The sequence below is a fragment of the Sphaeramia orbicularis genome, chromosome 3 (assembly GCF_902148855.1).
Source record: "Sphaeramia orbicularis chromosome 3, fSphaOr1.1, whole genome shotgun sequence".
NCBI lineage: Eukaryota > Metazoa > Chordata > Actinopteri > Kurtiformes > Apogonidae > Sphaeramia > Sphaeramia orbicularis.
The window spans coordinates 37,877,582-37,991,878 of NC_043959.1; the positions used below are offsets into that span (position 1 = coordinate 37,877,582).

The 114,297-nt window shown below is 38.1% G+C and overlaps 3 protein-coding genes across 5 annotated transcripts; 1 reads left to right on the plus strand and 2 right to left on the minus strand.

Moving 5' to 3' along the window:
- The first annotated feature begins 13,656 nt into the window (after positions 1-13,656).
- Positions 13,657-41,263, plus strand: slc12a4 (solute carrier family 12 member 4). 2 transcript variants are annotated; one of them, XM_030123714.1, is made up of 24 exons: positions 13,657-13,900; positions 24,286-24,383; positions 25,132-25,263; positions 25,592-25,738; positions 26,345-26,399; positions 28,992-29,122; positions 29,222-29,463; positions 30,145-30,359; positions 31,785-31,949; positions 32,185-32,283; positions 32,396-32,453; positions 32,536-32,710; positions 33,056-33,174; positions 33,400-33,498; positions 33,789-33,908; positions 34,040-34,144; positions 35,688-35,856; positions 35,986-36,181; positions 37,029-37,198; positions 37,574-37,705; positions 37,964-38,071; positions 38,266-38,453; positions 40,209-40,342; positions 41,125-41,263. In XM_030123714.1, the coding sequence occupies exons 1-24, from the start codon at positions 13,765-13,767 to the stop codon at positions 41,214-41,216; spliced, it is 3,285 nt and encodes a 1,094-aa protein (XP_029979574.1). In that variant the 5' UTR covers positions 13,657-13,764; the 3' UTR covers positions 41,217-41,263. The 2 variants fall into 2 exon arrangements, with proteins under 2 accessions (XP_029979574.1, XP_029979583.1); XM_030123723.1 differs by lacking the exon at positions 13,657-13,900 and adding an exon at positions 22,829-22,966.
- A 1,746-nt stretch (positions 41,264-43,009) lies between these two features.
- On the minus strand, positions 43,010-57,291 carry dpep2 (dipeptidase 2). The gene is made up of 11 exons (XM_030123732.1): positions 53,162-57,291; positions 52,399-52,556; positions 52,048-52,174; positions 51,787-51,916; positions 50,771-50,921; positions 50,180-50,249; positions 49,582-49,758; positions 47,399-47,483; positions 47,221-47,296; positions 45,374-45,509; positions 43,010-44,136 (listed from the first exon to the last, which is right to left on the minus strand). The coding sequence occupies exons 2-11, from the start codon at positions 52,551-52,553 to the stop codon at positions 43,927-43,929; spliced, it is 1,317 nt and encodes a 438-aa protein (XP_029979592.1). The 5' UTR covers positions 52,554-52,556; positions 53,162-57,291; the 3' UTR covers positions 43,010-43,926.
- Positions 57,292-62,986: 5,695 nt separating this feature from the next.
- Positions 62,987-65,227, minus strand: LOC115411552 (ribonuclease P protein subunit p25-like protein). Of its 2 annotated transcripts, none has more exons than XM_030123751.1 (2): positions 64,905-65,227; positions 62,987-64,387 (listed from the first exon to the last, which is right to left on the minus strand). In XM_030123751.1, the coding sequence occupies exon 2, from the start codon at positions 64,296-64,298 to the stop codon at positions 63,564-63,566; it is 735 nt and encodes a 244-aa protein (XP_029979611.1). In that variant the 5' UTR covers positions 64,299-64,387; positions 64,905-65,227; the 3' UTR covers positions 62,987-63,563. The 2 variants fall into 2 exon arrangements, with proteins under 2 accessions (XP_029979611.1, XP_029979603.1); XM_030123743.1 differs by having other exon boundaries at positions 62,987-64,515.
- Positions 65,228-114,297: the final 49,070 nt, after the last annotated feature.

The window sequence follows — 114,297 nt, forward strand, 5'->3', positions numbered from 1 at the left end:
TGGGGCAAAGACTCCCCACCGACCCGGAGAGGGCAAACCACCTTTTTCCGGTCGAGAACCATGGCCTCGGATTTGGAGGTGCTGATCCTCATCCCGCTCACTTCACACTCGGCTGCAAACCGCCCCAGGGCACGCTGCACGATTAATCGATTTTAAATTGAAATCGGGTTTTAAAATTAGGACAATTTTTAAAAGAGGGAAATCGCCAAAACAATTTCATCTCTCTTGTGTCTCCGGGCCACATGCCTCCCAGCTACTGTAGGCTCCGCCTCCGAACTGTGAGAGTGGTCTGTCACAGAATTCTGTGTAATGACCACAGACCTTAAATCTGTGATGGGCCCACAGAAGTGATACCAATGTAAGCTGTGGTCCACGCACGGATCCCCCAATTCAAATATACCTGCATGGGGATCACCTGGGGCTCCGATAAGGGGCCTAAACATGACAAATTCATGGGGCCCAGTAGTTGAGAGGGGTCCATAGAGCAGTGGAGGGGCCCCAGTGGATATAGAAGTTGTGGAAATTTTGTGTGAGATCTACTGCATAAGAGGGGTGTACAAGTCGGGAGGCGAACGTTGAAAGAATGTTAAGTTTTGTTTTCACGATATCGTAAGTGATGTTGTTTATGGAGCGCACCTCCACGTACATACCCCCCCGCCGTTCCAACAGATTGAGAAGATAGGCAATTTTTGTTGGGTCCACAACAATTATGCTTTCATGGGGCCCATAATTGATAGTGGCGCCCCTGGGGATCACTCATCTTACGTTGTCCACACATGGATCCAAACTGTACCATCTTCTTCCAATCTGGGTCTGGGTCATGTGGGCAGCAGCCTCAGCAGAGTAGCCCAGACAGCCCTCTCTCCACCCACATCCACCAGCTCCAGGGAAATCCAGTGGCGTTCCTAGGCCAGCCCAGAGATGTAATCCTTCCAGGGTGTCCTGGGTGGTTCTCCTCCACACACGGATCCCCCAATTTAAATATAACTGCATGGGGAGCACTCATCCTACATGGTCCACACACGGACACATGACTGATGCATGTCAGTGACTTACATAACATCTGTGGGCCCATCACGGAATTGTCAGAGATTCTGTAATACCGTCACAGATTTAAGGTAGGGAGCAGTGCATTACATTGCGGGCTGCTCACGAAAACGACATGCTGACTTCTGTTGTCTTTTGTAGTTTTAGTTAATGGTTTTCTTCCAGTATGTTATGACTTTGTATTCTAAGTGTTGTTAGTCGTTTGTCCAGGACAACAGATGGAAATTAACTTCTCTGCTAAATCTGGTGCATGCATCTTGTTCTCTGTAACTAATGCCAATACACACTGTCCTGTAACTAAATAAATAAATACAAAAAAATACAAATACAAAAATTGAAATTGAAAATTGAGTTTTTAGAGAAAAAAATCCGGCTTTTATTTTTGGTCCAAATCATGTAGCCCTACCACAGATGGATGAACACTTAGGGTGTATTCACACCTGCCTTGTTTGGTCCGTTTAAAACGGACCAGAGTTCGTTTGCTCCCTTGGTTTGGATCTTTTGGGCTGGTGTGAATAAAAACCACCGAACTCTGTTCCGGACCAAACAAGCGAACCGAGACCTAGTTGAAGAGGTGGTCTCGGTGCGGTTCCATACGAACCCTGGTGCGGTTCGTTTGAGGTGTGAAAGCAGACCGGACCCGATCCGACACAGTTGGGTTTTTTGTACCTAATGAGCCCCCGTCGTGCGTCGAGCATTATGGACAACAGAGTTTTACCAGAAGAGCGCTCAGAGTGAGGATAGGCTACGGAGCTGAAAATGAACCCTGGTCAAATTTGGAGCTCTGAACAGACACCCTGCCTTGAGGACATCTGGGCAGATGTGCATATAACACAGCTGCTAGAAAGGACACATAAAAACTCCAACGTTTTCAGCTTGTTCAGCGAGAGAATGATTAGGATGACGGTTAGATTTGTCTGTTGTGCTTGAAATAAAAAATAATAAATTACTTCATCACCCCCAGCAAACTTTACCTGCATTAAGGAATTCTGTACCTGGTTAAACTGAACGGTGATATAGGATAGATACGCATAGGTAAGCAGTACAGAGCACTAATGCTTTTGGAGAACAGTCTTTTCATATACTAGCAGAATTCACACTTCAGACCTGCTACGTCTTGTGTGAATCAGAACAACAGTCACAACATGATGTGCACACATGAGCGCTGTCCTCCGTAGCTGTCTGGCCCCGTGTCTTGGTCATTGAGAAATGAATTCTACAATACTGTAAACCTGGCGTTGCATCAAACACTTGTGCAAATGTCTGCATCTGTAAAAACCGCTTTGACGATAACAAAAACAGCACGCACAATGTCCATGATTCTGTCCTTTCACTTTGGACTGAGCGCTTTAATGGACACTGCTCATTTCTGTCCAATGGATGAACGACCTCAGCACACGTGGTTTTGTTTACAGATTTTGGTTCACTTACAAAAATGTACAGTGTGAATACGAACCGCACGAAATTTAAAAAAAAAAAAAAAAAAAATTTGGTCCGGTCCAAAGCAAGTGAACTATTGGACTTTCCTGGTGTGAATACACCCTTAGAATAAGAAATTAACTCTTAAAACAAGATAAATTATCTAACACTTCTAAATCTATGTTTTTTTAATCTTCTTAAGAACCAAATAATTTGTAGTGGCGCACTAGTCTGTTTGCAGGAAAACTTAAAATAGTCCACATTTACTGATTATTCATCACAATTAGGAACCACACCATCAGCACCTCCACAATGATGTCTCACATTTCAAAGCCACTTTTACATGGTTGTATGATATCCCTTGGGAGGTATATAACAGGTCTAACATGTAAAAATTAGACATGATAAGTGGTCAAACTGCTTTCACATACACATCCCATAGGTAGCAATGTGGATGTTAAGGGCTCAACTGGCTGCTACTGTTTCTCAGAACACTGAAAATGCTGAAGAACCATAATGTAATTGGCTTAAGTGATATGCAGAGGCTATGTATTTTCAAAGTCAGGCGACAGGATAGGGCGAACACAAACATATCCTATGCTGAGAGAGGAGGGAATGTTTGTTCTCACCTAACCAACCTTCAGATCTCTGGTATTTTTTTCCTCTTTTTTTTTTTTTTTTCACATGATTTTTTATCCCCTCTCCCTGTGTCTCTGTCTATTATTCTTTCATTTGTAATCCTGTTTGAGCTGCTTCCTAGTCTGCGATCTGTCAAAGGAATATGGTTCTGATGTTATCATGTCCATCAGCAGTGGGCTTCCTGGGAGGATAGTGTGTATTTGTGTGCGTCTGTGTGTATATATATATATGAATGTATGGGAGGACCGCTATAAACATAATGTGATGTGAAAAATAGGAAGAATAACATACATTTCTTTTAAAAAAGGACACCAACTGCCTCAGGGTTGTATGCCTCTACTGCCAACCAGACACTGCAGTTTACATCCATGACTGTCCAGACTGATGAAGTAGACATTTTAAAGGAATATAATAAAGTATATGTGCATCAGGTGGATGTTTTGACAAAGTAAGATTGCCAGTATATTGCAATGTGTGGCTCCGAAGAAAAGGATCCACCAAAGAAACCAGATTTTTTTCACTCGGAGACTATTTTTGCAGTATGGCATTGAATAAAAAACAAACAATATTTTCTCACAAAGAGGCTGACTGGAAACCGTTCATATAAGAAATATCATCATTTTACACATTTGTGTGATAATAATAGGTATACACTGCAAAAATCAAAATCTTACCAAGTGTATTTTTCTCATTTGTAGTCAAAATATCACACTTAAAACAAGACATAATCACCTAAAGAGTAACTTTTCAGTGAGATATAAGAACGTATTTTTAGACAATAGATCTTGAAAATCTTATTTCAAGAAATCTTCCTAAGATAATTTTCACTTGTTCCATTTGCAGATTTTTTTTTCTTAATTCAAGCAAAAATATCTTCCAATGGAGCAAGTGAAAATGATCTTGGTAAGATTTCTTGAAATAAGATTTTCAAGAATTATTGTCTAAAAATAAGTTCTTGTACCTCACTGAAAAGTTGCTCTTTAGGTGATTATGTCTTATTTTAAGTGTGATTTTGACTAGAAATGAGAAAAATACACTTGGTAAGATTTAGATTTTTTCCACTGTCTGATTCCTTGAATTACAGGACAAATGTATATTGCAGGGGTCCCAGTGAGTAAATTCAAATGTATCCTTGAGTCTAAGTGACAAAGGAACTGCCTCCTGAAATATCACATTCATGTACACTGTTGCCCATAAAGCTGGAATGATGTTTTCAAACACATTCCTATTTTTATTCCTATTTAGACACATTAATAATCCCCCCTGACCCGTTGCAATGATTACATAATGAGTCACAGTTACATTTTTTCTATCAAGAATAAATCACTGTCACAATCATTTCCTGAGAAGGTAAAAAAAATCAACATCATGGGTAACAGTCTACTTCCACATACAGCTTCCACTGGAGCTGAGACATAAACATGGATGTATATTTACCACTGACACTCCTTTTCCTCTCTTTTGTGATAACGTCCCTTTTGAAATATACTCTTTTCTGTGCAGATATACATTTTTTTTAAGCTGTGGATTTCACATTGCAATAACTTATCATGTCTTGCACCTGTATCTCTGTGATAAGAAACACCAGGCACATTAAGTGTGTGAGAAGAGACATAGAGTTCTTATCAGACTAATTTATAGACTCAACCAGGGCATCTGGGAGCTATGGTCCACAGACGATATCAAGAGACTAAGCGGCATGTACAGTATGTAGAAGGAATAAAAATGTAAGAAAATACAGTACATTTGATAAACAACAAGACCTATGGTATAGAGATACACAAAGAACCTTAAAAGAAGTAAACATATCATAACAATACATTTTATCAAGTGCAGATTTTGTATGCACCCTTTGTTGTGAGGATCAATAGGTATCATATTGGATTTGATCATGAATTTAAGATTAAAGATGTCCTCACTTTGCCAAATTGTATAAATATTATAAATCTTGGCAGCACTGGGGTCTAAAGCCAAGAAAAGACATCCAGCTTTCAAAACAGTTTGGCAATGTAGAACTTTCACATTGGTTCATGAAAAAATAACAAGTACATATTTATAATTTTATTTCCAACAGCGTTTTCAATTTACAAAATTTTGCATCAGCACAAATTGTTCTTGAAGAAATAGTTCTGAGATTTACTAAAAAGACACTGAATTATGGCTAAAAAGGTGTGGTAATTGTATTGTTTTTGGTGCCTAACCGCATATGGATTTGTAGGAGTTTTCCTTTTAGAACACAAAACTTGGTGGGTTCTTAAATGGTTTGTAAAACATGATTTACTAAGGTTTGCAGTCATTTTGTCAATACTGTAATTATTTAAGACTGAAAAAAAAAAAAAAAATCCCCTAAACATAACTTCATTAGCACCTGGTTGGCTGCTATGGCTGTGCACAGAGGTGAAAGGTCAAGGAGGTAAAAAGGAGACATTTCTGTCTACTTCCGCCTACAGAGGACAGCCTTATCAGAGCAGATTGATTGGATTGCGTAAAAGTCCACTTTTACCCCTGCGTATTTCCTGGTCCAGAGATCATTAATAGAATGTTAACAAATAACCAAGAAGCTCAATAAGAAGTCAAGCTCGGGTTTAAAAAAATCTAGCTTTCACATAAGTCTCCTAGGGATTCATATCATCCACACATGCAATTTTCAGCATGTCAGTCAAATCCCCAAGTGTTTGTCATGGTTCTGTAGCCTATCCTTCATTAACTTAATCCAACCTAGTTAAAAAGTTTGGGCCTTTTGGGACTTTGACATAAGATGGAGTGGAAAAGTGTCCTTAAGTGCTCTGTTTAGAGGTACAAGCTCAAATCCCACTAAAACTTTGCTCTTGCCAAATAATCCTGGACAAATAAATGAAAGCTTCATCAAAGAAAGTGACTAAGGAGTAAAAGCAACTGCAGTTTGACCCAGAACAGGAAAACACACCCACCAGCTCATATTATCAGCACAGGTCAATGTACTCAAACTACATATGTGTGGTATGATAAAGGAAGTCATGTAAAGCCTTTTGAGGTGGATTTGTGTTCTTCATATGAAAATACACTGAATATATCAGATCTATGAGTTAGGCTACTGAAGAGAACTACATACAGTATTTGGGTTGAAGTATTTACAGCTGAAAAAGCAAGTGACTCTTAATAAGTTTTCACCATGGAGATGTGTAATTGGAAACAATCACAAATCAGTGTTAAACAAAGGACAAATTGATGCAAAGCCAAGCCAGAGACCTTATGTATGAAATATACTATATAAACAAACTAGCACTGCTCTGTCTATGTGAGTGCAGTTCTGTGTGCACCAGTGTCAAAGGCACTCAGACTGGAACATCATACAAGCAGTTACACTGAGACAAACTGTACACATTTCATATGGCAAGTATTATTAGAAACATGTTAGTATTACATTTTTAAGTATCATTAGATAAAACCCAATCAAAATAGGATTAGAAGAGGTGTGTTTGCTTCACTTACCTGAAGCAGTGATGGATAGTCTTCAGTGCTCATTTCTTACAAATATATTCAAATCCTAGGCCCAGTTAGAATTCCACATCTCCATCAGTGCTTGGCAAAACATGTTTTACCAAACTGGCCACTACACTAATAGGTCACTATACGTATTTACTAGGACCATTTCAAATACTAGTTTGCAAAATCAAATAAATACACATAAAAACATCTAGTACGTATCTGTAGTATATTTTTGAGAGACTGTCCTTTTGTTAATCAGAGGGTCAATAGGAATAATACACCTGGTCAAGTTTGTCTTCCAGCAACCTCATATAATGAGACAAGCTGACCGAAAGCGCTAAAAGATACGCTCAGTCTAGCTACAGAGTATGGTGAAGCTTCTTTAAGGATTGGCCATGGTATGTGTCTAAGTCATCAAAGCAGGCAGGTTGTTTGGCATTAATTGTCCACAGCAGATCTTCAGTGGAGACAAAGTGAAAGGGTCCTTGGGGCCATGTCAAACTAATGATGGCAGCCAACGGTAATTGGATTGACTTAGGTCCCCCCAGGCACAGTATTAGAAAATCCTAATCAATGTCAATGGTAGAAAGACATGGGGTGCTTAGCCTTCACAACCAATTAGATTTAGCCATGAAGCTAAGTACCATTCATTCAGAATGCAAAGAAATCCACTTTTTTAGGTACTGTCTTGGAAGCTGTTCTTTATCCCATGACATTTCACAAGGTAGATTGTGGGAAAAGTCAGTTACAATAAAATTGGAGAAAGACACTTAAAAGAGCTTATTTTTCTTTTTTTTTGTTTCTTTAATTATTAAAAAAAAAAGTATGATTATAAATTACAAATCACACAGTGGTCATTCTCCATGCCCACCAGTATGAGTTCAACCTATGCCTTAGAGTCACAGTCATTTTCCTAAATCACGAAAAACCTCCCCCATTTCTGTAAAAAAAAAAAAACAAAAAAAAGACTCTATAATACAAAATTAAAATGTATTAACATGGTAGAGATATCAAATATATACAAAAAGGACTCCAGTTGTGAAATCCAAAACACAAATTAAAACACCTGACAGCTTCAACTCGACATGTGGTCTTCAAGTTAATCAAATCAGAGGTTCATCTTCATTTGTTTTCATAAATATGTCTGTAATCTACAGTACAGAAAAGCCTCACCTTAACCTTCTGATCTGTGTTTACCAAATAAACATAAATATATGGATATATTGGATATTTTACCAGGGTGTGGATATGAAGTCTGTTTTTTTAAATGGTCCCTATCTTGGGATCTTTCTATTCTATGAAGTATTCAAAGGCTGCCATCTAGTGGGAAACAGCTATACTTACAAGTCAGAAACAAAAACTTTGAAAAAGGTAACGATATAAGTAATTTAATAATGTTATTTAAAGCTGAGGCTTTTCAAAGAAAACATTATGCCTCAAAATGTCACAAGGAGATAACTAGAACTCCCAAGAATTAATTCTCTGAATTACAGGCAGCGTCATAAATAGCTGAATTGGGCTAAAAAGTAGTGTTACCACAGTGTTTTTACTTGATGACAGTAACTTTTGCAACCAACAAAAAGGATAAGCTGGACAGGCTCAGACTCAATGAAATTCCCAAAGTCTGTGATGATAGGAGTGTTGTGTAATGTACAGTTGTTGGGTCTACATGTTTACTTATAAATGCAACAATTTACAAGGAAATACTGGAGTACTTCTTTATTTGGAGATTGTGAATTTCAGTAGGATTTGGCACTACACAGTGTTGAAGTGACTGAATTTATGGGGAAAATGGCCTTTTCATTCATCTGTGCATCCATTATGCAGTACCAAAGTCATGCAACATTTTTAATTCCACCATGTTACAGTGTACTCAGGCAATGGATGAAGTGAAAAGAGTCCCATCTAATTATAGACAGATTTCTTGTACACACAGTTTTGTGCATTTTGCCTTATTGAGACTTATTTTGTATGATCTCAGTCTCATCTTGTAGGTGATGCTAGATTTACTGTATGAATATGAGGATATCACCAGTTTGTAAATGCACTGTTGTATTTATTTGTGGTTTTTGAAAGGAAATGGGAACCAACATTTTAAAACATTCTAATACATACAAGAATTTAATGTAACTATCAAGAGGAAACCATACATCAGTGCATTTGGTTCTGCAATCACAGGCTAACTGAGATAGAGCTGATACTACATACAGAACTATGCACATTTACTTTGATTACTTTCAAGTTTGATTGACTGGAAGACTATCATTATTCAAGCATTTCTTTGTTTTGTTTTCAAGGTTTTTTTTTTTTTTTTTTTTACATTTTGATCAATTAATATAGATTCTCATGAGTGTCTGGTCTGATCTTAACCCATAAAAACCCAAATAGCCACTGCCAACCAAAACCATCTACCGATCTGAAACGTTTAATACCTGTTTATCCATTGGAAACACTTGGTTTTACGTTCAGTTATTGATATATTATACTGAAAAAGTCACTTTTTCTTCAGTGTTCTCTGTTTTTGATATAACAACCCTCAATTTTAATCTGAGCTTTTATGAACATTTACCTGATCATTAAATTAGATATAGGAAAATACATGATTTACCCTGAAAAAATGCAAAATACGCAGGATAATATTATATAAAAGGTGATAAATCACTTAAGAAAGGTTAAATAGAAAGAAAAAATCATTTGAAAACTGCCACAAAAGTAACACTGGCTCTTTAGGGGTTAACTTTGACTTAGTCTTGACTCAACTTTGGACTGGAAGTGGTGCTACATCTTATTAACTCCGCCAAGGAGGTTATGTTTTTGCCGGCATTGGTTTGTTTGTCTGTCTGTCTGTCTGTTTGCAAGATAACTCAAAAAGTTATGGATGGATTTGGATGAAAATTTCAGGAAATGTTGATACTGGCACAAGGGACAAAGGATTAAATTTTGGTGGTGATTGGGGTGGGGGCACTGATCTGCCTTGGCGGAGGTCTGCGCTCTCCAAGTGCTTTTCTAGTTACAAAGATTATTTTCTTGATTAATCAGTTGAACCATACACACCTTCCTTCTGTGGCTTTCTTTCTCAGCTCTCAGTCCAAAACACAAGACATAATATAAATACAGATGACTGGACATGGAGTAAAGCAGTACAGTTATATCCATGTTACATCTGCCAGACAGATTTCAATCAGGCTGCACTCTTTAACCCCCTCATCCTCCACATCACTTTGATAACACTTGTGTTTAGCCAAAATCAGGGCATCACCGGAGAGATTTTCTACTGCCTGAAATCACAGGAAAGGAATAGATGAACAAGTCTCATGTTATCTCAGACCTCTTGACTTTCCATATGCTGATAATTGAGAATTTTTTGGTCTGTTTTTGGTCAAAGTTTTTTTTTTATACCCCAAAGGGAAATTAGGCCTCTGCCTTTTATCCAACCTAATACAGACACAGCACCTAGCATTAGCATTAGCATTAGTACAGGAGCAATGAGCTGGCAGCGAAGGCACTCAGGGACCAACTCCAGGGCCCAATCCCAATTCACCCATTACCCCTACCCCTCCATTTTGCGCGTTCACATGAAAGGGTAGGGGTGTCCCAATTCTCAAAGACTTGGAGGGGGAGGGCTAAGGGGGAGGGCTGTTTGGCCCTCAAAACGGAGATTTTTCAGGGCCACACTTCAAACGGAGGGGGATGAGAAATCTCCTATAATTCTGTTTGAATCATCGGCAAGATGGAGGTAAATACAGCAGGAAAGTGCAACACTGTGATGAAAGAAACACACAAATGTACGTATTTTCTTCGTAAACAACTTAATCATTTGATCAACTGTTAAATGCAGTTTCAGTGTGTTATAGATCGCATTTCTGCGGTTCATAGTTGATAGCCACAAAAAGACGACCAAAGCCCTTGCAACAGAAACAGCTGCTGATGACATGGTGAATTCTTTCGGAAACAAAGTTGTTGCATCTGTTTATAGTGGCATCAATGACTGCTGATGATGTAACAGGTCTCATAGGGTTGTTTTATTTCATAGAGGAATGTTCCAGCCCCTACCCTTGCAGCTCCGTTTCAAGGGGTAGTGCCAAGTGCAAGGGCCAAGGGATAGGGGTCTAGATGAGAGCCAAGGGGTGAAGTGGGACTGGGCCCAGATCTTCATTACAACTGTGGTCAGGGACACTGACATTAGAATTAACCTCAGTATACCTGTATTTGATGGTGGTATTGTAATTTTTTTGAATTATTTTGTCTATGAAATGTCAGAGAGCAAAACTGTTTCCAAAACTCAAAAATGATAGCCTCAAATGTCTTGTTTGTGCTGAAAAACAAAGATGTTCAATTTACTGTCAGAGAGGCAAAAAAAACCCCAAAAACCACTATTCATTTTTAAGAGGCTGGAATTGAAGACTTTTTACTTTCTTTTCTTTAAGAAGTTACCCAAAGTAATTACAATTCATTTTATAGTTGATAATAAATCAATTTATCAATCAGTCTTTGAAGCTATAGCACTGATACACACTGGTCTTGGACATTATTTGTGTCAGATTGTGTGATCTTCAATACAACACTAATGTACAGTCTATCATACATTCTTATATATTAGGCTAAATTAATATTTTTCACTTTTCTAGCAGCAAGAACAATTCATTTAACATTTGGATGCTGTAATTTAAGTGAGAACAAATATATAACTGGTTTTTACTCTATTCAGATTTTTTGCTTTACAGTTTACTGTGTCAACAAGCAAACAACAACAAGCAAAGGAAGTATCTCATTCACCACTTTATGATCTGATTAGATGTCTGTCATCTCTTTCATTTGGTAGAGTTATGTTGTCAGGGTTAATACCACAGGATTAAGAAAGACGTGAAATTGTACCTCAGCAGGATCAGAAGTAAAACAGGACCACTGGATCTTCTTCTGTCAGTGTCTGTAGACAAGCTGACCCCTTGTGCGCCTCATGTTTTTCAGGGCCTCCCCTACTGCTTACATGTCTTTCCACAGGACTGAGTAATTGTGGTGGAAGAAGGGAGTGTGTTGAACCTTGCCTGCTGTTCTCTTGCCCTCGGTTCAGCCCTGCTTGAGTCAGAAAGTCTAGAAATAACTTAGATGGTCATTTTCTGGTGTATTATTTTTGCAAAAACCAGTCAAGCAAAAACAGTTACCTTAATAACTTACAAACTTGGCTATGTTTAGAGAGAAGAAAGTTGGACGTTTGAGATAAGTTTTGGACAAAGCTGTATGAATTTTTAAGTTCTTTTGCCCAAAAACAAAAAAAGAAGGAAAAAAAAAAAAACTTACAACATGTTTCACATTTTAAGAAATCTAAGCCAATTCAAAACCCACTTATTTTTTTTTTTTAGGTGCATTCATTATGTGGTAGCTGAAAACCGCACGGCTGGCATATGTTGAGAGATACAACATTAATATCTTACAGCTGTCATTTAGTCTCCACATTTCCTCTGCCATTTTTTATTTGGCGAATTGATCTAGTGTGTGTCGATGTGATTGTTTTATAAATCATCACATTCCTTATATACACATTTCTGAAAACATGATTAATATTAAACAAAGTTCATCTTGAGATATTGATGACCAGCAAAGGTACATTCTGTACCAAGGGAGTGACAGGATTATATACATGCACAATCAGGATTTATATTCATGTATGTAGCTATTGTTTCTATGTGTGGATATACAGTCGTGGAAAAAATTATTAGACCACCCTGGTTTTCTTCAATTTCTTGTTCATTTTAATGCCTGGAAGGTACACTTGTTTGGACAAATATAATGATAACAACAAAAATAGCTCATAAGAGTTTAATTTAAGAGCTGATATCTAGACATTTTCCTTGGTTTCCTTGATAATAACCAAAATCAGTTAAGTTCTTACATCAATAGCTATGGCATTGTACTGCCAAAAACAGTGCTTTTAGGCATTCCATGTCTTCTTTTTTGTCTGTTTTAGTCACATGATACACACAGGAGGTAGTACTTGATTGCATAACCATTGTTTTTGATGACTTTTGATGGTCTAATAATTTTTTCCTTGACTGTATGTCTCTAACCAACATGTTGGCCCAATATTCTCAAACAATGCTATATCACTTATGTTTACTCTAGATGTTTCTGTAGAATTTTGCTCTTATATAGTGTGAGTAAGAAAAGAAAAGTAAATTAGTAGAAATTTGTCTTGGGCACATTACAACAGTATATTTTAGGCTGTTATATAAAATGAACTGCTCACCAACAGTTGAAAACAGTGGTACCAGCATAGTGTGTTTTTTACGTTTGTATAAGTGATGGTGTAACACTGAACTGATAAGATGAAGTGTTTTAAAGATTATTTGAGTGTTATCAATTTCTTCCTGTTTTTTCCTCTAAAAAGATTAAAGTTTCTAAATGAAAGAAAGAAGCATCCAAAAAACACTTCACAAACATCTGCAATCTGAAAAGCACAGCAGTAAGATGTTCAACGTAACAAGACCTCTGTAACCAAACAGGTCCTCTCTAATAACAGCCTTAGCACAGAGTCTTTGATCTGCTGCATTTATGGTTTAGAGTAGCCACTATTCCTGGAAATAGGAGGGTCACGTTAACTTATTGCATTTCTGGAAAAGAAGTTTCTTTTCAAATGTCATCAGTTTATGGTTAGAGCCATGAACTGTTCAGCTGTTTGGAGCTGACAGGACTAAAACAGTCAATCCCTTACCTCTTTTTTCCACTCTCTGCTTTCTCCTCACTAACATATTTGATTATTTTCCAGACTGCCACGTTGGTGTCTAAAAAGGGACTACATACATAGAGGTTTGTGTGTTTGAACTTTAACCAGACAAAGTACACTCTGTGTGATGTCACTGTGACCCAAAATGCAAACAGGAATCACCCTACACTTTCTCACTGCTCTGCATCACACAGGGCTGAAACCGAGGGCCTCCCAGGTCACTCCTTCTCCTTAGGGGATTGTGAGTGTCTCTCCAAATGCATCCCGAGACCTTCATACCCTTTCTGTTCACACAAAAAGCCCAGAAGGGGCTGGCCTGTGGGCGGGGAGTATGATAATACCCTCCAGAGGAAGTGAGCGCAGTCTAGTGGAATGTAGTTGCCATTAGTGGGAGTTGAGCTGAAGCTGGCTAACAAGCTAGCCTACTATGTTAAGACTGAGCTGGAGACACAGAGGAAAGTGATGAAAACATGCCTCACTTCACTGTGGTACCTGTGAAGGATCGAGCCCAAACCAGCTACGACAGTCTAGAGGGGATTAACTGGGTGGATTACAGGGACACTGGACAGGACTACCCTGATCATCAAGAAACTGTCAGTTCTGATGGTAAGTCTCACTACTTATTCAGAGTTCACCATCTGGTAGTTTTGAACCAAAATGACTCACATGGGACTTTAACTTCTTGTCAAATAAAAGAGTGATACTTGAACTGGAACCAGCACAGCACGGGCAAGTTGTGCTTTGTCCTGAGAGCCCCCTAAACAGCTGGTTGTATGGTTACCATGGCAATTCTCCAGGGCCAGAAAGCAGATTTCTGAGCAGACAGGACTGTTTTTGACAGCTCTGTTAAGTTAAAGCTGGGGAAAACCACTTCTTTTATTATTTTGTTAGTGCTATTTGCTGGGTATGGGAGTCTTTGAAAATGAACTCGGGGACAGATGAGAAACAAAGGAAAAACAATGAAAGGGGTGAGAGCCGTGGGGAAGGACACCACGGGGGTGGGGTTGTATGGGGGGGGGGGTACCACTGCAACAAAAAAAGGCCTCAAGTGCTTCTCCGTACAAAAGATGGAGTTCTCTTTGTGCCAGGGGAAGATTTCTTTTCACACAGATTGGCGGCTCAACAACACAGTAGCAGATTTCTCCCTCCACGCTCCTCTGCCTCAGCCTGTCTCCCTCTGTCACTCTCTTGTTTCTCCACTGTATCAACACAGAAAAGAGGGGGGCATTCCCTGAGAAGAGAGAAAGGAAGGACAGGAGGGGGGAGAAAGGGAGAGGAGCGAGAAGTTTGTTGCCGCTGGGCAGGCTTATGAGCTACAGTGATTTGTGTGGTCTGAGCATGGAACCAACTCTGGGGAAAAGAGTTTTGAAGACACATATGGGTGTGGCCTACAGTTAGAAGCACCCACACTAACCAAGAACCCACCACATCTGAGTGGGCACAGGCACGCTTAATATTTCATTCTATTTAGCTATAAGCATTATTCTGACTGAGACTTGTTTTCTAAAGAGTATGGCTGATTCAAGACTGAAACAAGTAGATGACATACACAGGATACAAGCATAATTCTACTTTCACATGCTGCTTGGTTTTTAAGCAACAGATCTGTGTAACTCTGAGTGAACTGTGCCATGAAGATGTATTGGATTCAGCTTCAGTATGTCTGATACGTGAAGGATAACAGGAGGAATATCAGCACATAGTGACCTTGCTGTCTGGGTGTACATTTCTGGAATGCATGGAAGTCCCACTTCATGACTACATGGCATACTTTTTCAGTAGGAATGCAAGTTACCGTTTATAGCTCTACTTTTAAGGTAGTATTACAGTTGATGTTTGGGCAAAACTTTGTTCTTTTAAAAGATTTGGAATACTGAGGGAAAAAAAAGCTAGTCTGAAATAACCTCTTAGGGTCAGGATTTACTGCAAGCCAGACTGTTGTTGTCTTCCTGGTCTTCATGCTGTCAGAATTCTTTGTAACCCACCCAAAGAGAACTTCCTCAAGCTCAAGAATCACAACCAGCTGTAAGGATGACTACATGCTGCACAGAGAGAGAAGAAGAAGAAGAAACAGGAAGTGAGACTGTGATGAACGATTACATAGAGCAGGGAGGAAATGTGCTATTTTGGAATATAATATATATAATATACAGTTCTCAAAGCTGTTTACTGACTATTTACAGCGTCTTTGCTCAATTTTTCATATACACGAAAGAGTTATTTAAACATAAAACAACTTTGACTAGTCTTTATAAACTTTTATCATTAGTGTAATTTGTCTTAAGGGTCAGAATGTGGTTGTAGATCATTTTAGAGTTCAGTTTTAGTTTTATATGCAGTGTATGATGCACTGATGCAGAAATAAGTTGGCTAGGAAAGTTGTCACTATGCTGAAACAATCCTAAAGTTGGCTGGACAGTGGATGACTTAATCATGGGAGTGGTGGCACTGGGTATGGTGTGTGACGTCTGCAGCCTGGAGGAAGTGACACAGTGCAGCGTCTGTTCCAGCTCTGTGAACTCGGCTCTGTTTCAGGCAGGCCAGGTTCAGCCCAGCAACACTGTGGTCATTGTTGTAGTGCTGTACACCTCAGCAAGACCAACTACCCTCAAAAACTTTGCATGTTTTACTGGAAGGCTTGTTGCTATATGTAGTGCACGTCTTGCATTTGGTGCTGAACGAAATGCGATAAAGGCCAAATCATGCTGGTGATAAGAAATCTAATAAAGGAACGTTACAGCCCTATAAAAGCAAGTAAACATTTCTTTCTTTAACCCATAAAGACCCAAACATCCATCACCAACCATAAGCATCTACTGATTTAAGCTATTTAATACCTGTTGATCCACTAATCCTATCAATTCATGTAAATAATTGGTGTAAAATACAGTTTGTCTTCTTTTCATTTGGATGTTCAGAGGCTCTGTAGTTACCATGGAAACACCATCATCCTCTATAGCATTGATTCACCAATAAAACCCATGGAGTTGGATAATGGAAATGCTTAGTTTATGTTCAGTTAATGATATATTTTACTGAAAACATCCCTTTTTCTTCTCTGTTTTTGATAATAACCCTCAACTTTAATCTGAACTTTTATGAACATTTTCACGATCTGTAAATTAAATATAGAAAAAAATACCTAATTTATACTGATAAAATGCAAAATACAGAGGATGATATTATAATAAAAGGTGATAAATCACTTAAGAAAAGGTAGATATATAGAAAATTTCATTTGGGAACTGACAGAAAAGTAGCACTGGGTCTTTATGGGTTAAAGTGTGAAAGGTATCAAAATATAGTTGCTCCTTTCTCTCCATTTCTGGGACAGTATGGTAGATATTGGTTTTGTTCATCTTTTTGTCTTTCAGTTATGTTTTTTTTTACTATATGGGTTTTATGATTGACATCACTTCATTATGCTTATGCTATATTATTAAAGTTGTAAACTAAAGCATGTTTGGGTTCATTTGCATAACAATAGTGAAGAGTTATGTTAAGAATTATATTTGAAAAAAAGCCTCCTGCTCCTGTCACTTCTCTCCCTAATTCTGGAAAAGAGGGTGAGCATTCCTGTCATGCTGTCAGGCATACCACTCAGATGACCCTTGAGAGATAAACACACTGTGGTAGAGCAGAAATGTGAAGCTGATGACAGAGTTGGAACAACAGCGGCACCCAACAACCATCCATTCCAGACTACACATGTTTATATATTACCTTTAACAACTGCTGTGTCTGGGTCAAAGCAGAGATGATGAAAAACACAGCTCCTCAGACATATTATTCAGCCTCTTTATGCCTTTGTGCTCCTTCTGATGATGGTTTTAAGTGCAGTTTAATGACTTGGGAGAGATTTAATCCCTACAGTGTATTGTGCATGTAGCAGTGATTTTGCTGCATCACACAAGACAAATGATAGAGCACTATCTATAAACAGATGTAATAGCTTTTCTTTTCTTGTTACCCCGCCCTCTGAAGGGGAGGCGAGGGGTATTGTTTTTGGTTTAGTTTGTTTGTTTGTTAACACTATAGCAGCAAAACTATTGGTTGAATTCATACCAAATTTGATTTATAGATTGCCAGTGACCCAGAATAAATGCCAGTACATTTTGGGGAAAAATACGTCAAAGTTAAAAATTTTTTATGAATTTTTTGCATTTTTTTTTCTCCCATTTATTTATAATGGGTGAAATTTCAAATGTCTGAAGCAGCAAAACCATTGATTGAATTCAAACCAAATTGGGTTTATAGATTGCCAGTGACCCAGAATAGATGTGATTACATTTTGGTAACAGTAGGTCAAAGTTCAAATTTTTTTACGAATTTTTTGCATCTTTTTTTTCTCCCATTCACATGTTTATAAAAACATCAATTTTGTTTCAATTTACTTCAAACTTGGCACACATAGAGGCAGTTGATATGCTGACATCAGCTGGATCGATGCAAAAATAAACTACAATATGTGTGAGGGGTGGGGTTTGTTGTACCTGGCACCACTTGTTTGTGCTTTATTGCTGGAGAACCCTATTTTTTACTCTAAAAGTTCACTATTAGTATCTGTTAATTTATAATACCAACATGCATAAGTATATAAAGTTGTGCATCTGTACTGAAATGTTAACACAAAATAGGTATGTGTGAGAGTTTTTATACACCAGGCATGCAGCATTTAACCAAAAGACATCAGTATTTGTTTTTCTAATATGTCCCTTTAACACATGCGTTTATTAAATAGGTTCCCTCACAGACATCCTCATTTGATTAACTGGTGTTTTTCTTAAAAGTAGTTGTACCATGCGTGCACCTCTTCCTGCCCACCTTTAACCCTGAAGTATGAGGTTGTGTGCTGCACCTGTTTCATCATTAGTACACACATCAAAGCTAATATATTTTGCTGTATGGCACAGCGGGTTCACATTCCTCAGTTCTGTTCAGATGCTGCTCTGCATGAGACAGCGATTACAGTGATTACAGCTAAAACTGGCCTATTGCTACAGATGGTGTCCTAAAGGCAAGAGAGGGAGGGGAATGAAGAAAAAGTAAAAGCTAAAAAGTAATTTAGCAATGACAATAATATACAACCTTGAACTGCACTGCGTATAAAAATATGCATACTTTGTAGTGCATTAATCAAACTGTGCTGTGAATAATGTGCAGACAACAGAATAGAGTGTCCTGAAGAGTAGGGTCATCTTACAAACCTAGAAAAATACACAGAGCACAATAGGAAACAAACAGATGGAGACTTTGTGTCATTGTCAAATGACATCTAGATTATGTGGTGACACTTTGTATTCACAGATGCTGCAAATTATACAAAAGAATTTCAGAAAAGAACATAAGATATGCACAAGCTTCCTCTCTGTTTAACACCTCTAAATAACCATAATCAGTGAAACATTCGTGCCAAGTAGCTTCACAAAGCCCACAAACTTTGGGCTAAGCCGTTCGACTTTTCCGCCTCTGAGTGTTAAGTCTTAAATGTTCATTAAAAAGGAAGTTTAGCAAAGAGGCTTTTCCAAACCCCAAGGAGCTAACTGACAGCGATATTGTTTTCCATGTCTGATCGGCTTTAAAACATGCAAACACATTGCAAGTTTTCCTTTTCTGAAACAATCTGTGATTCTCAAAGCACAAACTGTCTCATCTGTAGAATGACCAGAAAACTGTTTGCTGTTCATTTGATGGTGAGTTTTCCAGACGTTAGACAGAGGTTGTGAGATATAAAACAGGCTATTTTCAGAATTGATGTGGTTGATTATTTTTGCAGGTTTGTCTGGGTTAGAAGTACATACTTTGACCTTTTTAAAAGCTTGAAATTCTTATTACCCCACCCCCCCCAAGGGGAGGCAAGGGGTATTGTTTTTGGTTCAGTTTGTTTGTTTCTTTGTTTGTGTGTTTGTTAACACTCTGGCAGCTAAACTATTGGTTGAATTCATACCAAATTGGGTTTATAGCTTGCCAGTGACCCAGAATAGATCTCATTACATTTTGGTAACAATAGGTCAAAGCTGAATTTTTTTACGAATTTTTAAAGTCTTGTGACCTCTGTGTGCATGTCTGTATGTGGGTCTGGGGATTCACACATAATCCAGAAAGAGCTGACTCCTGCAGTTTGACATACCTATGTATTTTGGGTCAAGGACCACAGAGGCAACAACTGCATATTGATACGACCTATACTTTTAGAGTTATTTGTTTTTCAAATTACAATGGGTTTAGAGGCGGCCTGTGGATGAGTCCATTCACAGCCTTTTTCCCCCCATTTAATAGTAACAGGCAAAATAGCAAATGTCTGTAGCAGCAAAACTGTTGGCAGAATTCATACCAAATTGGGGTTATAGATTGCCATTGACCCAGAATAGATGTCATTACATTTTGGGAAAAGTAAGTCAAAGTTCAAATTTTTTATGAATTTTTAAAATCTTTTTCTTCTTCCATTTACCTGGGCGAAATTCCAAATGTCTATAACAACATAAATTTTGTTTCAATTTACTTCAAACTTGCCACATATATAGAGGCAGTTGATATGATGACATCAGCTGGATCGATGCCAAAATAAGCTACAATACGTGCGAGGGGCGGGGTTTGTTGTGCCTGGCACCACTTGTTTGAGAACTGATTTAGTAAGAAATCCACCACAAATAAATCTCTGACCCCCTTGGTACTGAAGCATTCTGACAAAATATGTTCTTTAGAAAGTTTTATAGTGTTTTGTCTCATTCTAGAGGTACAACTAGAAGTGAACTGTAGACCTGCTGTTAGGTCTAGAGTTCAATGGGCTTCACTGGGAGCCATACAGAAGGTTAATTAACACTTTGTACCACAGAAAATGGCAATATAGCACCCAGTACTTTCAGACATAGATCACTTTTACACTCATACTCTAAGAAACTTGAACCAAACAAACATAATCAATAGCAACATACAGGCTTTTACTAAATGTCTAAATAACACCCACTAATTTCACCCCTGTGATTAATACAGTATTCTGGTTCTAAATCTGTACTTAGCTGTATTTAGTCTTGTAACCTAGTGAAAGTCATGCATGCGTCACCCTAAGTCCTCTCCTCAGATACACCCTGTAAATATGTCTGGTCTGTATAGACAGTGTTTGATCTTCGGATCTGTTTAGGAAGGAACAGGGATGACAAGTCAGTACACGTCACTATAAAAGCCTCTGCACTGTTTTTCTGCTCTCAGCATGAGTCCTGTGTGCCTTCATAACAGGCCGGTTAATCTTTAATCCTTTTAATTAGACATTTAATGTGACGTTATTAACAAGAGACCCCCACTGTCTCCTCAGCATTTTAAGGTGAGTTTTACTTCAAATTAAATGAGCTAGAGGCTAAAGTCTTATGACAGAGTGCAGTGTTGGGTCTGAAATAGCTCAAATTTCTGCCAGGAAACTTTTACAGATTTCACTCTATGGTACTATGCGTAAACTGCCCCCACTAAATTCACTCCCCTTAAGATGAGTCAGAGATTCTAACTTCTCCACACTGCAGTTTCTCACTTCATTAAACAGATGTTAGTGTTTGGTGGACGACGCTAGAGGACAGTGTTTACATTGTGGACATTTTCTCTTGTCAGGAAGCTCTCATCTCCAGCGCTGATAGACATGATAGATGATATTTGGTTTTCATGAACAGCCCTTCCTCAGTATGTCACTGAAAGAAAACACTTGTAATGAACACTGGTAATACAGAAATGAATCATGGCTATCAAAGACCTTAACAGCAAATGGACACTTAAAGCAACTACTGATCTGAAATGCTTAACAATTTTTTAATCAGTATTCCTATTAATATGTGTAAATAATTCGGGTAAAATGCAGGTTCTCAGCTTTTCAGTGGCATCAAATGGGTCTTATTTGGACATCCAGAGGTTTCATAGTCAATGTGGAAACACTGATTCAATAGTAGAACCCATATAGGTTGATACATGACAGTGGTTTTAAACATTCATATTTATGTCATATTTACTTCAGTTTCATCTGTTCTGACATAATAATCTAATATAGTAACCCAAATTTACTTTAATGCTTTTATGAACATCTACATGATCAGTTAATTAAATACAGGACAACACCAGCTGATTTTTTTTCTGATTCATTTTCACTGAAAATGCAAAATGCAGAGAATGATCTAATACAGTTTGACATCACTTTACATTTATTTGGAAGTTGCTAAAAAATAGTTGTCTTTGAAGGTTAACTGACCAAACTAAACTATGCCTCCTAACATCTAATGTCAAACATAGGGATGCGTGTGATGTAACTGCGTTAATGTGAGACACTTTTAACCCAACTATTACAGTGGTGGAAAAAAAGTTTTCCCATGCATTTGTGATGTATTGCATTAAGAATCACTCTTAAGTTATTGAACTCTGCTAAGTTTTGTGCTAGTCTTGAAACCTACATGCTCCTTTCTGCACATGCACTGTTCTAGTGAGGTTAAAACTTGTTTCAGCAAGATAGTGCCCTTGAAACATGTCTAGGGCATGACACGTTGAAACTGTCAAGAATTTAGTTTTTTTTTTTTTTTTTTTCATAATAGTAAATAAAATATGATCTGCATTTGTGTCTGTCTGATGCAGTTCACCTTTTGAAACACAAAAAAGATTTTTCCCACACCTAATTGATGATAGAATTTGAGATTGTAGAAAAATTTTAACCCTTTATAGGGCACTCATAGAAATATTCAGAAATTCAAATTTTCAATTTATTGGAGGACATAACAAGACTTTATCATTTTTGTGAAATTTTTCAAAATTTTTTGTTGTTATGTAGACAAACAAGGTCAATGAAGTTACCATATTTGGTTACTTACCGCAAGTGCCAAAAAAAAAAAAAAAGGAAATTTGAGAAACACAAGAAAAACACATGTAAGGTGAAAGGAACATGTATTTTAGAACATTAGAACATTACTTTTAGAACATTAGACCAACATAAGTGCTGATCCAGACCCCTGTCCACATCCACATTCTCCCTTTGAACATCATTCCTTACATTAGTACCATTACTTCATGGTAACTAACAAAGCAGGTACACTCACTGTTGCAGAGGTGGACCTTGCAGACCCTGTAGACCACATTGGACCTGAGATTGTCGACTCACTGGAACTGTTGCTGTCACTAGTCGCTTTCCCATTGACCCTCAAATTGCGCAAATATAGCTTGCACAGAAAAATTTACCAAATAAATAAATCATCGCATTTGTGATTTAATGGAAAAACCAACATTGTGCACTACTGTTTTTTTGATATTCAGTAAATATCGGTAAAGTTTTGCACAGATGTCCAATGGAAAAGCCACTACTTTGATGTAATGTATGCGGAAATGACCAAAAATAGTCACTTGCCTGATACAGGGTTAAAGGTGTCTGGCAACTTTTTCCTGCGACTGTATGTACCCTAGTGAGTACACATGTTCTAAAAATGTGTGTGTGTGTCTGTGTGAGTACACTTTACCACCCCACCCACCCTCATTATGTGTGTACCATGTGTTCACTCAGGCCTGTGAGTGTTCACCCTGGGTGACTGAATGTCCCGGATAGTAATCGACAGGTCCCAAAGCCAGAGCGCAGAGCACTGTAGTCCATAGAGTGCACTCTGTTAACTATGCACACCCACAGCAGCACTGGCCACACTGAGACAGAAAACACAGGTGAGTGAGGAACAGCTCTGAAGTTCTACCAACTACTTAACTCTCACCTAATCGGTACAAAGAGAACACAAGTGGGAATATTTTGGTAATTCCATTTCATGCCCTGTTGGTAAGTTGACAGACTTTTTGTCACAGGATTAATTTGGGCTTCGAAATGCCACTGTTTAAGATGACATGCTCCAATAATCCAAGCTTGGGTAATTTCTAGGTAATGAGGTGTGCATGCCTGTGTGTAGAAATGTGTGTGTGATAAAGTTTGCAGTGCATTTTTTTGGTGCAATAATTGCCCCAAGCTCCGTTCTCAGCTCTGCTTGATTCTTCTCTTCAAAAGCAGAAGTTAATGAGAGTTACATCTAATTATAAGCTTGTTTATCAGCTAGACCTCCTGTTGTCAGTTTAACCTGGTTGACACCGCAAATATTTCACTGCAACTTTGAATCAACTTTAATGCCTTTTTAAAATTTGGAGATCATTGTGACGTCTGAAGTATGTGGTTTATTTAAGGGGACAATTATGTATATTCAACATATAATGGTTATCAATAAATGTAATAAAAAACTACTAATGGGAGTGAACATTGTGTTTACTTTGTTGTGCTAATATTAGCATATTGAAGCAATTTTAATATTTAAACCTTTTAAACATGAAGAATTTCCACATTTTTTTTTAAATCAACTTAAATATTTTATTTTAACTACAAATATTGTAACAATTACCACTGATTAATTTCCACCAATTTCTGTAAAAATGTAGGATACTGACTTAAATCATTTATGGTTTTGATTTGTAAGAGTTGTTTATTCTAATCCAAATTGTTGTTACTTTTTTTTAAATACATTTTGTAATATAAAAAAATGACTGGATGTGGCTTAAAAAATTTAAGCGAGCACTACTTTTACTCTTATTTTTTGTCTAAATGCTAAAAGCATATTTGGAGGTTTAATATTGTGCTTTACAATCATGTCTTTAAAGATGGTATCATCACCAGTAACATCAAGTGATACGGATTGTTTCACTTTTCCTCTCAGGAAATAGACAGTCCACACCACCACCAAAGTTCCGCAGTCCAGGAATTCAATCAGATGTCTTCCCTCACAATGTTTAAAAAAATGTTAAAAAAAAAATAAAAAAAAATCTTCCCTTAATTTGCTCCAAGTGTCATCTGGGTACATCAGTGCAGTAGTAATTCTGCTGATGAGCAAACAAACAGTAAAGAGCACATATTTTCTCTGCAAAGTACTAAACTATGCTCTGTATTGGTGTCAAAAATTACTTTGTTTCTATCAGTCTACTGAGATGCTTTTCTCCTCTGTTCTCAGGACATGGAAATCACAAAGAGGACAGCCCTTTTCTCAACAGCGCTGATGCTGCTAGCAAGAAGAATGACTTCTACGACAGGAACCTGGCATTGTTTGAGGTTTGTTCTGACTTTGCAATCTGTTTTCCACCAAAACAAGAAAAACAAAACAAAACTCTTTGTTTCCATAGCCATAAAGAATCTCAGTAATTTTTCCACCTGTATTTTATTTAGTCATCAACTCAATCACTCATTAGTTGGTTGAACATGATGTAGATTTTTTGCTAATTTATATTTGTATTCATTAATCAATCGGACTGTTTTTATACTATAGTTCATCTGTGTAGTCTTGCTGTGTGTTTTATTTTATTTTATTTATTTATTTATTTATTATGTGTGTGTGTGTACATGTGAATGAGCAACGTTGAAAATGATTTTGTCATGATGCATTGTAAAGTATTCTGATTGTGATTCCAACCAAATGTAAACCAGAATCAGAATCAGCTTTATTGGCCTAGTACCAAGAACACATACAGTACAAGGGATATAACTTAGGTTTTTCTTTGCTCATGACATACAATTTTAACATGAACCCAATCCCACTTGAACATAGACCTAATACAGACAAACATTCGACTAGAGACGAGGACAACAATGGGTTGAGATTTACGGTGGATTTATATTGTAATATATACAGAGTGCGAATGGCAGTTTTTATACAGTGAGTGGATGTGTACAGGGATCTGGTCTATTAAAAATATATGTATACGTATAAATTATTGTAGTGCAAATTAGTCAGAGTTTTTTTTTTTACATAATGCAAATTAGTCAAAGTGAAAATATAACTTGACCCTGTGTCTCTCCCCAGGAAGAGCTGGATATCAGGCCCAAGGTTTCCTCTTTGCTCAGCCGCTTGGTCAACTACACCAACATCACTCAAGGAGCCAAAGAGCATGAGGAGGAGGAGAGCGCTGAGGCCTCACGTAGGAAGACCCCCAAGGTCAGGAGACGCAGTAAAGGAACACTAGTTTCCTCTGTTATTACCGTGTGTTCTTTTGGGGTTTAGAAACCCGATCCTGCGCTCTGATTTTCTTGCTCTGCTTTGCTATCCAAGTTTTACTTTTGTATTAAGACTTGTTGATTGATCGCTTAATCCTTTGGATGCTCTTAAATTGCGGCCGCATAAAATCTAGATACATGCAACAAGCTGATGACATGATTGAACGACCTTTAAAAAGTACATCCATCAATACAAACCGTCAATACCCTTGTTTCCTGAAATGTCAAGCTCAATATGTTTCCCTCTCTCTTTACCCCCCCCCCCACAGTCTCCCAACATGGGCACTCTGATGGGAGTCTACCTGCCTTGTCTGCAGAACATCTTTGGGGTCATTCTGTTTCTGCGGCTGACATGGATTGTGGGGATGGCTGGCATCATCCAGTCCCTCCTGATCGTCCTAATGTGCTGCTCATGTGTTAGTACGCACACGCACACGCACACACACACACACACACACACACACACACACAAACACACATACAGCACAGCACACACACAAACACAATACTGGGTCATGTCGCACTCTTCCACTACCAATGTGGGACATGAGCCAGCTTTTTCTTACCCGTCAATAGACTCCGCATTGTTGGATAAGCAGCACTGATTTTTAGTGGCAAAGCATGTTACTTTAATGTGCGTCTAAACATTTGACTGTGTTTGGGCATACTTTAATACACAGAACCCCTTTTCTGTTGCAGTAAACGGCATGTCTGTTCCTGAAAGCACAACAATAAAAATGATTATTCTTTTTTGAGCAAAAAGAGCAACAAAAATTTAAATAAATTATTAGGTGATGAAATGATGTCAGATTTTTTGGGACACCCTGTACCAGAGAGTGGCCGTAGAATAGCTGTCCACTGTAGTGACCACTATGCATGAAAGGGTTAAAATAAGACAAGACATTCAACAACACAATACTATTACCAACATGTTACTTATTTATGCTACGTCATATAAGCTGCCATTGTGTACGTGTATGTATGCTTTTCCTCTTTTATATTATTTTCTCTTGCCTCTACAGACAATGCTCACAGCCATATCAATGAGTGCCATCGCAACTAACGGTGTTGTTCCAGGTAATATCCACTTATTACCCCTTTACTCTGCTGTGTTTATTTCAATATTTGCTGCTTATGATGCATCATTTCTCTCAAATGTAACAGTAGATACCCGCCATGCCCTGAAAATCTGTAAAATAATCAATAACTAAATACTTTGGGCATTTGTGTGTCTATTATACCAGAAATGGTCTTTTACGGGGGGCTAACAGGGTTGCTCAACATTTCAGTGTGTTTGATCTGAAATTTAGCCTTTTCATTATCCCACTTTAATTTGTCCTGTAACACCCAGACAAACGTTTCCCTGACAGTATCAGTGTAGCTTTATTGTGTGTGAAACACAAAGGGAGATATTCAGCTCAGGGATATAGGTGTGCACTGCTCTGAATATAGAATTTCACACAATTATGCCACGGTAGCATAAGACTTACACACAAGCAGCAAGCAACAGACAAAGGTTTTTTACACACTCACAACCTGAAATAAAATGGACTCATGCTCTGAGTTTCACCACCTAATGCTGAACTACATAAAAACAGCCTTGAAACACTATGTCAAAAAATATAATTGCTAATTGCTATACATTTTAATTTTTATCCCTAAGGTGAACTTTATTTACACTCCTACACTATTACCTCAAAAACTGTTTCTAAGTTTGTATTTAATTTTATTCAAAGTATTTTTGTTTTATCATTATAAATATTATAAAAGTGTACCTCTTTAGAATTCTGAAATGTTTATCACATTCTGGCCATCAATAATCACTTTGAACAACAAGTAACTGTTTTCTTCAACTCTCACTGTGATAAATATCAGTGCAATAAACATTTTATGTTATCTGTGTATTGTATGTAATGTATTATATTTATTCATTGCATAAATAGTTATTTTAAACCTTATTTAACCATCTGGTTTTGTCAACTTTCACATAGAAAGAAAAAGCATACTCAAACTTTAATGTCAAATAAATATTTCTTTTATCAATATAAATTGTTGACAGCAACTGTCATAAACATTATTATCATGATAATATTTCATGTCAGCTGGAATAGGAAGTCTTACAAGCTGTAGATGGAATGTGTTCCAGTATTTGTCCATATAGTATATGTGAATAAACAACATACAGAGATAAGTCAGAATTTATGCCCCTGCATAAAGTAAGTGATTAATAAATGTCAAATGAATGGTAACCTGGGAGACACCGTACATTTACCATTACATCTTCATAGTCAGATGATGCATCTGTTGTTATATTTGATAGCAAAGGTGTCACTGATTTTGTAAGTGTTCGGGGCCTGTGTTCTGCTGTTTATAGCCAACAGTGACAGGTTTTATTCAGAACTCCCACCGCTGCTCCTCAGCTAGTTTCTCAAACAATACAGACATAAAAAAAAAACTTCACAGTCTTTGCTGATTCTTACCATAGCAGGGGTCACACTAAATAGCCACTATAAGCTGTAGTACACATATTCCCTATATTTTCTTGTTGTATCTGTAGAAAAGAGAATAAGAAATGAATATGTACGCTCATTTCAACCCTGTGAAAACAACAAACACTTTCACACAATGCTGTGTCTCTGATTTCAGTCTGGCTGACAATAAGTAGAGATTTAGTCAACAGCTACAACAAAACATGATGTGTGTAGGCTGACATCTACATAAAAATGTAGGCTACGTGTCAGATGTTATCAATAACTATCACAATAAATGTGTCTTTAAAGTGAAAACACTGATTTTTTTTTTTTTTTTTTTTTGCTGAGTGACGTAAAAAATGTTTTAAACAAATGTAATGTATAATATCTACAAATAAATATATGACAAATTCTATTTTATTCTGTACTATACTATACTAGCACAATGCTATGCTATACTATACGATACTATACTATGCTATGCTATGTTATGCCATGCTACGCTATACTATCCTCAGACCCAGCAATGTATCACTGTCCTCTATAGGGGACAGAAATGTCACAGTTTTATTTAAAGTAAAAATAAAATAAAATAAAATAAAAATAAATCTGTCAAAGGCATTCCATAAAAATAAAAATAAATGAAATTAAATCAGACCCCCCCCCCCCCCCCCAAAAAAAAAAAAAACCCAAAAAACAAAAAAACAACTCTTGTAATGTGAGGTTTTTAATCAAGGCTATTATTTTATGTAAAAAAGACAAAAGATATACTATACTATACTATACTATACTATAACAATGCCTATTATCATTATCATTATAATGATAAAAAAAAAAGGAGTAAACTGAGTTGAGGAAGTTTAGTAAAATGGAACAAAACCAGACTTTGTAAGTATTTTAGATGGCAATGTATGCAAATCTAACCCTGTAAAGAAAACAAAGTGTTTATTGGATTGATATATATCACAGTATAAAATTGAATCATGACATTTGATATTATTATTTTGCAGCCAAGCCTTCTATTTATAAGGAATTCAGTTTGTTCATAGTGTGGGTTCTGTCTAAGGCACACGCTCCATCACACTTTCGTCCACTTGGGGGCAGCAGAAAGTCAGACAACTGCTGTGGTTGCTGCATGCAGTAAAAACAGTTTTTTTGAGCTGTCTAACAGTCCTTTTTTTTTTTCCTTTTTTGGTAGCTGGAGGGGCATACTTCATGATCTCCCGCTCCCTGGGCCCAGAGTTTGGAGGAGCTGTGGGGCTTTGCTTCTACTTGGGCACCACATTCGCTTCAGCCATGTATATACTGGGAGCTATTGAGATCTTCCTGGTTAGTTATTCTGTCTCACATTTTTTATATCGTGCATATTCCCTTAATTAATTGAAGAGGTCTTATTCTGACCTTGAGTTGTTTTACTTTTATCTTCAGAAATATCTAGTCCCCCAGGCAGCTATCTTTCACGCCTCAGACCACCATGGGACTGACAGCGCCATGCTGAACAACATGAGGGTCTATGGTAGTATCTGCCTGAGCCTGATGGCAGTAGTGGTGTTCGTAGGAGTCAAATATGTCAACAAGCTGGCCTCTCTCTTCCTCGCCTGCGTCATTATTTCAATTGTCTCCATTTATGCTGGGGCAATCAAATCTATGACTCATCCGCCGGAATTCCCGTAAGTCTGCAGAATAGGTTGGAAAAATAAACACTTGTCTTAACAGGAAACGGCATTATTTATGTGACTGTAAACTTCACCAAGCATGAGACTATGGAGCTTGTATATTTACCTTAAACAATGAAGAACATGCTTATGTATATAGTCACGGAAAAAATTATTAGACCGCCCCTTGTTTTCTTCATTTTCTTGCTCATTTTAATGCCTGGTACAACTAAAGGTACATTTGTTTGGACAAATATCATGATAACAACAAAAAATAGCTCAGAAGAGTTTAATTTAAGAGCTGATATCTAGCCATTTTCCATGTTTTCTTGATAATAACCAAAATCAGTTAAGTTCTTAGATCAATAGCTATGGCATTGTACTGGCAAAAACAGTGCTTTTAGGCATTCCATGTTTTCTTTTCTGCCTGTTTTAGTCACATGATACATACAGGAGTTAGTACCTGATTGCATAACCATCGTTTTTGATGACTTTTGATGGTCTAATAATTTTTTCCACGGCTGTATATGATTCTTTAAGGTTTCCATCTGGATTTTTTTTCTTTTTTTGAAGCCACATACCCTACAACCGGTGAACCACGGTGGGCATGACCTCAAATATGGCATTTAAGAAGAAGCAGGTTAATAAAAGCAGTGTGACGGAACATACAGTAAACTGTCTTTGTTATTACTGTAGGATCTGCATGCTGGGAAACAGGACTTTGGTGAGAGACCGCTTTGACGTGTGTGCTAAGACTGTAATAAAGGGCAATATCACAGTGCCCAGTGAGCTGTGGGAAAGCTTCTGCAGCCCAGGGAACATGAGCAGCGCTCAGTGTGATGAGTATTTCATCCAGAACAATGTGACTGAGATACAGGGCATCCCCGGACTGTCAAGTGGAATAATTAGAGGTAAGATTATCATTAATTTAGTGGAGGCTGTAACATACAACATGGGATTTTATCAGATAATTAAAATCCCTATTCTCAGTGTTCGAAATGAGCACAACGCTGTATATCATTATACAATTTTTTTTATTAAAGAGCAGATAAGATTGTATCCTTGTTCACTATTTGCTCATATTTACTTTTATTAAAGCATAAAATAGGAACACTGCAGCTTAGAGATAAATTAGAAAACTAACGTGATCAGGGTTTCCATGGTCATGAACATTTTACTGCATTGGAAATGTCATGAAATTAATCCATAAAGACCCAAACATCCACCATCTACCAGAACCATGTACTGATCTAAACTGTTTAATACCTGTTGATCCATTAATCCTATCAATACATGTAAATAATTGGTGTAAAATACAGTTTGTCGTCTTTTCATGGTCATCAGATATGACCCATTTGGACGTTCAGAGGCTCTGTAGTTACCATGGAAACGCCATCATCTTCTACAACATTGATTCACCAGTAAAACCCATAGAGTTAGATCAATGACAGTGGATGGACACACTGGGTTTATGTTCAGTTAATAATAGATTTTGCTGAAAGCCACTTTTTTCAGTTTTCTCTGTTTTTGATATAATAACCCTCAACTTTAATCTGAGCTTTTATGAACATCTTTATGATTAGTAAATTAAATATTGGAAAACACCTGATTTTCACTGAAAACCCCCCCACAAAATATAGAAGATAATATTACAATAAATGGTGATAAACCACTTAAGGACGGCTAAATACAGAGAAAAATTCATTTTGGAACTGCCACAAATTTCCCACTGGGTCCTTAAGGGTTCAGTACAATCAGTAAAAGTTTTGGAAAAGTCAAGGAAATCAGTTTTTAGGGATGCAAAATAAATGCAGAAAGGTGAGTTTCAAAGTCAGATATTACATGGAATAAATCAGATTACTTTTGGAGCTGTGAATTGAATGACTGCTTGGATGGCTTGGTCTCCATCCTGATTCAGAAATCCGCTGTAAATCCACATTTTAAAGCTGACATTTTAAAGATTTTCTTCAGAGACGCTTTGTATCTTTATTCACAAAGCAATCGGGCATGCCTGCCAGTTTTAAATACCAAAGTGTCCCTTAGGTTTGTGGACAGCTTAGGTGCTGGACTTTTGTTATTATTTGAGTTTTGCATAATATACCTAATTAGGAATTCTCCAAGAACAAAGGGGTTTATTAGCTTGAATATTTAAAATAAATATAAATATGAACATAACTGACAATTACAGAATCACAAAGGTTTCATTTCTATATAAGAATTCATGTTTTGAAATTCATGGCTGGAAAAATGAGTGGGATCCCTATATGATTAACAGAACTGCTAAAATGCACCCTGTTGTGTTTAAATGTAACTTCATTGTTGCTTTTCACTGTTAGAAAACATGTGGAGTGACTACATGCCAAAGGGGGAGATCTTAGAGAAGGCGGGGCTGCAGTCGGTGGATTCTCACTGGAGCATGGAGACGTTTTCCATGTATGTGTCAGCAGACATCGCAACATCTTTCACACTTCTTGTGGGCATCTTCTTCCCATCAGCCACAGGTATGAAACTAGAGAATGAAAAAGATTTATTTGGCTGAAATCAGGTAAAATCTGGCAAATTTTTGATAAGATAATACAAAGTTAAAATCACTATAATAAATGGAGTAATAAAAAAAAAAAAGGAAATTACTAGAAAAAACTAAACAAAGCTTATTTTCTTATGGCCAGCAGGGGGCGGAGTTTTACAAGGTGCGCGCTCTATAATTCTTTTTTTTGTTTTTTTGTTTTTTTGTAGGTATCATGGCAGGCTCCAACAGATCTGGTGATCTCCGTGATGCTCAGAAGTCCATCCCTGTTGGAACTATTTTAGCTATTACCACTACTTCACTTGTCTGTATCCTTATTGTACAAACTTAATGCCTAAAAATATAACTTCACAGGACAGAAAAATTGATATCCATATACAGCTTTGTATTGAATTGCACTCCTTGACCACTTATTTTTAGATTTAACTTCTGTGGTCCTGTTTGGAGCTTGTATTGAAGGAGTAGTCCTCAGGGACAAGTACGTTTCTGTGCATCACTCAACATTATTACACTTTTTTGTGGGGTGTTATTAGTCATATTCTGTGTTCTTATACTTGCAGATTTGGAGACGCAGTCAATAAAAACTTGGTTGTAGGGACTCTCTCCTGGCCGTCTCCATGGGTTATTGTCATTGGCTCCTTCTTTTCCACGGTGGGGGCGGGCCTGCAGTCCCTTACTGGAGCCCCACGGCTTTTGCAGGCTATTGCCAAGGACAACATCATTCCTTTCCTGCGGGTGGGTCCGGTTGATAATACATCATTTAATCATTTTGCAGTAAAATAATGTTATTAGATATGACAAAATCAGGTCATGTAATAGCAACTCTGTTTCAAACTGAAGACGCCCCTACGCCCCTGGCTGACATAGAGTCGGATATAACAGTTACCTCACTATTTGTTTTTCCTAAACATATGGTGATTTGAATAACCAGGAAAAACTATACTCCTCATATTTTCTGTTGTGCTGGAAATATTTGCATGTGACAACATCTGACATGAAGGCTCATTTGTATCTGATAGAATACCAAACCTAAAGTGATTTACAGTGCTGCCAGTAATGATATTGATTGTTTTGTTCCAGGTATTTGGTCACGGAAAGCCCAATGGTGAGCCTACATGGGCGCTGCTACTGACTGGCCTAATTGCAGAGCTGGGTATTCTTATTGCCTCGTTGGATATGGTGGCCCCTATTCTGTCTATGTGAGTTCACACACATGAAACACATGCAAACCACAAATGCATGGACTGATAAATGCAAATGTCAGTGCACTTAACATCCACACAAGCCTACGCATTTTTAATATGCATCCATATTTGCATAGATGGCATTTTTAGATTTCCTGTTCAGCAAAGGTCAAATACACTACAATTTCATTACTGTAGATCAAATATGTTACAGTTTTCTGTGTCTTCTCTTTTCAACAGGTTCTTCTTGATGTGTTATCTTTTTGTAAACTTAGCATGTGCAGTACAAACACTGTTGCGCACACCTAACTGGAGGCCAAGGTTCAAATATTACCACTGGTTAGTATGCACGTTTTTATCTGGAGCCTATACAGTATTTATTAAATGAAAAGAAATAGTCCATTTCTAAGATAAGATAAGATAAGATAAGATAAGACAAGACTTTACTGAGCCTATCATGGGGAAATTTAACAGTTTTACAACACCAACCACCAGCACCACATCTGTCAAATGCACATGATTGTTACCTTTATAAAATGTATCCAACCAGCTGCACAGGCGTGTGTTTTTGTGCGAACTTGTTCTTCATAAGCCAAAAGTTTAATTCAGACCTCATGTCACATCAACAGGGCGTTGTCATTCCTAGGCATGAGTATGTGTCTGGCTCTAATGTTCATCTCCTCCTGGTACTATGCTATTGTGGCCATGGGTATAGCTGGGATGATCTACAAGTACATTGAGTACCAGGGGTATGTCTAATCTGAATTTGTATTATTATTGTGTTTCTTACATATAGTGTGGTGCTATACAGTTATAGCTCAATTGTGTGTCTTCCTTACTCTTTGTGTCATCTTTCTTTCTGTAACTCAAACCAAAACAGAGCAGAAAAGGAGTGGGGAGATGGCATAAGAGGACTGTCCCTCAGTGCTGCACGATATGCCTTACTTAGACTGGAGGTTGGGCCCCCCCACACCAAAAACTGGAGGTACGTAAATACATATAGACTCTTTGAATGTAAACACAAATCTGTTAATAGCACTTTGTTTATATCTCTAGGGAACCACACTGTATGTTTATTTGATTTGTGTTTAGATTGATGAATGTGTGATCTCATTTACCATCCCACACTCGCCACTAACCAATATCATACACATGTTGGAAGGTTATGGAAAATGGAAATGTAGACAAATGAAACAAACACAGGGATTCCCACCCTTTTTAGAAAACAGCTCTCAAAAAAATGACGTAATGATGTTACCACACTACACTAGACCATTAAAGGGACTTAGCTGCTTTCTACATACAGCTGTGGAAAAAAATATTAGACCACTCTTGTTTTTTTCAATTTCTTGTTCATTTTAATGGCTGGTACAACTAAAGGTACATTTGTTTGGACAAATATAATGATGACAACAAAAATAGCTTATAAGAGTTTAATTTCAGAGCGGATATCTAGACATTTTTCATTTTTTCTTGATAATAACCAAAATGACTTCAGTTCTTACATCAATAGCTATGGCATTGTACTGACAAAAACAGTGCTTTTGTCACAACGGGGGAAATGAGAGGACTCAAATGCACGGTACTGAAGGGAAAAAACACAAGTTTATTAAACATAAATGAAAACTAAACAACGGGAAAAAAACACACAAAACCTGGGTCAGAGTCCGTAGAGGAAGATGGATAAATGTCCAGGTAATGGAGAGGAATGGACCAGCGCTGCATGGCTGCAAACCTAAGCCTTAAATAGGCTGGGAGGTGATTGGCTGCAGCCACGCAGCACCAGCAGGTGAGTCAGATAATGATGAGATGAGGAGAGGGAGGAGCTGAGGGCCACACAGGTACAGATCCTGACAGCTTTTAGGCGTTCCATGTTTTCTTTTCTGTGTGTTTTAGTCACATGATACACATAGGAGTTAGTACTTGATTGCATAACCATTGTATTTTTTTTTTTTTTTTTTTTTTTACTTTTGATGGTCTAATAATTTTTCCGTACATAGTGAATGAGGACATTCCAGTTCCAGCTAGAGTACAATGCCTTCTTTTCAAGTTATATATTTAACTACACTGCACTTTAGAGTTAAATGTATTGAAATCACACAGCAGTGAGTCTTGACAGTTTTGACTGTCTATGACTGTACTAGTACTGTAACGACCTAATTCACATTAAAATAAATGCATTTAAATGCTGGTGGTGAGACCTACAGATCACACAATCATCAGTGGCTGACAGATTTATAAAGTTACCAACAGATGCCAAGTCTGGGGGACTGATGCCTTTTCCTCTCCACCATTATTTCCAAAAATACTCCCCAACACAGTAAACATCTATACAATATGGATTAAGTGCACAAACAACAACTCCTCACGCCACTTTCCTGTTAGAAAAATGAAAAAGATCATTATATTTGAGGAATACAAACATAGTTTTTAATGTCTCTTGGCTGTTCAGTCACAGTGAACAGGACTTCATCAGGGTCCACTGTTCAGGGTCCAGGGTTGAACTGTTCTTTTGCCTCTCATTACAGACCCCAGTTGCTGGTGTTATTGAAGCTGGATGAAGACCTACATGTGAAATATCCTCGACTCCTGACCTTCGCCTCGCAGCTGAAGGCAGGAAAGGGTTTGACCATTGTGGGTTCTGTCATCCAGGGAAACTTCTTGGACAGCTATGGGGAAATGCAGGCAGCTGAGCAGGTATGAAACAGGAAAAGGTTGTGCAGCGCTACAACTGGTGTTCATTTGTGTGGATGTGTTGCTGTTTGCATAATCAGTCTTGATTAAATTATGGGTCAAGGTTGTGTTTTTGTTTCCTTTTTTTGATAGGCCATTAAAAATATGATGGAGATTGAACGGGTCAAAGGTTTCTGTCAGGTTGTTGTGGCATCTAAGGTTCGGGAAGGTATTGTTCATCTGATCCAGTCCTGCGGTCTGGGTGGCATGAAGCACAACACAGTGGTAATGGGCTGGCCATATGGTTGGAGACAGAGTGAAGACCCTCGCGCCTGGAAGACTTTCATCAGTAAGAGTCTGACAGGGATAAGTAGTCAGTGCTGAAAAGTATACGTTATATACTTAACGCCATTAAAACGGCATGGTCCTAACATGTGGTGTAATATCCAGAAAATGATTTGCTCAGGTGACTATTTTGTATATGTTTCTCACGAGATGAGTAACACAGTTAACAGCTGTATTTTTTTCATTCCCGACACGCGCATTGTCGGCATTTGAACTAATCCCTTAAAGTCGGACATTGAGTCAAATCTGTTGTACAGAGTCACGCTTGACTAATAACTGTAGGTGTGGTCAATAGCCGATATAAAGGCAGCAAAGAAAACACTGAAATGTTTTTGCAGCTCAAAAGGCCATGACTTACGATACAACAGAGAGAACGTATGTTACGAGCAGGTCTGAGCCGTGGTGAAGTCGCTCGCCATCTGCACTGTCATCACAGTACAATCAGTTGTCTGAGTGCCAGATCGGTATCGGATCCCTCAGGACAGGATCATGAAACTTAGTTCCATGCGTCGTCGCTGCACTGCTTGTTTGGAAGCCAGAGGTGGAAACACCTGATATTGAATGATGACACTTTAAATTTCTGAGCACCTGTATTCAGTGACGAATAAATGTGTTAAGTTGATCACAGTTTGTCCACAGTTCATTCTCTAATGACGAATGCTTCTCTCTTTAATATGAAGGTAACCCCAAACCAATTAATTTAATATATCTCCAAATATACATATTATTCTGACCTGTGCGTTTTTAATGGCACTAAGTATATAAGCTACTCATCACCATGGAGTTGAATACACTTTAAGATCCTGCAGAAAGGAGACGGTTTAAGCCCCCTTTTGTTCATCTCTACCCAGACACTGTCCGCTGCACCACTGCTGCCCACCTGGCCCTAATGGTGCCTAAAAACGTGTCCTTCTACCCGAGCAACCATGAACGCTTCACAGACGGCAACATCGATGTGTGGTGGATCGTCCATGATGGAGGGATGCTTATGCTGCTGCCTTTCCTGCTCAAACAGCATAAAGTGAGAGGAAGAGCTTATTACTTTGTGTTTTAGATAATGTTCATTTTAGCCTTCTGTGGAATATAGAGGAATCATTCTGATTAATGTGTTTTGATTGTTCTTTCAGCATTTCCAAGTTTTTGTTTTTCTGCTAAACGTAAAAGATAAAGCTCCTTCTGGCATGTGAAATGATGAGTTTAAACAGTCTGAATTTTAATTAACGTTAGAAGTAAATGCTGAAATCAGATTATTTCTAACTTTTTCTAAAGCTAAAGCTCAGGCTTTCCTTTCATAATCTTTCCTGCATACTATTTTCCCCCCTCTACTTATAAATTCAGCTTCCTTTCATTTATTAAAGCACCTAGTCTTATGCTTGGGAAAATCTTTGTGTTTTAGGTTTGGAGGAAATGCAGGATGCGCATCTTCACTGTAGCTCAGATGGATGACAACAGTATCCAGATGAAGAAAGATCTGGCCACGTTCCTTTATCAGCTACGAATAGAGGCTGAAGTGGAGGTGGTGGAGATGGTGAGAGGAAGTCAACTTCAATACTTAACAAAGAAACTACAATAGCAGTTGTGTTCAGTTTGTTTACTAAAATTGGAGATTTGAAACCTCTGCCTCTTCACAACAACAGGGAAAAATCCCCATCAGCACATAAAAATAAAACACTTGACTGTGACTTCATTTGCAGTAATGGTCCCTCTGACCATGTATTTGTACAGGTCATTACTGCTGCATCTGATTTAACTGCTAAAATGGTGTTTTTCTCAAATGGGATTGCAGCATGACAGTGACATCTCTGCATACACCTATGAGCGGACGTTAATGATGGAGCAGAGGTCCCAGATGTTGAGACAAATGAGGCTATCCAGTGCAGAAAGGCAGAGAGAGGTATGTTTGCTCTGGAGTGTTACTGTACGCTCATTACTGGCGGGAAATTAAGTGCTTAACAAATTTTACACACAAATCTTAAATGGCTATGATTGATTGCTTTTCATGTTTTTGTTTGGAAATGATGGTATTGGCCTCTAGTGAGGATATCTGATTAATTTGCTCAGCATGAACTCGGATAATTGCTTCTACAGGCACAGTTGGTGAAAGACAGACACTCTTTGGTGCGTATGGGCAGTCTGTACTCGGATGAGGAGGAGGAGGTGATAGAGACTCCTCCAGAGAAGGTTCAGATGACGTGGACTCGGGAAAAAGTCGAGGCAGAGAGGAGGAACAAGAACAATGCGCCAGAGAACTTCAGAGAACTCATCAGCCTTAAACCGTGAGCTGCTTTCGGTTATCTTTAGAACTGTGATATAATCTTTATAATGTCTCATCCAACCAGTAAAACCCATAAAATGCTTGAGATTATCCTGCATCTTTATTTTTATAGACAGTAAAAGCCTGATTAAAAAGAGCTTTACTCAAAGTCCCTCATTAGAACTTAACAGAAGGGTCTGATCAAGCGGTAACACATGGACACATTTAGTATTCAACAGTCTCTGTCATGTAAGCAGAGCAACTTACATGCATGTATTATACATATTTGAGTAGGTATTTATAAGCACTTATATATTATGTATAACAAAATTTGGAGAGACTAAATTTTTTGGTGAAAAATGTCAAATTACTGCTCAGTAACACGTGGATTTGAAACGGACATCAATTTTTTAAGCTTTACGCAAACTTTCAAAACATGCGGTTCTTGACAGAAGTTGATATCAAGTAGGACAAAACCTTTTAGATATTATGTTCAGCTATGCTGAAAATAAATTTTGGAGTAAAATATTGAAAAGTCTCTGTTTTATTGACATGAGAATGTGGTAACACGTGGACAGGTTGCCATAGTAACACGTGGACGACTCTTTACCATTGTATGCATCACCCAAAATGTATCAAAGATCATTACTTTCTGAAAATTTAACTCCAATATCTGCATTATAAGTAACTTGAAAATTGAAAATTGGTATTTTTGTGGTAACCTGTAGATAGGGCCTTTTAAGCAACTCACAAATGTTCAAACTCATAAATATCAGTAATATTCACAAAACAATGAAAATCTGATATTGAAACTTAACAATCATCTATATAATCAACAGACTGAATACATTTAAACATTTTTTGGATATAATTTTTAGCATCAAATTCAAGTTATGGCTAAAGTGTAAAAAGTACAATCGATAAAATCGGTTGTAACTTTTTCTACACATGGTATTTTATTATTTTTTTGAACTTACATTTTATTGTTTCATTTTTGAAATTGTACAACTCAAAAATTTAGAACATAGTGTCAGTTGTCATCCTGTATATTGTCCATTTTTTCCATTGATCTTCACATGTTGTTTGCTGTAGTCTTATGATATCAGTAAGTCTCTCCATGTTGTGAATTTCTTCCACGATGTCTCTCCAATTATTTAGGGTAGGGGGGGGGGGTCCTCTTTACGCCATTTTCATGTGATGGCTTTTTCTGATGCTACCAAAAGGATTTTAATCAAATATTTATCCTTACTTGGTATGTCTTTTCCTGTTAAATGACCCAAATGTAGCACAGAACTTGTCTTTGGTAGTTTGTATCCCAATATTTTCCCAAGTTTTTTGCTGATATTATTCCAATATTGGGATAATTTTGTGTACTGCCAAAAAACATGTGCATGACCCACATCCTGCTCACCACACAACCTCCAACAGGGCTGAGGTAATGATAGTGAAGCTTTTTTGATCTTTAGTGTTATAAAAAAATCTCATTATGTTTTTCCAACAAAATATTTTCCACTTTCTAGAATTAGATGTATTCACTTGAGTTTCACATATCTCATACCATGTGTCATCACTTAATTCTACCCACAGTTCTTTACTCCATTTACAAGTGGTGTTTTAAAAAGGGTGACAGTTCCTTAAAATAGAGATCTTTAGCGATAAAATGAGCCCACTATAAATGATGTGTGCAAATGTACTTTTTCATGTTGATGTTTACTTTTGCTTGATCGGACCCAGAAGTCATTTTAACCCTATGTCTGTGTTGCTTGTTACACACCAGGGATCAGTCCAATGTGCGGCGAATGCATACGGCTGTGAAACTGAACGAGGTAATTGTCAACAGGTCTCACGATGCTCGATTAGTTTTACTCAACATGCCCGGGCCACCCAGGAACACAGACGGCGATGAGAATTGTATCCTTTGATAATGTGGTATTTTACTTCCCCCTTTGGACATGATAACAACACATAATGAGATTAATCTGGGTATTTTGAATAATAATGTGTGTCTGATATGATTTTTCCACAAAATAGGGTTCAGTAGCCTCCTAGAAACAACATGTGTCCCTCTGTCCTTAAACTCTTTATCAATGCATATTTTAGCTTTAATTTTCATATAACAGCTGGAAGACACATACAGTCGCGGAAAAAATTATTAGACCATCAAAAGTCATCAAAAATAATAGTTATGCAATCAAGTAATAACTCTTGTGTGTATCATGTAACTAAAGCAGACAGGAAAGAAAACATGGAGTGCCTAAAAGCACTGTTTTTGCCAGTACAATGCCATAGATATTGATGATCTTAACTGATTTTGGTTATTATCAAGAAAACATGGAAAATGACAAGATATCAGCTCTGAAATGAAACTCTTATGAGCCATTCTTGCTGTTATCATTATATTTGTCCAAACAAATGTACCTTTAGTTGTACCAGGCATTAAAATGAACGAGAAATTGAAGAAAACAAGGGTGGTCTAATAATTTTTTCCATGACTGTGGTAGCTCCTGGTTGTTGTGTCATCAATCTTCCCTCCAAATGCTGCTTTCTTTTTTCAGCTGTTTAATATGAAAACATGCTGACAGTCAAACTTAGCCTGAACTGATTTTCTGTGAAGATGTACATAGAACATTCCCTGACATGTTTGAATTTGTTTGCACTTTTTGTTGATTTTACTTCCTTAACTTTTGCCTCAGATATGGAGTTTCTGGAAGTCTTAACAGAAGGCCTGGAAAGAGTGCTGCTTGTCAGAGGTGGAGGTCGGGAAGTTATCACCATCTATTCATGACCAGTTACGAGCCATTTCTTAAGCATCGGCCTTTGTTAAATCAGAATACATTCCACCACTGTTGCAGAAAAGTTCTGGTTAGATTCGTAATATTGACCAGTAAATAATGGACTTTTGAGTACAAAAGAGGTCTATTCTATTCTTGTAGAATATAACACATTAGTGTGCATGTCCACTTGTATTTTCACAGCTCTGTTGTTCTTAACAAATGAAAGCTGTCAGACTGATAAACACAAACATGAGGTAAACAGTTTTCTAGACGTGAAATGGTATTAAATACCTCGTGATTTGTGATTATAATAAATGACATTTGACGCTTTGGCAGATGAAAAGGTCTGACTAATACTCATGTAGTTGGAGCAGTTTTCATACAGTGCAAGTAGATTTAAAGTTTAAAACAGTTTATTGATCATGGATGCACACTTCTATTTATTTATTTATTGTTTTTCCAACATTTGCCCAACAAAATTAAACAAGTGTTACTGTAGATAATAAAAATATTGGTGATTGCTAAGTACATGTGACACAGGATCCAGTTTGTAAAACGGATTCCTTAAATCATAAAGTGAATTCAACAAGTTATAATATATGGATTTTTATAGATTCTGAAGTGTTGGTGGGAAGATGTTTATGGATTTTAACTGTTATATTTGTAAATGTTCTCAGATCTAAAGTTTTATCAGCACACATGGGTTTATATTCATTTAAAAGTCTCATCTCAGTAATATGAGACTTTTAGACCCATTTTTCTCTTTCAAGGTATTTTTAGACTTTCAGGTTAGCAGTTTTTACTGTGCAGCAGTGGCGATTTCTCACAGACTGCAAAGGAAGCCCGGCTTCCCCTAAAATTATGAAAATTAAATGGTTAAATATGTACGGTTGTGTTGACATTTTATTGACTACAAATGTGTTAGAACACGTTCATCTCAAAGATGAGTTCCTTCAGAATCAGCTTTATCACAAATCAGTAGACTCGATGTTGTTCACTTCTCCTCCATTCCCATGCCTCTGTTTTCTCATTCCATCTCTGCTCAGTGCATTTGTCCGTAGACTGCGGGCGTCTATGGGCTTCAATGGGACTGAGTGGAACAGTTTTTTTTTCATTGCCTTAAAACTGGATGGTAATTGGATAAATGCCATGATGTTGTCCCGCCCCCGGACGCCGGGCGTCTCTGGGGGTGAATGGAGCTGTGGGCGGAGCTTGGCCGGGCTGGATGCCAGAATCCCACGTGCTGATTGGAGGATCAGTCGAAAGGCTGAATCCCGTTTGATTGACAGCTATTTTCAGATCTACTCCTTCACTGACACAGTTCAGTTTAATACCGTCACACATTCTGCTGAGAAAGAGAGAGAGAAACCACTACGAAATTACTCGTTCATTTCTTGCACTGTAAATAAAACACACTCATTGTACTTCCTTGTTTCAATTTAACATAATTTCAGCATTTTCTTGTTTCAGTTCCATAATTTAATCATTTCTTGTTCGAGTTTAATATCGTTTTGTAGATAGTTAAATCAGTCATACTGTCGGCTAGGTTGGAGTGTAAGGAGCATCTGTAGTTTAAAAAGGCTGAAGTCTTACACCCACAACACAATGGGCCAAGGCAATCTAAGCAGCCCAGCTCTGCTGGACATAGAGAGGACACTGGTCCACTATACGATAAGGTCACTGAGCATTTTCTTAAAAAGGAACGGAAGGCCGAATGTATGTTTAAATAACTCGACAATTTTTTTTTTTATTTTTTTGATGTAAGCCAACAATGAGCTTCCCCTGTCTGAAAGACGAGCAGCCGCCACTGCTGTGCTGTTATCAACATTTAAATGTACGGTAAAAACAAAACAAAAAAAACCAAAAAAAAAAACAACTTAATGTCATCCTCCAGTTGTCAGGTTTTTAGTTTTATCACAATACCATAGGTTGGAGTGGATTATTTCACTCAAATGCAAACTAAACAAACTAAATTAAATGAATGGCAATATTTTTACTGAAGAGTTGAAACTTACAAATAAGCGAATAAGTGAAAACTGTATGGTTTACCTGGAAAATAAACATTTGAGTAACTGCTGTTTTAAGTTAAATATTGCTTTAGTTAAAATGAAAAAATCTATAATGACAAGAAGGAAACACAGTTGTATCTTTGGCCAAAAGACAACAATATCTTTAATAACATAAAAGCACACAATGTTCTGCAAACTTTGGCAGTATCTTTTTATGTGGCAAGATAAAATAAAAATAATATCACTTTATAAACTGCTTACTGTCTGCTGCTTGTGTTTTTCAAAGGTCTTGTAATAATGATATTCCAGCTACAATAATAATAAATATATAATAAATTTAGGTTACACAATACTGTCTGTGGAGTAAATATTTATTAACCAGACCTTATCAGTCTTATAGCCGTGTACTGGTTATGCAAATCAAGAACTGAATCAGACATTTTAAAACAACTTCATCTGCAGTTTTATTTCTCAGTCTTATTATTTTCTTTCATGTCATGTTCATTTGTTGAGATGATGTCAGAATCACTGCAACAAGTTACTTATAAATAAATTCATAGATTAATAAAATGTATATATATATATAGATTATATTCTGGAATCGTGTATATACAGTAGTTAGCTTTTATATGACCTCCTATCTCTTCTTACTCATATTAAATTTTACACAGTTGTTAAAAGAAAAAAGAGTTTAGTTTAGTATTCTCATTCATTAACGTGAAAATAGGCTGTAAAGTAGCAGAACTATGGCCAAGACCAGGTGCAGACCAGGTGGTGCATGCTGACCAGCAGAGGATGAGGCCTTGTCTGAGGGCTGTCCTCTGGGGTCAGGGGGTCTGAGGACCAGTCGGCAAGGGTTCTGCACCTCCCCAAGGGGAATTTCAACCTCACTGGGCCTTTGCAAACTCAACTCATCACGGACCTGGGGATAGAACATGAACACATCAGGAGGAGGAACTGCATGACATTCTTCTAGGTAGTTCTTCTCAGTTCAACTCTTTTTGAAAACATTTCGTCTATCATCCTAGAGACTTCTTCGGTTTTAGAGCTAAACCAGTCCAGTTGAACCGAGAAGAACTACCAAGAAGAATTATAACCTACAAAGACAACTGCAAGACATGTTCCAACCTGTGAATGAGTCTGTTATTTAAGCACATACCGACTATTTAAAGTGTTATCATAGTTCTACTGTAAGATCATAAAATACAGAAACAACTGTTGGTTGGTGGCCACTAAATCAGATACCATTTTATCTTTATAAACAGCTTGGCCAAAAAAGCCCCTATGTGGATTTAACTAAACAAATAGATAAGAGCCTTTTTACTGGATAATTACAGCAGTGATTAATGTTTCAGCAGTAACGAGTTATTTAACCTTAACTGATGCAGTGAATATCTTCTCATTTTTTAAACAAACAACCATCAGTTTAATAGAGAGCGTAACGATTGGACTGTGTTTCAATGGAAATGGTCATGTGGTCTGATGAGTCCAGACTGATCCAGTTCCAGAGAAATGGACACATCAGGATGAGAGAGGTGAGAGGTGGACGGAGTGATTACCCATCATGCCTAGTGCCTACAGTACAAACCTGTGGGGGCAGTGTCATGGTCTGGGGTTGAGTCATGTCAACAAACAATATTGTGTAAGCTTCACAAAATGATGCCACAGTGAATGGTGTAATCAGTGCTAAAGGCTGTCTGATGAAATATTAGAGCGTGAGACTGTTTTATTTCAATGGAGTCAAGTTTTTGCCAAAGGCTAAAGACTAACCTCATATCCTCCTGAGTTCCAGGAAAGTAAATGTTTTGGCTTTTTTACAATAAATAATTGTCTTAACTGGAAACAGCATAATGCAGCAGTTTTTCCAAATACAATTTAACTTTTATTTTTTTATGGAATGTCCTTTGCAGTGGACAGGATTTTTTTCTCCAAGTAAAGCTGTGAAACTCTTGTCCCCTACAGAGGACAAAAATACAATGCTGGGTCTCAGGAGGTTAAATTAAAACACGCTGCGTTTTACCCCTTCTCCATTTAAACCTCTCTTTAAGCCAAAACATTGAATGTAGATATTACAAAAAAAATACCCAATTAATTAGTCAATGGAAGAAGTTTGGTCTTTTATAACCAGTGAAATATGAGTATGAAGTCCTTTTTCTCACCCTTTCCACTCCTTCAAACACTCGCAAGAAGTTGTTTCGAAGGACATCAGCCAAGTCATTCTCAGTCCAGTTCCGTTTCAGGAGCTCCTCAATCAAGGCAGGGTACTTCGACACATCCTCTAACCCTTTCGGAAACCTTTAAAAAACAGATGTCATTATTTGCAAATGTTTATTTTGCCAGTGAAATACATGACTACTAACATTAGAAAACACTGTTTGTCTTGTGGTGTTGTTTGAAGCTGCTTGTGTGTGTTTTATGTAGCAATCAGATAACAATAAGCATTCTCCCATAAACCATTTGTAATAGCCTTCATTCTTGCCAAAGCTGTTTGCTTCTTTATTTATTTTTTGGTATGTTGACAACATAAACTGCCAAATTACAGATCCATGCTGACAGGCTGTTGGTTCAACAATTGTCTCGAGAATATAAATGTGCACGTTCTACTGGAATGTCCTTTGTTTCCCACTGTATCTGTGTACAATATGCAACTTCATGTTTCTGAAGAGTCCGAGTCATTCCAGATAGAGGATACAAAGAAGTACTAGGTCAGTGGTTCCCAACCTTTTTTGGTTCGTCACCCCATTTTAACATCGCAAATTTATGGCGACCTCAGACATTCAAAACAGACATTTTTTTGGCTAAAATTAATTTGATTTTGATCATGTTATAATTTGCTCTACTATGTTGCAAATAAACATTAATTTTAGATGACATTTAGGCTAGATAATGTGTATTATTATCGACGGAGGCAGAAAAGCAGGTTGAGATTACTGCACAAAGTGAGAATTTTATTTTCCTTGGTCAGGATATGTACAGTTGAGCTTGTATTTACAAATTTACTGAAAAAACAATAACTCAACCTATGAATTACGAAAGAGCTGCAGCATCTTAAACCCTCCACAATGAACATTTGAAAGATAAACGGTACCACAGTGCTTCAGTTTCAGCTTCAGTTTGTCAGGTCTTTTATGTGTTGTGATTGTCTCTCTCAACTCACCATATATTTTTTATTTTATTTTTATCAATTACTAGGAATTTCAGGTGATCCCATTTGAATTCCAGGTGACCCCACATGGGGTCCCGACCCCAAGGTTGAAAAACACTGCAGTAGAGCATACGGAGCACTGTAGGTCATCTTAGACCCTGTTCAGATCTGGCATTAACATCCAATCACATGACCGCTCTAATGCAACGTATGAATACACTCAGGATGCATTTCAGGATACATCCAAATGTGATTACTCTGGATGCATTCAGAGGTGGTCTGCTGCACATTCTCTGAGTAGTCTACACATCAGTGGGTCCTTCAAGGTATTTAATCACTACCTTCTCAGTGGCATGTTTAAGTGAAACTCAACACATCGACTGCATCATAGTGAAGTGTTTTGGAGACGTCTTTATATGTGCAGCATAGTTGAACAACACTCTGCCTTTATCGCTTTTTTCCACATTGATAGATTGAATCATCACTAAAATGTATGTCATGGAAGAGAGTCAATAAAAACAAATAAAACAATCAAAGCTGTCATGAGGAAATTTAAGGTGTACTGGCTAATAATGTCACCTAAGGCAGAAAACACTCCTTAAAAGCTGGTACTGACAGCCTTCGAGCAGCACGGTGAATTAAATGCACAAAGAAAACATTAGAAATACAGCCTGTTCAAGTTCAAATGAAAGACGGTGTTATGTTTTAGGCAATAAATGAGCTTGTTTATTTGCATGTCAGATCCTGGCCCTTTGTGTTTAGGATATCTCAGGATATGTGTTAATGCAAGATCTGAACAGGGTTGTTGGTTTAATGCTCTTAGTTATCTAAGGGTTGTGTTTATCTATGAGCCTTTTATACCTCACAGCGCCTTCAAAGTCTCCTCCAATTCCTATCGACTCGGCTCCAATCATCTTCCTAATGTGATCAAAATGGTCTGCAAAAAAAAAACCAGATGGTATAATTAACCAGCTGAGATAAAAAAAAATGCAAACTCCTTAACTACCTAATAAAAAATGACTCTAGATAGATGCCTCACCAGCCACACGAGAGATGTTTGCCTCATCCCTGCAGGAGATAAATTTATTGTGGAGGTTCACCATGATCAGCCCCCGTCTTTTTTTCTGAAACAAAACACAAGTCAACACAAGTCTCCAGTCTAAAGCAAAACAGACCAACAGGTTAAAATGTCTCAATAAGCAACAGTAGCTTTTATCTCTGTCTCATTTCCATATACAAGTTTGATAAGTTGATATTGTGAAGGTATACTAGTCCTAACATGCTACAACCCAGGGCTGTGTTACAATCACCAATCTGTACTGCACACCTACACACACATAGATCTGTGGCATGATGGAAACCGTATGCAATAATGAGAATGCAGAGGAGCCGGGGCTGAGCTGAGGAAAGCATATACCAGTAAATATGTACTACCTGACAACACATCACAATATACTGTTTTTGTTGAGTTAGCCGAAGAAAATACTAGTTTAAAAGACTAGGATCAATATTGGTAGTAGAGACAAGGACATGATTTACCTGAATCAAAATTAAATATGTATTCTCTTCAGCTGTATATCTAGCAATGATAACACTGAACATTTTTTGTTTGTTTTCATGTGGAAACATTGTGTTAATTGTAAATAAGGTTAGGCAAAATAAGTCTTAACTTCAGCCTAAACCAGGGGTGTCAAACTCAGATCCTCGAGGGCCGGTATCCTGCATGTTTTAGATGTGTCCCTCTTCCAGCACACCTGACGGTCGTTATCAGGCTTCTGCAGAACTTGATGATAGGCTTATCATTTGAATCAGGTATGTTGGAAGAGGGATACATCTAAAACATGCAGGATACCAGCCCTCGAGGATCTGAGTTTGACACCCCTGGCCTAAACCCTTTCAGTGGCATTGTATATGGAACAATGGATATGCTGTTTTTGTTTGCTGTTTAAAGTAATTAACAACCGAATAAACTACTACTACTACTACTACTACTACTACTATTTTGTTAGGTACTTGCATGTACACCACAATAACACAAAAAAAAACACAGCAGAAGAAGGAATTTAGATAAAAGGTATGATTGTTTGAGAACTCTATGTCTTAATTTTTTTCTATGCCCCACAGATGTTTGTAATTTGTTCAGCGGTAAATATTTTAAACAATCTGCCATACACAGATTGTGTTTCCACTTAAAAAAAATAATTGTTTTTCTCCTAACAACTGAGAGAAGGTAATAAGTTAATACTACAAATGTATACCATAAGAATACTAATGGAAGATTAAGAGAGAGGAGAGAAAAACTGACATTATGGAGCTTTGTCTCATACAATTAGTGGAGTGAATTTGTGGTTATACCAGTAATACCACATGCAATATGCTATAAACACACACACTGGTACAGTGTTTCTGCAGGTATCAGCAAATCTAATTTAATGCTTTCTAATGCCCTTTTTAATGCCACTTTAAACTAATTTAATGCCCATATCCAAATGCAGATACAGTTTTATATATAGTTTTATGACAGGCTTTCACCAGGTTCTGAATAGTCCCTCCTCCAATCACTTCTGCTGAAACTTGCATTTTCCCATTTTTCCAACATTTGTTAATATTCCCTCCGCTCTTTTGCCACGGCATGAGCGCCCTCACAGCACGTTGCATTCCAAGCATCCGGTGTTGAGACTTCGTGTATCGGCCATAAACAATAGCCAGTTAAAGGGTTCCACCTGTAAATCATCATACTATACTTCCGATCAAAATTATTAAATGTTTATATAATCAAAATAAATCGTGAATAACGACGCTTTTTTTTCCATAAAGTGTATTTAATTTTTTAATGCCTCTGGACATTGAATTTAATGCCATTTAAGGCCTTAATTTTCACAAAATCTATTTAATGCTTTTCAATGACCTGCAAAAACACTGTTGTATATGTCTAATGTATAACAGGATAAACTGATGGAAAGCAAAAAACGCCTCAGCTCCTATTCCTGCAAATGTACCCAAAGCAATTACAGTCAATTATACAGCCTGTTAGTGGGCTGAAATAAAATAATTGATCCTGGAAATCTCCCCTCATCTCCATACATTAAAAACAATTAGAGCTTACTGTAACTTCAATATTAGATATGTAAATAAATTAACAATCAAATGTATCCACCACTTTATAAGACTAGAGCAAACAACTTATCAAGCATTAATTATGCAATGATTTGTTTTTCTCACCAGTTCGTGCAGGAGCCAATCAGGTACATTACGTTCGTGGTTACAGATGGAGTAGGAAGATGAATGGCTAAAAATAACAGGAGCCTTGGAATGGTTCAGAACAGCCCAGGCTGTGTCCCAAGAAGTATGGGAGAGGTCCACGATCATTCCCAGCCTGTTCATCTCCTCCACCACAGCCTAGGAAAAGAAAATGCAACTATTTACTGCATCATGGGAAGGAAGGAAGTCAATTCAGCTAACAACAGGAGATGGTTACACATGCACACATACAAAAAGCACTGATATAGATAGAAACTCCAGTGCATATGTCTGGAGGGCCAACTAAACAGCATTGCAGAAATATCTAAAAGTATAGCTGGCTGGATGAAAAGTGTCAGACCCAGTTCCAAGAAATATACTTGGATTTTTATGTTTACTGCACTGTCTAAAGGCTTAAATATTTCTTGGAAAAGCCTCACACCCATGTGATGTGTGTATAATAAATTCTACATCACCGTGTTCTAATGCATTCTCAAATACAGGGCAGTAAAAAATTATAACCATGCTGACACGCCGTAATGTTATTAATGAAATTATTGTTTACTTTACATGAACTTACCCTCCCAAACACTGTCAAGCTGTTGTTCTTTCTTTGATAGACGCCATAGAGTTTTGAGGATGATTCAGCCCTGTGTTGAATTACAGAATACTATCAAAACCATGATGCGGGCAAGTCCTATGTAGGAAAAAATTGTATTTATAGACTATATACAAGTAAAAATACACACTATGTTGCAGTTTTATTTGGGGCATCTGGATGGGGCTGCTGTCTTTTTAATGCAGTTGAATGAAATCTCAGGTTTCAGATAGGTTTGAATTTAGATTGATTTGCATACAAACAAAGCTATATAACACATCTGAGCTTTCCATGAAATAAAACAAACCTTCCTTTGCATTTAATATGAGGAAAGTAAAAAACAACAACAAAATAAACAACTCTTTTTGAAATTACTCTCAGCCATGTAAACAAAAGCTTCACAAGTAAGTTCAGCATTAAACAAGAAAAGCCCTGCACAAACTAAGAGCCATGAGGGAAAACCATTATACTGTGCACATAAATTAGTATATGTAAATGTCATTGGAAATTTAAAGTACTCCCTGTGTTCAATTATGTGTTATAGAATTTAAGTATTCAGAGTAAAGTCATTACCAGGGGGTATTGCATGTATGTGTGAGAGACATGGATCGGACTCCAAGCTGGTAAAACATCCGCAGGGCTGGCAGGCTGCTGTCAATGGAGTGGCCTCCTTCAATACTTATCAGACAGGCTATTTTATGCCTCATCGCAGAAGTTCTCAGTTCTGAAATGACAAACACGTATGTAGTATGACTCAAACTCTGGACACATATTTCAGAATGAATTAGTAAGGCCATTAACTGTTTAAAGCTGCACATTCTTTCAGTTAAATAACATAATGTGAACATATTCGAGCTAAACATCTAGCCTGTAATACACAGCAAATATGGGAGTGTTAAAATTTCAGGCACAGTGTTAAATAGAGTGTTGGTGTTGTATTAACACCACATTGCCTGTGTTACCTTTTACAAATAAAAGTTGTCAAATCAGAGTGTTTTTAACACTGATGTTAAATTTAACCTTGACTGGGATAGATGAAGCCACACCCTCATGTAACGGTTCCACACCCACACCAGAATGAGCAAGGCCACATTATCAACTCATGATGTTTCAAAATGGCCACTTCAAGAACAGGTGTTCTGGCTGATTACACCTTCAACCACATTGGTGGAAGAGATTAAACACACCTGTGACTGCTCTGGAAAACTTCAAGTAAGGAACCGTGACAGAAGGGAAGGATTGAGAATTTCTACAGATCTAAGAACAGGGTTATAGGTTATCTTTGCTCAACTTTTTCAAGGAGAGAAAGAAAAAAAAAAGCAAAACTTTGAACACTTACAGCATGGGAGAAAAGAGTTACTTTTGACACTGTATCTTGACTCAAACACTAGTGTAGTGTGGTGTTACTCTTTAATGATGAATAGTGTTAAACCAACTAAAACTGGGTGTTAGGCTTTTAACATTTTCAAAAGTGTTACCTTGACACAGTGCAGTGTGGACACATATAGACACTAGTGTTAATTTCAACACTGTGGATGTTATATTAGCACTGGCATTTTTGCTGTGTACCATTTTGAGAAGTGCTATACCCTGAACAGACGTGACCAGGTCAAAGTCCTGATATTCAGTGCACATGCGTCTGACCACGTCTATTTGTTCCAGAGTCAGTCTCACAGCATCCTTCTCCTGGGCCCCACACATCACATAGACCGCAAACATCTAACAAAGGGACAAAGGTACAGTCCGTCACATATGAGAGGGAGACCAACATCAGAGTTACACAGGTGTGAGAATGAACCAGAAGACTCGTGATAGCAGTCAGTCCTTTATTATGAGGACAGAAAGCATACCTGTGCCTGCACATGGCCTGCTTGGAGGCGGTTGATGTCGGTGGCCACTTTGCTGACATTGTGAAGGTCAATTTGGCTCAGACGGTTATTATGACGTATCCTCAGCTGAAGAGCAAGGTCATTGTGACTGACAGATGGAGAAGTGAAAAAAGTGTGAAATTATGGAGACAGTATGTATTCCCATATATGCCACTGTTGTTGTGGCAAGATTTATTAGCATTTTGTAAAATAAATCTTTATGACAAATGAATTGATGTGTGTAGGCTGTAAGAGTGTTGAAGGCTAAAATGGTTAGCGCTCAGGCCTGAATGCTATGGTTGATTTAAGTAAGACCAATAAACACTGGTTTACCCATCAATCAGAGGATATCTGGACATCAAGTCATGTGCTCGGTCTCTCTCAGAATACCCGGATGTCAAGCACCATAGAGAGGAGAGCACCAGAAGATGACACAACCTCATCCAGAAACTGATCGACGCACTTGGTACAGTTTTCAAAAAAGGCATATTCTGTGATGAGAAATGAAACCATTACATGTGCCTTATCTTATACAGAGGAAATGTAAAAGCTGAAAGGTGACCACACAGATGGAGAAACAAGCCACAACTTTAACTGTCAGTCATGTGGGATCAGCTGATGCAAAAAAGGAAACATCACAGCAGAGACATGTCCATTTACAAACAGAACTGAAAATAGAGTAAATACACTGTTGATCATAAAGTTGGAATAATTTTGTTTTCAGACACGTTCCTCTTTTTGTTCCTATTTATACACATCAGTAATCACCTTTATCATATGCAGTCCCACTTACACTTCATCAATCAAGAATAAATTCCATTGTCACAATGATTTCAAGACAAAAATCACTTTACTCTACAATATGGGCAACAGTGTATATATGTATATTTACAGATAATAAAAATACTAGAGAGATTATAACACAAACATTATACACTAACTCTTTCTTCTTAAAGGCATATCTGTTATAAGTTTAATGATCTAAATCCTTATTGGTAAAACACATTAATACACCAACGCTGCCTTTTTGTCTTTTTTGTTTTTTGTTTTTTCCAACACAGGTGTGAGAAACATGATTCAAAAAGAACAGACTCACCTGTCAGTCCGCTGTAAAAGCCTGCTGACCACCTTACTGAACAACTGCACACAAAAAGCACGAACTTTCCAGCTCTCTGTTCCACTAGGCACACAAACACAGCACAGACCTATAGAAAACACGCAGCTCTGCAGGGTGGTGCGTTCCCGTCCTGTCGGAAAAAAACCCTACCAACAACTACCTCCTTAGAACACAGGGGAGGATAGAGTTTTTTCTTTATCATGCATATCTTTTAATGAAATATTTTATCTTATAACTTGCCAACATAGATGTATTTAAACTTTTACCTCCGTGTAAATAAAAAATAATAGCCTAAAATAACAGATTTATTCAAAGTTGTAGTAGTAATAGTATTGGAATAGTTTGGTAGCAACAATTCATGCCATTAAAATGCTACAAAAAAACTTGAAACTACTTAAAACATACTCCTACGTTCTCCGCAGGTATTTTATCGTAATTTTGGAACTTCATTGATTATTTTCAAGAATAAAGTAGGATCGTACGAAGAGTTTGGAAGGCGCCATGAATTTGATGACGCCATCTACTGGCGACATCGTCGACACCTGTGGATGTTATTTTCACTGCAGATGTTTTAACTGTTCTACTTTCGCAGAAGTTTTTAGAGAAAGGACCGATTGGTAAAAACCTTTTCCATTCCCTTTAAAAAAGATTAAAGCAATTAATTCTTTAAATGACAAACGGCATCACTAATGACAGCCTAATTAGTTGTAATCGAGGTAAATTAAAGTTTTGTTGATGGCAGGTGTGTGAATTCGCTAATAAACCCTAAGAACGCTACTTTTATTTATTTATTTATTTATTTATTTATTTGTTTATTTGTTTGTTTGTTTGTTTGTTTTTGTTCTTTCCTTATTTTTAAAAACGTGTTCACAGTGACTGAAACGTACAATTCAAGCTGGATACAAAAAAAAGCATACCTACATCACTGCCTGCATTGGCTTTGGGATATTTAATTCATTTTATTGGCATAATCCCCTTCAAAATGTTTTCAGATAGTTTTTGCATTGGCAGGGTGGATTTCTATTAACCAGGTAAACAAAAACTGAAGAGTATGGTAATAAACTGGAAGTGTATTTCTGGATAGGTGTGGATCTGTGGATGTATTGGAGACCTGATACCTGCTTTTGGAGTGACAGCAAGAACAAGATGCTGAGGTAAGAGTAGCTGGAATTTATCCCACCCTTTTCTCTTTCTTTCTTACAAATACTTTACAGCTACAGCTCTAATGTGAGATGAGCTTCATTGGGAAATGTCATTCTCCTGTAGCTCAGTGTAAATGAAAATAGAAAATAAAATGAGTCATTAGTTCAGTATTTACAAAAAGTAACATTAGTAAGTTCAAATATTCATTTTAAGTCTCACTAGTATAGTTGTCAAAGCATTTCACTTCTACCATTCATTAAGGTAGAGTCTGATGACAGTGGGGACCAAGGACCTTTTTTAATGCTCAGTCTTTTAGTGCAGTGAAATGGGTCATTGACTGCAGTTGCTTCTCTGATTACTTAGAATATGGTGAAGACAATGATCTGACCACAGGTTAGATAAGCATACATGACTTGTCAAACGTGTAGCATCCGACTGCAGGTATTAAAAGACCTGAGCCTCCTCCGAAAAATAGCTGACTCAGTCCCTTTCAATAGAGTGCATTTTCATTCAGTGACTGGTCCATCTTATCCTGTTCATGTCCAGATGCACACTCAGGTATTTCTAGGTCTGCACTGCATCGATGTCCTCTCTACAGATATTTACTGTGTGAAGACGACATTTAAGGTTTTGAAAATCCACTACTTTGTCTTATGTTTTGGGGGTGTTTATCTAGAGTATCATTATTCAACCAGGTCTCTATAAAACATATTTTTACCTCATTTTTATTGGTCAAAGAGTTGATATTGCCCATGGGGTTTGATGGCAGAAAAGTTGTAGCCATTAGAATTGCACCTGCCCCTAGTAAATCACAGTTTGAACCATTTATATACTCTTGTCCCCACATTTTGTATATTCATTTGTATTATTTTTTATTTATTTATAATAAAATATAATATTATATGTGCTCTATACACAAATTAAAATAATTAGCCTAACAGTGCTACAACATGTGGCTGCCATTAAGTCAGGTGCATCATTTAATCATAGTGTGAGCTTAAATTTTAGGATTTCAGTGACAGACAAGACATTAAGTTAGTCAGATTGGAATGGTAAATGCAGTTACTGCCAACTGTTTGGTGATGTATGTAAAATAGCCTATTTTTTTATCCAAGAGTAATACTTGGATTTGCTTTTGAGAAAATAAATCTTTAACCTCACCAAATTAGTTTATTTAAATCTGATGAGTCATTAAACTGCAACAAATATATTGCATCCAGTTTTTTATGCTGTTTTACTGCATCTAAAATGGATATATCTTTGGCACTGCTTACTTGGAGCAGTTCTGGTCAGATTATTTTTCTTGCTTTTACCAAAGTTAAAATGCAATATGTGATAATACGAACAAACTATAACTTGACTTAAACCTGAATTCCAGTCCACTGAATTCAACCTCTGCCCAAACAAACTTAAAATGTGCCTGTGCCTAATGAACCAGGGATGCATTGTGCAAATGCAAATGAGTCAGAGTGTTGATGGGGAACATCAGGGTGCCACAAATGAATTCCAATTAATTTCAGTGGGACGATACAAAGCCTGATTCTGTGGTCCACCCACTGTGATTTGGCCCTGTAGTTTGTAATGAGGAGAGTGATTCGTCTCTGATTGGAGCACCCTACGGTTTCGATAAAGTAATCACAACTGTGTTGATATTACTCGACCAATTCTCCCACTGTGCAGAGTGGACCCCCAGCTGGCACTGTTTGAATTCAGATTAACCAAATCATTTAGTCATATGTGGAATGTTAGTGCAAATGTGACATCCCCTCACATTTTGATGAAGGTTCTGGACCAAATCATACATATTAGCATTGTTTGCTGCGGCATTTGTTGTATAGACTACAGCGCAAAGTATGGATGTGAAAGTACTTACTGTCAGAAGATGCAGCTTCACATTTTGGGCTTAAGTGTTTTTTTTAAACCATGAGAATTAGTCATTTGCATTCTGAATGTTGAAAAATGTAGTTTTAGTAAGTTTTTTATGACAATTTATGACTTCAGAATTAGGTTGATCCACATCCAATCAGCAGGTTCATTTAAAGGCAGAGATCAGTGAAATATAATTTTTTTTAAGTTGCAAGTGAGGTTTCCATGATTATAGAGTTTTTGAGAATGATGCATTTTCATATTTAAAAAATTAGGCTTTGTAATTGTCTTTTTCCTCCTCATTTTATCACACTTTATAGTTTATGCCATGTTTGAGTGATAGGGACAAAAATATATTTATAGTATTTTCACAGCATAGCAAAATCCCAATATTTTATTTATTTATTTATTTATTTTTTAAGAAAATATGTAAGTTAAAGCCATCTTAGGTGTCACAAAATAGCACTTGTCTTACAAAATAAAAGTTGAAGTCGATGGTAAATTAATATTAATCCTCCCATAAATAACTTAGACATACACTATGTGACAGATAGTGCTTTTAGTAATGTTGCTGTACTTGGGCTACAGGTTAAGGACTTAGGGAAAGGATTTAAAGCAAAAATGCCTTAAATGCAAACACAGTTTACAACGTTGACAGAAAATTGTGATGAGATGTTTAAAAAAAAAAAAAATTGTGAGAGCTGTCTCTAATGAGCAAACCAGTCACAGCAGAACTGAGCCATGTTTGTGATGAACTGAATGGTGATGAGAAGTAACATGTGTAAAAACACATAGACTCAAGAATCTCAGGAAGAGACTGTTGTTCCAATATTTTCCATATTTGTTCCACCGGAAGTGTAACCTTCGCTACTTTAGGAAACGTCTACGTGATGCAAAGGACAAAATGGTGTCTCTTTATCTGCCCAGGAGCCCCATAGAATCTAAGGAGCCAGGGTAAAAACCCCAACTGCTGGGAATGGGGGGTACCCTACAATTTAAAAGGACTTACCACTTGAAGTCGGTGTCAGGGGAACACAACAGGAGAATGAAGAAAAATTCACCAAGAGAAGGGTTGAGTTTTTAAAAAAAGTTTAGTACAAAATCTGGTTTATTAAAACAGCAAAAGTTTACAAAAAATCAAAACTTGTGAATTATCAGAGAAGGCAGTTTACCACTAGTATCTCTATAAAACACACACTTGTCAAAATAAAAGAAAAACCCCCTAGGGCGTCTCCTTCATTACATTTTATAGTCTTTAGTGACTGTTGGAGACTCCCCTTTCTCTGTGACCTCATTAATACAAGACTCACAATTGGTTAATAATAACACATGGGCAAAGCATATCTGTTATACGTCATTTGTTCAGCATTATTTCTAAGAAAAGCTTATAACAAAAGTTCATCTAAGTTCAGCGTGTGCTGTGTACGCCTGTCAATCAGCCTTGGTTAGGCGTCTAAGCCCAAAACATAAAATAACTCTCTTTCTACATTGTCTAACTGCAAAGCGATCTAAGTCTCAACACCTGCGCTGTTAGGCTAGCATGTCTTGACCACAAAAATCTCCTAGTTCGTATTCAGTTTTTTCCGCTCTACGCTCTCTTTACCACAACTACTTTCTAAAGATGTAAAAATAGATCTTTTAGGTAGAATCTGACCTCTGCTCTTAGTTCATCGCATGCAGGTGGTAGTTCAATCAAAACCACACACACACACACACAAATCAAACCTGACTGTTCAGTACCTCTTAAAATAAAAATACAAGATATAGTTGGAAAATATAACTCAGAATATAACTGAAGACTTGCAAAAATAAAAAGACTCTTCAAGCAAAACAACTTTGTAATATAAAGATTAAGCAGACAACTAATGATGTTACTTTTCCTCTCCTCCATTTTGGTTCATGATGCATGATGTATGATATTCACCTGACAGTGTAAAATTTAAAGTCACATTCAACTACCATTTCAAATGATCCGTTTAACACGTGTTGTGCAACAAAACACAGCAGGATATATAACAAGTGCATTTAACCTGCAGGTTCAGCGTGATTAAACACGCCACTGTTTCATCTACAAATTGGTCTGACTGAATCCTGGGACTCAGCTCACCAGTCCTTCTGATTTTTAGTTAAGTCCCACTAATGTACTATTGAGTCTTAAAATAAAACTTTAATTTTAAAAAGTACATTGTTGGTTTACATCATCTTCATTTTCCATATCAAATCATTAACAATGCCATACATATACACCATTGTACACACATATACAGAAAATGAAACACAATCATATTTTCCTGAACTGTTCAGTGGTGGCACTCCTGGTGAGTGACAGACAAATCACAACAGTAAAATATAGTCAAGTTATTCTGTAGGTTAGTCACTGCATCTCTTTTTAATTTACTTCAATTTAGAGAGAGAGAGACAGAGAGAGAGAGAGAGAGACAGAGAGATATGTATGGGATGGAGTTACAGTGAGTTACAGTTCCACCCTACTTACAGTGTACTAAATGGCTGGCTCATAGGAAGATGTGAACAGACATAATGATTGTAAAGTTTTGTTTTATCTTTGCTTCATTTGTTCATATTTTTTGCGTCCTTTTCTGATTTTATGCTGGGTGGATGAAACACTGACGCTTTTAGTGCTGAAGGTACAGACTTCAAGAAACTTGGTAGCCTCACAAGCTTAATGCTGCAAAACCCATGATGCATTGTTCTTTGTAAAATACAGTAGTGTCAGTTTCAGTGAATTTGTGACCGTGAGAAGAGCAGTGCTGCAGGACAGAGAAAAAAAAGCTTCAACTCTTTTGTGACGGTTTATACCTGATGTTGGCGATAGGGTCATTTACAGTTACTTCACGAAGAGGACTACACTGAGTTTATTTTAAATATCACCCAATCTGAGAATAAGCCTAACAACAGGTAGTATTTGTACACATACAGTACTCTTAATGAAGGAGAAAAGCCCATTTATTATCATTGAGCACAGCAATAAAAGCTACATTTAGATTTGCCTTGAAGACGTTGCACACAAAATTACACAGGGCAGCTTGACATAAACAGTGTCAAAATGCAGTTTTGGTTTTAATATGATCACAATTATTACTAGAGTTGGTATTATTGTTACGGATGAATGTAAAAACTTTGTGGGGAGAAAATATGTTCTACTGAGAGCAGCACTGGAAACTAGTGATAAATGCTGATCTAGTTTCCTCTTTATTGGGAAATAAAACAATAAAACAATTTAACTGACCTTGATTTAACTAAATTGGTTCAGTGTTTAGCCTTTGGGGCATGAAAAAGGCACCAGTTTTTGTTTTTTTTTTTGTCTTTGCACATTTGCCCTTTTCTCATCAAAATCTATGGATTAACTTTTATAGTTAAACATACCATGGGGGCTTTTTCCACATCCTTTATTTATTACATTCAATGATAATAAAATGGTGGAGTGCAGTCTTTACACTTGTTTGATTGTTGTAGGAAGATATCAATAGTTAATACGTGGCATTCTTTCTCCACCAGAGGGCAGCAACAGTCAGAATAAACCTTTATTTGTCATCATCTTTTTAAGCCCATCCATCTTATAAAAACATGAAATACATGTGTAATGCGTATAATATTAATAATGATAATAATTTACTGATACATTTCTATGTATCTATTAAACTGTAAATGACAAGCTCCTTAAATATGTGGTAATATAGTTTTGCTACAACAGCTTTGCCTCTTGAAATTCTGCTATAACCAGTAAAATTTTCACTTTGCTAATCACTAGTTGCAACCAGTGTTTTTGAAAATCGTCTTAATGTAATGTAAATACAACACGCTCTCATTTTCTGTTAGGGCTTTCGAAAGAACACTGAAGACATTTTGGTCTCCGAAGTTCTCATTTCTTCTGCCCTGAATTCTGGCAGCTCTGTATTCAGTGTTCATTATCTGCACTTACAGCTTTGACTTAAGCACAGCAATTACATCCTCAGCTGCACTGATTAATCCAACATGGAGGCATTTCACAAAATGGTTTTGAAAAGACATTTTCTAGACACTTACCAGGGAGTAGCTGTGGTGCAGCTTGTTTATGCAGATAGACCACAGCCAGTCACACTGAAATAAGATGTTTTCAGTAGCTGCTTAAGTGTTCTCTTAACCTCTAGTGTACACTGCGCAGCAAACAATAGACTATTCAGGAAGTGATTAATTTAATCTATTTTACTTCTGACATAAGATGGAGGTCTGGCTGATGTCATGTTTGGCTAATGTGCATTTCTCTATTGTTGAACATAGTCCCTCTACGGCCATTCGTTAACATCTTCACTGCTCCCTGCTTAACTGCTTAACCTTCTATTCTCTCCTGGCAATCACATAATCAATCACTGTCCCATTACTTGACAAGCCAGACAAAGAGAGTGTATGAGTGAGAAAAACCTTTTGGCCTGTCTCGACAAGCAAGAGGAATGTCGACTTCAGAGGGCGAACACAGGCAGAAAACATAGGCCCAGTAAATATTCAATTTAAAGGATTCCCAGATAAGGCGGGTTGAAAAATTGAGGCAGCACCCATTCTTCTAGATAAGAGAAGACGGAGCCATCTGGAGGCTGGGAGATAGCGAACTCCCACGCCATCCCAGAGACCTCACTCTCATCTGCTGCAGCGGCAGAGAAGCGAAAAACAGAGTGCCAACACTTTCATTATGTTAACTTCAAAATGAATTTATTCACATTCTGCACATGTAGTTATTGGCTTTGGTAAATAGAAAGTTATTGTTGTGTCCACCACAAAAGATAACCATTATCGGTCAGCCTGAATATGTTATCCTAAAATTAGGTGACTGTCATTACCAATTTCTTAAATAGTCATTTTAACAGCTCCGAATTAGTATTTGTACAACTGATAAGTTTTATTAGTGATTTATTTTGCTGTTAGGTGAATCATTAACTGTTATGGAATAGAAAAATATCTGCATTCTGTCACTGAAATCGTTTATGTAGCAGAAAGCATTAGTCCATGACACTTAAAAGTTTGACTCGTTAGTATGCTCACCCTCTTCTGACTAGCACAACAAATTTAAGATGGTTGTCTTTTGCCAGATCTTGTACATAGAAAGAACAGTTAATGTCTTCAGTCTATCCATGCACACAGTGGAAACCAAATCCACACTGTAGTGCATTTTATCCACAGGCCTGTATCCTCTGCTAATCCACCTTGACTGCACCTTTGAAAACAAACATTATTGACAAAATAGACTCTCAGCTTGTGAATAACCTTGTTCACATTCCTATTGCACTTTGTTGACTCCTCCGCTATGCCATTTCATGCCAGTCACATTGGATTTGGCTGTGGGATAATGCTTTTGTCAGTATGTTTTATCTGTTCTCTCACTCAGGTATGCTATGCCGTTATCCCTAATTACCCCCTCTGCATTTTACACTTGGCCCAGAATTCTTAATGCTTGATAACAGATGCAGGTCGATTGGAAATTTACTTATAGCGTATATCTCTTTGACCTGCATCTCAGACTGACTGTCCCATAGGCTCTTGGGTGAAAGCTGTTAACTCTATGATAACAATGACCTGGAGTGATAACCTTCCAACAGTCTCGAGGACACACAGTTTGCCACATACGGTATGTGCTGTATTGCAGTCGCAGCATTTCTTATTCAACCTTGGGTGCTCTGCTGTGCTGTGATTCATTTAATGGGATCGAGAGGGAGGTTAATCACTATGTCCGCTATAGACTGTTAACGTGGCAGCTGACCATTATATGAAATATTTGTATTGCTTTGAAAGATGCATTTAAAGCTCAATTCAATAGGAGTGAATTGTCTTCTCAGTTAGGAGTCACTTTGATTAATTTACTTAAGGAGGCCGACATCTGCCTTTGCAGATTTTCATTAAGATCAGCGGTAAAGCTTCAGACAACGTTCCACTCGTCTAAGTTATTATCCCCAGAAGACATGGCCGATTAAGTGGAAAAAGTCCTTAACTGTTTGACTAAAATAATTCTCTGGTTTCTATCAAAGCATGTTATTTTGTTTGTTTCATTTAGAACAACTAAAGAGCATAATATGTCAAAAACCTGCCATGCTGCATCCATTAAATTCAATAAATACGCAGCTCAAAGTTGTTTTCTTTCCCTAAGTTTCATTTTGATCCAATTTCCATAGATGTCTGCAACATCCTGTTAAGATTGAGCAACTATTCAGAGCTTTTTTTTTTTTTTTTTAAATACCTTCATGATGTGAAAATGCATAGAGGCAAAGCATAGAAAGTATCAGCTCTGGAAAGTCTGCAGCCATTTCATTTATTATGTCAGTCAAATACAAGTGCATAGTGCTACTGTGAAAGCTTGGCAGCATATTATTTTGCTTGAGTAATAGTAGAATACAGGTGAAAAAGTAACTTTCTCTATAGATTTGGTGGGTAGTTAGTCCTATAGTGTTAGAGCGCAAACAGTGTAGCATGTTGCCTTGGTTTCATGTTTTGTAGGAACAGAGTAGTGTGAAGGTCTGTCAAGCCTAGTTTTAATCCTTTTCTCCACTGTGTTGTGAGATGTTATGTTGCTATCTTAATGATAATCTGTGCCTGTATTTTTGCCCCAGGCATTTCTGTCAGACTGGGTTGGTTTAGGAGCTGTGCCTTATCAACAGCTTTGTCATTAAATCAGCTTTTTTTTTTTCTTCTACTGACAAATTTCACTGCCGTTATTCTTATCAACAGATCAGCACACTGTGATTTTCTGTTCAATCACAGCTTTGCAAATTCAATGATGTGTGAGTAAGAAAGATTAAATACAAAACAAAATTTGCATTGAAAAAAATATTTAATTTGGTTTTTCATGAGAGTTAATCAGACACAGAAATTGAGCATGTTTTGCATTTATTATATCATCAATGGCTTTAAGCGGTTTTTATTTTCTGGTATTGGTGTCTACTGTATGTATTCTCAGAGGCTACACATAAGAACATGAAGGGATAGAAGATGGTTGTAACATGATGCTATTAAACGATTTTATCCACAGGCTGCAAGCAAGAATCTGTAACCTGTGTAATTCATGGCTTTTTCTTGTATATATGTGTGAAATGGAATAGGAATGAAAATTTTATAGCATGACATCACACATCACTGTTGTGGATGTGAGTGACCAAGTTGGATGTGCTAAGAAACACATCCGTTAAATGCTGTATGTACAGAGGCAAGCTCTTAGATTTCAGTCAAACTGTCCTCTGGAGGCTGGAATTGGTACTCAGTTCTTCTGAGAAAGCACTGTTCTGTCTGAGTGAGTGTTCTGATTGTCTCAGCATTGTGCTTGAGTGGAGGGCAGCGCCAAATGAACTCCTTTGATTCAATCCTCTCCACTGTTTGACACTGGTTCAGCCAGTCAGTGAGGGGGGAGAACTGAGGCTCCTTCCCCCAGACATACTCTTTTACAAGGAGGAAAACTGCTGTATGGCATAGGTCCAAGAGGTCTTTTGCACACTGACTGTGAGGTATCAACACCCTCTCTCTCCTCCCACAATGCACTGAGAGTCTCCGGAGGCTGGTAGCCTGGTTCCTTGGGATCGAGAGGGTCTTTGGAAAGAAGAATGCTGATGGAGGGCACCGTCCTATGCACAGTCATCTCCGATGTCCCTTCCTCAGAACTCTCCCACACCTCTTTCACCACCTTGTACCGTAGTTTGGTCAGCTGGTGTAGAGACCCGACTTTTCGTTTCATGATCTCTGCACAGGTGATGGTCTTGGTGACCGCACGGCCTGACCCACTGAAAACCACCTGCCGTAGTCCTCCATCACTCACAGCACCTCCATTTACTCCCTTCTCTCCCTGCATCCGAGCCATTGCAAAGCCCATTAAGTTGCGGATTTTACTTCCCTCCTTCACGCGCATCTCCAGCACCCCTGAGGGCAGTCCTGGAAACGGACAGGGACTGTCCTCCTCACTTCGGCAGACTTTTTTGAAGCCTTCCTGCCCTAGTTTGAGTGCGGGGGGAGGAACTGTTGGTGTTGTTGGCTTTAGTTGGCTGGAAATGCTGTTGACCACTGGTGGATGACCAGCAACGCTATATGGTTGACCCTGGTAAACGGGGCACGTCCCTGGGGTTCCACCATTTTCCATTTCGATTGGTCTGTTCACATCCAGTCCTGTGTAAGGCCTGATAGCGTCTCTGGTCAGGTACTGGCTGTGGCCGTTGACCACTCCACACCCTGTAAACATTTCTCCTGTCTTAGTGTTCCACTGTAACGTCAGTCCGGTCACACACTTTTCCCACATGAAACACAGCTCAGCATAATTTTCTTACGTCTGTGGCACTTTTCTCTCCTCCAGTTAACAGCTGTAAAGTTTAAAGACTTCATATAAGAAATATTACCCACTACCCAAGAGCACTATCAATGAAAGCTTTAATGTTTCCTCTCTGTAAGAGCTGGAAAAATAAGATAAACGCCTGGCTGGTGAATTAAGAGCACTGTTGGGACCATTGAAGATGTTCTTTAAAGAGCATCTCAATTTCATACCACAAATGACTGTTAGGAAATTACTCTAGAGACGGCTAAAATTATCATAATAAAAATTAAAAAATCTCAGTCATTTCTTTTCTCAGTCATATGTATTTCATATGCTGCTTTTATCCTTATTAGCTGAAAAAGATTTATAGTACTTTGTTATTTATTCTGTGAGAAAAGTTTTGTAAAGAGAAACTAAAAGCTCAAATTAAGACTCCACCTTTTTCGGAGCGATCCAGTCCATCGTTGTTGTTGATTTTGATCTGCTGATCATGTTGCCCTCAACTGAAAATTGACCTCTTGGCTTGGTCCAGCTGTTTAAGTTCCATCTTCTGCTTCTGTACCTCTGGATGTTTTACTCCAGCTTGGATACATCTGCGTCTCCTCTTCTTGTACACAGCTTGGCATTCATTATAGTTGAAGCCAGGGATTTCATGGAGGTCTGCACCTGGGGAGTCTTCCCCAGAGCTCTGTCTTGTCTCCAGTGATGCTCTGGGAAGTCTGTTCTGTTCCCCACAAAGAGACATAAGGGACAGGAGCAGCCTCACAAATGCTCACAGGAGGAGTGTCTGTGTGGTTGAGGGGGAGCATGAGGGAAAGGGGAGACAGCCCTCTTAAAGGCGCAGGTCTTTTCATCTTTTAGATGAACACCCTCCCCTCCACAACTGAAGTCTGCCATCTGTGGAAAAAGAGAAAGGAAGGGCTACTGTGTCCCTTTAAAACCTAGAGCGCAGATCCCCAGCAACTTTGTCAATCTCTTTAGAGGACGTTCCAGTGTTCAATGTACATGACTGATTAAACCTGAGTTCTGAAATAGAGACTCAGTCAACCTTTAAAAATGCATTTTCAGCTATGAAACAATGAATTAAATTAGCTCTGTTATAATTGAAAACATCCTTCAAAGAGCCACTGAAAGTCAGCAGCATTAAATTGCACTGTACTTAGCCTTTATCCTATTAGATGTTTGTGACCATTACAATTTACATAATGCAGCATTAATAGCTTCATTGTTGAGGCAATCAAGTGGCGCGGTAAGAATGCCTGTCTCTTAACGCTTGGATTGTTATATTGTTACAAGCCTGGAGAGCCCTTGTGATCAAGGACACAAGGACCCCAAAAACCATGGAGGCATGACTTCGATGTTCAAGGTGCTATATTAATGCTGACTGTCTTCATTAGCCTGTTGTATCTGTGTAGGTGAGGAGATGGGGCTGACAGGTGGGGTAATAAGCCTCTTAATGGGCTCTCCATCACCAGCGGAGGGCGCTGGCTTGTTCACTTCTGCACCGACTAAGGCCCAGACAGCTGTAGCGTCGCCCCGTTCAGGCCAGTCTCCCGGTCGACAGGTGGATTTGTTTTTGTGTGTGACTGACAGATGGGAGAATAGGTAAAGACAGCCCACTGAGGCTGAACCTATGAGGCCGAGAGAGAGAGGCAGACAAGTCCTAACTACTCTCTGCTCAGTATATCTCTGGTGCCCAGTTGTACACAGAAAGTATAAACTCACTGTGGCTTGACCCAGCCCTTACTGTGAGACTAATTCACAGTGGCATGTGTATTATATTGGATCCCTATGGTAATCAAGGAAAAAAATAAGGAAAGACTCCCCACCCATATCCTACTGGCAAAGTGGAAACTGGATTTGAATGTCTTTTACTAGCAGCTTTTGATCTTTTGGTAATAATCACAGATGAAATAATAGATTGACTGTATAAATAGAATGATTAATTGATTTTAAATTTATATCTTTGGGATAGGGGAGCTATTTATCTCCAGGACAATTCCAGACACTGTTGGAGACACAGTAACAAATATCTTTCTTTTCTTGCCTTTTTTTGTACGCTAAGGAGGAGATGGGAGAAAGAGAAGGCAGGGGGAGGAGGGAGGGTCTGTAGCACTCACTACCAAAGTGATCATTCTGTTGTTTGGGAGAAATTACCCTCATCAGTCATACAGAGATGCACAGCTGCCTAAGGGGATCTGGTAATGTTACTGCATAATAAACTGTGTTTGTGTGTGTGCACGTGTGTGTGTGTGTGTGTTAAGAGAGTAAAAGAAGGCAAGAAAGAAACGTAAGAGGGCAGGGGGTAAAAGAAGTGTGATAACCACAGAGAGGTTAAAATTGATGATAAAAGTGGGTCTGTAATCATCCCTCTTTACAACATGATGTTGGCACATCATTTATTGCTTCTCAGTTTAACTTCAGGATCCTCTTCACTTGGAGCAGTATGATAGATTAGTTTCTAAATACAATGCAGGGTTCTGAGCGAAGCATCCTCACATTTTGTGTCTCCATCAAAGACAAAACTATTCTCTGAATAAAACCATCAGGGCTTTGCAAAAGTGCCATGTATTGACCTTTTTTTGAGCAGAGCTTTTTTCTTTAAGTGGCGTCATTTAATGATGGGTAGAGGCAGCGGTGCACACGCTTGGTCACTCACTCCTTCACACCTCCTCCACAGAGCTGGCCTCTTCTCCTGTAGCTCTCTAAGCACTTACTTCTCACTTTATCTGACCTTGGCTGGCATCTGTGATAGTCTAGGCATTCTGGGCTGCACGCTTACGTTGCTGTCTTCTTTCAGCAACCACCCCGGCTTTTATTCCTTCACACCTGAAGTTAAGTGAAGAAAAAACATTTATTCTCAAGGACTGACAAATAGTAGTGGTTGCATCTTGTGCTTCTTTCTCCCTTTTATACTTTGTTCTTCAAATAGCTATCTGAAGTGGTTTCTGTTCTTCCTTACCTTCTGTTGTTTGTTGCAGCACTGCGGTGTCTGGTTGTACAGGGGATTGTTGTGCTGTTGTCAGGGCTGCACATGAACGTTATGTCTCACAGTGACAGCCGGTCGCTCACTTTACGTTAACCGCAAGTGTTTTCACGGTCATCAACCAATGGTGGCCCGGAGACTGTCATTTCAGTCCGTGTGGCGCTCGCCTGCGGCTTGGTTCTGCCCCACAAACTCACAGCCGGCCATGGTGGGAGTACAGACAAACACGCATACACATGCATATGCACCCATTTACAGACGCGAGCACAACCACTGAATGCGTCCACACACACACATACACACATGCACTCAAAACTATATGCTCAGCATAAGGCAGGCTGTTGGAGCAATTACAGAAACATGGCAGAACACGATGAAGCAGGCCCCACTATCAGAAGGGAAATAGAGTGAGCAGAGAAAAAATGATGACGCCATTAATAACAGTGAGGCTCAGAGGCACGGAGGGAGGTGGGGGTGGATGACCCTCTCTGTGATTTCCCTGTGACAGCACTTTGAGGTGCAAATGGTTGCGTATGTATTTTTGGACATTTAAATGGGCATGTTTTTTGCATCAAATGCCACGTAAAAAGGAAACAATATAAAACGAAACTACTGTAATATACCAAATGATGCATGAACTGATCTTTTCTTGTCACTCATAAAGTACATCCATTATTTAGGTAAATGACAGGTCACATTCCTATATTTCTATTTTCTCACTGTGCTACTGTGTCAAGCAATTCATATCTAGCCTTTTCTTTACCCTCAGCACTGCAATGCAGATGTGTCTCACACAGTGGAAGGAAACTTTCACAGAAAACATGCATAAAATAGGAATATATGAAAAAAGGAGAGACTTGAAAGAAAAGGCACTGAAGGCAGGAAGGGGACAAACAGTGGTGGCGATGGGGATATGTTATGTGCAGTGTCACCAGAAGGGACTTAAAGAAGTTGGTTGGCGCACTTGGGAATCCTGAGCTTTAGAATATGAAAAAGTTTAAGCATTTGACACTAAAAAAAATGCATATGGCCACTGTTCATGATTTATGAGGCCTGCCAGTGAAAGTGACACTTTTAGCTTCATCAACTACACTATTTTACAAAGCTGTCATTGGACCAAACAAATATTGATGTTCATTTTCTTCAGATACCACCATGATTTAAAAGGGGTGGCATTTTTTGTTTGTCATTTAATTGAAATGGGCAGGGCTGACCTGTTGATCTATGCTTTTAGGTACATTATTGCGCACAGTTTGATTAACAGCACCTCCTCTCATTTAAATTGTCAGTAGCAGCTGATAATAGCATTTGTGTTTTGGCGCTTCTATTTTGTCTGGCCTGCGGCTAAAAGTTAATGGACTTAATGGAGAAATTTTGATCAGTTACATCAAGAATTAATTGGCCATGTTGAAACAAATGCAAAAAGCAAATGAATGCCTCAGAGCAAACACATTCACCAATTCTAAAGCTTTTAATTTTCTAGTAAGCATCCAAGTCAACAGAAAGAGCTGATGGCAATAGCTATGCTGCATAGGCAGTGTTCTGATAGAGTATCATACCGTCTTTTCCTACTTTACTCATTATAGATTCTGCCTGCAAGCTCTTTTCCAACAAATAGTTTACACTTTCTACTTTTTACATAGTTGATTTCCTTTGGTTAGTGTGAAAATGAATCACAGCAATCATGAAACTTGCCTTAGACATGAAACTGATCTATGATTTATTCACTTCAGTCATAAGTTAAAGTTTAGTTTTATTTCATCAGTATCTTCATAAGATTATCACTGTAAGAAATCTTATTTTTCTCCCAGAGAATGAGACATGCTTATGCACATTATGATATGTTATTATAAACTATAAATTAGTGCTGTCAAACAATTAAATATTAGGCCTGTAACGGTACACAAAATTTTTGGTTTGGTACGTTTTCGGTTTTGAAAGCCAGGGTTCGTTTTTTTCGGTTCGGTACGGGAAGAAAGAAAACCCCTTAAAATGTCTATAATGCATTTATGAATTTTTGAACATTCTTCCACCAATTTTTGGAGACAATAGAATATAGAAAAACAGGAATAATATAATTCTGCTGCTATAAATCACATAGAAAATAAAATATTACTAAATGTATTTTAAACATTAGTATTGCACTTTTCCCTGAAAGGGAGTTTTGAACAAACAAAAATCAAATCACATTTCTGTCAGTTCACATTCTACATAAAAATAACCCCAAAAAAATAAAAAATTCCACATGAAGTGCAACATTAACAAGAGAGCAAACTAGTATTCTTTTTAAACAAACTGAAGAGCAACACTGACAAATAAATTAACCTAATTATTTATTTTAGGACAGATAAACTGTTTAGGACACTTTGTGTGTGTGTGTGTGAGAGAGAGAGAGAGAGAGAGAGAGAGAGCTAGTGTCAGTGTTTTAGAACTACCGTAGTTCCTTGGGACCAAACAGCGTTTGTCTTATCGGCGTCTCTTTCCCCGTTGTTGTCTTTCACCTGAATCCGTACTGATCCCAAACAGGACTGTAATGATGGCGGAGGGTCCTCAGTCTCTTCCCTTCAGGGTGACATCATTTTGGTTGTTTTTTTTAACCTTATGGAAGCAGCTATTTCATATTTCGAGTCATTGTGCGCTAGTTCCATATGTCCGTGTGGAACTTGCGCGGATTTAAAGTTCTGCATCGAATGATGCCTCTCGTTCCTTTTCCTTTTTCTCAACATTCTGTGCTGTTTCGGTACAGCTGTGTACTGAACTGAACATGTGTGTACCGAAACTGTTCGGTTCGGTACGTGTACCGTTACAGGCCTATTAAATATCATTCATTTTTAATCTATATTAACTGCGTTTCATTTTGTATGAGCAAACAAACTCAAGAAAGAAGGGAATATATATGCACTTAATGTGTTTATTAAACACTTGGCCTGTAACAGTACACAAAATTTTCGGTTCGGTACGTTTTCAGTTTTGAAAGCCACGGTTCGCTTTTTTTTTCGGTTCGGTATGGGAAGAAAGAAAACCCCTCAAAATGTCTTTAATGCATTTATTATGAATTTTTGAAAAAATTTCTCCCAATTTTTGGAGACAGTAGAATATAGAGAAACAGGAATAATATATTTCTGCTGTGTTATGGAAATGTTCAACTGATAACCCACACACAAAGAGGCGGAGAGAAAGTTAGAGTTAAAATAAATAAATGCATTTATTGAGAAGTCAGTCACAGAGAAACTCTGTAAGTGAAGTCTGATTAAACAAGAGAAAACTAAAGATTATATAGAACCAAATCCAACCCCTCAAACTATGATGTCATTCCTTACGTACATCGTACCACCCCATACTACTCCTTCTCTGCTCCGTGAAGAGGTCATGATGACCTCTCCACTCTAACCTTGCTTGGATCCAATCTGGAGTGCAGGCGCCATTCTCTATCTACACATTCAGACATTTAGGTGTTTGGGTTTTAACTCAAGGCAAGAACTCCGTTCCTGGGTTGGGGGTGTTACAGAGTGGTAAACATCACACATAATGAATAATGACTCAGCATTAAAAGAAGATGTACTAACAGTATAAAATATAAAGAGTATAAAATATAAAAAGTAAATTTTTCCACCACAGCTGCTATAAATCAAATATAAAATAAAATAAATAAAATATTACTAAATGTATTTTAAACATTAGTGTTGCACTTTTCCCAGAAAGGTAGTTTTGAACAAACAACAAAAATCAAATCACAGGTCTGTCAGTTCACATTCTGCATAAAAGTAACAAAAAAATTCCACATGAAGTGCAACATTAACAAGAGAACAAACTCGTATTCTCTTTTAACAAACTTAAGAGCAACACTGACAATAAAATTAACCTAATTATTTATTTTAGGACAGATAACAAACTGTTTAAGACACTTTGTGTATTTGTGTGTGTGTGTGTGTGTGTGTGTGTGTGTGTGTGTAGGGTGCGATTTGTCAAAAACACAGAGGGGGGATTTTTTATTTTTTTTGGTCACATTAATATATGTGGGTGTGTGGTCCATAACTAACGCTGGCATGAAACGAAAGTGAAACTTTATATACTTCCAACGCCCAACTCCCGGGTTCTATTCCTCTATTATACAGCGTGTGTGTGTGTGTATGTGTGTGGGAGAGCCAGACAGACAGACAGACAGACAGACAGACAGACAGACAGACAGAGAAAGTGTAAGTGTTTGAGAACGACCGGACATAGGTGGTTGTCTTTCACCTGAACCCGAAGTGATCCCAAACGGGACTGTAATGGTGGAGGGTGTTCTGTCTCTTCCTTCCAGGTTGACATCATATTTTTTTTTTTTTTTTTTTTACCTCATATCAGCTGCTATTTTGTATTTCGGGTCAATGTGCGCTCCTTCAATATGTCCGTGTGGAACTTGCACGGTTTTAAAGTTCTGCATCAACCGATGTCTTTAGTTACTTTTTCTTTTTCTCAACATACTGTGCCGTTATGGTACAGCTGTGTACCGAACCGAACAGGTGTGTACCGAAACGGTTTGGTTCGGTACACGGTATGTGTACCGTTACAGGCCTATTAAACACCTTCAACAGTTTCAACAAAACAACTTGAAACAACTGTTCCGTCTTTTTTTTGTCCTCATATTTCCATCCAGAGGACCAACGTGCTGTTTAGCGTCTTCCATCTTTATGGGTTAGTTCTGCTGCTTGTCACTCCCAGATCAACTGCCCATTTGCACATGCACGATGGTAACTCTACTTGGACAAACTGCCCCAAATGTGTTGGCAGAGACATTCAGAATCATTCTATGCTGCAGATGGGTTGATTGCGTTCAAATTTTAATCAGATTAATCATGATGATGGATTAATCTGTGTTAACACGTTAATTTTGACAGCCCTACTATAAATATAACTAGCCTATATATATTTAATCATAGTAATAGAAAAAAAGTGGTATGCTATATGTTTTGTTGTGAAGTTATTTTTTTTTTCTACCAACTGGTTTGAATGTAAATTAGTTGCTGCTTGCTGACTTTTCACTTCTTTCTACAGTAATGTGTTTTGCTAGTGGTCTGTCACTTTAACCAGTATGTCCTACTACTCACCATTTTCCCTTATGACAGTGAAACAAGAGTGGCAGGCCACTGGCATGCAGTATCAGAGTAAATTTATGAGTATCATATAATAACACATCATATTCACCACTGGAATATATTGGTAGTGAGAAAGCTATAAGTGACACATCATCATGAGTAGCAATTTTGTCTGGCATATGAAACATATAAAACAGCCATACAAAAACCAACAGTGATATACTTGCATAGTATTACTTAGATGTAAACTAGGGTGGGTCAATATGGCCAAAAATGATTTCTTTCTTTTTCCAGTGTTAAGAGCTAATCACAGTTCTAATATACATTTTCCCACCTACTTGAACTCTAGGTGCAAGTTTTTGTTTTTGGTAAATTAATAAAAAAAAAAAAAAAAAAAAAAATACAAAAACCTTGCACTAAAAATATGCAACTTGCACAAAATAATTCTGTAATGACTCTCCCACTGGTAATGCTATCAATTTAGTTTTATTTCATTATAAATTATGTTTCCAGGGAAAGTGAAGGGTTAATAGTCAAGTAATCATATGATTTTCATTCTATATCAGAACATTTGTGAGAGAGAAAAAGAGAGGCAGAGCATGCACCGGAATATTACTCACGGCTCATAGAGTACCATGAATGGAAATAACACATCAAACCGAATATTACGAACTGAAATGGGTCGGTACAAATATATGTATCATTACACTATATGCTGAATATTACAGAAGAAACATATTCATTGTGAATATACAAGAAGGAAAGAGCTTGCATTTTGATTTTTTTTTTTAAAGTAAGAAAGGTCTCCAGAGGAGTAATGTCTGTTTTGTGTTTCATATTGTAATTAATCAAATTAAACTGATACAGTTTCCAGCCCTAGAATGAACATATGGTCTTCCAGTTATCAGTAACCAGCCACTTTTGATGTGATAGATGCATTTTGTATTCTTCAGTGTTACTATTTCACATGGACCTCTTCTTTCTGAGATGTGCTAGTACTTACCTAAGCTACAGAGATATTATCCACTCTCTTATGGTATAAATGCTAAAACATAGGCTACCGTCTGCAAACTTTGAAGAAATATTACAAAAAGCATTTGACAATAATTCATACAATTTTAGCTACATTCTTAGTTGCAGTATGGTTGAGTTAAAAAAAACTGCACTAAATGGATGCTACAAAAGCAAGGACAGAATATTAGAGAAAGAGATGGATGTAAAGTATTCATTGTACAGTAGCTATGAGATTTTCTTATTTATTGAAGCAATGTCTGAGTTAACACACACAGCCTTGTATAATGTTATCAAGTTGGCAGTTGTGACTGCTCATGTTCTGCCATTCTCTTTTGTGAATCAAAGTTTAAATAAGAGTAGGCCAAATAGAAGTTTTGTTGCTCATTGATTTGTGCTTGTATGTGCCTATACATTTGACATGTGAGCTCGCTATACTATCATTATAGCTCTGTTTGGGTCTCCACCAGCTCCTAAGACAAAAGGTAGTTAGGCTAACTACCTTTATCATTTATCATTGCATTTGTTGTAAATCAGTGTTTCTCAACCTTTCTCATCCTCTCAACCTTTTGTCAAGCCCCTTTACATTATCATGACCCCCCCCCCCCCAAAAAAAAAAAAAAAAATAAATGTGTGAACGACAGTGCGGATAATAAGTTGTCTGGGGCGGTCACAGCACTCTGTGACTAATTGTCAAGGGGTGGGGTGGGGTGGGGGGTGTACATACATTGCCTAAGGCGCTGCATTCCCAGGGGGCCCATACAGCTGTGGAATGGGCCTGGAGAGTTAGAGGAATAATAAAACATCTTCAGTTTCACTTTCACTTTGCACCGCTCTGACAATCACAGGGTGCTACCCCCTGCTCTGACAATCACAGGTTGCTATCCCCCTGCTCCGACAATCACGGACCGCTATCCCGTATGTTGTATAGTTTGTGCTCTCCTCACGACCAGTGGGGATACACTGTTGTAAATTAAGTCAAGGTGTGCTTAAACTATTTTATAAACAAGTGATTGTTGATTCTCAAATAAAATCTGGACCGTTAATTTATAAGGAGACTTGTGTCGCATTCTGTAGTTTGTTTTTTGTGGTGACTGTTTCACCAAGATTTTAATCAGGCAAGTTACCTGGAAAGAGGGATGATCACAAAATGTTCAAAGTACAAGTTTCAGTTTCTCTCTGAAATTGTTTATTGAGAATATACGTTATTTTAATAATGCCTCAGAACTGATTTGCTGTTGCTCAGTTTGCAAAAACACACATAGCTGTTGAGCTAGACATCCCTAGGTCTAGTCTCCCATTACAGCTGTGATATCATACTATTTGCAGCTTTACATATTACTACCCTCAAAGTCATTTAGTGACTAATTTATACATTCCTCCTCTAGGGTCCCAAACCAGCCTTTAAACAACACTGCACTGGATCAGTGACTTCTGTAAAACAAAATGAGACAAAGTAGATGTGGTGTATTGTTTCCCCCCAGTCTCTCATAAACACCTTGCTGTCACTGAGTTTCCAGATGGCCGTGTTCCTCTGTATCCCACAGTTCATAGCTCTAAACTTTCTAGCGCACACATTTGTATCGGGTCACTGCTCACTGTGACACACTAGGGGAAGAAGAGCACTAATCCTACCCAGCATGCCTCCCTGGAAATGTTCTCTATGCAAATGGTTATTTTTTTGGTATGGGGGTGAGGGGAATCCACAGTGTGAGTGTTTGGTTGCATGCATGTGCATCCAGGGATACTGTTGTAACAGGCTCGTGGTGAGAGCCAAATAGATGTAGCCCTTTTGGCAAGTGACCTCCTTAAAACTTGGTTCAGGTTTTCTTGCTGGCAATTGTCTGTTAGAAAACACAGCACTGAACTTTAAAAGATCCATTCACAGGTCCACACCAGATTTATCCTGTATTTAATTGCACCGGAGAGCAATCATTCTCTGCCCTACAAATCCTTGGTAAAGCTGTGCTTTACAATAGAGCCATAATTGCAGGAGTTTAATTGCCTGCCAATGCTCTGCTCCCACTGCCTGCTTGCATTGAAGAGCCCAATAATTAGAAACAGGGAGAAATTAGGTGGCAATTTTGTCTTGGCAATTATCATAATGCAAAAGAAGTGCCATTAGTATTGTTAGCCCCACAGTACATAATCCTTTGACACTGTCAAGTCCCTCTCTTAGCTGCTGGGTACAACAACTCTTGATTTCCCTGTAGCCTTTGCACTCCCTCAGTCACTACTTTAGTCATCAGCTATCCAGGCCAGCATGCACACTTGGAGTCAACTGAACAGACTGCACACATCCGTGCCCAAAGTGCTGGGAGGATTAGAAGTTACAGAATTAGCAGTCTGTTTCCTTTAAAGGTATATAAATTGGGTGTTAATCCTCTTCAACCATGTCAACCATGAAATTGTGTTTGATATAACAGAAAAATTAATGCAGTCGACAGATATTGTACTTGTACCACACTGGCATTTCATTTTGTTTCACTGCATTCTCTTTGTGTTGACTTCACCGTTCCCTTTTTGAAATTACGTCTGCTAGTTTTACAATATGGGTCATGACAAAGTAATATTAGAGACACAGTGTATCTCATTCAAAGAAAAAAAAAAAAGTCATCAGAGTACTGTGACAGGCTTAGCACTACAGTACCTCTCTTTGAATATGTAGATAATTCCACATTCTTATCCACTAATCTTTAAGTCTTTAAGAGAATCTTTCATAAACCATTATCTTTCCTTGCCTGTCTGAAACTAAAACTCATAAACCAAATAGTAAGAACAAAAGGGTCTTAAGTGTCACCTACACTATCATTTTGAAATGTTTTCACTGTAATGTACTAAATTGGTTTTACAAATGTGGGTCAACAACAACAGCAGAGTGGAAAATTGTTTGCTATCACTCCATGACTTCCACTGACTGTGCTGTCTAGAATAGGGTGTTCACATTTCTTAAATCTTTAGTTTTTAACCCAGGACACTTTTGTTGAAGCTTTTGTTGATTTTGTAAATGTGATTAACATATATACAGAGGTTTGGTGCTGTATATTTTTAAATAGGATATGTCATTATATGTATAGAAAATGTTTCATTAAGATAACAGTAACATTACCCAGATGAAGGTATAACTTAACATTACTTCTCCAGGGCTCTTTCTGAAAAAATAAATAAATAAATAAATAAATTGTGCAGTCCATTGCACAACAGCCCTTTTAGCTATGTTTTCCATTTTTATTTCCCATTTGAATACACAATAGCACAGGCTATCAGCCCAGTTTTGTGTGTCGGCAGAGGCGTGTTGTGTGTGAGCGGTAACTGTGCAGACATGTGACATTATGTGCATACCTTTTATTGCACTGCATCCACTGTGTGTTTTTTCCTATTACAGCATCAAATATTTTCATTGGGTACAGTGAATACTAGGCTAGTGGCTAAAAGACTCGGAGGTACATGATGTTTTAGTGGTGTCAGTGTTCGGTGTTTGAGTCTGTGCATTTTGTGAAATAATCTAGTGGGTGGGGATGTTTCTGAAATATTTTTATTCATAACGATTAATCATAAACCACAAAGGGCTTATATAGACTGTGAAGCCATTTCTTGCAGCTGTTAAAGTAAAATTATGAATGTAAAATAGTTTCAGCCTTTCTAGGGAGATTTTAATGCATTAATTTTAATTTAATTAATCAAGTAATGTAGTATTTTCACTCTCATGCCACTTTCCTCATGCACATCACAAAGGAAATGAAGTCGCACACATTATAAAACAGGAAGTTGCATTTAACACGCTACAGTTAACGCCACCTTTCAGTATGAAGGACAGTGCCACATGGCCAGGTGTACCAAACTGTTAAAACCAATCAGTGAAACTCCAGTTTATTGTGCAGCTCTTTGATATACATCTGTATATTGTTTTAGAGATATTTTATAGGCTCTTGTGAAGTGGAATTAAGCTTTAGGACAGGGGGATAATTGTGGTCTCCATGGGGCATAGAAATAATTCAGCACAGGCTGGAAGATATAGACTGGAGCAGGAAATTGTCCCACCCCCTTGGCAAATCATTCAGCACTCTTTTATTGCATGTTTGATCCAGACTGTTTGGTGATCAATACATTTTCCAATCCTCAGCAGAGGCAACAGAACCTGCCCAAAGGCCCCAACTTAGATTGAACCCAACACCAGACATAGTTACACACAGATAAGAGAATGCCCATGACCCGTGTGTCTCTAAAGTTAACTGTGTTGTTCTAAAGCAGGTTTAGTAGCATGGTTTTATCTCTGCATGGAAAACAAGAGGTACTAATACAGGCCTGAATAATGAAGAGAAAATGACTTTGGGAATCAGGAAGTCCTTCACCATTAATGTTGAACAACTCTCAGTGGCTCCCAAGCAATCAAGCAATGGGATTTACAAAAGATTTTAATTTGGATGCATTATCCAAACTCCTTGCAGTCCAAAAGGCAGGCAATTGCTCCGACAAAAGATATGCTCTGATAAGTTTGAAGGTCAACAAGCTGCTGCAGTGGAGATAATCAGCTGCTCGTCTGTGCCACACACACTTAGTGAAATACAGTTAATATATACATACACATTAGTGAGGGACCAGGTGGAATAAACACAATCAAACAGTAAAACTGGGTGTACAATTAGCCTTTTTCACTCCTCATCAAAGTTTACGATCAGTAAAGCGCTTCTGTTTCATCACACATGTGAAAGTCACATGGAGCTCAGCTTACAATATCCAAATGCCATAAAAGAGAGTAGCTAATGAGGCCCTATGTAGAGAATAAAAGGGGGATTAATGAACAACACGGTTTGAAGAGGCTAGGCAGCCCTCGCTCGAGCCCTTTACAGTGTATGCATATACTAGGTGAGAATATTCTAAGGCTTTCACACATTGCCACAGTATTGAATGGTCTGTGCTGCGCTTGGAGGAGCATTCTGCTGATGGAATCAAAACCCCTTTCACAGATTCAAATGAGGTGCACTCAGCTGTGATTGGTATTGGAAAAGCATTTGTCAGAACAGAGGCTCACAGAAGGCTTCTTAAATACAAGGCAATCACAGTGTCTAACGCAGAGACGAGGCGAGAGGTGTGCCCGGACTGCAGAGTGGAAAACAGGACAAAGGATTATGATGGTAATAAGCAGTAAACCAAAACAAAGTCATCCCCTGATCCCTCATTCTCTCTCTCTCCGTGTCTCTGTCGGTCCCTATCTCTCTTACCCCTAAATCCTCTAACACCCTCTCTCACTCTTTTTCCTCCTCTCTCTGCATCATGCACACCACATATTGACAGGGCCCATTTTTTCACTGTGCCTGAACTACAATTTAAAACTCATTTCTCATTATTTGCGGTGAATCCTTACACACACAATTTCTAATCTGTCGAGGCCATGATGGCTGCTGGCAGAAGCAGGGACTCTTTATGCAGATGCCCGGCTCTACACCTATATGCAATGTCAACTCTTGCACACCCGGCTGGCCTTATTTTATTACAGGCGTCAGCAAATCTGCATGCCGTCAACTGTGAACCTTTTGTGCTAATGTCTTTTTTCCCCTTTTATCAGAGCTTGTGGTGTACAGGCTGTAGGCATTTTTACATCCCAGTGATAATGTGCAAGCACAGATCAGAAACTGTTTCTAGCTCACAAGCTTCAAAAGATACACCCTTTTGACACAGCTGCAATACGTAATCTGCAGGCTTGGCCCACAAAGGATAAGGTAGAGGTGGATGAATTCGGTTGGCTGGGGGTGGGAGGGGCTTTACAAACCTTTAATTTAGCCTATTTAATGAAGGGTTGTCAGGGCTTCACTATATCCAAAAGTGGCTCCAAAGGTTGTGTGTGTGCTTGAGAGAGAGTAAGAGGGACAAGGGACAGAAACAGCCATTATTATGCCGGCAAGAAAAGGGTTTGGCAGCAGAGGAAAGAGAAGAAAAGAGGAGAGAAGATTGTGTCTGGAATTGTCCAAGTGTGGCAGTAGTGGTCCTCAGTCACTTTATCAGTGCCATAGCAGTGCTTTTTTCCTTTCATCTATCTGCCCAGTGACTGTGTTCCCCCCTCTAAGAACAGAAAAAAAACACTTGCTCTCTCACCATGGATGGCGCAACACAATCACCCCCCCCCCCCAATCTATGCTTTTCACACTATCTCTTCACTCAACATCGCTCTTTGTCTAAATGATGTTCTTTTTTTCCCTTTCTATCACTCAGTCATATGATATTTGTTCTGAAAGATTGCCACACTTCACCTCATCTGCACGCACTATTTCTATCTGTTCACTTAACATCAAGGTTGGGTGGAAGTACCACATAGTGCACGGTTACTCACTCAGATTATTCCGCAAGGTTTCAGAGTTTTTAAGGCTGGAATGATGTGTCAATATAATAGATTGGGTTGGTTAGGTAGGTTGGTAAATACTTCATTTTCTATTGAATGCCTTAATGCATTGCACTCAGGGATGCGTGATCTGGCTGAAAGATTGGGCGAATCACGATCCATGATCTGAATAGTTCTTTCATCTCTCATGAAGTGAGAGTCAGTTACAAGTTTTTCACAGGCTTATACTGTGTGAGCTGGATTTTTTGTTGTTGTATCTGAATACAAATGCTGCATTTTTGCATAATTTTGGAACTAACATTATTACGATACTGGCAGTATCTAGATAAAATAAACATAAAGTCAACAGTTTCCTGTTCATACAACTACAGTGTGTCCATTAATTGTCTAAATTGTTGTGGCCAAATTACTCCTGCCTGACCTTTATATTGAGTAAAACAGAATTTTACAATCTAACATAACTTTAAAGTTTCCATGGACAGTAAAGTCCTACTCCAACATTAGATTTTCTACTGTAGTAAAGTTATAATGACTACACATAGGCGTTTATTGGTCTCTGTAATAAGATACAATCTGGATAAATGGGAAGTGTGAACAGCAGTAAAAAAAAGTTTCAAGAAAAAAAACAGCTTCTATAAACCAAAGTGGTAGTATTTAGTGTGACCTTCTTTTGCACTTTTTTTTTTTTTTGCACAAATTTGACTGTTTTCTTAAGGCAATATGAGATTTATTGCATTCATTTTCTGAGTTTTATACCAGATTTCATTCAACACATATCAGATGTTTCTAACTGTTTGTGGTGCTTCTTGTCATGGGGTCAGGAGTCACACTAAATAGTGACTTTGGAACCTATTTAGTTCAGTTTCAATTATGCATATATTTACTTATTTTATCTGAAGAAAAGACAATGAAAAATAAATATATATGTTCATTTCAGCCTTGCAACAACAAAGCTAAAGCTGACCTAAGACTTGCGCAGTTCTGTAAATTCAAATGACATCGCAGTACAGAAGCCACATCTGCAACTGACAGACATGTAGTAATTCTTTGTTATTACACTGAACATAAATATAAATGCAACCCTTTTGTTTTTGCTCCCATTTTTCATGAGTTGAACTCAAAGATCTAACACTTTTTCTATGTACACAAAAGGCCTGTTTCTCTCAATTATTGTTCACAAATCTGTCTAAATCTGTGTTAGTGAGCACTTCTTCTTTACCGAGATAATCCATCCACCTCACAGGTGTGGCATGTCAAGATGCTGATTAGACAGCATGATTATTGCACAGGTGTGCCTTAGGCTGGCCACAGTAAAAAGCCACTCTAAAATGTGCAGTTTTAACACACAGCACAATGCCACAGATGTTGCAAGTTTTGAGGGAGCGTGCAATTGGCATGCTGACTGCAGAAATGTCCACTGGAGCTGTTGCCCATGAATTGAATTGAATTTCCCTACCATAAGCCATCTCCAGAGGCGTTTCAGAGAATTTGGCAGCACGTCCAACCCACCTCACAACTGTTGACCACATGTAACCAAACCAACCCAGGACCTCCACATCCAGCATCTTCAACTGGTGTATATGACAGCATGTTCCAGTTCTTGCCAATATCCAGCAACTTCGCACAGTCATTGAAGAGGGGTGGACCAACATTCCACAGGCCACAATCAATGACCTGATCAACTCTATGTGAAGAGGATGTGTTGCACTGCGTGAGTCAAATGGTGGTCACACCAGATACTGACTAGTTGTCTGACACCCCTGGACCCCCCCAGTACAGTAAAACTGCAAATTTTAGAGTGGCCTTTAATTGTGGCCAGCCTAAGACACACCTCCGCAATAATCATGCTGTCTAATCAGTATCTTGATATGCCACATCTGTGATTTGTGAACAATATTTGAGATAAATAGGCCTTTTGTGTAACTAGAAAAAGTCCTAAATCTTTGAGTTCACCTCATGGAAATTGGGAGCAAAAACAAAAGTGTTGTGTTTATATTTTTGTTCAGTATATATCTTCCACAGGAACATAACAGCATGTTGGGGAATTCTGCTATGAAGCAGACTGTAACCGAACACTTGAGTGTGGACAAATATTAAAACATTGCAATAAATGAATTGAAGTAAACTAAGTGAGCTGTGGTAGCAACATAAATGTTACAAAGCTGTAGGTTAGTGCAAAGCTTATGTCCAACACTCCATAAATCACTGTAATTACACTGATTAAAGGGCTGTTTACAATGAATGTTAGCTGAGTAGGAAAGTTTTGTAACAGCCGACACAATCTGTACGATACCTCTGAAGAGTTGATCATATGTCAACCTAAGATTGTGAGATTGTCTCATCCTAATTATATGTACTCCCATGCTCCATCGTCTTGATACCTCATCCTAAAATATCTAAACTCTGTGGTTAATAACAGAAAAATGGTTCTGTGAGCACTTAAAAAAACTGAAATATCCAACCACTTAACCTCAGTGAAGACTCCCTAGAGGAGATAGTAATGGCTACTATGCAAAAGCTTTGCAATGGATTTGTAAGTTGTAAGGAGATTGTTTATGGGGATACAGATATATATATATATATATATATATATATATATATATATATATATATATATATATATATATGTATATATATATATATATATATATATTTTTTTTTTTTTTTTTTTTTTTTCTCCATATTTTCCATTCCAAGGAGGCTTTTCCCATTAAGATTTTCACTAGCAATTGAAATAAACTAAATGTTACTCATAACTATCTATGGTAATTTATAGCAGATTTTACATTGTAAACAGTACCTTTTCAAAGTTGATTTCCACAGCATTTAAAATTTGTGATGAATAGTAAACTAGTATAGTTAAATTTTGTATATACAGCATATTAAGTTTATTTTTTGAATAAGTATAAAAAAAAGTATTTTAAAATACCTATTTTTATGAAAATATCCAAATAAAATGCTCAAAGATATTATTCATTGGTAAGTTATCACAGTGATTGATATATTTTGGCAGATTAATAGATGAATTACAACAAATAAGGGAGTGTATTTGCATTCTGTAAATGATGCCACATTCTCCATGATTGTAAATGTTACCCATCCTTGTAAAATTCTACCAAAGCATATGTAATATTGTAGGGTTTACACTTTGTGCTAAATAATTTAATTATGCACAATAGGTTTCATATGCAGTCATATTTGTCTACATGCATCTGCAAAGAAACAAGTTAATATCACCAAGCCCTGTCTACTACCAGCTACTTTTTCCTAATTGTGTTGTGCAGGATGAGTTCCTACACCAAAGAAGCTAAACATGACACTGACAGAAAATGTACTACTTTATAGTGATTCAGTGAGTGTGTAAACTTGAGATAAAATTAATAAAAGAAAAGAATTAGAAAAACACATGAATGTTGATAATTAGCTTGTTTACCTGTGTCTCTATTACTGTCAAAATGGGTGAAAACCATATTTCAAATAGAACCTGACAGTGTTTTAAGCGTTGTGAATCTTCCTAAATGCATGTATTTCCACTTTCAAGCTGTTTCCTCTTTCAAAACCAGGACAAAACACAAAAGTCCAATGAAGGGTATACTGTCCCACAAGAACAAATAGTATTTAGTGCAGTTATTAGTATTTAATTCAAACCACCTCTGTTCCTAAGTAGCTCAAGCCTCAGACATTATAGCACAGCTTGTGTATGCAGCAGCGACCAAGAACAGCAGTTACATTTCCCAGGTGTTGTCCCTGGTGGCAACATCCAGCCCCATTTATATGCCCCATTCAGTTACTCAGCTTTACACATGAAAATGCAGTCGGCCTCCTTGGCATTTCTCATAATATTATAGGCACACATTTTTGCTACTTTTTACAGGTATTTGAACAGTATTATAACATTTCAAATACAAGTGTACATCTTAGGAATCACAGTATCTTAACCAAAGTGGGTAAAAATATAAATGTGCGAACTGAGGTTTGTGCATACTTTTGTACTCACATGAAACATAACTATTTATGAGTGTTTTGTGCTTGGAGCCAATGGTTTATTAAGATTTGCTAACTCTGTCTCTAATGATGCTTTCAGTTGTCTACATCCATGATAGCAACCACTACCAATTTTGTCTTTTGCTTCCATTTACTTTTATTATTATTATTTCTTTGATACAGCACTCCATTTTACAGTGTGCATTTGTGTCTGTCTGTGCAATAACTGTTTTTATATGTTTTAGTGGTGTTTATGTGTTGTTTTTGTTTGTCTCTTTTTAACTCTATGACTCAGGGAAATGCACAAGAATTCCAATGTACTTATACTGCGATGTATCTGTGCAAATGGCAAAATAAAGTCTATTCTATTCTATTCTATTCTATTCTATTCTATTCTATTCTATTCTATTCTGTTAATTTCTTTTCATTTTCTCTTTTCTCTTCATTCACTGCATCAGAAACCTTGTGCAACACTGGATACTCTTAGCTTAGAGTCAGGTAATTTCAACAAATGTCCAGTCACAGCACAGTCCCCAGCTGTACATGACATGAGCACATGGGCATTTGCAAATCACACATACAGAACATTTAATGGAATGGCATGATATCCACATGTTACTGGTAAATGCTGCTAAATGGCCTTTAGTTAAAAAGCAAAAAATGTGCTTGGTCAATTCTTGCATCAACATAGTTAATGGCAGATTACAGAGTAAATGACTACAATATATTTTTCCATAAAAACATCTCGAATGCAGTGGTTTCAAACAATCTAGTACAACGCAGTGTGTAAAGACAATGCCATTTTTCAGATATCTACCCAAGTATAGCAGCTAGTCAGTCATTGTTGCACACAGCAGCACATCAAAACAAGCTAAAGTGAAAATGTGATGAGCTTGAGTGGATAATTGATCAGGCTGAAATTACCAATGGATTTCTGTAGCGCTAACGCGTGAAAATCTATTGTGCTTCAGGTCATCTATTGGGAATCATAGAGGTGCGGTATGTAATACAGTGAAATAGGCACAAAACACAGTGTTAATAATCTGTTTACACATCATCCCCTTTTCAATTGATTTCCATTCTCTTCATGCACCACCTGACAACCACCCCACTCCCCAAACGATTTCAGTTAGTTTTAGAAGGCAAACAAACAAGAAATGTTGAAATATAAGGTCTTATATATTTTTACTTTTTGTTTGTTGTGTATTGACGTTTTTCTCATATGTGCATGACGTTACCGTATGTCTATTTAGGATTCTTAACTGGGAGCTTTTATACAACACATTATTATTTGCTTTAAGAAGAAAGTTAGGTGGCCTGTCGTTGGCAGCTCAAAGAGAACAGCCCTGTATTTTTTAAATCTATAAACCGCTACCAGATTCTCTTACACCTCCTTTTGACTGTAGATAAAATATGTTAGGTCCTGATGTTTTTTATTTCATGAAAATCGAGATTGCTGTATAGGTAGTAGGGCTGCACGATACTGGAAAAAACTGACATTGCAATTTTTTTTAAACCCTGTGATATATATTGCGATATGAAATAGCTGTGTGGTGCTGATGTAAATGGTCAAACTAATTAGTTGTGTTTCCTCTCGTTGTGGCAACAGGTGCAAGACACTGTCTACACAGAACACGTGTTTCAGTATCATCCTTCTTGTAGCCGAAATAATTCCAGATAAATGACGTTGCTTTTCTTTTTGGCACCAAGTCTTCATTTACGGTGATTTTCTCTTGTTCGTTGCTCATTTTTCAATATTGTTACCAGCGTCTCACTCCAAACTGATTAAGAACGATTGTGATTAGTGGATTGCTGCATGCAGTGTGTGTCAGGTACCCTTGAAATTAGTTGAGAACATATTGGGTTCATTTGCCTCCTACATTGTAGGACCTGAGATGTGCCTGTTGCACACACACACATTGCAATGATGATGCTCAAACGATATATTGTGCAGCTCTAGTAAGTGGCGTCATCTTCACAGACTTCTGAGGTTGGACAGGCTGTTCCCATTTGCTCAGTGTAAGGCCCTTGTGGCAGTACTGGAACACTGCGTACATGTTTTCTTTAACTGGCTGTGGTGTGATTTATATTGTGTATGTGAAATGTCTGTGCTTTATTTGTATGCAATCATGCTTTTGCAAAGGGCGGTCATGTAAAAGAGTGAATTACTCTCATTGGGCTACTCCTGCAGAAGAAAAGGTTGACTGAATTGAATGAATCATAGTAGAAGGCCATATTCCTGTGTATGTTTCTTTACAAGAAATTGTACTTCAAGTAGATTGTAGCCTTCAGTATCTGTACTGTGTGCAGATTTATGTACTCTACAAATAATGTCATAAATTAATAGTTTATATAGTGTTTTGTACAGTGTAGTGTATGATATTTCGACACAGCCACACTCTTCTATGGATCTTATGAGTATGTGTGTCCGCCAATGCATCATTTTCTTCACCTGCATAGTCTCTCATTTGTGTGTGTGTGTGTGTTTGTGTGTCTCTCCACTGTGCTGTCTATCTGCCTTTAAAGAGGCTGTGAATGATCTTATTTAGTGTGCGCTGATTGCTGCTTTAACCTGGCGGCCACGGTGGGTGCTGCTGCATTAATAATCGCAGGGAGGCAGGAGAGTTGGCGAGGCCCCGCACCTTGTTCAACGCTCGCTCGTTCGCTATCTCCACGGCACCAAGGAAAGAGCCAGCAAACAGCAGGGGAAGTGTGGCGGAAAATTACAGTCTTCACATGCCAGCCAGGAAGGCTGCTGCCGCTGCTCGGTGGGGGCCAGTGCTGTGTGAAGAAGACAGAGGAATTGGGAGGACCTTTTGTGTGTTATGTCTGTGTGTTGGCACAAGTGTGTGTATGTGTATGTGTGTGCATGGAATTCTTGTGTCCATGATTGAGCAAAGGTTTAACACTTTTGGCAGCTCTTCTTTTCTTGAAGGGGCTACTTTGGGTTTAGGTCTGTGGATTCAGGTTATGCTATAGGACATATACCATTGGCATTTGTGTGGCTTTTTACATAAAACAATTTTGTATGCTCAGTTCCTCCTTCCACACTCCAGATATATGTAGGTTAGGGGAGTAGTGTGTGTGTGTTTGTTTGGACTGGTGACCCGTCATAGATGTGCCCTGCCTCTTACCGAGGGCTTCCTATTGTGTTGCTGTGGTATAAAAAAATGTTTGCATATATTGTATCTCTGTGTGCCATATGAGGGACACAGAGGAAATGAAATATGGAGAAGCAGAATGTGGCAGCAAAGAGGTCCACCAACAGACCTCTTTTGTGTCAATATTAAGTTTGTGGGTTGAAACTGCTGCCCTTTTTAAGCGTGGCCAACAATTCCCTCTTTCAGTCCAGTCCAGACGACATTTTGATTGGTTTTGTGAAGATTAAAGCTTCACACTCACTGCCAGGGAGAACAGTATAATTGATATTTCAGCTCTGGGCAAACTTGCTCTCGCAGGCCAGTGGCTGTTTCAGCAGAAAATTAATGTTAGCACAGCTTGGCGGCAGAACGGTCGGCATGTTTCAGGAAATATACTCTGAGTTAGGTCTCTCTGGTCCACTGGCTTCTGCTGTAACACTCTGTGTGTGAAATGAACATCCTGTGTTGGGAAAGTACATGTACCTCCCTTTCTGTGCTTTCCTACACACATACACACACACTTGCACGCACGCACGCATGCACACACACACACACACTAGTACCAATACTGATATAAGGGCTGCATGATGTGGTAAAAAACTTGCTCAAAGAAAATGCATTCATCATTTTGAAATCTGTATTTTTCTTATTTCAACTCAAACATACAAACTTAAACTAAAATACAAAGTACAAAAGCCTATGAAAAATACGAAAAAGATGCTTAATATGACTGAATACAAATCACTGGGCAGCATAAGTTGTATAATTGTAGAGGACCATAAATCCTCTTAAGTCTGGTCTATTATGTTATAGTCTTTGGCGATTATATATAACTGCACATGCTGATGTTGTAATTATGATTACGATTCAAGAAAATGTGCACACTACATGAAGTCTAGACTTTGATGCCAATTCCCACTGTTTTTAATACTGATTTGTGATTCTACTAAAGGAATAACTATGTACTATTATTTTTCCACTCATTGACATTTTAAAACACTACTTTGGTTTTATGCTTCAGCACTCATTTGACATTCAAAGGTTAAAGATTAAAGGTTAACTCTCTTTCCGATGGTAAATTCAGTCTCTGCATTTTACCCATCCTAATACACACACATACTACCTAGAATTAGCATTAGTAAGGGTTTGTCTCCTTTCTGTAGCCTACCTACCTGGCCCACTTTCATAGACTTACTCAGAAATAGCCTAGTTATTTTTTTTTATTCCAAGGAGGATACATTTTATGATGCCATATATTGATATTCTACAACTATCTAAACCAGACCTGGGCATTGTATGGCCCGCAGGCCACATGTGGCCTGATAGCTGACCCTGACTGGCCCGTATGAGGTCATTGGCAAATGAAAAGTCAATATCATCATAACAGATGCAGCCAATACAATGGTGCTGTTTTTATTTTGAAGGATCTGCTAAATTAACATTTTTTTCACACGTACTTTCTGTACTTGGCAAAAGGCTTATGCACTGATTGGTTTGTTGGCCAGTTTCAGCCCATGAAGATGTCAGCTAACGGCAAAAAAAGAAAGAGCGATTTGGAATGCAGAGTTTTTAACAAGACTTCTAAGTATTTCTTCATTGAAGTCAGAGGTAAAGAAAAAGAAAAGGAACTGAGATATGCAAACAAACAAAGCTGGATGCATTTATTGTTTTTCATGTAAAGTTAATGTGGAGCTGGTTTTGTGTATTTTCAAAAATGTTTTTGTGAAGATTCATTAAATGTTTGTATTCTGTGCTCCACATTTTCATTGTGTCATTATATTGTTTCATTTACTGTTTTTGTAGAGATAGGGCCTATATATTGAGCTGAGCTGCAGGTGTATTGGTCCGGCCCTTAACAACTGTCAAAGTTTCTCATGTGGCCCCATAAGAAAATTAATTGCCCATCCCTGATCTAAACCTTTAGATGTTGCTACAGCAGTAGCTGAAGTCACCCACATTTGCCATCACCTTGCACCAGCAATATTTCCTAAAAAACACATCAAAGCTCTTACACAATTTCATCAACTTATATATCAGTCATGCATATAATACTCAAATAGTGCCTTTAATGTGTATCCAGCTCCATATAATGACCATACATGACCTTTGACCTGAACTTATTTGAATATCATGTTGGAAAATACAGCAAAATCGTTAGGTTTGACTTTTAAAGTCTAAAATAACATTCTTACCCACCTTGTAGATTCTATTGCTTGAAATATGTTAAACACTATATTCAGGGTTTTGTCAAGGTGGTGGAAAACAGAGGACTCACATGCATGGTGCTGAAGGGAAAAACAAAGAATTTATTGACATGAAGAAAACATAGAATAAACAAAAATCTGAGTCAGAGTCCTGAGATGTCTAAATGTCCGGGCTATGGGATGGGTGGAAGAGTTGTAATGAACCAGCGACGTGCGACTGCAGCCCCAAGCCTTAAATAGCTAACAGCTAATGAGCTGCAGCTGCACGTTGCCCTGCAGGTGAATATGATTGGTAATGAGGAGAGGGAGGAGCTGGCGGTCAACACCGGCGCGGATCATAACAGGTTTCTACTATATACATTTGGTAGCGCCGCTGCAAAAAAACCCAAGACAAAACACTGACTTTGAAGTGAAGTGATGTGCTAAATTTTATTACAAGTTGTTAGCTGCTAGTTAACCAACTTGGCTATTGCTTTAGGCATCATAACGCATTCTCCTCCCTCCCCTCTCTGCCTACACTACTGAAGCAAACGACCTGGAATCCATATAGAATGGAAAATAAACATTGTAGAATCAGGTGTATACTGTAGTGGCATTTTCAGACCAACAGAGAACCGTGCCAGTGCCAGTCCCCGCACCTAATCTCAAACTAGCTGACGTGTTCACACTGAAAATCAGAGTATTCAAGAACTGAAAATTTGGTTCCCGACGGGCACCAAGTAAATCTTTTTCTAAGAGAACTGTGACAACATGAGTGGGCATTACCAGATTGATCCAGGGCATAATGGTATGAACGTCAGGCAAGCACTTCGGTTCCCAATGTAACTGGTGCGGGAACCAGCTCCGACACCAGGCTGGCTGGTCTGAAAACAGCTAAAGAACTTCTAGCTGTCAACCTTTATTCTGAAGTTACTGGTTTTGATGGTACTTAAATGAGGTAACTAGTTCAAGACATCTTGGTAAGTTGCAATTTGTCAATTTCTTTCCACAAAACTCACCAGAAGTCACAATTTAAAGGATTATTTAGCAAAATTTTCCTCCAAGGGACCATACCCCCGGAACCCCTTAGTGTTGCTAGGTTACCGACACAGCACCACTGCTACAAAAATTTCTAGGGCAAACACGATATTTATACATAAAATATATCAAGCTTTAGAATGTACGAGGAGGGCAAGATGTTCAATTTTAAGGCAAACTAGGTTTAAAAATTATACATTCCATGCAGAAGTGAATGTAACATCCCAACTGATCACCTAAACATGCCTTATTAACAAACGTTTGTTGTTAAAATGATCATAAGTATTTGTTGCTTTGATGGAACTCCTTTCCAGTTGAATAAATCATGTTGCTATTAATACAGAAGTGTTACATACTTAATATTACAGACAATATCATGCTTAAAGTGACCAGTTTTGTAGATATTGCTGTTTTGCTTCAGCAACTTTGTCATGCATCACTAAACATGGTCCAAAATAATTTTCTAGAAATAATTAGACATTTTACTGAACCAGACACACCTATTTTTAAAATAATTCCAAAATGGGCAAAACGGATAGGATCCCAGAACATGTCCTTAGCATGAAATCATTCAAAGCAGCTTTACAACATAAAAATATTCAGTTGTACTTTAATTTGTCTGTTAACATAATATAACAAATACAAATATGATAAACTAAAATAAAATAACAACGCACACAATACAAGATGTGTCCATGTTGGGTGAACTGACATTGGTGACATTTACTCCTTATATATCAATTCTTGGTATCAAGTAATGAGAAACTTTTGGTAGTTTATGGTATCTGAGCAATTTAGTCGATGCCATAAAAGTTCTGCTAATTTTGGTACCCAGTTGTTCTCATACTGGTATTTTACAACAGATGTAAAAATCTGTTAATGCTGATAGAGCTTTGAGAGACCCAGTGCTATAGTCAGTATGCATAGATGATTTTTCATAATGATAATTGAAACCGTAGTAATGCGTCTTTTATAGTACTCACTTTTACCCTTTGGTGTCATGATGCTAAAATATTGGTTGTACATTTTAAGATGTCAAGCGCACTACAGCAAGAGGCTGAGTGTGATTTGATCAGCCCCTGTGCTTCTCAGCATTATCAAGTTGCTCAACAAATGAGAAGCATCTCTTGTCTACTTCATTAGCACATGTATCATTCAGCCAGACTGAGGAACATAAAAATCGACCTAGCATGAAACAACGTTGGAGACCTCGTTCCGATAGCACCCTCATGGTGCACTTGTTCTGAATGGGCCATTTAAGTGGACACAGGGGATTAGGCAGATGATGGCTGCAGAGGTCCTCATATTGGTGCAGTGTGACTCGGACCACATTAACAGGACATTAGTCTCATTTCCATTCCAACGGCGTGCACTTCCACACAACACCGGAGAGCGAGACTAAAATCATTGTGACCCTCACGCTCCAGCCTTTCATTTCCTGTCTCCATTCAAACCTCCCTTATCTCTCTCTCTGTTCTCCCTTTTTCCTTCTTGCCCTTTCTCTGCTGCCTTCCCGTTTTTCTTTTTTCACGCTGTCCTTGCCCCTGCACACCCCATTCTCTTCCCTCCTTCTCCTCTTTTTTCTTCCCTTCTTGTTCCACATCGGCGGCTGGGTGAAGCCTCTCCCCGTCACGCTTGGCCGCTCTCCCCTTAATTACCATGTATTCTTCTTTAGCTAATAAAAACGCTGATGAAACCGATTACATGGCGGCAAGGCTTTGTATGGAGTTGGATTTAGGCACGAATAGAGAGTGAGAGAAGAATAAAGAAAGAGAGGAATACTGAAAAAAGATAGAATGGGGGGTAGGGACTGGAAGCTGTAGACAAAAGAGTAGAGAGATGGGAGGAGAAGAACGATAGGAAGGCAATGGAGGGAGAGCGAGAGGAAGAAAGCAATGTAAACGATGGATGAGAATGAGGAAAAAATGGGAATGGTTTGAGCAGTAACCCGTTTGTTGTCTTTGTTGTTGTTTGGGTCAGAGATGCTTTAGGCCCTGAGGGAACTTCCTCATCTTATCACAGTGAGCAGACGGCTGGCACATCTTTCTCATTACTAGCCTCTCAGTTATAGATTACTCCTGCCTTACTCCGCTCCCCAGCCACAGGCAGTCTCTGTTACAGTCTACAGAGCCACGCTTGCACTAAACACAGTTTGAACTCCTGAATATAGACTTTGCTTTCTTCTTTCCCTTTTATGAGTATTAAGTCACTCTGTCTATCCATGTAATCGCGGTTTCAACTGCAACCAACTGTGGCTTGAAGGAGAAAATGAATTAGTGCTTCTTGCTTGATTGAAAAGCCTTCTGAGAGGAGCTGGTTCATGGTACACTCTTTCTCCTTGCATTAAATTGTGTTATTACTGAGCTCAGATGTTGTACTACTTATTTAGTTTTCAAACTTTATGCATTAGCGGTTCGGGGGAATGTTTTGTTTCAGCACATGCAAAAAACACCCGAGAAAGCAGTTACTGTTACAGCAGTCTGTCTGATGAGCAGTTGAGCACAAACTTGGTAAATGTGATTTAATAGAAGCGTGAAAAGTCTTCCGTATCTTGAAGAATTTTCTTACAGTAATGGAAAATTGTCTGCTTCAACAATGTGACCCCTAATGTTCGAAAAATATCTGTGAAAGTACAGATGCGGTTTCAAGGGAAATACTGTATACAGCAGCGTGAGGGAAAAAACCCTCACTAACTCTAGAGAGTAGCATGAACTAAGACCTTTGTCCCACTACGAGTGCAATTTTCTGTATGCATATCTAGACCCATTAGCAGCAAAATAGCTACATAACATGTTGATGTGCCTCTCTGCCTTGGAACAAGCTTTGCCATTACTGGTTTGTTGTCCTGTTTCATGACCCCTTTTCAATGAATATGGAAGCCCCATGAGGCATCCTCCACATTTACATGTTAATGTTTGCAATTTGTAAACATAAATTGAAAATGTCAGAAGCTCAATAGCTAAATGGAGATAAGTAAACACATTATTGAAATGCCGTGGCCACTTAAAGTTGGACACCCATTCCATACAAAAACTGAAAATTATTAGGAGAAAGAAAAGGATGAGGGGGAGGTAAAAGAAGGAGGAAGACAAAGAGAACTACAAAAGAGAAAAAGAGGGCAAGGGCGCTTTAATTCGCACAGCACGTACTTGCCGAGGGGGTGAGACGATTAGGTTTGTGATGAGAGGCAGCAGTGTGACGGAGAGGGCATGGGGGGTGTCAGGATGAGCGAGGATGAGGGAGATGAGAAAGAGAGAAGTATTATCTTGCTGTGTTTTCAGAATCCCACACATGCACAAGGCATTTGTATATGGGTAGACACTCACACACACACACACCCAGCCATGTCAACTTGTGCACACATACATCTGCATGCCCTGAAAATGTGCAAATATTCACATTGTGTTTCAGTTTCTCTGTGTACATCTCACACGTACACAGAGTCACACACCATCAGTGAAGAAGAGGAGTCAATGCAGTTGGCACCTGGCTCCCCTCGTTGCACACACATTCATCACTCAGTCACGGGTCTGAAAGAACCCCCAACCCCACAGGCCATGGGTTCACACATACACACAAGCATACACACTCCTCTAAACGGGGAACAGGATGAGAAAAAACACCAGTGGTGTCACAAACAACAAAACAGCCCATAGGCCAGGCACCCACACATGAGTATATATACTGTATACTTTGTTTTTGTACAGTCAGAGAATCATTTTTAATGTCATTTTTAGTATATATAACTCTCAACCAGTATTTGTTTTGAGTATGGATTACTATTGACCTGCAAGCACAAACAGAGGTTTAAAAATCTTTATTTCGTCTATGTTGACGTAAGATTTATATATTTGTATATGGACCATAATTGTACACATTACAGAATTTGTATTTTGACTCCGCCCCCTGAAGGGAGGCAGGGGGTATTGTTTCTTTGTTTTTTAGCTTGTTAACACTCTAGCAGCAAAACTATTGGTTGAATTCATACCAAATTGGGTTTATATATTGCCAGTGACCCAGAATAGATCTGATTACATTTTGGGAAAAGTAGTTCAAAGTTCAAATTTCCCCATTTACTTATAATGGGACCACTTAAAATTGAACGAGTGGTGCCAGGATAAACAAACCCTACCCGTCACACGTATTGTAGCTTATTTTGGCATTGAGCCAGCTGATGTCATCATGTCTATGCATGTGCTGATATAATCATGTCTATATGCATGTATGTATGGTGATGTCAGCATGTATATGTATGTATGCATTACTTTAAGAAAGATTTCATGTTGTTTCAGTTGTATACAATATATACCTTAGCTTTATGTCAGAGTGATGTATAACAATTGCCTCTATATTTGTGCTAAGTTTGAAGTAAATTGAAACAAAATTGATGTTTTTATAGACATTTGAAATTTCGGCCATTATAAGTAAACAGGGGAAAAAAAGGTTTTAAAAATTCATTAAAAATTTGAACTTTGACCCACTTTTTCCAAGATGTAATCACATCTATTCTGGGTCACTGGCAATCTATAAACCCAATTTGGTTTGAATTCAACCAATAGTTTTTCTGCTGAAGTGTTAACAATTGAAGAAACAAAGAAACAAACCGAACCAAAAACAATACCCTTTGCCTCCCCTTTGGGGGGCGGGGTAATAATGTTTCTTAATGGCTAAAGTACTGGTATAGCAAATACTCGTCAGCTCTTAATATACTTTCTCCAGTTCATTCAGCTATCAATAGGGGACAGCACCTCTGCTCAGTCACCCGCTAGTTTATGGATGACTATTTTGACGCTACTGAGTTTGGCAGTTTTGCATTCACCCTTGTGTGTTTTGGAAGCAGAAGCGCCCAGGGTGCAGCTACAAAAAAGAAGGACTGAAACTTGCCAAGCTAACATTAACTACACTGACCAAATAACACCATAAATAAAGTCAGGTTTAGCTTCTTGAATTAGCATGCTTGGTTACAGACTAGATAATTCAATACAAATTAATGCTAACAGTAGGTCATGTCGCTAAGTTATACAAACATATTGTGTACTGAAATTAATAGCTGGTAAAATGGAATCTTGTTAGTGTAACTTTTCAAACACAGTTACAGCTGTGTGTCAGAGAAAAATATACCAACCTTATTTCCAAAAAAGATGGAACATAATTTTAAACATTGAACTTTGACCTCTCTTTGTCAATTTTTTTTAAATTTAATCTTTTAAAATATATTTCATGTGACTGATTTTTTTTTATGATCACTTTGTTTTTGAGTACTTTGATGATAGACAATTGTAATTACTTACTACGCTCTCAGTTTGTCAGACGAGTGATTGAGAACCAATCAAGTGGCTGGCTGGAGGACACACATGAGTTCCCTGCATCTCCATTTGGCTCCAAATGGTGTCACACAGTCAACATGGCAGCTTCTGCCACAGAGGAATTTTGGCTTCATTTTTACACAGTTGGAAGCACCGGCTAGGTAACAAATGTAAAAAACATAGAATATCATCAATATGAATACACGCTGGAGAAAATGGTCCCAAGTGACTCCCTTTTGTCATACTAATCAATGCATTGATACACTCTGTTTGTTAGCACAGATCACTTCACATGTACTTACACTAGGGACAGGAGCCATTTAAGATGACTTGGTATTGCGTTCAGTTATTTAGAGTAAAAAAGCTGTTATCAATCTTTATTTTTCCAATATATTAGAGAATATGCCACAAAATATTGCTCACATCCTTATTTTAACCCTACACTACAATATGTTCAATCAAGAAAGTGTTTTCTTTTTTTGCTCCTCTCCTGTATGGAGAGGTTGCAGGCTGAATTGGACAGGCTTGTGTTGGACAATATTCCAAAAAACAAGTGGAAGCTAATTATTGCAGTTTGCAACTAATTTGTTTACCATCACGATACATAAAAAGTATAGAGTGAAGTGCTGTCTCTGAGGATATTGATGTTTGTGGCAAACAAACACCCACAGAAATCTTGGAACAAACAACTTGAGAATATGCCTGAAAATTACACTTTTTTCAGAATCAAAACAATCAACAATCAGTCCATCCACGGCTCCAGTGCACACGGGGAATGTTTAAAACTTTGACAGGCTTTCAAAGCATTGTTGGACAGAAATGACTGTTTTCTCTATGACAGGTCTAAAGAAAGAATTGAAAACCTATAGAGCTTCAATAATTTGCCTATAGGTCCACGTTCTGCAGACCCTATAAGTGTGAGCAGTTGTGACCAGCGATTAATCTATGTCAACAGGTTGAATGTATTCATTATCTTGCATCAGACACAGGGTGTGCGTGAAAGTGGTCGTAAACACTCAGTCATCATTGGAGGCAAATGTCATTTCACAACAAAGAGAAGACAAGCTGTTATTACTCTGAGGAATGAAAGACTCTTACAGGAAACTGACAGAAAAACTGTCAGAAAAAGCTTTGTGGCTTACACTGTCAACAGACATACAAAAAAGAGCCAGAGTTAAACTTGAATGATATTTCTTACATCTGTATGTTAAATATCAACACATCAGAATCAATAATTCACTATATAGACATAGATTATAGATATATTTTTTTTACAATAATTATACCGCTCAGTCATCACTACCGACTGTAGTGTGTGGTGGTATGTTTACCTGCAGAGACCCTGCCCTCTGCCTTACTTGCGGTTTTCCTTTCATTTTGTTGGACATTTTACATCCAACTTCTCACTGTGTATTTCTACTTCCAGTTAATAACTGTATCATACAGTGTGTATTGGTGGAAGACTACAAAAATGAATGAAGGACTCCAGTTATACAGCTCTCTCCTTGTCCTGTTCTTACCACTTAGTGTACAGTTCTGTCTGAGACACAAACCTCGGAGCAAAACACACATATAAGGGTGCTCCTATGAAAAGGGGTTCATTTTGGTATCTGGTACTTTGACAGCTTTTTAGACCCAATAATAAAAGAGAAATTTGGACATATTTCCCCCCAGGATGTACCTAATGATGACCTCAGATAAATGCACAAAAAATTATACTCTTGCACTGAGCCATCCCAAAATTAATAAATTTTTACTAAAATTTTGGGGTCAAAAATAGGACCAAAATTGGGACATGAAAAGCTACCTAGGTGTCAGTGCATTTTTTCTGGAAAACATGGCTTGAAATGGTCTTAGATACCGCTATGAATAAAGACACTGTGTTAAATTTGACAATCCTAGTGGTTTTTCTAATCCAGACATGCAGGTTTTTCATGAATCGGCAGTCTCATTCCAGGTTTCGCACGCAACCCATCGTGTCCACTCACATTACATGTGGAACCTGCCCTGAATGATTTTGCAACAGCGGTCATTTTTGTGAAACACCCTGCCTTGTGTAATTAGTTTGATTCCCAAAATGTACCCGTGAGAGAATAAAAAGATATGAAAAAAAAGTAGTAGTGCATAATTTTCGTGTGCTTTTTACTATGTTACATGCAAATATTTGTATGAAAAATAATATAAAAAATATAAAAATGTGTGTTATCTGAAAAATTGTTTCTCATTTATCTCTAAATATTTATTTTTAAAATAGACCCAAAGTGCTTCCAAACTTGCTTCATAACATTAGTCTACATCTGGTTTGGATTTTAGCCCCTCTGTCCTGTTTTTAGGGACCAGTTTCATAGAAGCACCCATATACAGACCTTGCAGCCTACATTATTTGGTCATTCCTTTGCTTTCTTATGCTATTTTTCTATTGTCATCTATTTTTTCTGTTTCTGCTGGAGCAGAATTACAAATACAAATATTTTTCCAGTAAATTACCCTTGAAAAACCACTTGAAAAATTACTGGAGTCCTCTGCTGTCATTGGACAAACTCAATAGGCATTTTCACACCACCTATTTCTTAGAACTGTTGAAGATAGTCACCCTTATTCTTCCTGTTTGCACTGCAGGAACTAGGGATGACTTTAGTTCTTACGATGATGTTTTTAAGGTCTTTTTTTGCTCCTTGTTTCAGAATATGAAGCTAATTTGTCCAGATGCATGTGTCTGTTGATTGCAGCACTGGAAATCACCATGTTAAAATATTCATATAGAAAATAGTAAAACCATGACATAAACAACAGCCACAAAAACACAAATTAGCCTGAAAATGTGGTGAATTACAGTGAAAAGGGATGACAGTGATGTGTAGTCTTTATGGAGCTTCTAAACAAATAAGCATTTTTAATAGGAACTGAAACATATTTTTTGTAGCAGGATTACATAAAAATAAAACATCTGCGAATATTGTGACATGAAGGACAGTGGTCTGGCCCACAGATCAGCATGCCACCATCCACTGGGGGAAGCTTCTGCATTAAGTTATGGCTCCTTGGATGTCCTAACATATGAAACAAGTGGTGCCAGGCACAACAGACCCCGCCCCTGTAGGTTATGTACTGTAGGTTATTTTGGCATTGATCCAGCTGATGTCATCATGTCTACATGTGTGCTGATGTCAACATATCAATTGCTTCTATATATGTGCCAAGTTTGAAGTAAATTGAAACAAAATTGATGTTTTTATAGACATTTGAAAATTTGCCCATTATAAGTAAATGGGAGAAGAAAAAATATTTTTAAAAAGTCATAAAAAATTTGAACTTTAAAGCTATACCTACCGATGTGGCATTTCTCACAGCACTTAGTAAAAGTTTAAACATGAACAACCCGCCTCCCTCCAAAGCCACGCCCACTTCCCCTTGCCTGAGCTATGCGCACGGAGGAAGCGGAGAGGCAGGTCCGGTCCACTTCGGTGTGTCCGCAGACCCCTCCCTCAGTAATCAGATGCACCATCCACCTGCCGCGGGCCCGCGGCTCCTGTTCCATCAGTAGACCCTGTATTTAAGGGTGTGGTCTGTGCAGCGCTGGGTCAGGGTCTTCACTGCACCGTGGAGATGAGATGCCCAGGCGACGGGTGCGCACGCTGTGAACGCGTGGCCTCCGCGAATTTTTCCATGGACATTTGAGGTTTCATAGTCCATACATTTATCATCCTACATAATCCTACATTGTGTGACACCAAGTACATGTACCTGAATCAGTATTGCGGTCATAAAAGCTGAACTTTGTGGAGACCTGTTCAGTCCAGTATATCCGACTTCCGGACTTTTATCTCCATCCCTCATTCATCGGACTCCTGTTTGTTCTCCTTAGTTGTTGTTTCTGTTAATAAATCCGTTTAATCCCTTCCACATGAGCATTTGAGTTCTATCCAAACACATCCTTAGACAGTAGACTGTGGTCAGTGACAGGAGAAGCAGCGTGAGTGAAGAGTCAGATTCAGAGGTACCCGTATAGGATGCGGAGATGGCGATAATGGATCGGATGCTGGACTGCCGTAATGGATGATTGACAGGAGGCTCAGCCAGGTTCAGCCAATTATTTTATTCGGACCGAATAAAATGATTGGTCAGACTTTTATCAGAAATATACGAGAATTAAAGATTTTTGAGTTTCAATACCTGGTGGATTTCTTTTACATTTTAGTTTAACACACGCTTATTAGGAGCATTTTAAGATGACAAAAGAAAAGTGTAAAAATGCCACACCATACGGTATAGCTTTAATCTACTTTTCCCAAAATGTAACCACGTCCATTCTGCATCACTGGCAATCTATAAACCCAGTTTGGTATGAACTGAACTAACAGTTTTGCTTCTAGAGTGTTAACAATCAAACAAAGAAACAAACAAACTGAACCAAAAACAATACCCCTTGCCTCTCCTTCATGGAGCGGGGTAATAGATACTTACTGACAGTGGGGGAAGTAGATGTAAGTCACTAAATTGTGTTAACTTTAATCAACCGATTGCCGCTTGTTTACAAAATCAAAACTGCTTTGTGCAGTAAAACAGTTTAGGTCAATGTTTTACTGTGAAATGTGATGTCTTTGGATTATTTTTTACCACTGCGTGCATGTGTTTGTTGCATTTTGCTGTTGTAAAATGTTTAAGGTTGATCTCACCATTGCTATAGTTAAATTTATAGCTTCTCCATAATTGCTCATTGAGGATCATAACATATGAGGAATGCATTCACTGACAGTGGTGGAAGAAGAAGAAAGTTGTTGTTTAATCTGGAACATCCATCATATTCTGTATGTGTGTGTATGTGTGTGTGTGTGTGTGAGAGAGAGAGATAGAGAGAGAGTGAGATGTTGCTATTTTTGCCATCAGTAACATTACGTCACTTAATGGCTTCTACTGGCTAGTGACTGAGAATGGAATGAGAATGTAAACAGAAAAAAGCTCTTAAAAATCATCTTTGGGCCAATCCGCCTCTGGGCAGTTCTTCTCTGAAAGTCCCCGCTGTTTGGTATAAAAGAACATAATGAAACTAATCTAACATCACTAACAAGTACCACTTTTAATTTCATAGGGGCTGTAGGGATATGCCGTCTGACGTTTCATCGTATGACAGGTAGCATCCATCATCAAGGTGCCATCGTCTACTGTGTTTAGTGCAAGATCAGAAGTTAAAATTCATTTAAAGAAACCTCAGAACGACAACACAAACACTGGCTCTAACAAAGGTTTTCACATTTTTGCTGCCACTACGGGCAGAAAATTCAATATGTATGTTGGTTGCAATCTGCAAGCTTCCACCACTAGATGCCACTAAATATATTAACTGACCTCTGAAAACTGCAGCGCTGTCTTTGTACTTACAGCATTGCAGACACATCAAATGAATAAGCATCAACAATTAACTATGACTGTTTTACACAGATCACGTTGGTCCTGCTGCGGTCGATTTGAGAATTAAGGGCTAAACGCAGGTCTGCTGAACAGGATGGAACAATCCCGCTTTACTGCTACTTTATGGTGTCACTTACAGTTTATCGTTATGTAATAAATGTCTAAAAGCATGGTTTGAGTACAGGAACACTTGCTGGTAGGCAATGTCATTAACTGTAAGAAAGTGAATTTAAAGACAATGTGTTTGTTCCAAAGCAAAGTGACAGTGAGTTTACAAGATAATGATTGGGCTGTAAATGTATTTGTTTGTCTGTATCTTTTTTTTTTAAGTGTATGATATATGAACATTTCCCCATATTCTTTAAACCTGTTTCAACTGGTTTTCATATTTGTGATCGGTGATCGACTGCACAGTTCTATCTCGTGGATCAAGTTTAACATTATTTTCTCCAACACCCTGAGCACGTGAAACCGAGAGGAAAAGAGGAGGAAAGTAGCACAACGTGATTTACTAAAGTCACAGCAGATTATTTACTTCTAATTGTGCCATTATTTGATGCCAGAGAACAGAGCTGACCTTTTGAGAATCTTCTCCAGTTATTGCAACAAATCATTGCAAAAACAGATTCTATATCACTTATATTAGTCTGGGTCCCAGGGATCTGTAATGGAGAGAAGCAGAGACATTACCAAATAGTCATGAGATTCAACAACAAGTTAACAGAGAGAGAGAGAGATAGGAGAGAGAGAGAGATAGAGGAGAGAGAGGAGATAGAGAGAGAGAGAGAGATAGAGAAGAGAGAGTAGTGAGAGAGAGAGAGAGAGAGAGAGAGAGAAGAGAGATAGAGAGAGAGAGAGAGAGAGAGAGAGAGAGAGAGAGAGAGAGAGAGAGACGATGAGAGGAGACTGAGGAGAGAGAGAGAGAGAGAGAGAGAGAGAGAGAGAGAGAGAGAGAGAGAGAGAGAGAGATCAACTTCAGGATATGATGAACAAAAGACACTGATTCATTAATCTTCCGTTGGATCTTCTGTTGGTCTTTATTCAAACAGCACTGGGAGACATGCAGCAAAGTTCTCTTAGAATATTTGTTGTCTTTATCCTTTTATACCTGATGACTTGGGTCTCCAGAATCCCTTGGCCTCCTTCCAGTCCATCATCTGGAACTGATTTCCATGCCTAATGTTTTTACCCACAGTCCTTTGGTTAACGTAGAGTTTAGTTCTGGCTACTTTGTCACTTCGCTTATCATCTCACACACGAACTAACCACCTTACATGTATGTATATAGGCTATGTAAGCTATATATTATGCACAATGCTATAATACAATACAATACAATAGCCTTTCTACCTTGATGAATAAATGTGGACTACAGGTCGTGTTTTACCAGAAACACACTTCTCTGTGTGTCACCTTTGTGCCATATTCTTTATATTTCCTCTGTGGAATGCTACCCTCCTGCATTTACATAATTCACAATTTGATCCATATATGCCTTTGTGAATAGTTTATAGTTAATAATTAATAGTCAAATATAGTTAATATTTTAATCAACTATAGTTTTTACTTAAGATTTTTTATTATAGGCTAGTTTATATTTGTTCACCAACACCTCCAGCTCTACTACAGAAAACTTCTACTTCTGCTGCTTTTCCATGTTCACTGTTGCTGGTTTCTTAGAAACAAGTGTAAAGCCTACATATGTGTTTTTCTTATTACAGTACAGCCTTGCTTTTCTTATATGTAGAATCCCTGCACTCTCATCAGATATGTCTGTGCAATCTGGTGCTGCAGTAATTTGCACTGCTCTTGGTAGTATGTGTCGGTCATTATTGAAATGAACTGGCTGAGACTGTGTTCATAATTTTGCATTATTGTTCATAGAACACTAGCAGAATTGGTTATTCTCATATATATATATATATATATATATATATATATATATATATATATTTTTTTTTTTTTAATTTAATTTAATTTAATTTTTTGATTGTGGGCTTATTTGCACCACTTAATAAATCCGACCCTAAAATGTATTCCTGGCATTTTTAATTCAATTACAAGCCGTACTTTTAAAAACTTGTGATGAAATACATTAGTTAGGCTAGTTAATATTGCACTGTATCTTCTTAATTTACATTTCCTGATACTGTTGAGAAGGATGAAATACTTACATATGAAACTATACAATATTAGATGTCTATTAAAAGGTCATCATATTTGAATGCTAATAGGTAATTTACTTACTGTCAAAGGGGCATTGCATACAACTCGATTATTCTTTGTGTCAGTGGTATATTTGTACATGTCATATGTTATTTTCAACTGCACATATTGTAAATGCAAGTATTTTTCATAAGTCAAGGCTAAAACAAACTGGAAATACCACATTAAATAGATACAAAACTGAATGAGGGGCAGCACATTTAAGTATATGGAGATTTGTAATGAAAATCTGCTTTATTAAATTACAAACACTGAGAGACAGTATTATTCACTAGCGTTGTGTAAATAATATTAATAATAGAGTTTAGTTTTGATGACATAACAGGATCATAAGAGTAATGTGCCCACTTTTCATACATTAGACATTTTCAGCTTGAGAAAATTTCATATATCCATGCCCTATATGCAGAGCTTTGCCTAAAGAAGTGCATTTGTGTGTATCTGAATGTTCTCATTTGAATGTGAGCACTTGTGTGTGGATTGCAGTATTAATGGACGTTCCAGTACATTTGGTCTGACGCCAGTGGGCCCAATTGCTTAGCATGCCTGCAGGACATTAATTGATGGCCGGGTTACGCTTCCTAATAAGTGTCATAAATAACGGTTTAGCAGGACGAGGAGGAAAATCTCAAATACATTAACCACCGCGTTGACATCTTAATGGAGATTCAACTGAGATGTGATCAAGCGGAATCCGTCAAGTAGGAATCCATTAATGCAGGGCTGAACCCACCACAGCAGCAAACCAGTGACAGCGATGATGGGGATGGGACAGACCAGCTTTACTGCTGCTCGTGTGTCACTCGCAGCTTTAATGGACAGCCTTGTCAACATCCTCATCCCCACTCACACATGGCCCTCCACCAACACAGCTGTTGAAGATCTGTCAAACCTCTGTGTCAGAGAGCCACACACACCCTCCCAAAGTCACTGAGGGAGCCAGTAAAAACCACGGGCCGTTCACTGGCAGCATCATTGATTTTATCCCCGAATTATTGTTGAGGACGCACCACGCTTTGCATACCAATGCGGGGCCTTTCACAGGCAGGCACACAGGAGGGTCAAATTAGCCCCAGACTGCCACAGTTTTTGTTGTGGGAATGGAAGTTGGAGAAGCAATCGCTGGCAGCTTTGTTTAGCGATTTATCGGTGAGCATGCGCACACAAGCACACAGACACACAAATAAACTCATAAAATTACACCCACACACAGTTTGCCAGATTCACCTCCATACTGGGTTTGCCGCCAGGAAGCTCATCAGTGGAATTGCAGGTTTAGCCAACTGAGGATTTTTCTGTGTAACCAAGCCTCAAATGAATGGGATGAAAAACCTATGAGCTTCCACAATATACTGTAAGTGGTGTGCAACTCAGCAAAGCTATAGCATTAGTCTCACACTTATGCTAAATTAAGAAATGTATGCAAATGCTCATGTGAGAGAGACCCAGAATATACCTATATGTTCTTACATGCTCACATTGGGTTGTGTTTACTGTATATGTGTAGATGGGACTCCGAGATGTAAACGCAGGCTTGTTACATGCTGCATTTTTGATTTTATACAGTTTTATGGACACCTTTTGTGTAAATTTTTTTATTTTTTTCCATTCACAATTTTATAGTTATTTTTTCATTCAGTATGAAATCATTGAAGTGGAAATGCTACTGAATAGAAGGGACAAAAAAGCATAAAAAACACCAATTCTGCTGCACAAATGTAAAATAATTTGGTAATACATTTGCTAATAAGAATGGTTCTGATTTCCAGGTAATGGAACACTACATGATACAAAACTGTGCCGCAGAGAACTCACATATCACTTGGAAACAGTTGCTGCCAAAAGAAGGAATTTCCATGGTTCTTCTGCATGTAAGAGGAGGTTCACACACCAGAATAATTCTGATTAGGTCAAGTCCCTCCATCTTCCTGCCTTTCTGCACAACACATTCATGTGTATCTCCAGTGCACAGCAGTAGAAAGTGGTATGGGGTTCTCCTCCAAAATGGCGGCTAAGACCATCAGTCTGTAAGGTGGGAGGTAGTATTTAAGGTTATTCTCACTGTAGTTTCTTTTCCCCCTAAGTGGAATTCATCAGGGCAGAAGTGAATACATGTGAACCTACCTTAAACCAAACATTCCTCCTGTATTTGCTTTCTCACTCTCACTGCAGACACATCTGGCCAGTAAGTCACATGAATTTTCTTAGGGCTATATAATTTGGATAATATTGTAGTGTAAATTTTGTAGTAATTTTACAGTTTCAATTAAGATATTGTGATCAGTGTATTTTGCTGCACATTGAGGACTTTTCCTCTGAATCCAAAATATGCCTGTACAACAAAAATCAAGTTTAGTTCTTTATTTTTTGGTCGGCTTGTTAGCATCCATTTCATCTGGGATCTCCATCATGAAGCAAGCTCAGCTTGTAGCAGATCAGTTTATGTTAGACTGTCAGACTGTCAAAACCTAACAATTGTAGTCCCCCTAAGTATAATCACAAAGTTCCTTATCATCCCACTGGATCATTCCAGGGCTTTAACACTGTCAGTGCCATGGGCCGATTAAATCGGCTTTACGAAAACAACCTGTAAAGTGCCACGGGCCGATCAGATCGGCTTTGGAGAACACGCCATATTTGTGTACAAACAAACCATCCACCCCCATTTCTTTCTCACATTTCGATGACGTTCTTTCTGTGTCCCCCTTTTGAGACCAAGCAGACGGGAATTTGAGGTCACGCGACCAAATAATATTTTTATATCTTTTTAATGTTTCTTATTCTCCGGTGTTTCATCAGAGGGAGCCCTCCATGCTGGGGGGCGGCTGTGGACTCCGGGGGCTGTGGCGGGTGGGGGTCCCAGTTGGCCCTCTCCCACTAGTTGGGGTGCGGGGCTGTGTTGCTGGTGCCTGGTCGCCGGGGTCGGCGACTGCATCCTGGTGCGGAAGGCTCCCTGAGACAGCGCCTCCTAAATTGATGTTTTACTTTTACTTGTACATTTTTGTTCTGGTCTACCCGTGCTCAGTCAGTCTTCTTAAGTATGTGTGAGCTTGTGGGTTTGCATGTATATGTGTGTGTGTGTGTGTGTGTGTGTGTGCGGGTGAGTGGGTGGGTGTGGGTGGGGGTGGGTGGGGGGCGGTACTGATTTTTAAACTGATATGTAAAGCACTTTGTGCTACAGTTTTTAATGTATGAAAAGTGCTATATAAATAAAGATGATTATTATTATTATTATTATTATAATAAATTATGCAAATTACGATCAATAATGAATCGGCTGCGTCCGGTGCGTTTTGGATCTAATCAGCAATCGGTCGGATGTTACCGAGCGGTTTCCTGCAGGATTCTTCAAATATTATAAAAACGACGCGAAATACTGAAAAACGGCCAAATTCTGTGGCACTTTTAAGACTTATTATCCCCTTAACTGTCTGGCACTTAAAGAGTTAAGAGTGTTTACATGAAAGGGATGGAGTGACAGGAGCAAATTTATAACCTTTAAGAGCTATACGGAATTTTATAAATGTAATACAGGTTCAAAGCAGCACAACCAAACCAAACACAGCCAAAGCAAAGAAGGAAAGCTGACAAACTGCCCGCTGTGTGACCATGAGTTAATAAGCAGGCCAGGAGCAGGCCAGTGGTTTGTGGTCATGGGATCTGGTGTGGGCTGAGGCTGTGGCTAGACGCGTAGTGATGCTGGGTCAGGCTGGCTACTTACATACCCAAGGAAAATGGAGTGGGACCTGGGTGCAGGCTGAGGTCTGAAAAACATTAACAGCTGAAACCTGCCACTGTTACATGTGTTGCTCTGGATTTAAACTGAGCCAGAGATTTAAGGTTCTCTAATACGACAAAACACCAACTTGCCGCTATAGTTGAGCTGATGGATGATTTCACTGGCTAGCAGTCATCAGATGGTACTGCAGATGGCAAGTACAGAATTTTACTTGTCCTGTTTGCAACCGAAGGAAGTCCACTAGTCCTCCAACTTTGCTGGCAAAGTTGCTGATGCCTTAGTATTTTGGGGGGATGGGAGGGTGGAAGTCCATGGATAACATTCATCATTCATGATGATGATGGTTATAGTAAGCTGGAGAAGCATTTATTGAGGTCTCAGGAGAAGTGAAAGAATCGTAGGGAGGCCATATTGCCCAGTTGGTGGTCTTGCGTGATGTATTGAAGCTAGAAGATCAATCATCATTTGACAAATCTCATCAGTATAATTTTGCGTATTTGCAAACTGTTAAGAAATTTATTATTACATTAATTTAGAACAAGGAACACAGACAATCAACCAAGCTTGTGTATAGCACGTTTTTTTTTTTTTTGGTTGTCTCAGCAGGAAAACACAGGTGTCCTGTCATAAGAACTTTTATGATGGATCTGTATTTAAGTGTCCCAGGAAGAAATGCCAGTGAGCCAGCAGGTACGAACCAAGGCACCGGGACTGGGCCTGATGCATTTACACGGAATGAAATCATCATGAATTGATAGTAGTAGAATTAAAGTACTCTTGTTCGTTTTCTGCCCTAAAAACTCAAAATGTCTGCTGTTTAAATGATCTATTGTTACCAGAAAAAAAACAAATCCAATGATCCTACAGACAAGATCTGAACTCGGTCCTAAATAGACTCTGATTAGGCCGAGGCTCCTGCTTCTTCTATTTAGTCTGACAAAGCCAGAGCTATTTCCACACTCTTTTAGGCCTCTGCCAGTGCTGGAAATAGGTCTGGTCATCATTCACTATCAATGAAAAAATACTGTGTTGTTTCGCACATATATTTCTGTAAAGAAGCTGCACTTATCTTGGGCAGCACATGACACAGCAGTGCATTTGTGAAACAGTTGGTAGAGAGATTGTTTTGGTGAAAAGCACCACATAAAAGGATGTGTCTCTGTCAAAAGTGGTCATTTTCATCATCTTTCACACAAGGATGTTGACATAGACTCAATAGGAGACACTGTAGACAATTGTTGAGTTGAGCAATTGCATTTCTGTTGACCTAAGTGAGATTAGCAGATTGTGCTTTTACCAGAGTAAAATATGTTTATCATTGTTGCATCTTTGCAGTCTTTGTATTCAATTAAACATGGCTGTACAGTACAGTCTAAGAAATGCCATGCTAAGCTCTTCCAGCAGAATGGTGGTTGTGGTCTGTCATTAGTCAACATACTGACTTGACAGGTGCTTTTGTTAAAAGGAATTCTCTCAAGTTTATCGACTAGGTTCTCTGAAGTTTCTATTGTAAATGTGCCAGTGTTTAGGAGCTGAGTAGAACTGCCGCAGTGACAGCCATGTGTGTGTATGCGTGTCAGTTGGTGTGCATGTTGAAGTGTGTGTCTCTTTGTAGGTTTGTACATGCATGCAGATGTCTATTAGGGTCTGTGGGGTGACAGTTATGCTCTTGGCAAGTAGGTAATTAGCATGCATTATTCAAATGAAAGACGGAGGGAATGAGGGTGGGGACCTGTCCACCTGGTTGTCAGTGCTGGAGCCTGTCTCGTTCAGCGCCACTTACTCCTCACATTTAGAATGTCAGAGCGTGTCTGTTGTCATTGTATTACCCTATTCCGAAGCAGGAGGATAATGCACTTGTACAGCACCCCTTGATGAGGCAAGATATGGTCGAAGTAAGCCCGAGTCAGGGACATTTTATGTTGGAACAGAATGATCAAGTGTAAGTCAAGTAAGTCAATCGTATTTCGGCAGCATTTCCAGTGAAATGTCTGACAAAGTGTCACTAAGAATGCCTTGATTTACAGCCCTTACAATTTGACACTGAATTTGCAAACTGCAATTTTCATATAATCCATATACAATGTGGTGACAGGACTTGAAATCAAACTACAGCTGAATTGCAGTACATCGGAACATAAATTGCAGTGCACCTTTGTTTTTTTTTCCTGTTCATGTGGCAGAAAAGAGCTTCTTTAACACCACTTTATATATAAGGCTGTAGTTTGTGGCACTTCTATATTACCATACATGTATAAGGTAAGGTTCTCCTTCCCATAACTAATAATGCACAGGCATCACTATAAGGATTTGTATTGAAAGCAGAATTGGAAATGCTTCCTGCAACCTTGCAAAAGCAAATTAGTGTTTTTTATACCATGCTCATATTCTTTCTTTGGTATCTGTTATATGAAGAACTCTTTGTTTAACCAGCAAGCCTCTGCAAAGTCTAAAGCATCGGTATTCACAAACATATCCCTTTGTTAGTGTGAATGAGCTGAATTACGTTTCTGCAGACTGCATTCTGTACACTTGCAGCTGAAGTTACACGAACGCCACAGTATATCATGTATTTCTTAACAGAAATGGAAATAGAGGACGTGGATATAGTATTGGTATTTTATATATGGACAATAAAATACAAAAACTAATATAAACATGTGACACCTCCAGGCATCTAAAATACAGCCAAGTACACTCAAAGTACTCACACACACAGGGTACTGACTCTTGGAAAGGCTTCCAACATATTACACCAGGTGCTCCCATCTCATCACAGCCATTCTGTTGGATTATCATCTCCAGACTCATATTTTAGCCACAAATGAGTCATTAGCACTTAACGTTATCTCCCACCCATTCTCCAGCACCTCCATGCCACCCTCCAGGAGCAGCCACTGTTTACTTAATTGATCAGTTAGCTGCTTGAGAAAGCTCCCTGTCTTCTACACTTCCCATTTAGCCAACATTTACATGTGTCAGTATAATTGGGTCCCTATCTCCTCTCTCAAATTATTTACCTACTCACTCACCCACAATGCAAAACTCCCATTGTCCCCAGGCGATAGTCTGACTAGAATGACAATGTGCTGCCTGAATTATAACTTTTTTCCCCTCCTGAACAAAGGGTGTGGAAGGCAAGGCCACCATCTAACCAATGATCACTACACAATTAACCTTCACTGTTTCTAAGGCGTACTTTGGTAACTACACAGCAGACAACTATTACCTGTCAACCGCTGCTTGTTGTACAATTTTTTCAGAAACAATTTGTTCCCTTATGCTGGAGCACACATAGCAGTAGTGTTAAAAGTTAGTACAGGGAGAGACATGACACAGAACCACAAAATATCCCCCAATAACTAAACATTTGCAGAGGAAAGTGATTTTATTTCAGTGACTGACTTTTTACAATGCCCCTTTTTTCCCCATAACTATTCAGCCGTGGGTCTTCTGGCCTGAGGTCTGTTTGCTATGGGTTGACTGGGCATGAAATCAGACTGGCATAAGTCCCCTCTCCCATAGTGGATTTATGCGATTTACATACAACTGTCTTTTGATTGTGCTGGACCACCAACTAATCCTTTGTTCCCAGGAGGGCTTGCGTTACACTTTTCCACTCTGTCTGTAATAGACTGTTACTGCCCTCGTGTGGTGGAACAGCATACTTGCATCCTGGCCATAGCAACACACAATAAGAAATGGATATTTAGATACAGAGTTTATTGCAAGAAAATGAAAAAAGAACATGATGCACATTTATTTAATTCTTTCACAGTAAATTTCAACTTGACACTTGAAACTTGGACAAAATGTCAAAGGTGAGGCATAATTAACATATTTTTCTTTTTTTTCATCTGTTCAGGTAGGGCAGTTTGAGCTTTATTTTACGTTCTGTATATTTAGCTTAGTAAGTTCTATATTCAACCCAGGAATTAGTCTAATAAAGCAAATGAACTGAAAACACCTGTGTAGTACCTTCTAACATTGAACCCTGTAGGAGTGAATGCCTGTATGACTGACTAAATACTGACCACATAATTAAAATAAAAGTAAATAATACATATTGCGATATCGGATTTGTTAAATGCTGTAAATAAAAGTTATTCCATGCTGTTCCCTCAAACAACCACAAGATGGTGGTAAATCACTGTGACAGATTTGTCTCCATTACATTTTAGAGCTGTGGCTTATATATGGTGAGGCCAAAAAGATTCTCTCTGAAAGCAAATCAGCTGTGTTTCAGTTTATGGTTTTTTATTTCATTTTATTTTGCTTTTTCGGCAAAATGTGTTTCATGGCAATCCTGCAAACTTGTTAGAATTTCTGTCCCAGTTTGTAGAGATTCCTAAACTCTTAAGTTATAACAAAAGTTAAATTCTTATTAAATTAGGAATTAAAAATATTTATTTACTACTGTATTAATTAGAATAATTCATTCTGGATGTGTTATGTGAATTACAAAATCAACCAATACTATAAAAATGATCTTATAACATATAGTTTGGAGACTTCGTTATAGGCACCATTAGTTTTGTTGTGCTGTTAATATCTGTGTGTCATGCCATGTTTTTCTGAATGTCCAAATGGTCAATGAGCAACACTCTGAACCTGAATCTACCCCAGTCTCACTCTGTAGATCTCTGCATCATTTGGTTATGATATTGGCAGAAGTGGCTTCTGTTGGAGAGCAATCATAAACTTCTCAGTGACATAGTTTAGCACAATGTTATTTAGCCCTGTCAGCATGTGAAATCTTTAATCCTTAAAATTTATGACATATATCATTTAACAGAAATACAGTCATGATCACGTCATGATGCTATTTTTGAAGTGCTGTGCGCTTTGAAGAATAGTAGTTTATAGTTTTCGGTTGAGTGTATTAATATGCTCAAGTTATTTGCACAAAAGTATATTTGCTTTCTGTAATAATTCGATTGTACTCTGCATAATAAAATAAGTATTTAACTTAAATAGCAGAAAGACAAATACAAATTATTGAATACATTGAGTACATTGAATTATTTGAGTAATGTCTTTGGACTGACACTTGAAAAATCCTTTTAACTCTTTGCAATGAAAATTATACATCATAATATGAAAACAGACAGAAGTGGTTTTTTTTTTTTGTGCTGATACTACCACAACTTGTATCATGTTGTGGGTAATTTTCTGGTTCATTGTGTGTATGTTAAGTGTGTCTTAGTAATGCAATGTGTACATAGTTGCTCTGTATTTATACATCCATAACACATAGCATCTCCTTATGTTGCTGGGCATGTTCAGTAATGACCACAAAACTTTGCCTGTTTGGTAGAGAGCTGGGGTGTAGACGTTTGTGTGTGTATGTGTGTGTGTGTGTGTGTGTGTGTGTGTGTGTGTGTGTGTGTGTGTGTGTGTGTGTGTGTGTGTGTGTGCGCGCATCAGTGCTCCCTGTTGAACACTGACGTGCTAATGGTAAGGACCTCTGTCACATTCAGGCCCCCATCACAAGCACCCAGCCATCAGGGTTCATGCTAGGATGTGCCCATTAACACAGAGGCCGCAGGATGCAGGATATCCACACCGGGAGTGAGAGAGAGCACGTATGGCACTGAGCAGGTCGCTCTCCCACAGCATGCTTACCAGTCTGCACTTTCCAAGGACATTACTTCTCCGATCCACAAGCTCTCCGGTGGCAGGCTATCATTAGTGTGCTTGCAAGAGCCCAGAGAGGTGATAGCAGGGGAATTGTGGGCTTTCATATCCACAAGCTGGTCCACAGGATGCCAAGCAGAGTGTGGTAATTTAGCTCAGAGGTGATGGAAAATAGTGGGTTAGTTTAATGACAAGTTTGTGTGGCCATGTAAAAGCACTTATCAGAGAGTGGGCGATAGAGTGAATGGATGAGAAGCACCAAAATGAAAAGAGAAGCGACTGTGTCAGTGGGTTTGAGTGTGTGTGTGTGCTCTCCCTCAGTTTGATTAAGGTTATGCTTTCTAATTGTGTCAACTTACACTTTTCAGTGATTTAGAGTTTATTAAAAATGTCAAGGACAAAATCAAAGCACTTTATTTAAAGATTGGTGCAATCAGGAAATTAGCATTATTTGGAACTCGTGGCAAGACAAAAAAAGAAAACATTTGAAGGGTAATTTGCCAAAAAATTATAATTTAATATTTTAAATCCGTTTAGGGACTCTGTTGGAAGTGTAATGCATCACATTTATCTTTATTTTTTCCCACATTGTTTATTGTGTTTATTTCAGATTGTACTATCTTACCAATACAGCTCTTTTTAAACATACAAACAGTCAAATAATTAGTCTGCGTTTAATCAGTAAACAGATTTATGAACTGAAACGTCTCTTTTTTGGCATTGTAAAAAAATTAAGTGAGACAATCAATATCAAATAGCTAACCTTTATAGTTAATCAGAAATGTTGAGAAAGCAGCTAAAACCCCACATGTAAAAGCTTACAATTAGAACGTACATGAATGAAGTAACCATTCATAAATATTGGTGCATCCTATCTTAATGCATTGTTTATTAATGCCTCTAATTCACTTTGGATTTCATCTCTTAGAAAAAAAAAAAATCAATCCTCCATCTCTGTCTCCCTTGGCAACAGGTTATAATCCATAGTTACGAGGAGCGGTTGCTAGGTGCGTTGCCGAGATACAGACCCTACTTTCCACTGGTGCTACGTAGGAGGCCACCGGGTCCTTGATGATGGCACAGAGATGAGGGACGGGTGAAAGGATGACAAGAGACAGGACAATGAGGATAGGAAATAGACGCACACCTGAAAGAGACTGTACGAGCAGTGGCACAAAAAGAACATAGAAGAAAGGCTGAAAATAGGAGGGGAGAATGGAAAGTAAACACAAAAAAGGATAATATAACTGTCTAAGTGGGCAATCTGCACACCTCCATTTGCACGGCTATATTTTAGTGGGGCTGTTTCTGTGTGCATCTTTGTGCATCTGTTTCTCTGTGTGTGCGTGTAATGTGCTGCATGATAAAGACAAGAGTGGTTGTGGAAAAGAGAGGAAGATGGTGAATTTGCTGCTATCTACTTTGACTCTTTGGAAAGCCTGTTATCATGCATAGAGAAAAAATCTTGTACTGATGTCTTCCATCACTGAATACATTGTGCGGAAGTGTTTTTCTTTTATTTATTTATTTATTTTTATGGCACGATGAGGATAAAACAAAAACAAAATCAGACGTTGAGAAGGAAAATTCATCTGGCCAGTTTTTTATCTATCAAGAGAGAAAAATGAGAATTAGCCAGCCTCATTATATTTGTAATATTAGGATTAAATAAGGAACGTGTTATTTGTTATTTTAAAACTCCAACAGTAATGCTGAAATTGCTTCTAGAAAGTTTGTGTTGTGTACATTATGGATCT

Coding starts and splice junctions, on each gene's coding strand:
- slc12a4 (XM_030123714.1), top strand. CDS start 13,765: ATGCCTCACTTCACTGTGGTACCTGTGAAGGATCGAGCCCAAACCAGC. Junction 37,706..37,963: donor AAGTGGAGGTGGTGGAGATG/GTGAGAGGAAGT, acceptor ATGGGATTGCAG/CATGACAGTGACATCTCTGC. Junction 40,343..41,124: donor CACAGACGGCGATGAGAATT/GTATCCTTTGAT, acceptor CTTTTGCCTCAG/ATATGGAGTTTCTGGAAGTC.
- dpep2 (XM_030123732.1), bottom strand. CDS start 52,553: ATGCCTTTTTTGAAAACTGTACCAAGTGCGTCGATCAGTTTCTGGATG. Junction 52,175..52,398: donor AGATATCCTCTGATTGATGG/GTAAACCAGTGT, acceptor TCCATCTGTCAG/TCACAATGACCTTGCTCTTC. Junction 51,917..52,047: donor CAGGCCATGTGCAGGCACAG/GTATGCTTTCTG, acceptor TCCCTTTGTTAG/ATGTTTGCGGTCTATGTGAT.
- LOC115411552 (XM_030123743.1), bottom strand. CDS start 64,454: ATGTGGGAAAAGTGTGTGACCGGACTGACGTTACAGTGGAACACTAAG.